At 39.1% G+C, this 132,263-nt stretch overlaps 6 protein-coding genes across 9 annotated transcripts in view; 3 read left to right on the top strand and 3 right to left on the bottom strand.

The window, feature by feature from the left end:
* Positions 1 to 16,744: 16,744 nt before the first annotated feature.
* On the top strand, positions 16,745 to 23,029 carry pnp5a (purine nucleoside phosphorylase 5a). Its single transcript, XM_039659180.2, has 6 exons — positions 16,745 to 16,995; positions 18,638 to 18,807; positions 18,903 to 19,006; positions 19,640 to 19,815; positions 21,539 to 21,729; positions 22,053 to 23,029. The coding sequence occupies exons 1-6, from the start codon at positions 16,973 to 16,975 to the stop codon at positions 22,268 to 22,270; spliced, it is 882 nt and encodes a 293-aa protein (XP_039515114.1). The 5' UTR covers positions 16,745 to 16,972; the 3' UTR covers positions 22,271 to 23,029.
* Positions 23,030 to 23,502: 473 nt separating this feature from the next.
* Positions 23,503 to 27,133, bottom strand: LOC120470310 (uncharacterized). Its single transcript, XM_039659840.2, has 5 exons — positions 26,865 to 27,133; positions 26,238 to 26,358; positions 26,086 to 26,162; positions 25,920 to 25,998; positions 23,503 to 25,005 (listed from the first exon to the last, which is right to left on the bottom strand). The coding sequence occupies exons 1-5, from the start codon at positions 27,027 to 27,029 to the stop codon at positions 23,900 to 23,902; spliced, it is 1,548 nt and encodes a 515-aa protein (XP_039515774.2). The 5' UTR covers positions 27,030 to 27,133; the 3' UTR covers positions 23,503 to 23,899.
* A 65-nt stretch (positions 27,134 to 27,198) lies between these two features.
* On the bottom strand, positions 27,199 to 28,565 carry dusp19b (dual specificity phosphatase 19b). Its single transcript, XM_089131308.1, has 4 exons — positions 28,301 to 28,565; positions 27,918 to 27,964; positions 27,593 to 27,745; positions 27,199 to 27,512 (listed from the first exon to the last, which is right to left on the bottom strand). The coding sequence occupies exons 1-4, from the start codon at positions 28,524 to 28,526 to the stop codon at positions 27,330 to 27,332; spliced, it is 609 nt and encodes a 202-aa protein (XP_088987434.1). The 5' UTR covers positions 28,527 to 28,565; the 3' UTR covers positions 27,199 to 27,329.
* A 628-nt stretch (positions 28,566 to 29,193) lies between these two features.
* Positions 29,194 to 59,225, bottom strand: capn1 (calpain 1). 3 transcript variants are annotated; one of them, XM_039659193.2, is made up of 22 exons: positions 59,057 to 59,225; positions 52,895 to 53,162; positions 51,787 to 51,856; positions 49,888 to 50,006; positions 45,375 to 45,508; positions 43,738 to 43,906; positions 42,854 to 42,937; positions 42,447 to 42,532; positions 42,289 to 42,363; positions 40,126 to 40,286; positions 39,793 to 39,953; positions 39,679 to 39,690; positions 39,147 to 39,358; positions 36,780 to 36,819; positions 36,467 to 36,532; positions 36,290 to 36,347; positions 33,121 to 33,185; positions 31,713 to 31,781; positions 31,374 to 31,452; positions 31,187 to 31,303; positions 30,164 to 30,222; positions 29,194 to 29,989 (listed from the first exon to the last, which is right to left on the bottom strand). In XM_039659193.2, exons 1-22 carry the CDS (start codon positions 59,101 to 59,103, stop codon positions 29,963 to 29,965), a joined length of 2,178 nt encoding a protein of 725 aa, XP_039515127.2. In that variant the 5' UTR covers positions 59,104 to 59,225; the 3' UTR covers positions 29,194 to 29,962. The 3 variants fall into 3 exon arrangements, with proteins under 3 accessions (XP_039515127.2, XP_088987427.1, XP_088987430.1); XM_089131301.1 differs by having other exon boundaries at positions 52,895 to 53,320; positions 59,057 to 59,221; XM_089131304.1 differs by having other exon boundaries at positions 52,895 to 53,320; positions 59,017 to 59,217.
* Positions 59,226 to 61,034: 1,809 nt separating this feature from the next.
* Positions 61,035 to 87,399, top strand: sf3b2 (splicing factor 3b, subunit 2). Its single transcript, XM_039659250.2, has 22 exons — positions 61,035 to 61,192; positions 61,577 to 61,620; positions 61,710 to 61,769; positions 61,882 to 62,037; positions 62,966 to 63,028; positions 64,138 to 64,267; positions 69,014 to 69,117; positions 69,206 to 69,314; positions 69,885 to 69,979; positions 70,255 to 70,452; positions 70,684 to 70,806; positions 70,883 to 70,963; positions 72,270 to 72,497; positions 76,303 to 76,452; positions 76,589 to 76,678; positions 76,821 to 76,928; positions 78,471 to 78,578; positions 81,739 to 81,881; positions 81,964 to 82,065; positions 82,976 to 83,075; positions 86,038 to 86,238; positions 87,184 to 87,399. The coding sequence occupies exons 1-22, from the start codon at positions 61,087 to 61,089 to the stop codon at positions 87,253 to 87,255; spliced, it is 2,571 nt and encodes an 856-aa protein (XP_039515184.2). The 5' UTR covers positions 61,035 to 61,086; the 3' UTR covers positions 87,256 to 87,399.
* A 10,694-nt stretch (positions 87,400 to 98,093) lies between these two features.
* pacs1b (phosphofurin acidic cluster sorting protein 1b) overlaps positions 98,094 to 132,263 on the top strand; it is a 70,700-nt gene continuing 36,530 nt past the window's right edge. The window contains exon 1 of one of the 2 annotated variants that reach the window (XM_039659203.2): positions 98,094 to 98,496. In XM_039659203.2, the coding sequence (XP_039515137.2) occupies positions 98,348 to 98,496 (149 nt within the window). In that variant the 5' untranslated portion in view covers positions 98,094 to 98,347. The remainder of the gene's footprint in view (positions 98,497 to 132,263) is intronic. The other variant, XM_039659202.2, reaches the window with a different exon arrangement.

Genomic DNA, 132,263 nt, shown 5'->3' with positions numbered 1-132,263 from the left:
AAAAAATAGGCCTATTAAAATTGTAGCCTTGATTATTTAATTTAAGCATATTGTGGAGATTATTTTTAAACCTTTTAAAAAAAATACTAGGGTCTAGATATTTATTTATTCATTATTTATTTTTTTATTTTATTTTTTTTCTAATTGAAACTTGTCTATAGGCTAAATAATAGACGTTGAATGGTACAAGGGCCAATGGGTTAACTTTAACTTGTAAGGTCATTTTCACACACAACCAAAAGTGTGGCAGGAAAAGAGATAAATTATTTTTTAAAGATCTAGCTAATTCATGTCGCATATTTTTTATTTGTTTGTTATGGGGGAATTCTATTTTAAAAGTCGCGTCAACAGAATGTATTCACACAAACGTAGCCTAAAAATGGCGTCGCGCTTGATTTGAAGTTGAGGCAGCAAACAATGTAATAATGTGTATTTTAATTTTTATTTTAAAACAAACTTTTTTCTAAACACGCGTTATCCATCACAGATTAAAAGCTGTAGCGGTTGAAAGGCTACTTGTTGTTTCATTCATTTCATTTCATTTTATTGTTTATTTTTACAGGGACAATGCACAATTAAAAGTAATTGCACCAGATTGTTGGCGTCACCATCTAAAAACTAGGCTAAACAATAACAAGTGGCTGTCATTCCAACTAATTAAAATTTAATTATTTACAATCTAAAGGTTATTTCTGAAGGCTGGACAACGTGATGAAGCTTGTTGTGGCGGAAGTTAAATTTACCGCAGACACATTCATCACGCGACGGCACGAGGCGGACTCTTTTTCACACGCGCATCAATCTCGAGTTCCCGCCCATCTGCCAAAGCGCGCGATTTTCTTAGGCCAGAAAGAACCTGAGGTTGGGTAAGTTTCGATATTTATTTCGAGAATCAACAAAATCAAGACCTCATTTTAAGTATGAAATCTACCCTAATTAACATAAATACATAAAAAAAACTAATAGAAGGCTAAAAAAAGGGCCATACGAAGGTGTTCTCTAGTTGGAAAGAGTACTGAAAAAACATACTCAAGTAAAAGTACCATTACATTCCAAAAAATGTAGTGTGAGTAGAGTAAAAAGTACTTGTCCAAAAAACTACTTGAGTAAGAGTAAAAAAGTAGCTTATTTAAAAGTACTCAAGAGTAGTGAGTAGTGAGTACTGAGGTGCGGATTCTAGCCCTTATAATAAACACTGTGCACTACAATTTATAAATTAAAAAAATGCACATACTGGAATTCACATTATATTTTGTTCTTTGTAAGAAAGATTGAAGAATATCTATCATCCATCTTTTTAAAATGCATCAAATCAGTACACTCATCACCATTTAAATCATATTATTTGGGGGGGAAAGCATTTAAAATTAGGCGAAAAGCCACTGGGCCTGAGCATGTTATTGTTGCACATAAAATATCAATATTCATAACTGTGCAAAGAATTCAAAAACCTTTAGAAACTCATATGATAGTTCAGCATCACACACCAAGAGGTGGGTTAAATAAAATAAAAAAAATACCCAATTTCTCTCAAACGGTACCAATGTTAGTGTTTTGATAAATGAGAATCACTAATATTATCATATTACCTCAAATAATGCACTGAAAAAGGCTAAGATAGTGAGCTAACACTAATTACACACTTTAATTCCATGCTATTAAATATGCTACAATTTAAACGTAAATGCATTGTTCTAAAAGGGTGGCATCATCCCTTACATTTTACACGGCTACATTTACTCACATTGTATTGCTGGTAATATAGTAATTTGTAAGGAAAATTGTGCATTAATAGGGAAGTTATATCCAGGAAACTTTTACAAAAGAAACAAACACACTTTGTCTCTGAAGTCTCGGCGAAGCTGTTTTATCAGCAGCATCCACAAAAAAAACAACAAAAAAAAGTTCAGCATGAAAAATGTTTTTTGTGCAAGTGCACTTGCCAAATGAAGACGGATCATATAATGGAACAATCAAAAAACGCTGTTTATTAACGAGCTGTGCTAATTTCTTATTAAGTAATCCAGTTCAAGTTAACGACATGGTGCACTGATTCTGAATCTGGCGGCATGGCGAGCGCGAGACGCGGCAGATCGTGACGCGCGTCTCTCTATGATTGTGAAGTAAATGGGAGCGGGAATTCACCGCATTATGAACTCGTCTCGCGATTCCCCCAACTCCCCAAATGTTAGGCCATGTAGACAGGCCAGCCTATATAAATATCATATCAAGCAGAAATGTGAAATGTACCTTAGCATATTAGAGGAAGACGCTGATATCTGGATTGAATTGATGCGTGATGAATGCACTTCCACAGCAGTCACGAGTAACAGCAGGAATAGGCGGTTAAAGTTTTCTATGCTTAATTTGAATTGATGACAGTCACGAGACCGATTACTCGATCCAATCACGTTGATGGATAAAAATAAAATTAAAACAAGCGTGTAACGAGTAACGGCCACAAACAGAAGGAAAATAGCGGAGAAAAAGTACCGATACATCACTTAAAATGTACTCAAGTAAAAGTAAAATTACACAATTTTAAACTTACTCAAAAAAGTACAATTTCTGAAAAAAACTACTTAATTACAGTAACGTGAGTATTTGTAATTCGTTACTTTACACCCCTGAAACACATTTTGCCATTGAGATGCTGAGAAAAAGTGTCCCAATCAACCTGAATCACCCAGTCAGGGATGTAAGATGCAAATGAGAGGATGTAGAATAAACAAGAGAAGAAAGGATGGATGGGAAAGGACAGAATGAGGTGCAAAAGGAAGCAGAGGTGATGTAAGTCGGGGTCAGGGCTGCTTTTGGCTCTGTCGGAAGAGGCTTTTTTCTCCTTGTTCCTTCTCTTTGTTGACCCTTTTCTCTGGCATCACACTCCGTTTGTTTAATGAACACATAGTTCACTTGCTTTCTCCTACTCAACTTCCGTCCCTCTCTCTGTTTCTCCCTCAAGTGTCCCCTTATGAGCTGTTGATATTCAATTCAGTATCATACCCTTTCTGCAGTTCAGCTCCTAAACTGAACTTTATAGTGAGTTTCAATGCTTGTGTAGTCCGGTCCACAAACACACACACACACACACATTCAAAGAAAGAGGAAACCATTAGGATGTCTGGGATAGCGGTGCCCATCTTCTGTCCGAGGGAGCCGCTCTGTGAAGTTTTATGCCTTCCCAGTCAGGGAAGTTTTATTTGTACAAACAGCGAGGGAAGTTTTATTAGGGTGATAATCGGTGCTCTGACTGCAGTGTTAACTCCTGTAACTCACAGCTGGTCTCATGCTTCAGCCAAGGGATCCTCCTCATGTTCTCCCATTCCTGCCATCAGCTCCCTGGTCTCTTAGGAACCCTTCTCTCCAGAGCCCTCCTGTGGCTGTGTAGAGACCCTTCCAACTGGTACGTGTCCGTTCTCTGTAAATTTAAAGGGATAGTTCACTTTGAAATAAATTTTTGGTTTGTTTTATAGCTTACCTCAAGGGCATCCAAGATGTAGGTATCTTGCGCAGAAGCCCTCAGACACTTGGACGTGGCTGTGGTTACGCGAGGTAAAAACGATATAAATACTGTTCGTTTTCTCACACAAACCGCTCGTTTCGTGTCTTAGGCCATCAATGTGTACTTACATTTATGAGTCATTAAATCATGTTTAATCTGGACTTCTCTGTGCATGCTCTTTGAGGTGGTGACCATAGACCTCCATTATATGACTGACAGACAAGAACGGTTTGACCTAAAAATATCAAAATTGAAAATACTGCGGAAACAAAGACACCTACATCTTGGATGCCCTTGAGGTAAGATAAAACATATCAAAAATTCATTTTAAAGTGAACGTTCCCTTTAACTCAGACTATGCCTGGTTTCACAAACAGGGTTTAGATTAAGCCAGGATTAGTTCATTTGTCATTTAATAAACATGCTAGAAAAACATTAGCATCTTGAGACAAAACAATGACACTAAAATATTTTAAGATATATCGGGTCAAGTTGCTTTCAGATAAAACAGCTCAAACATGCATTAGTCTGTGAAACCGGGGGTAAATGTTCATTGTTGCATCAGGGTATAGTTGACACTTTTGGGACGCACACGTCATGCTCTGTTATGTGACATGCAATACTTTAATAAACATTATTTTGCTAATTATTTTATAATTGTTCATGCAGCAAAAAACAACAACAGTGACTAAGTCTAAAACATTATTTTCTTACACAGTTTCCCAAATCCTGTTCATTGAAGAGCTCAGACTGTTCACCTCCAGTAGAGGGCGCTACTGCACTAATAATCCCCAGTATAGACAGAATCAAGAGTACTTGGACAACTAGGGCATGCCTACTGGTTGTATGCACACTATAACAAACTGCTTACTAGTTCTGCTAAATGCATGTATACACTGAATTTTATGCTATTTACATTTTGAACGCTTAAAAGTTTTACTCGTTTACACAAAAATGCGGGAAAAAACTAAATAAATGAGAAAATAGCTAACTAATATCATGAATTATACATGCAACCCATAAGGTTCACCATGTTTACGGTTGTATGTTGCGAAATGCTTCACATACTATTTGTAAAAAACAATATAAGTATATAGGCTACTCTGCAATTTGCACATCCTGCCTCAGAACAAGATAATTGCACATCACGTCTTGTCTCTTTTCACCTAAACATTTTAAAAGGGTTTATCAAGTAGGACCAGAATGACTGGATGTCAAATGTGGCTTTGCTCATATTTCATTTTTTTTTACCTGAATTGAGACCAAAGAGGTGAAGCATTGATGTGGAAAATGTGCAAAATTCAGTAGCTCATTATCAATGAGTGATGACTTCTGTCCTTCACTTAAAACGGGTGTTTTTCAGTAGAATTGTGTTCTTCAAAACATTTTTTCTTCAGTTGAAGAAAGTAAGTCTGCAGTTCTGAAACAACATGAGTAACTTTTAACCAGTTTTTTTATTCCACTCCAAATGATGTCAAATGAATGAGCTGAAAGCTGTTATGATTTATGTTAAGATTGCAGTAACACAGTCCATAAGTAAAACTGAAACATTCAATCCTTTCTCATTGAACCCTGATAAGATGCTCTTCATCCTGAGTTAAATGGATGGTTCACTTCGAAATTGGAAGACGATTTCGATATATATCAACAGACAACATTGATTTTTTTTTTTCGCAACCGTGCGAGAGATCACTTCCGGCGCTTGCACAGACTGAAGTGCCCGCATCTTCAGATCACTTGGACGTGGCTGTGGTTACAAGAGGTAAAAACGATGTAAATACTGTTCGTTTTCTCACACAAACCGCTTGTTTCGTGTCTTAGGCCATCAATGTGTACTTACATTTACGAGTCATTAAATCATGTTTAATCTGGACTTCTCTGTGCATGCTCTTTGAGGTGGTGACCATAGACCTCCATTATATGACAGACAAGAACGGTTTGACCTAAAAATATCAAAATTGAAACTACTGCGGAAACAAAGACACCTACATCTTGGATGCCCTTGAGGTAAGCTAAAGCATACCAAAAATGAGTCTCCAACACATCCAAAGCCTTATTTTTTAATGATTGTTGTTTGTCTTTTTTATTGCATTTATTTTTTTATTAACAGAAAATTGATTCTAGTCAGTTGTTTCAAGAACCAATTTTCAGCTGCCATCAGTTTCAGACATTAACACTTTAATGTTTTTATGTAAAGCTGCTTTAAAGCAATGTACATTATGTAAAATGTAAATAAAACTAGCCTGACTTGATGTTATAAAGAGCTCACATTTGCGATCTGTCTCTTTAGTCGTCCCCTCCACGTTATTGAAGACACGCGTCCTCTCTTCTAATTATGAGTTAAAGGAGACTGCAGAATGAATCTTCTCGTTCCTGAAGGCCTGTTACTGTTAAAAGGATCAGATAGAGGTCTTTTATCTCCAGTCATCTCTCTTTCTCGTGCAGGACACGAACAGGTTTGCATTTTGTCCTCAACTTGTTACACCTAATATGAAACGGCACGTCCCCTCAAATAGCTCATCTAATTTCAGTTTCAGGAGGAGCACGTTACTCGCAACAATCAAGGCCTTCAAGTTCACTCTTGCGGATGTCACCGGTTTCACGCATGACACTGGAGGGAGATTCTCCAGATATGTTCTCACATTACTCACTATGATCTACAAAGATCAAAATTATGCCTGAGAGAAAAACGAGAGCATGTACAATCTCTGACATCACCAACAACGTCAATGTCCCCTTCATTGTTGACTAAATATGTTAACACAGCGATAAGGGCAATGTGTTTTCTGTTATCCATATAACGTCCTTTCTCCAATGAAGCACAAAAGAAGAGATTTTGAAGTGTTTGCATGTCCAAACATTGATCATTGATGTTAAAGCGATAGTTCACTTTGAAATACATTTTTGATATGTTTTATCTTACCTCAAGGGCATCCAAGATGTAGGTGTCTTTGTTTCCACACTATTTTCAATTTTGATATTTTTAGGTCAAACCGTTCTTGTCTGTCTGTCTTATAATGGAGGTCTATGGTCACCACCTCAAAGAGCATGCACAGAGAAGTCCAAATTAAACATGATTTAATGACTCATAAATGTAAGTACACATTGATGGCCCAAGACACAAAACAAGCGGTTTGTGTGAGAAAACGAATAGTATTTATATCGTTTTTACCTCATGTAACCACAGCCACGTCCAAGTGAGCAACTGCAGTCAAGAACGTCTTCTAAGTGCAAGGATCGAGGTGTTTAGTTGTTGGACATCCACTGAAAAGGTCTGTATGTATTTTCTTAGGCCTACTGATAGATGCGCTGTGTATGTTGATGATAATGAAAGGGAGAGAGAGAGTTTATGGATAGGCTTTAATGCGCACTTCTTATAGACCCCTTATTGCGCCAACGTGACAGTTACGTCACGGCGCTAGCTGGAGGCAAAACAAAGTGTAAACTGGAGGCAGCCAATACAAAACAGCACAGATTCGGCTACATAATAAGGAGCTTAAATAATTGTTACTATTATTAAATGTCATCTTGTTGTGTTGTTTGGTGCAAGAATTGATGAAAAAATTGAATATGCTGTATGTATCTGGAACTTTTATTTCTAGAAAATATTCACATCATTAAAATCGCACTGTAATGTCACTCTTTACATTGTCGTGGTCTCGGCGCTGACTCGGCAGAACTGCGGATCGTACACACAAGTCTTGTACAGGACCATATAGGCATCTAAAGATTTATATGCCCTCAGTTTCTCTTTACGATCGGTTTCTCTTTAAGGTAGGTGTAGAAGTCAGGTCACTCAACCGAGGTAACGTACGTTAATCCTGTCAGATCGTCCATGCATTGAGTGAGCGTGTAGGCGGCTACAGGTCGGCCAATCTGGTTCCGTCGGTTAAAAATAACTTTTGAAAATAACAATCGCGGTCCTGGACACTGAGTGACCTTACTCATTAAGATAATATCGGATTTTCTCCAGTCATTGTTAAAAAAACAAGCTAACAATCCTTGCTAACTAGCGTTAGTGAAGCGGCCAGATGGATCTTCTGCCTCCACCTAAGCTCCGCCCACAAAAAACGTCACCATTTTTACTAACTGTAAAGGGGTCTATACGGTGTTTATACAGCTCTTACAGTGATTTTACAGTGATCATCTTGTGTTTTAAGTACAATAAACTTCATTAAACTCAGTACTTCTGGCCATCATTCGGACAGGGTCTATACTCTGCTACAACAGGCTTATACTCAGTAGTGGATAAAAGCAAGATGAAGTGAGTTATAACCGTAATTAAACAAAACTATACCTGGTTTATCTCCATACAGCATATACTCTCTGGCTCTGTAGGCATTATTGTCCGACTGACTGACTCGGGTCGAACTGAGCAGTTTCTGATAATTATTTTCAGGACATGTCCGGAGCACGAGATCTTGAAGCCCCGCCCTCTTCTTCAAAGCGTGCCCCGGGAGCAGCAGCTCATTTGCATTTAAAGCGATACACAAAAGACAGCGCTATTTTGCTCACGCCCAAAAAAGTGACAATTTTAACATGCTGTAAAAAATATCTCGAGGCTATTTTGAGCTAAAACTTCACATACACACTATTTTACGTCTCGTAAAAAGGGGCACAATAGTTGTCCTTAAACATTGCATCAACGTGATAATATTAACCTTCCGCTTTGATTCAATGCAAAACGGTTGCTTGGATGAAGGAAAGTCAACGTGCTTTTTGACAAAGTATCCGAATGAATAAGCCCTTTTAGAATTGAACAATGGGATTTTTGTCTTTGAGTGTGTTCATTACATCTGCAACCCAACCGATCCCTAAACTTTGCATACAATGACTTGCAAAAAAGCATTAAGCGTTGTGCAATAGTAATCGAAGAAAACGATCCGCTAAACTCAGAGTTGAGGGAAGGACATGCTGGACATTCACTTTTATTCTCAGTGATACGAAACGCCACCATCACCACCCCCTGGATGCGCCAATGCCGGCGTGCCGCACATCTTCACGCCTGTACTGTGCGCTGACTGACCTGTGCTAGGGCCTTGGCCTGAATATTTGCTAAAATAAACAGTGTCTGCATGCGATAATATGTCAGCAGCTGCCCATTATTATCTCATCAGATGTCTCCATTTGGATTTAGAAATGCTGTGAAGCCTGTTCTTGTGATGCTCTGAGTGTCATAATAGATTTGTTGCAAAACTGTAAATTCCATTGTTGACCAAGTCTAATGTGGAAAGTGTTTTATGATGTATGCCTTATTGATAAAGCTATCTTATTGAGGCTTATCACACATTTCCTGTCTTGTTTCTTTCACTTGTTTTTTATAAGGGTGATAAGAGAGATAAAGACGGAGAGATGGGAGCGTTTGGCATAGTGTCCACTTTCTGATAGTAGGTGACAATAGATGACTCAGGGAAACATTTCTCATAAGACCAATGAGACAAACAACATATTCTGGAAAACATAATTAGCTTCATGAGAAAGATAATACTTGATCACTAGCAGTTTCCTTTTGCATCACTTTTATGATGTCCTCACATGTTCCTCAAAATGTTTTTCCTCTTCTACTTCTTACTCTACAATAATGCCAAACAGAAGCAGTTCAGCAATGACTTTTGGACCCGTCTCTGTATCTTTGCTGCACAGGAAGTTCAACATTTAACTAGTCATTCACGAAAGAGCTGTGAGAGAAAACTCGGGTCAAGCCTGTTTTCTTTGGTCTGAGTCCAAATATGTTTGGCTGTCAATGTCTACAGTTAAACTGACCCAAACACACGTTACATAACATTTTAAAACACATTCAACTGTGTTTCACATATAACTGTTTTATTGAGTTGCAAATGGAACGCTGAGGTTCTAAAATCAATCTTAAAGAACCCTTCATTCCTAAAAGGTTCTATAATGAGAAATGTCTTAAATTATATTCATGTTTAAAAAGTGAAATGTTTATAAAATTGAATCAAAATTGATTAATTAAAGGAGTAGTTCACTTTAAAAAAACTTTTGCTGATAATTTACTCACCCCCATGTCATCCAAGATGTCCACGTCTTTCGTTCTTCAGTCGAAAAGAAATTAAGGTTTTTGATGAAAACATTCCAGGATTTTTCTCCATATAATGGACTTCAATGGGAACCAAACGGTTCAAGGTCCAAAAGACAGTTTCAGTGCAGCTTCAAAGGGCTTTAAACGACACCAGACGATGAATCACGGTCACTCATTTAAAGTACAAATAACAAAGTTTAAGTTTTATAAGCTCAAATGTTAATCGTTTGGAATCGTTTAAAGCCCTTTGAACAGTTTGCACTGAAACTCTCATTTGGACCGTGAACCGTTTGGTCCCCATTGAAGTCCATTATATGGAGAAAATCCTGGAATGTTTTCATCAAAAACCTTCATTTCTTTGTTTTCGACTGAAGAAAGAATGACATGGACATCTTGGATGACATGGGGGTGAAATTATCAGCAAAAGTTGTGAACTACTCCTTTAAAACTAAATCCATAAAATGATGGGAACCCATAAAAAGTTATATAAACAAAGCTTACGGAACCCTTTATGGTTCTATATACCCCTACAGAAGATTCTGGAGTCATGTGCTTGTGTGTCAATCTGTAGATCAGAATCAGACAGGGTCAAAGATGAAGCCCATGGCCCGTTGCATAAGATCAGAATGGGAAAAGTAAGAACTGCTAGTTGGTCAAACCAGTTCTTACACAGAACCTTCTAGATCCGTGTGTCATACCGAGTTGTAGACGTGACGTTTTACTTGTGACCGAACTTGTGTTGGATTATCAAAACTGTATTTTCTTGTGTGTGTCGGTTTGTCAGCCTCAGAGGAACCATTTAACTCACACACCGCACACGCATTCCACACATACCGCACACACTCTCTCTAATAAAGAATAAATGGGTGGCTGTGTCCGATGACGACACATGTGACTTTCATGCACACACTTGGTCTGAAGTGAGTGTACATTGCAATTATGCCATGGATAATGGCATTGTTGTGCAGTTTGTTGCATAAAGAATGTGTTCATTCAAGACTGCTGCTGAGCTTCTTCAAAGTAACGTGATGGAGTAAAATATCATGTAATGTAGACTTTCAAATAACATGTTTAATCGCTTCAGAGCATAAAGGTGAGAAAGGACAAGGGCCCCGTGCCCCGACCTTGTTCTGCAGAACGTGTTGCTCAATGAACTTGGCATCGTGACAGGGAACATTTTTATGGATTTCTAGAAGGGCTCTGGAGGAAAAGGCTCAATTGTTTTTTTGTGGCATTATGATCCAGAGAGGCCGCGTGATTGGTCAGGACGCAGGCGTGTCTGCTTGTTCAAGGATATATACAAATAACACGTCATCTATACAGACCTGAGCTCCACACATGTTATTTCTCCTCATTATGTTTTTAAGTGGAGTCACAACAGAGACCGAGATGAAATCAAGGGCCCTTAACAGGCATCACTGCCTATGAAAAACCTACCAAAATATATTTATTTTATACTACAAATCCATATCACCTGCGACTTACTAATATAAAAAGTAAAAGTAAACTTTATTTGGAGGACTTCTTTAATGCACAATGCACATGTCTTAATTTTAATGCTAAAATGTCTTCAATTTCACGATTAGATAGGATAATTTATGGTTTCCACTATTGAATGAAAAATAAAAAAGGTAATTGCGAATTTTTATCTCACAATTCTGACTTTTTTTCTCACAATTACGAGATATAAAGTCAGAAATGTGTGTAATAACGTCAGAATTGCGAGATGTAAAGTCGAAATTGCGTGTTGTAAAGTCAGAATTGTGAGATATAAACTACTCTTAGGGGGAAAAAAGTAAGTATTTTGGCCTGAATTGGCCTGATAACTCGTAGTTGCGAGTTTATATCTCACAATTCTGAGAAAAGGTGTCAGAATTTCGAGAAACTCGCAATTATGTGTTATAAATTCAGAATTGTGAGATGTAACTTTTAATTGTGAGAAAAAAAGTCAATTTTTTTTCTCTCACAATTGCGACTTTATTTCTCAGAACTGAGACTTTATGTCTCACAACCGCGACTTTCTCACAATTCTGACTTCATATCTCGCATTTTTGAGATAAAAAAAATCGCAGTTATTTTTATTTTTATTTATTTTTATTCAGTGCTAGAAACAAGCTTCCATAATCATTTGATCTCTGAGCCCTGTATGATATCAATGCAATATATTTAAATTGTTCCTAAAGTACACTTGCAATAGTTCAACTTCAGCACAATCTAATATACTTGTTTAGCTGGACCTCAGAATAATTAAAGTACATTAAAAGTAGTTGTTTCAATTTATAGCACTCTTGAAGTATACTAATTTTAGTATCCCAAAAGTACAATTGCAGGGTATTTATATTACACTCTAAAAAATGCTGGGTTGTTTTAACCCAATTTTGGGTAAAATATGGACAAACCCAGCCAATTGGGTTAAAAATATAATTTCAAAATGTAACCCAATGGCTGGGTTTGTCCATATTTTACCCAAAATTGGGTTAAAACAAACCAGCATTTTTTAGAGTGTAAGTATGTACTATGTAAATGCATTTATACATTTATAAATGAATGCATATGAAATATATTTGAGAGTTTTCACTGTGGGTGAGGATGTAAATATTAAGCCTCAGTCACGTGTGTACCTTGATCCTGCTGATTACAACAACAGGCTGCATCAAAACACACAATAAATGATGTAATGAACTGAAATGATGCCAGTCTTAGAGGATGACGGAAAGAGGAGATTTATTTATTTATTTAGAAAAGGTACAGTGTACATTAGATAGATAGATAGATAGAAAATTTATTAATCCCGGTAGGGAAACTGGTTTGCCACCAACCGTACAACCATAAACACAGTACACAACTAACAGACAAATAAATAAATAAATAAATATGCATTAAAAGAATGACAAAAACCTGATAAGACACAACTACAAGAAATATTCAATTTCACAGTGCAAAAATAATCAAACACTAACTCTATTAAAGGCCTGGATGTCACTCAATAATTAACAGTGTTCATTAAAATATCTGACTGCTGCTGGGACAAAAGATCTTCTCATCCGCTCACTAGAACACCGAGGCAGAACCAGTCGCTCACTGAAAGAGCTTCTGAGTCCCCTAAACAAATTGTGTAGTGGATGGCCTTCAAAAAGCAGGACAGTTTTCAATTTTGAATGTATCCTCTTCTCCACAGTAACCTCCAATGCATCTGGGTTAAGACCAATAACTGAACCAGCTCTCTTGATCAGTTTATTTATCCTATTTTTGTCCTCAACAGATATACTGCCCCCCCAGCAAAGTACAGCATAAAAAAGAACACTAGCTAAAATCCCTTGATAAAAAACATTTAAGAGCTTTGTGCTGATATTAAATGATCTTAGTTTTCTCAAAAAGAACAGTCTCGACTGAGCCTTCTTCATCACAACACTAGTGTTCTCTTTCCAGTTTAGTTTTTCATCCAAATGAACGCCCAAAAATGTATATGACTGCACAATCTCGATCTCTTCGCCATCAATTCTAACTGGGAGGACCTTCTCTTTTTTCTTTCTGAAGTCAATCACAAGTTCTTTGGTCTTCCCAATGTTCAGTTTCAGAAAGTTTGAATCACACCAATTATAAAAAGACTGAACCTCCATTCGGTAAGCAAGATCATCACCCTTATTAAGTAGACCTACTAAAGCAGTGTCGTCAGAAAATTTTTGTATCCAGCAGGATGGCTGACTATGCCTATAATCAGCAGTATAAAGTGAAAATAAAAAGGGGGATAAAACTGTACCCTGAGGTGCTCCCGTATTAGTTAAAATGGTATTAGAATGTTTGTTACCCATCCTAACAAACTGTGGTCGTGCTAGAAGGTAGTCTAGAATCCAGGCAATGGTTGTTTTATGTTATGTTCATTAATAAACATTCTTGAATGTAAATGTACCGAAATTAACCCAAAGGCTAGTTTTCATTGGTAGTCCCTTTGCCAGATGTTATTAGGCTCTAAAGGGAAAAAAAGAGTTAAACATTACAGCAATACAACACAAAAAGACAATCTGACACAATTAAACAAAAAAATAGATTTTAGTTAAATATGGTCTATAATAAAATGAATAATAAGGTTAGTAATAATAATAATAATAATAGAGGAGCAGCGTTAATGATCACATTGTTGGTAATGAAGTAGCCATTTCTTAAGATTAAGCTTAAATGATGAGCACTCTCTAATTGTTTGAGGTACAGTATTCACTGATGTGAGGCTTTGTATGAGAAAACAGCTTGACCAAACAATGTTTTCCTATGTGGAATTATAGCTACAATCCGCTCTATAATTGCACCTCTTGTAATTCTGTTTTCAACAGATTTAGATTTAATAAAATCTGCCAAATGAGGGGGAGCCAAACCATGCATAATCATTTAAACTAAACAAACATTTTTAAATTTGATTAGATTTTCCCAGTTAAACAGGTTATACTTATTTCAAATGTGACAGTGATGAAAACTGAATTGTTAGTATAGTGATTCTTATGGTTTTAGGACTATCAAATGTGTATTTGACCAGCTTGTCAAAATATGTGACATGAGAATGAATCATAGAATGGAAATATATCTTTGCTGCCTGATTTGATAAACAATTTCTAATAAACCTAAAATGAACCAAGTTAAATGTAATCTTTTTGCAAACGTTTTTTTTTTTTTTTTTTTTTTTTTTTTTTTGTCATCAGTTAAATTTATTTTAAAGAGCATAAGCACACTTTAAGAGAACACTATACACACAAAAAATACTTTCTTTGGATACTTTCTGGTCACTTGATGAATTTACATGTGGCAACTCTGCTTGGACAATTTATTTTTATTTTTATTTTTGCAAACTGTTTTTACGTGAGTTTTAAAACCAAGATACACTGTAAAAAAATATTTTCAAGATTTGTTATCACAACATATTTTCTTTTGTCAAATCAACTTTATAATAATTTATTTAGTTGAGATAACTCATTATTTTGAGTTTCTGATGGTTAAATGAATCTACTTCATTGTATTAACTCACTTTTTCCAGTTCAATCAACTTAAAATTTTAAGGCAACCAGGTTACTTACTTTTTTAAGTTAAACCAACAAAAAAATTTTTACAGTGTAGTAATCACAACATTTTTTCTTTTGTCAAATCAACTTAAATAATTTATTTAGTTCAGATAACATATAATTTTGAGTTTCTGATGGTTAAATTAATCTCCTTCATTGTATTAACTCACTTTTTCCAGTTCAATGAACTTAAAATTTTAAGGTAACCAGGTTACTTACTTTTTTAAGTTAAACCATCAATATTTTTTTACAGTGTATGAGTCCAGATGTACCCCTGGATATTTAAATTCTGGAACAACTTGTACTCTTTCTCCTGAAATAAAAATGTCCTGTGTTTTTATCAGACCTATGTCCTTTAGAAAACAACATACAAACTGTTTTTGCCACATTTAACCTCATTTTAATTCTGATTAAGTCAGGATGTAACTTTTACCATAACATCTGTCAACTTTTTTGCAATCTCTTCTGCAATTTTACCATGTGTAAAAATGACTGTATTGTCAGCATACATAAAGATATTACATGTTCACACTCCTTGGGTAAATCATTCATATACATGCTAACGAGTATTGGGCCCAGTATGGACCCTTGTGGAACACCAGTTGATTAATAAATTAGATTTAAAATGATCAATTTTTACTAATTGAGAACGGGAAGAAAGGTAAGATTTGATTAAATTTACAAACTGTATAGAAAAGTTAAAATCATACAGTTTTTGCAAAAGATTATTATGGTTTATAGCATCAAACGCTTTCTGTAAATACAGCCCCCACCATTCCACCTTTATCCATTAATGCTTTTACCTTTTCTGTAAAGTAACATATTGCAGTTTCTGTTGAGTGATTTGCCCAAATTAAAACCAAATTGCATCTGAAGGAACTATTATTAAGATGATCAATAATTTGTTTGGCCACTAGTTTTTCAAAAACCTTTTATATTGTAGGACACTAATTACAAGGTAAGCGAGCGTCGCCTCCCTTAAATATAGGAGCCACAACCGCTGGTTTCCAAGAACTAGAAAATATCCCTTGATTTATTGAACTATTAATGATATGTGTTAGAGGGTTGACTATTGAGGACTAATTTCTTTTAGTAAGAGTGTATCCATACCATAGATATCCTTTGCCCTTGAGGACCTCAATGACATGACCACTCTTTCAACCTCTAACTTAGTTACTAAGACTACAGCTGTGTCACTTGCATTTAATTGTTTGTAGATTAGGTTGTTGTACAGTAAAACGTTGGGCTATTTTATCCACTGACTCAAAAAAATATTGATTAAGGGCCTGTGCCACGTCAATCGGGCTCTGTTAATCTTTAATTCAGTTGGACTTGTTTTAATATTCGCATCATTATTGAAAAACATTCTTCTTCATTGGTGGCGCTAAACCCGTTTTGAGGGACATGATCATGTGTGAGGTGCTAATATAAATACCTCTACCTAATGTGATATGTTTGAGACAGGTCAAAGGTCAACAGGGGTCATGAACTTTGCTCCTGAGGTGCCCTGGTCCTGGTCTTAGGTTATAGGCCTAAAATAACATGTGCTCAATGAGGGGGATGTTGAAGAACTGAATACTTTGACTTACTTACTTTTAGCATTTCTGAAATGTTGACTCAGGGCTGGTCAAAGTCGGTCAATATAAAGTCCAACAACATTTTTTATATATTTTTTTAGTGCATATCCTGTTTTAAAACACACACACACAAAAATTCTACATAGGAAAATCCTTTTTAAAACTTGATGGTAAAAAGACACCAACGACCATCCTATCCACACACACCTCTTCAATAGGCATGCTTTCATTCAAAGGCAAAGATAAAAGGTCATTGTCGTGATTAAAGTTCACGATATGTTTATCTAAATCATTGTGAATTAGACTGAATAAGCCAAATACACATCATGGACACACATAACAGTGTTAATGTTTCAATGACTTGTAGTCACATGCGTTTGTTTTGTTCGACCGTCCATAAATCTAATCTGGACAAAACCCAATTTCCCGTATATCAGGTGCTCGGTCTCTGTGACAGCTGTTTCTTTAGTTTAAGAGCCCGTGTTGGCCCACCCTGACCGCGGGCGTTGCGTCAGTGGGCGTCGCGTCAGGGGTGTGTTGCGTTCCTTTCATTTGCGTCAGACCGCGGGGAGGAGCGGCAGAAACGGAGGATCTATAAAACACCGGCGACGTGAGCAACACTTCAGGAATTATTAAAGAGTTTTTATTGACTGTCGCGACTCGCTAGACGTGCTCAGTTTGAATTATATCTCCGTTATTTGTTTTCTTGGTCGTTCGTCGCTTATAAGTGTCCTCCGTATCCGTCGCTAGAAACATCGAGTTTTCCGTTCCGTATTTCCGAAGGATCTGACCAGCGATTTCAAACATGTTTCCTGAGAGCAGCACTGGGTAAAATATATTTTTATTTATATTATATTTTTTTCAAGTCTAACTTTCTATATTCTTCATTTTGTCTTTTAAACGTGTAGCCATCCTATGTTTGAATAGGCTATTTCGTTGGTGAATGCGATATAATCGCGCCATGGCTTCATAATACAAGGGGTTGTTTAGTTAAAGCTGATCTATCATAATTTATCCATTCATTCTGTCATTATCAATGTGAGATTGTGTTTAACCGAATCGTCGCAGTGATGAGCACGTGCTGATGCGCGTTCGCGCTGCGTGTGTTGAACAACAGCTGCCAGAGAACAGTGCGCGCGCGTTTCGGTACCGTTATATAAGAGGACGTCTCGTGTTTAAAACGGGTTTTCTTTGAAAACTTCGAATTATTTATTATAATTTTTTTTATTATTATTATTGTCATTTTTTATTAAACTATTTTGATATCATTAGATGTTATTTTATTGAAATTATTTTGAAAATGTATGTTTTCTACAATAAAATGGTAAAGTACATTACCCACACATACAATCATATACAACAAAAACACAATAAAACGTGCTCTTTAGATACGTTTAATTATTCAGCTATTAAATTGGTCAAACATTAGACTACTAGTCGTAAAAATATGGCAGCCTATCATAAACATTGGAAAAGGGCACTGACATGTTTACTTAAAATAAAAAATTATATATATATATATATATATATATATATATATATATATATATATATCTTTTTGGACCTGGACTTTTGTCACATTGTTGATAATTAATTGGTTGTAATGTATATTTGCTTCAATTAAATAGAAAATCTAAACTGATTTTTTAAATGATAACTTTGTCACTGTTCTCCAAACCGCAAAGGCCATATTTAATCATAAAGCTACTCTGTCACAGAAAGTTTATTTCAGGAGTCAGGGCTCATATTACAGTAGCGATGTGTCCAAAAATGGCTCAAGTTTCAAATCTGCCAGGATATTTTTATTTGGTATCTGCAGGCTTCATCTTAGCCATTCAAATACAGTATTTGGCATAAAATAATGTAATATGGGGGAATTATTATATTCTGATGAATGTTAGAGTGTCATTTGATAATGTCTATTCCTTCTGTCTATTGTTTATTTCCCCTTGTGTGGAGGTTGTGGAACATTTCTTAAAAACAAACCATATAACATCTATCTAATCTACATATACTCGCATGATTTAATAAGTCTTCATTGATTAGTATGATGATACTGTCAGCTGCGACTCACTGCGACTCTCGTGCAACTTTAACATATTCTGTGACGTTTTAAATGAGTGTGTGTATCAGTTTGGCCATTGAGTTGCTCTGCTGTATCTGAAGTGAAGTGAGTCTGCTGATAAACCTTATTCCTGGAGTGAGTGACTTTAACATGGGATGCTGTGGAGATCATTAAAGGAAGCAGAAATTCCAGCAACACTTTGAAAGTGATAATTAATAGTGTTTCCAGGACGGGACGCCACCCCCATGTTGGGTTAACAAGTAACGTCTGTGGAAAAAGTGGTTAAGTCCATGTTAGTGCCTCAGGCCAGAATCGGATAGCTTACTTTTTAAAACTTTCCATCGCCGGATCTCAAGCTGAGAGCTGATGAGCTGGTTAAAGTCTCATAAATGTTTCTCTTTGCAGGTACAGCTATGAGGACTGCCAGGCCACGGCAGACTGGCTCCTGTCCCAGACGGCAGTGTGTCCTCTGGTGGGCATCGTGTGTGGCTCCGGGATGGGCGGACTGGCTGATGCGCTGAAAGACTCGGTGGCCTTCAACTATAAAGACATCCCCAACTTCCCCCAAAGCACAGGTGAGCGCTGCTGTGTGGTGTGAGGGATTACCTGGCAAGGTTTCCATTACTCCTTGTTTGTGTTGCTGAGTCTGTGCTTTGTGTGTGTTCGGCAGTGCACGGTCACGCGGGGCGACTGGTGTTCGGCACTCTGAAGGGAATACCATGTGTCTGCATGCAGGGGAGGTTTCATCTCTATGAGGGATATGCCATCCAAAAGGTACAAACACCCATTATACTCGCGTCCAAAATGCACACCAGTACTTCCGGAAAATAGTTTTTTTGTGATTGTTGGGGGCAAAAATACTTGATTATGTGGCCCGTTTTCTTTAAAAGTGAGATGGAATATGCAGAATATTTATGCTATTTTTTTGCGATGAAATTGCGGGAAGTTGAAAAAACTGCGTAAAGTGTGCTCCTGTTTTAAATAAATAAATAAAAATAAAGTGTGCTCCTGTTTTACAGCTTTTGATGATGTTCACGTCGCGTAATTATGTCACTTCGTAACGTTCCCATGGCAACAGGGGGAAACGGCTGCTCTTTTTTTTCTACATTTTTCTGCTGGGATATGTGGGACTTTTTTGCAGCGGAAATGCGAGGATTATGAAATCATGCAAATCGGCAATTTATGCAGCGAAAGTGCGGCGTATATGAAAAAATGCCCTTTAAACACGTAGGAATCGCATAATCACGTTTTTCTGGAGGGACTGGTATACCGTTAACAATATAGCTTTTTTTCTATGTATTTAAAGGTGGTTTTACACTAACTTTAAAACCGAAATCGGCAAGCTGTGCCGAGATGTCCATCTGATGCTTGTCAAAATCTCAAACTAGTATTGTTGTTCTGTTGCAGATTACGATGCCAATGCGGATCTTCAAACTCATGGGAGTGAAGACCGTGATTCTGACCAACGCTGCCGGCGGCCTGAATCAGGACTATAAAGTAGGCGACATCATGATCATCAAAGATCATCTTAACATGCCTGGGTTTGCTGGAAACAACCCACTGGCGGGACCCAACGACGAGAGGTATGTTTATATGTGTTGCAGTAAACATAGACTCACTCACATCTAACACTCTCACGACATGGAGCTGTTTAGACACGCAGAGATTTTACATGCACTCTGGTGCAAATTGATCATTACACAAGCCTTACAGTGATAGTTCAACCAAAAATGAAAATTACCCCATGATTTACTCACCCTGAAGCCATCCTTTTATATGACATTCTTCCGTCAGACGAATGCTATCTGAGGTATATTAAAACATGTCCTGGCTCTTCCAAGCTTTATAATAGCAGTGAATGGGCACCCTTTTTTAAGTCTATAAAAGTGCATCTATTCATGATAAATGTGCATCTATACATCATAAAAGTGCATCCATCCATGATAAAAGTGAATCGATCGATGATAAAAGTGCATCTATTCATGATAAAAGTGCATCTATAAGTGCATCTATCCATCATAAAAGTACATCCATCCATGATAAAAGTGAATCGATCGATGATAAAAGTGCATCTATTCATGATAAAAGTGCATCTATAAGTGCATCTATCCATCATAAAAGTACATCTATTCATGATAAAAGTGCATCTATTCATGATAAAAGTGCATCCATTCATGATAAAAGTGCATCTATCCATCATATAAGTGAATCTATCCATCATAAAAGTACATCTATCCATGATAAAAGTGCATCTATCCATGATAAAAGTGCATCCATTCATGATATAAGTGCATCTATCCATCATATAAGTGCATCTATCCATGATAAAAGTGCATCTATTCGTGAAAAAAGCGCATCTATCTATTATAAAGGTGCATCTATCCACGATAAACGTGCATCTATACATCATAAAAGTGCATCAATCCATGATAAAAGTGCATCTATAAGTGCATCTATCCATCATAAAAGTGAATCTATCCATCATAAAAGTACATCTATCCATGATAAAAGTGCATCTATCCATGATAAAAGTGCATCTATTCATGATAAAAGTGAATCTATTCATGAAAAAAGTGCATCTATTCATGAAAAAAGTGCATCTATTCATGAAAAAAGTGCATCTATCTATTATAAAAGTGCATCTATCCATGATAAACGTGAATCTATCAATGATAAAAGTGCATCTATTCATGATAAAAGTGCATCTATCCATCATAATACCATCATAAAAGTGCATCTATCGATGATAAAAGTGCATCTATTCATGATAAAAGTGGATCTATCCATGATTAAAGTGCATCTATCCATGATAAAAGTGCATCTATCCATGATAAAAGTACATCTATCCATGATAAAAGTGCATCAATTCATGATAAAAGTGCATCCATTCATGATAAAAGTGCATCTATCCATGATAAAAGTGCATCAATTCATGATTAAAGTGCATCAATTCATGATAAAAGTGCATCAATTCATGATTAAAGTGCATCTATCCATGATAAAAGTTCATCTATCCATCATAAAAGTGTAATTTTTCTTACAACTACGCATCGCTTCGCTTTATTTATTAACCCCCAGAGCCGTTTGGGACACTTTTATCATGGATAATGATGGATGCACTTGTATGGACTTGGTAAAAATGGTGCCCATAAAGCTTGGAAGAGCCAGGACATCTGTTTAATATAACTCAGATTGCATTCGTCTGAAGAAGAATGATACACCTAGGATGGCTTCAGGGCGTGTAAATCATTTGATAATTTTCACTTTTGGGTGAACTATCCCTTTAACTTACATTGCTTTTTTCAGGTTTGGTTTACGCTTCCCCTGCATGTCTGACGCGTATGATCGGGAGCTCCAGCAGCTGGCGCTGGACGTGGGCTCAGAGCTCGGCTTCGGGGATTTCCTGCGAGAGGGCGTTTACTGCGTTCTAGGAGGACCTTCGTTTGAGACGATCGCGGAGTGTCGCATGTTGAACAAGCTGGGAGCCGATGCCGTCGGTAAGAGCGTCGCGCCTCTCTTAAAGGGACAGTTCACATAAAAATGAAAATTTTGTCCATAATTACCATCATGTCGTTATATTCGAAACCCGAATGACAATCTTTTTGATGAAATATGAGAGATTTCTGTCCCAACTGACACTTTGATACTTCAAAAAGTTAATAGAGATCATAAAACTAATCCACATGAATTGAGTGGTTTAGTCCAAATTTCTGAAGAGACTCGATCGCTTTATATGATGAACAGATTGAATTTACGCTTTATTGAAAGAAGCTGTTTTGTAATGTGAACTGGTTTAATGAGCAGGCTGTGTGTGTTGTAGGCATGAGCACCGTTCACGAGGTGATCGTGGCCCGTCACTGTGGCATGCGTGTCTTCGCTCTGTCTCTGATCACCAATAAAGCGGTGATGGACTACGACAGCGAGGAAAAGGCCAATCACGAGGAAGTTCTGGAGACGGGCAAACTGCGAGCGGAGCAGCTGGAGAGACTCGTGTCCACCTTAGTCACCCGGCTGGAACACAACAACAATTACGCCTGAGACTGATCTCGGATCAGACCCAACGTCAGTCACAGACCAAATAACGCCGGATATATGGTTTCAGGAACCATACAGGTCAAATGCGATCAGCACACACTTATTTATAATGTTTATTGAATCTTGTTTTTAAACAAATTTACATTTTGTAAAGCCTTCGTTTGTTTTTGGTCTGCCTGATATTTTGCGCTTATGTATATACGACTGGTGAGCATGGGAGTGCTTGGGTTTTACACATAATTATGACATTCCTCTGAATGATAAACTAATGTTTCTTATTTCTAACTTAAAAGTTTACCATTAAATCTCTGTAACACTTTGATTGGTTTGTAGGTAGATGTACAGTAAAGGTCTATGTTGTGTATTTGTTTTTTACATTATTAGCTAAATTGGCTATTTATTTTTAGTGTCTCCCTCTCGTTTATGATGGTTTTGTGTATTGAACTTAATATTACACATTCATGTGGGAACTGTCTGTCAGAAATGTTTGAGTTGATGAGGGCATGGTGATGGTGAACAAATTGGAAGGAACAATAATATATTAATGAAACAATAATATATTAATGTTTTTGTGTCTTTTTAAACTTGAATAATGGAAATAATATGAGGTGGGAAGGAAATGGCTTTGTGAGTGAATGCAAAGTTTCTCGAAAGAATGCATTTCCCACCCATCTTATATTTTCTCATTACCGTGTTCCCTGGGGGTGTATATATGTATTTCACCTCAACATCAAAAATAAATTATATTTTGCATAAATAAAATGAAGTCTCATTATTTTGACTATGTTGAGACCGTTTCATTTTAAGTAGTACGTGTACTTTGTATGTGGCTTTATTTTGACCTGAAAATATTTGTTTTGTGTTCATCAGAGGGGTCCAATACCCAAGGACTTTTGTTGCACTTGAATCATGAATACACACAAAAATAATTTTATGGACTCGGAGTTTTTTAAACAAGTTTTGATTAAAAAAGTAACAAATTCTTGAAACCCTAAAATTATACTATATATATATATGAATATTTGTTTAAAAAAGTAACACATTTTTTAAACCCTAAATTTATACTTTACTATACTATATATATATATATTTTTTTTAATATCTTGATATTTTTTCTATTTTTTAATTCATTTTTTGGGGGGAGATTTTTTATTTTATTTATTTGATCAATAAATATAAATAGTAATTTAAGCACATTATTCATTCTTTCAACTTAAATTCAAAATAACTCACTATTTCACACATAACCCTTTTAATTCAACTCAAAATATCTTACAACGGGTGTCTTTGCCGACCTCTTGTGGAAAATAATAATATAACACGCTATACATAACTCTTGCCACTAGATGGCCTTACAGCTCCACATGGAGCAAATGAGCAGATCCTCTGGGTCCTAAAGTCAGTTTGTCTTCGGGATGCATTCAGATACACATGAATACATTATTAAATCCTTTTTTGGTAAAGATTTAGCTTTTTTGTATCTCCTCCTCGCTCATTCCTAGAAGTTTCGTAGATTCCCCCTAATGATCCTATCCAGAAACTAGAAATTGCAGTTCATCGATGAAAATTAGACGAGCTTTTTCGACTTAAGTAATTGTGCACACTTGGGTTTACTCAAGAAAGGCACACTGGTTAGCTCTCCGACACGCTCGAGTTAGCGCGACAAACCTTCGAGTGGAGGTTACGGTGGCTGCTCTGAGAGAAAGCCCTGCCGCAGGTCCGGCAGCGATGCGGCTTCTCTCCGGTGTGAACCCGTCGGTGTTTCCCCAGCGAACTGGCCTGAGTAAAGCTCTTATTGCAGACGTCACACGCGTAACCCTTCTGTCCCGTATGAGTGAGCTTGTGGGTCTTCAAAGAGCCCTTGAGAGTGAAAGTCTTCTCGCATACGTCGCAACTGAACGGTTTGTCTCCAGAATGCGTGAGTAGATGCGTCTTGAGGTGCGTTCCTCGCCGAAAGCCCTTCCCGCAGAGCTCGCAGCAGAAGGCTCTGACTCCCGTGTGGAGCTGCTTGTGGGATTTGAACGTGTTCGAGTGTACGAAGGTTTTCCCGCAGTCCTCGCACCTGAAGGGTCGCTCGCCCGTGTGCAGTCTTTCGTGTGCCTTGAGGTTCCCCTTCTGAGCGAAGCTCTTCCCGCAGTGTTTGCACGGGAACGGCTTTTCTCCAGTGTGAACCCGCTGGTGGTAATCCAGGTAAGATTTGGTGAGGAACCGGGAACCGCACTGCAGGCACACAAACCTCTTCTCGCCGCCGTGTGTTCGCTCGTGAGATCTGAGGATGCTCTTCAGCGTGAAGCTCTTGCCACATGTGGAACAGGTGAACGGCCTCTCGTCACCGTGACTCGTCATGTGATTCCTCAAGTGGTTTGGCAAGCGAAACGTCTTCTCGCAGAGCTCGCATTCGTGAGGTTTCTCCACCTTGTGGATCCTCCGGTGGATTTGGAGGAGGCGTCGGTGGGCGAAGCGCTCGCCACACTCTTGGCAAGCGTGAGGAGTTTCTCCACTGTGGAGCTTCTGCTGGTGTCTCCTCAAGTTACTGAGGAAGGTGAAGGTTTTCCCACAGGTTCTGCATGTGTGCTCATCTCCTGCATTCAGCTGCACTTCTTCAGTGGTGTCTGTGGTTACATCCGATCCTGTGCCGATAATGTCGGGTATGTTCAACTGGACCGATGTGTCTTTGGAGTTTAATTGGTTTGGTTCTTCTCGTTGATGGTCTAAAGATTCACTGGGCTTTACTGAATCTGCAACATGAACATTACATGTTTATTAGGGGTGTAACAATACATCACAATACAAAAATGCGACAATATGTATGTATTGTGGATGGTTCGACTCATATAAAAATTACTGTGTGAGAAAAAATTTTCGTTTTCAGAGTTTTAGTGTGAGTGCTATATTAAAGTATGTTGAATATAATGTTTAATAATGCAACGGGGGAATATTTGTGGTTCCAGATAATGCCAAATGTCTGATGTTACATATTATTTTAAATATATCTAGTCAGTGAAAAAGTGCGAGAATGTTCGTCTATCTATAATAATTCAGTATTTACAGCTTCATGAATCATGAATATTTGTATTCTGGTGTCACTACCCAGATAGCAAACTGACATTGAATCAACGTGGAAATATGACATTGAAACAACGTTGATCTGACATTGTTTTGCTCATCGAATTAACGTTGAACCAACGTCAGACGCGTCATTCTTTCAAAACTAACGGAAAATCAACTTGAAATCAACGCGTTGTTTCAACGTTACGAAAGCAAACCAATTTTCGATTTTCATTTAGCTTTGAAGAATGCCGCGTCTGACGTTGGTTCAACGTTAATTCGATGAGCAAAATCAACGTTGTTTCAATGTCATGAGAGACGTCGTTTCCACGTTGATTCAATGTCAGTTTGCTGTCTGGGTATTGTCCTGTGCTTTGGGTTTCAGCACCATGCCTAGTCATTGACACCCACAATGTAAAATAAAAGCTAGCAATTTAATTAAATTTAACACTTTTGTCTCGCAAAAAGATTTCAGTATAGTGATATGTATCAAATCATGACATAAGGGTATCTTTACATCCCTAATGTTTACAGATATGATATTGGATATTTAGGCCTCACATTAATATTACACCTCATGCATTAATGTCCATGACAAACATACCGTCAAGAGAAGGAGATTGACACTCTACTTGTTCCTCTTCATGGCCAAAGGCTTCTTCAAATGTAAACTCAGGCTTGCCCTAGATAAATACAAGACTATGTTAGTTTAATGTAAAGCCTTTTTTTTTAATTAATATTGCAAACAATTACAGCAGGATGTGGTTTACTTCAACAGTCTGAGGAAGATCTCCACCAAATGTGGTGCAATCCTGGATTCCTGAGGTGACGTCTTCATGGTTTCCTTCTACAACAATACATTTTTCTTGTTTAATCATTTAAAACATCATTTAATACATGATTTATTTATGATAAGAACCACCTTTGACATGTTCCTCATCTTTGGCATTTTTTATTCGTCCAGTTGATGCGTTATGAAGGATTGTGCAGATGTGTTCAGCTGTTGAGTTTATTATTTTCCTTATTGCATCTGTCAGATTTTTCTGAAGCAAACAACACATTTCAGTCACTATAACTGTGAAGGTAATGTTAAAAATTCAGCTTGACTAACTTTTTAACACATTAAATGTAACTAAGCATGTAATATCAATGATTAGGCTAAAGCTTCAAAATATATTAAGACAATATTTGAATTCAAAAGCCACAAAGTTGTTTTAATACGTGCAATAATATTTCAACTGAACACATTTCCTTAAAAGGTTTACCGTTATTTATTAGCAACAAAATGTTTCTGTAAGTACAAACACGACTGTGGCGGTTTAACAAAATGCTTATTATAAAAGAAAACAAAATAACAGATGCTAAGGAGACTTCATATTAATTATTTATAACTTTACAGCGATGAAAATAACTATATGGTAAGTTGCGTTTAGAATTAACGTTAACTGTTTACCACGGTTTTCACAATTTTTAGTGAAATGGTCAAACTTCATTTTCTTAACGATTTTTAATACTTTTTTTTAACAATGACACATTTGAACGGACTTACCAATTTAATATCAGTTTCTGTGTTTCCATTTTGACATTTTGACTGAAAAATATCAAGTTGACAAATTTCTGTCACTATAGATGAGACTAAACTGTCCATTATTGTGAGCAGTTGTTTCTGGATAGAGAGTTCACACGACATACTTATATCCCTTCGATATATCATTAAAATGTGTAATAAAAAAGGAGACTAATATAATTAATTCGTTTATTTTGCCAAAGTCCCTTCAGTTACTGTGTTGTGACGTGAACGCGGATTGAACGGTTGATCAGTTTCCGGTCTTGGTGCATTTCAAAATAAAAGTCACCCATTAAACCTCAAAAGACCATCGATAAATGGGCAGCAATGGCAAATGTTTTATTAATGCAACAAGTAAAAAACAAACATATTGAGGAAAAAATAATAATATATACAGAAGAATTGGGTTTACAGAAACCTCAGATCAGTCCCAATGCTTGTATGGCATTATGGATTATATTTCTTCAGCTGATTCATAAAGCCTGGGTTTGGCTGGATGGAAGGCCGGGCAGTTTTCACAGCGCTGAAGGCTTCATCAAACGACATCTTCTCCTGGGATATGAGGAACCCGATGATGACAGAAGCAGATCGAGACACTCCAGCATTACAGTGGACCAGCACCACTCCATCCTGAAGAACATGCAGAACAGAGCTTATAGACACACACACACACACACACACACACACATCTGTCTATCTTCCACACACACCTGCTGACTGGCTTCCTTTATGAACTGAAAACATTCAGGGAAGTGTGAGATGATGTCTGTCTCAGGGATATCCATCATGGTAACAGTCTTATATGTGAAGAGATCAGGAAACACGTTCTGAACCCCACACGCCACATTCAGCACATGAGTCACCTTAAACACAACAGATACATGTGTGTATATATTATTATATATATATACAATATACACAAAAACTTTTATGTAAGATTAATTAAATTAAAAAAATAAGCTGGCCTATAATTTTATGAAGTTTATAAAATTTAAAAAATTATATAAAATAACAGTAAAAACCTCGTTACCTTACCTTTAACTTTTTCAAAGTTTCTATATCATGAGCTGCATCCTGGGATGCTAAAAAATAAAAAGTAGACAGATTAATACATAAATGTGATAGTATTTTATATATATATATATCATAATCTGCCAACATTATTTTCAAGTTTGAATTCATTTTTCATTGTAAACTAGCTGTAGATTATAAAATTCTATTGTGTCACCTTAGATTAACCTCGTTCCACAGAAAGTAATATGTTAATGGCATGTTTATTTAGATACTGTTGTGTTGATACATTTAGTAGCCAATAATTACTATAGTACAATGGTATTACCATCACTTTACCCAAAAGTGGGAGTTGTGTCGGGCTTTCACAATAAATATTGCAAATAGACATAAAAGACATAACGCACAGAGCAGGAGGAAGGGTCTTATGATGCCCACTTGAAGGTCCAGGTTCAAGTCCTGCACGAACCCGCACGCCGCGTCACTCTCGCGCTCCGTGTCGCGCGTGACGTGGAAATCATCGCCGCGTCGCGTCTCGACGAGTTTCTCGCCAGTCACGGTAGTGACGCGCGTGCTCTGCTTCCTCAGACGCGCCGCGGAGAATCCCTCGATCTCCTGCGAGAGAGAGTTCATGGTCGCACTGCGGAACTAAAGAGAAACGCTGTAAACAAAGCAGGGAACTCTAAGCGTGGTGCACATTCATTTCAAAATAAAAGCCACATGCCATAATTTCCACAAAATACAACGTTCGTGTAATACATCATTACTAATAAATATGAAATATGGCCTGAAACCAGTGTAAACATTTTCGTTCAATTTAATACCTTAGTATTTTAAAATTAACCAAGTAAAAAAAAAATGTGTCTTTGTATAAATATATCAAATTCTATTTTATTTACTAATACATAATCTAATATCAAACTACCAGTTTCTGTAGTGACAAATCTTGTTATAGATCTCTAGTTGTCTATAAATTCTACATGAATGTTAAAGATATTTTTTTAGCTGCTGACTGTTTGATAATTTTTATAGTTAAAATTAATAGTTGCAGCGCCAGCCAAATTAATTGTATATTCAACATAATATAAAACTGCATGGATAATAATAATTATACATATATTAATAATATGCTGTTTAAAATAGTATAAGATTAAATAGGCTATATTATTTTGCAGGATGGGGCAATGCAGTGCCATCATTTCAACAGACATTAAAACACACGAGATATTAAGACCCACACCAGAAACATTTGACAAAAACTAATGAGTAAAAAAAACACTTTTGTCCTTTTTTTTTTTCAAAAGAAAGTTTATTGAAAAGAAACCCCACAAAAATGAATCGACAAAGGAAAAAAATATTTTGTAAAACCTGCTGATTGGCATTAAAAAAAAGAAGAGAATCCTCCACCTTTTCATCGTTGTATAGTAAAAAAAAAGGTTCAGTCTCGTGGTTCTGTATATCAGATTCGATCTGTTGGTTCTGTTGCTCCTGTTGTATTGAATAGAGGTTTTGAATTGCTCATATAAAACAGAACTTAAGTACTGTATAGAAAATAAAAATGCATGTCCCTTTGAGCTTGATAAAAGATCCTTTGGCTTGTCCCATAAAACAGCTGCATGAACTTCAGTCCAAACAAACACTTTCTGTAAGTAAAGCTGGGCTCAAATGCACATGTGCGTTTCTAATACAGCATTCCTTATGTGTACAACATTCAGATATGGCATTCACTGAAAAAAATATGCAGCTCAAGATCATAAAACTTGATTTAAAAACAGCTGAGAATGATTGAAATTGGCAATGATTGATTTGGCACGTAAAGTGTAAACGAAAAACGCATGCAGCTGGATCCAGAATGAGTAAAACATGCTGTGAATGGTGTGATAGAGCTTCTCTTGGCTTCAGGAACACTCACGATTGGCACTGTATTGTCCACGCTCTGATTAAAGTCGATGTAAACAGGGCTTCGTGACTTAAGGCTATCTGTCCATTAGAAGTGCGTTGAAGATGTGTGGAAATGAAGGCACTTCCTAGACGTCTCAGCGCAGACGAAGGGTGGAAATGTGTCCATTTCAGGCAAACATGGTCAGAGAGATCCACTGTGAGCGAGAAAGCGAGAGAGAGAGAGTGACATCGTGTTAGAGCAAACAGAGAAACGCAAATGCTTGTTTCCATCACATGTGTTGTTTCAGGCTTCATGTAAAGTGTGTGTGGCTGCTGATGTTGAGCACCAGGTAAAGCAGAAGTAGTGTGTGTGAGAAATGAAGTGAAACCTCGAAGAACGTGAGCGACACGACTCCGTCTGCGTCTGTGTCCATCGTTTTGAAGGTCTCTGGAAAACACAGACATCAGCTTTATGACAGAATCACTGTATTATTAGACAACGATTCGGTTTAGATATGTTCATCTAATGATTTGTAGTTATGAAAACAGCAGAAAACTCAATTACATGAATTTTCTGTATATTACTATTCTGTTTGATCAGAAATGCAGTAAAAACAGTAAAAATTATTAAATATTATTAAAATTTAAAATTACTGTTTCTATGTGAATATCTAGTAGAGTGTAATTTATTCCTGTGATCAAAGCTGTATTTTCAGCATCATTACTCCAGTCTTCAGAGTCACATGATCCTTCAGAAATCACTCTAATAGGATGATTTTCTGCTTAAGAAACACTTATAAGTATTATTAATGTTGAAAACAGTCATTCTGCTTCATATTTTTGTGAAAACATTTTTTTTTTCAGAATTCTGATGAAAAACAGCATTTATTTGAAATAGAATCTTTTGCAACATTATTATTGTCTTTATTGCAGGGTTATTCATTATTTACTAAAACTAAAATTATTCAGTTATTATTATTATATTATTGAAATTATTGACATTTTTGCCTGGGCAAAAAAAACCTGAAATAACTTTGAGTTTAAGCACTAGAATTAAAAACTGGAAATAAATAAAAACAACTTAAACCTAAATAGCAATATTTGAAAAAAAAAATATATTGAATTACAAATATTGAATTATTGAATGAAATTAATTACCATTACTAAAACACAATGAAAATAAAAAGCCAATTAAAAACATTAATAAAACTATAATAACTCAAATAAAAACTAACGCAGGTTTACTGTCACTTCTTTACAGTCATAAATTGAATGCATCCCCGCTGAATAAAAGTATAAAAATCTTCCTGACCTCAAACTCTTGAACCGTTGTGTATATATTATTTTCTCCATATAATCTTTGCGCATTATTGAATAACAAAACTGTAATATTTGGTCCCAGTCGGACTCACTGAACATGGTCTCCAGGCGCACTAAACAGGTGACGAAGTTGTCGAAGTCCACGGAGAGGTCTTGCTCCGTGTAGCGCAGGATGATCAGCTGGAATAAATGGTTGTTCAGCTTAAACCCTGGAGAAAGAGAGGAAGAGGTGAGCGAGGAGGACAGACACAGAGCAGAAGAAACAGGAAGTCAGTGTACCTGCCGCTTCCAGGGCTCTCCTCATCTCGTACGAGCTCATGGTGCCCGATTTATCCAGGTCGTGGTCTCGGAAGATTTGCTGTGAACAGGAATAACTGGAATATGAAGTCGGCAAGCACATTTATGTCCTTAATGTATGTGATTTTGCAACATTAACAGTGTTATTTTCCTGTTTATTAATAATCTGCAGCTGCTTTGAAATTATCTGTCTGGTTTATCCTGGCATGTGATTGGCTAAAGACAATGTCCCGTTCCAGCTTCTGAACACTGAATGGCTGCTGATGTGTAAATGTGTTGACCTTCACTGAGGACCATGAGTATAATATAACATCATCTCACCAGGTAGCGTTTAATCTTTTCCCACAACACATGAAACTCTGTGAGTCCGAGCTTCCCGCTGCCGTCCGCCTGAAGCATGTCAAGGACAACAAGAGCAAGACCAGTGGAAATACAGCAAGAACTGTGAAAGCAAGACTTGACATCGAGACTTGTCAAATATGACAACAGCAAATATGATTTATCCTCTTGTGCATTAACCCTCAGGTGCTCTTCGTTTCGGAGTCACACTTGTTATCTTCCCGGTCAAAAGTGACCGGACACCTAAAAATTAAATTTCCTCCATCCCAGTAAAACTAATGTAATTTATTTTTGTTCTATAATATTTATTCTTTGTAATTTAGTATTTTGAGACAATTTGATTGAATTTATTAATATTTATGCAATATTTATGGTCTATTTTTACCATGGAAAAATATATATATTTTTCTATATATATAATTTTTTCCCCAAAAAATTATTAATGCAGTATTTTAGTTTAATATAGAGTCTAGGCCTTCAGAAAAAAAAATTTTTTTGAAGAAAATTAGCACCATCTGGTTACAGTATAGAGAAAAAGCGTAGAATCATGGTGTAACCACTAGATGGCATGTACAGCTCTCTATGGAGAAGCGTGTGAATTCCCCAGATGTTTATGAACACATTTATTTATTTATTTTGTGGATTTGAATATATAATTGAAACAATCTCAAAAACGATTTTTTATTTAAAAAATGTAAAAAAAAAAAATATAATAATAATAATAATAAATAAAAATTTGTGAATTTTTGTGTTTTTGTCAATTTCCCATTCATTTCCTATGGGGTCATTTTTGACCAAAGACCACAAAGTGTGACTATTTTTTTAAGACCACTTAGCATGCTCAGATCATGACCTCAATTTTTTTGTGTGTTCACATACATAATGCCATAAAAGTCACCAAGTTTCGTAACATCGCGATGAAGCTATGATTTTTAAAAATTCAAAACATACTTTTTGTAATCAAAATGTATTGGTGTGTATGTGTATAAAAGTGTGTTTATACGTGTGTGTGTGTGGGTGGGTTTGTCTGTTTTGCACTCTAGATGTTGTAGAGTGTCACCCCTTTCCTGCGGTGTACTTCTTTTTAGAATTGTGGCTGATTTGTAGATTGCACGTACAATAATTCAGAGAATTTCTTTTTTTTTTTGTCAATTTCCCATTCATTTCCTATGCGTCGGTCCACGAGTGTGACTATTTTTTTACGACCACTAAGCATGCTCGGATCATGACCTCAATTTTTTTGTGTGTTCACATACATAATGCCATAAAAGTCACCAAGTTTCATAACATTCCGATGAAGCCGTGATTTTTAGAAATTCAAAACAGAAAATTTTTCGGTCAGAAATGACCGAAGAGCACCTGAGTCGAACTAAAGCTGTGGAAAGGATACATCCATGAGGTTGATCATGCTCCGACAGGACTCCTTCCCGAAGCCGTCTGTCTTTAAATCTTTATCTGTGGAATAAACACACAAACGCAGACGAGTGTTCAGTGCAATGTTAAAAGTTTGTTTGGGATGTTAAACTCCCAAACAAAACTCATTTTGTTTGGGAGTCTCCTACAATAGATCCGGCATCCAAGCTCAAAACACACTTGCATTTTCTCATAATACACGTTACAGAATCAGCTCTTTTCTCTCAGTGTCTGAAACGGTTCGATAAAGGATTCGGTCTCTCTAAACCCCGCCTTTCTGAGAGCCTTCCTCTGCTCTGATTGGTCGATTATCCTGTCTGTTGAGATTGGTCGATTACTTATAGCATGTGTCGGAAACAAAACGTGTCAATTTATCGAATCAATCTCGTCCTTTGGAAGTGCTTTAAAAAAACAACACAAACCCAAACTCTTCCAGTCTCAGCTACAGTGTTTGAGGGCGGGGCAAAGGAGACGTTACTCCCCGGCAGCCAATGAAAACCACAGGCTGGATTTATGCAAATTAGTAACAAATCTTCATAGAATCGAGCAGGAAGCGAGACTGGAATTACTGACGACTCGTTTCAGGAAGTTCAGAATCATACTTTGTTTAGGAGACAATTGCTTCATTTATTGTTCACTTTGACCTTTAAACTTTGGAGACCTTCTACATTCACATTCAGCTTTATTACACACTACATGAAAGGCAATATCCAAAAAAGGACATGAGCTCAGTTTCAGAAACTAGTGAGAGACGGCATACAGTATAATTAAATAAAAAATATAACAGAAGTATGACATTCGATACTTATAGAAATAAATAAAATATTCAATGCAAATGCAAATATCCAAGAGCGCAGCAAGATTGCGACGACTGACTACAGACGTACGTACATGTGACTCTGGATCACGACTCAATTTTGAATCAACTCCTGCTAGGAGAGTTGCACGATGTGTGAGTTTTAACTTGATTTATTATTAATTTTTTTATGTTGATTGAATAATAATAGCTGATGTTTGAACGTTAATCGTTAAATCTGTCATTTTGTTGTAGCGTTATCCGTTGTCTAGGCAACTATGTCACAAAATACAATAGTATTTATTTAGCTAGCGTTTAGCTAACCCGAGTGAAAACAGCACAGTGTGAAGCCATGTACATTAACGACAATTTGAGACAAATAAATGTAAATTTAATGTAAAAGTATGTAAATGGCGCTCTGTGGCGCAGCAGGGTTTTGAACGCGGACAGACGAGCGTGTACGCCAATAGAGAATAATGTGTTCGAATTATAAAGACAAGGCACTGCGCTTCTTCTCTGGTGTGCCACCACCTTTAAACGATTAGTTCACTTTTGAAAAAAACTTTTGCTGATAATTTACTCACCCCCATGTCATCCAAGATGTTAATGTCTTTCTTTCCTCAGTCGAAAAGAAATTTAGGTTTTTGATGAAAACATTCCAGGATTTTTCTCCATATAATGGACTTCAATGGGAACCAGACGGTCCAAAAGACGGTTAATAACAGTTTCAGATGCAGCTTCAAATGTCTTTAAACGACACCAGACGATGAATAAGGGTCTTATCATGCGAAACGATCAGTTATTTCAAAACTTATTCCAAAAATGTAACTTTTCTAAGGACAAATGCTAGCCTTGCTCTATTCTGTGAGGCGCGTCTGTAACGTCACGTAATAACGTTTAAAAGGTCACGGGCGACGTAGCCAGAACTACAGAGTCAGAGTGTTTACAAGTTGAACGCATAGGTTGAACGTGCAAACTAACTCAAACACCGTTTACAAAAAAAGCAATTAAAAGGTAAAACAACGATGTCGGACGATTTTGATTCTGTACTTCCGGCTACGTCGCCCATGACCTTTTGAACGTAATTACGTATTACGTGACGTTGCAAACGCGCCTCACAAAATATTACAAGGCTAGCATTTGTCCTTAGAAAAGTTACATTTTTAGAATAAGTTTTGAAATAACCGATCGTTTCGCATGATAAGACCCTTATTCATCGTCTGGTGTCGTTTAAAGACATTTGAAGCTGCATCTGAAACTGTTATTAACTGTCTTTTGGACCTTGTACCATCCGGTTCCCATTGAAGTCCATTATATGGAGAAAAATCCTGGAATGTTTTCATCAAAAACCTAAATTTCTTTTAGACTGAGGAAAGAAAGACATGAACATCTTGGATGACATGGGGGTGAGTAAATCATCAGCAAAAGTTTTTTCAAAAGTGAACTAATCCTTTAAATAAAGATCATGTCCCATTTTTGTGAGTGAACGCAACACAATCGCGAACATAATGCACAGCTTTAAAGCCGGTTTTCTCAACGTTTCGATTGTTTTGCACCCTCAGATTCCACATATTTAAATAGTTGTATATCAGCCAAATAGTGTCCTATCCTAACGATGGAAAGCCCATTTAAGGCCCTTGCACACTGAGTCAGAAATATTTGTGTGTTTTTTCGTAATCGTGATTCGGCGGCTTTGAATTGGCTTTTGAATATATAAACAATATTTATATTTAATATTTATATATAAACAATATGAATGTAAGCCAGAGGAGAACTGGCCCCCGACTGAGCCTGGGTTCTCCCAAGGTTTTTTCTCAATCCAATCTGATGGAGTTTTGGTTCCTTGCCACTGTCGCCTTGCTTTTGGCTTGCTCAGTTGGGGTTATTTATTTATTATTTAATATTAACAATATTATTGATCTGTGTTGTACTACTTTCATGTTATCACTGTGAAGCTGCTTTGATACAATCTGTATTGTGAAAAGCGCTATATAAATAAATGTGACTTGACTTGAATTGTCAAAACACCGTTCAAACGGCTCGCTACGGATGAGAAAAATGCAGAAAATCGAACCAATCCAATTTTTATTATGACGGACGAAAGTTTCAGAGGCAGTGACATAACGTGAGGTCGTATCTATTTTTTCAACGTGATAAAATTTCTTTACTCAGCTTTCGGATGATGTATAAATCTTAATTTCACAAAAATGACCCATGTGACTGGTTTTGTGGTGCAGGATCACATGTGCTATCGATTGATTAAGCGTTATTTAATTCCATGTAATCTTGGACAGCTACGGTTCGGAAATCAAAGCTAAAGTGTGTGTCGTGTGTGTGTGTATGATCTCACGTTTGGAGATGATTCGGTTCAGGATGGTCTGCAGCTCCGTCACACTGATTTCCATGTCCTGGAAAACACACTCACACATGATTTCTGGAGCAGTGCATCATAATATTGAACATCTGCACACAACAAGTGTGTGTGTGTGTGTGTGTGTGTGTGTGTGTGTGTGTGTGTGTGTCTCACCGGTCCAGCCAGCTGTCTAAAGAGACTCTTAAAGCCGGCATCAATCTGACTCTCCTGCAGATGTTGCTAGAGAAAGAGAGAGAACACTGCATCTGTAATGATTGACTGATTAAATATCACCGCATTGAATACTATTAAACTTAGTTCACACATTTATTTATTTATTTTTATTTATGAACATTATTAGAGGATCAGCCCCATGAGATGAAACATCTCTTTTTCATGTGCTAGCCTTTAGCCAACACTATATCAACAACGCAGTGTAATCTTACTTGTCTTATTGCTTAAATATAGATATAGCTGATCATCTCACCTCCTCGGGAATATCAGCCGTGACTTTATCATCCATTTCTCTGAGGGGCACAAAGACAAAACACAACATCAGCCCGTCAGTGATGTTTTCCTTCACTTGACAGCACTAATGAAAAATAAAGCTTCTTCTAGTGAGTCAATAAAACTACAGGATATCAGTTTATCGGTTTAAAATTTTGGTTTAATTTAGTACAATAATCTGCTACGTGTTTTCTCATTGACAATGCAAAGCGATTCAATTCAGAGAGACACAAATGGTCTATTAAAGACATGTTGGTAATCTTCAAAAAAGTTTAGTTAGAAAGCCGGAAAGACATATTCAGACACATTCCTTGCCTTTCAAGTCCACTAAAACAAAAACATGGATAATATATGATGTTAAATAACTGCTGTTAAACAGTTAAAACAGATAAGGCAATTTTCATTACCATAAAATGCATATTATATGTCATATTATATTTTCAAAACAGCCATATATTAAATTTTCTGTGCAGAATAAAAGGTAATTCTGGACCTCATTAACATTTTTATTCCGACTAATGTAGTTTAAAGCCGTTTTTAGCATTTATCTGTGTTTTTAGCTGTTTATTTGTATTTTTAGCAGTTTATCTGCCGGTTTTTAGCTGTTTATCTGCCGTTTTTAGCTGTTTATCTGCCGTTATTAAGCTGTTTATCTGCCGTTTTTAGCTGTTTATTTGTATTTTTAGCTTTTTATCTGCCGTTTTTTAGCTGTTTATCTGCCGTTTTTAGCTGTTTATTTGTATTTTTAGCTGTTTATCTGCCGTTTTTTAGCTGTTTATCTGTCGTTTTTTAGCTGTTTATTTGTATTTTTAGCTGTTTATCTGCCGTTTTTTAGCTGTTTATCTGTCGTTTTTTAGCTGTTTATCTGCCGTTTTTAGCTGTTTATTTGTATTTTTAGCAGTTTATCTGCCGTTTTTTAGCTGTTTATCTGTCGTTTTTAGCTGTTTATTTGTATTTTTAGCTGTTTATCTGCCGTTTTTTAGCTGTTTATCTGTCGTTTTTAGCTGTTTATTTGTATTTTTAGCACTTTATCTGCCGTTTTTTAGCTGTTTATCTGCCGTTTTAGCTGTTTATTTGTATTTTTAGCTGTTTATCTGCCGTTTTTTAGCTGTTTATCTGCCGTTTTTTAGCTGTTTATCTGTCGTTTTTAGCTGTTTATTTGTATTTTTAGCTGTTTATCTGCCGTTTTTTAGCTGTTTATCTGTCGTTTTTAGCTGTTTATTTGTATTTTTAGCACTTTATCTGCCGTTTTTTAGCTGTTTATCTGCCGTTTTAGCTGTTTATTTGTATTTTTAGCTGTTTATCTGCCGTTTTTTAGCTGTTTATCTGCCGTTTTTAGCTGTTTATTTGTATTTTTAGCTGTTTATCTGCCGTTTTTTAGCTGTTTATCTGTCGTTTTTTAGCTGTTTATCTGTCGTTTTTAGCTGTTTATTTGTATTTTTAGCTGTTTATCTGCCGTTTTTTAGCTGTTTATCTGTCGTTTTTAGCTGTTTATTTGTATTTTTAGCTGTTTATCTGCCGTTTTTTAGCTGTTTATCTGCCGTTTTTAGCTGTTTATTTGTATTTTTAGCAGTTTATCTGCCGTTATTAAGCTGTTTATCTGCCGTTTTTAGCTGTTTATTTGTATTTTTAGCTGTTTATCTGCCGTTTTTTAGCTGTTTATCTGTCGTTTTTAGCAGTTTGTCTGTTTTAGCTGTTTATTTGTATTTTTAGCAGTTTACCTCATTAACGCACCTAATTTTTATTCCGACTAAAGTAGTTTAAAGCCGTTTTTAGCATTTATCTGTGTTTTTAGCAGTATATTTCTGTTTTTAGCTGTTTATCCGCCGTTTTTAGCTGTTTATTTGTATTTTTAGCTGTTTATCTGCCGTTTTTAGCAGTTTATCAATGTTTTAGCAGTTTATCTGACTTTTTTAGCAGTTTATCTGCCGTTTTTAGCATTTATCTGTGTTTTTAGCTGTTTATCTGTGTTTTAGCAGTTTATTTGCCGTTTTTAGCTGTTTATTATTATTATTATTATTATTATACATTTTATTTCTAGGCGCCTTTCTTGACACTCAAGGTCACCGTACATTATACAAAACAAAACAATAAAAATTACAATACAATTAAAATACAACATAGTCAGAAGGAGTAAGCTATTCTAAAAAGATGGGTTTTAAGTTTTGATTTAAAATGTGAAAGGGAATTAATATTACGTAGGTCCGGTGGAAGCGAGTTCCAGAGTTGGGGAGCAACTCTGTGTTTATCTGCGTTTTAGCTGTTTATCTGCCATTTTTAGCAGTTTATCTGTCGTTTTTAGCTGTTTAATGCTGTGAAATGAATGATTAGTTCCCGCAGGACTTACTCCGAGTTGGCTGGTTTCTCGGAGAACACTCTGAGCACGAAGTCTCCCTCTTTGTTGGGCTCGAAGGTGGACGGTACGATGATGTACTCGCCGGCCGGCAGACGGAAGCGTGAGCTCACCTCCCGCAAATTGATGAAAAGCTCAGAGCGAGCGCTGGACGCGTGACTGAGAAAGAAATCCCGCTTCAGGTGCACAGCCGACCTACCCAAATACTGAGCGGAGAAAGACACAAAACAGCAGTCTTCTGTGTCTGTCTTCTTGTTTTAGATGTTGCTTTGGACAAACATTGGGTCTCATACACTCATACACATACATGAGCACACATGAATTTGTGTGTGAAATCTGCGTACAAAGTGCGAGTATGAATATGAATAATCCATGCAACTATTAGTGAAACAGACCCAGTGTCCTCAAGATGATCTTATTTACCTTTACGGACCAAATGCTTTTCTCTCTCCATGTTCTACATTATTTAAAGAACTTCAAAACTATGAAATATCTCAATTCACATTCAAAAGGCCTCTCATCGTACCTCATTTGGCACCTGCAAAAATAAAGAAATGACCAATCAAAAAGAGCAAACGGAGCCCAAAACAAGTGAACACTAACTCCAGACAAGCTAAACAAGAGCGATCTGCTTTCGGACCTCGTAAATGGCGAACCCGATGGTCTCCATGTCCTTTCCTTCTCTCCGCTTCTTCCTGCGGTCCTTCTGCATCAGCGCCACCAGGAAGCTGCAATCTGATTGGCCAGGAGAATCCGGATGTTTTAAGGCCACCTTGAACTGAGGGTTGATCCAGAACGTGGCTATGGTTTATGGGAACATAAGAGGATGATGAGGATTTCTCCATTTTGCAGACGCTGACTAAAGTTGGGTATCGTTTGAACTTTAGTGATTCAAGTTGAGATTCTGCTTATCGATTCAGTTTCGATTCCAAACATTTCCCAACCCTAACACTGAGCCCGCGATGTCCTGTACCTGGGAAGTTCCTGCAGCCGCCAGCCGTGCTGCCTCTCCTCCACTCGCCCTGATAGAGCGACGTGCTCCACTTCTTCACCTGACCCGCCTGGAGAGCGTCCGGCGTCAGGTTACAGATCTCCAAACGGCTGAACTCACGCAGGAAATCACTGAACGACATCCTGAGAGAGAAATGCAAACCTGACCGGTACTGTCAAATCTTAAAGATCTAGACACACTCATTTACACAGGTGCTGGGTCAAATATGAAAGAGAATGTGTGCATGTGCACAAAATTAGTACATTTAAAATGTCAGTGGTATTTGCCAGAGCAAAACTTGTTGGCATGATGCTTTGTGGTTTCTAGGGCGTTGCTATATTGTTGCTAAGTTTGTAGGGGATTTATAGATTTATAGGTCGCTGCTAGGGTGTTCTGTGAGGTTTCTGGTTTCTAGGGTGTTGCTAAGGTGTTCTGAAAAGTTTGTAGGGCATTTATAGGTCATTGCTAGGGTGTTCTGTGTGGTTTCTGGTTTCTAGGGTATTGCTAAGGTTTTCTAAAAAGTTTGTAGGGCATATATAGGTTATTGCTAAGGTGTTCTGTGGGGTTTCTGGTTTCTAGGGTGTTGCTAAGGTGTTCTGAAAAGTTTGTAGGGCATTTATAGGTCATTGCTAGGGTGTTCTGTCTGGTTTCTGGTTTCTAGGGTGTTGCTAAGGTGTTCTGGAAAGTTTGTAGGGCATATATAGGTCATTGCTAAGGTGTTATGTGTGGTTTCTGGTCTCTAGGGCGTTGCTAAGGTGTTTTAAACTGTTTGTAGGGCATTTATAAGTCATTGCTAGGGTGTTCTGTGTGGTTTCTGGTTTCTAGGGTGTTGCTAAGGTTTTCTAAAAAGTTTGTTGGGCATATATAGGTTATTGCTAGGGTGTTCTGTGGGGTTTCTGGTTTCTAGGGTGTTGCTAAGGTGTTCTGGAAGGTTTGTTGGGCATTTATAGGTCATTGCTAGGGTGTTTTGTCTGGTGTCTGGTTTCTAGGGTGTTGCTAAGGTGTTCTGGAAAGTTTGTAGGGCATATATAGGTTATTGCTAAGGTGTTCTGTGGGGTTTCTGGTTTCTAGAGTGTTGCTAAGGTGTTCTGAAAAGTTTGTAGGGCATTTATAGGTCATTGCTAGGGTGTTCTGTCTGGTTTCTGGTTTCTAGGGTGTTGCTAAGGTGTTCTGGAAAGTTTGTAGGGCATATATAGGTCATTGCTAAGGTGTTATGTGTGGTTTCTGGTCTCTAGGGCGTTGCTAAGGTGTTTTAAACTGTTTGTAGGGCATTTATAAGTCATTGCTAGGGTGTTCTGTGTGGTTTCTGGTTTCTAGGGTGTTGCTAAGGTTTTCTAAAAAGTTTGTTGGGCATATATAGGTTATTGCTAGGGTGTTCTGTGGGGTTTCTGGTTTCTAGGGTGTTGCTAAGGTGTTCTGAAAAGTTTGTTGGGCATTTATAGGTCATTGCTAGGGTGTTTTGTGTGGTTTCTGGTTTCTAGGGAATTGCTAAGGCGTTCTGAAAAGTTTGTAGGCCATTTACAGGTCGTTGTTAGGGTGTTCTGTGCGGTTTCTGGTCTCTAGGGTGTTGCTAAGTTCTTCTAAACTTTTTTAGGGCATTTATAGGTCATATCTAGACTTTTCTGTGTGGTTGCTAGGTGGTTGTTAATGTGTTCTTAACATTTTTAGAGAATTAATAGGTTGTTACCAGGTGATTTGGGTGGTTTCTAGGGCTGTTGCTATGTAGTTCCTAAAGTGTTCTGATTGTTTATAGAGCATTGATAGGTCGTTGCCAGGTGGTTCGGGTGTTTTCTAGGGTTGTTGCCATGCATCTACTAAAGTGTCTGAATGGTTGATAGGATATTTATAGGTCTTTGCTAAGGTGATTTGTGTAGTTTGCTTGGTAGCTTCTAGGGTGTTGCTATGTGGTTGCTAAGGTATTCTGCCCAGTTCATAGGCATTAATAGGTTCTTGCTGGTGGTTCTGAAGCTTTTTGACTTCAAGCCCTGACTTAAGACTAAGCTAATTTGAATGCTTGAGAACCACAAGTGTGCCCAGTGTTTGCTAGGTGGTTTCTAGGGTGTTGCTAAGGAAATCTTGGGACTTTTTTTCTAATACTACAGGACTAACTGCTAATCTAAATCTGTCAGATCATGATCCACTCACCAGAACTCTCCGTCCTCGCTGCGGTTCTGTAATCGGCCCCGGACGGAGTGGTCCACATTGTCCCATTCCCGAGAGCTGAACACACACGCCAGACCGGTCATCAGAGCAATGTCATCACAGTAAAACACACTCTATCAGTTCATTCTTTTGTTTCTCACTTGTCACTCCAGGCCCCCGTCCACTCCACCTCCCCCCATGGGTTCCTGATGCGCACCAGTTTAGTCATGTTTCCCCTGTAGACCACCTGATCAACACAGATTTGATTAGGAATTAGAATAGAATTAAATAGAATATACTTTATTGTCCCCTTAAAATTATATATATATATATATATATATATGCCGTATTTACGTGCAAATAAGTCTTAAATATATACATGCATACATATGTATTTTTAAATACTAAATAATTATACACCACACACACACACACACACACACACACATTTCATTCCCTGGGAACTTTATCCGACTTGAAAGCATGACAGAAACCTCAAAGAAATATATTTTGCATGTAAAACTGGCCCTATTGTTGTGTATAGTAAGTGTTTGTGTTAAAGTCTCACCTCTTCCACTCCAGTCACTGAGTACGCGTGACCTTTGACCAGCTTCTTAAAGGTCACCGCCTCCATGTCGAACTTACTGGTGATCTTGAGGACAATAAGAGGCGTAATGAAATCAGATAATGAACTTAAACAACCTCACAAATACACACATGAGCCGAATAATCTTACCAGTGTTGTGATCATTAAATAAAACTAATATTGAAATCATTTTCCAGAATTTATATAAAGCTGAAATAAAATAATAAACCCAAATTAGCTTGTTCCTCTAAACCTGCCGAAGCTTTAACAAAAAAAAAGTGAAATTCTGTGTCGTGTATTTTCATTTTTTACACATCAAATGAAAGCACAACACAATAATTTATCTTTTATTCAAATGAAAATTAAAAAAGCCCATGAATTTTTTTTTGGCAAACAAGTGCAACACAAATAAAAAACATAATAAAATTATAATAACATGGAAGAAAATGAGTTGTAATGATAATTGTATAATAAGTATTAGTATTATTAGCAGTAATAGTAATATTACATTAAGATGCACATTATGTATTTTGACGGGTTGAAGTGTAGAGCTTCTTGTGTGATATGAGGATAGTGTCTCTCTTTTAAAGAAGATTACATTTCTGTCTGTGTGAATGAATGATGCCGTAAAAGTATCGAACTTGATACCCAGGCCTATTTAACAAACTAAATAATTATAAAGCTAATATTGCAACTGTATTGCAAAGACAAAGAAACACAACAGACCTCAGAATCCGAAACACATTCAAGCTTCTGTGGCGTACAAAGCTCATGAATATATAATGAGGCGGCTTCTGATTGGCTAATCAGCTCATTAGCGCCTCACTGAAGCATTAGAGAGAGAGAGAGAGAGAGTCGGCACTCACGTCGATCGAGCAGCCCAGCAGCGAGCCTCTCTCCACGGCCCGGCCGATGATGCTGAAGAGGTCAGCGGGCGCTTTATTCAGCTCGTACATCTCCGTGACCCCGCCCGTGAAGTCCTCGAAGCCCTCGGACGTGCTGCCGCCTGACAGAGCCTCGTAACAGCCGTTCAGCCTGGAGAACACAGCACACGCGGTTCACACGGACAGTTAGGCATTCGTGCATTTGCAGTCGTCTCCCCTTATCTGTGAATGAGTTTAAGTCTAACATTTTTTACTTTGTATGTTAAATTTGCTGATTTTCTGATTGCTGATGTTTCCTTTCATTGTTTTATCTTATTTGTAAGCGCTATGGATCAACTACTGTAGTGTTTACTGTGCTTTTTTTTATTTATTTATTTTTTTATACAAACCAACATAGTGCAGTAGTGAGCAATCTTGTAAATCCATAATTCCAGCAGAGACAAGAGTGATTTAAGTGTTTGATCTGAGTGTGTATGTGTGTGTATGCGTAAACAAAGTAACCATTTATTATTTATTACCAATTTCATTACCATCACCATCCCACTACTGCACAAATTGTATTCGTCGATTTTTATTTCCATCCTTCCTCCTATGTAACGATTGCCATTGTCAATCTTGAATAAAATAAAATATGATATAATAAGATAATATACAGTGGTGGAATGTAACGAAGTACAAAATACTTTGTTACTTTACTTAAATACATTTTTCATGTATCTTTACTTTACTTAAGTAGAATAAATAGTGCATACTTTTTACTTTTACTTCGTTACATTTTGCAGCAATTATTATACTTTCTACTCCACTACATTTCTACAACTTCTGTTACATTTTCATTACATTATCTGATCAGTTTTTCCCCTGACAAAACGTAATCTGACCGTCCGTTCGTTGCACGTTTGTCTCACCAGTGACGTTTGGTTGCCATAGATACATCAACTAAATGCGTCTCGCACGCAGTGTGTTTATCGTGCAATTTATACGCAAAAATTTGTTTTTATGTGCATAGGAAACACACCGTGTGTAATATACGTTTGGTTAGGATTATGGCAAGCCGAGAGGTTCAGAATTACACCATAAATTAATCGCGTTTACTGCCAAACATAGTTATTAACATATAGTAAGGATAAGCATGGCTTATATTGCCTAATTGCAAGCTTGTTTCAGAAATGTTGACAACTTAATTTTCCATCATTATTGAACATCATTACAGGAGTATTAGGTTGAATGAGTTAGAATTAAATGTTTTATTAATCATTAGAAAATAGTCATTAAGAGAATCAATTATTATGCAAGTACTTTTACTTTTAATATTTAAAGTACTTTTAAAATCAGCCACTTTTTACTTTTTACTTAAGTATGGTTGTCATTGTGTTACTTCTACTTTTACTAAAGTAAATATTTATCTGGTTATTTGTACTTTTACTTTAGTACTGAGATTCAGTACTTCCTCCACCACTGATAATATAAGATAACCTTCCCCCACATCTCATCAGTCCCTATCTTTTACTATTTCTCTCTCTCTTTTTTGTGTGTGTGTGTGTTATGTGCAATGTCTAACGTGCATTAAAATAGGGCCCTATTTTAGTGTTTACTGTGCTTAATGAATGGATGTTTACTTGGCGTAGGCCTTCTCCAGCAGAGCGCTCCAGAACTCTCCACCCTCCGCCGAGTGCACGAACAACAGCTTCCCATCCTTCACCGGCAGCCGGTCATCAATCACCACGTCCAGCCACTCGCCGAACTGCCAGAACTGGAGGAGAGAGAGAAATAAACTTGATAAAATGAAGCAACAAAACACAATTTCAACATCTATTAGGTGAAAAAAGAGATTGTGTCACACTAGAAGCCAGATACATTGATGCTCGTCACAAAAAGAGAGTTGACGACTAATCAGTGATGCGCCCCCACACGAAAACACTTACACACTGAATTCTAAAATCTTTGAAACGTTCAAAAACTGTTCTATTTGTATTTATTTTTTTACACTGTTAATTTGTACACTTAATTTAATTCGTACATTTAGATTTAAAGGGTTAGTTCACCCAAAAATGAAAATTCTGTCAGTATTTACTCACCCTCATGTTGTTCCAACCCCGTAAGACCTTCGTTCATCTTCGCAACACAAATTAAGATATTTAAGATATTAAGATCGCTCCTGCATACTAGTCCATAGGCTGATTGAGGGAATGACTCTTGCTGTCCCTGAAAAGTCATTAAAGACATCGTTAAAATAGTCCAAGTGACTACAGGGGCTCAATCTTAACTTTGTCAAACGACGAGAACACTTTTTGTGCGAAAAAACAAACAAAAATAACGACTTTATTTCAACTATTCACTTCCTTCTCCATGGGCCTGTAGTCAGTTAACGTAGTGTGATTGCGTAAAGCTACGTCACACGTAGGCTCACTATTGGCCGACGCTGGTCATGTGTGTGATGCGTGTGACGTACAATAACAGAAGCTTACTCTATTAAACTAGTAACCTGACTCGCGCAGAGGGAGAAATAAACGAATAGTTGAAATAAAGTCGTTATTTTTGTTGTTTTTGCGCACAAAAAGTGTTCTCGTCGTTTGATAAACTTAAGATTGAGCCATTGTAGTCACTTGGACTATTTTAACGATGTCTTTAATGACTTTTCGAGGCCAGCAAGAGTCATTCCCTCAAGAAGCCTATGGACTAGTATGCAGGAGCGATCTTAATATCTTAAATATCTTAATTTGTGTTGCGAAGATGAACGAAGGTCTTACGGGGTTGGAACAACATGAGGGTGAGTAAATACTGACAGAATTTTCATTTTTGGGTGAACTAACCCTTTAAGTATGGTGTAATATTATATAATGTTATACATAGAGAGAGAGACACACAAACGTACAGACACACACAGAGAGACACACGCTCATACACTCTCTCTCTCACACAGACTCACAGACACACACACTCACTTTCTCTCTCTCTCTCTCACACACACACACACACACACACACACACACACACACACACACACACACCCTATAGACTCATCCTACACTGTGCGCCCCATTCAAATGAATCTTAAGCTGGATTTGAGACATAAATGAAATCCATCATCAATCGTGCCGCACATCTATGAGGAATTTCTGTTCAGGATGTTTGATTTATATAATGCAGATATGTGTGAGTATGTAGAAATCTTGCATACTATATATTTTAGTATCAATTTGATGGTTTCATATGAAACTGAAAGCAAAGTCACAACGCAAATCCTCCAAACGGTCCTAGAACAGCATAACTCCATATTAAATATGAGCCGGACACGCCGGATTCACACACACATTACAGCATTTCTCATGTCAGTGCGATTCCTCGTGACTTACTCTCATAATCAGCCTCATTAACACACACTCGTGCATTTCTGCTGCTAATCTAAATGAGTCCCAGATGAGACAATGTGTGTGTGTGTGTGTGTGTGTGTGTGAGAGAGAACCATTAGTGAACACATTTGGATCCTAAGACAGCCCTGTGTTTTTGTTCTCACACTCATTCATGCATGATGCACGTGTGTGTGTGTGCGCGTGTGTGAGGTATTTCATGATGATATATCATCAGTTCAGGATATATTGATCTTGTGTGCTTCCTGCAGAGTGTTGTGTCTGACTGCAGTGTGTGTGTGTGTGTGTGTGTGTGTGTATCCCATATAAAGCTGCTTCTTTACACACACACCACAGCAGCAACATGCAATACTAAAATTATTATTATTATTCAATAATTACTTCAAAGGTATTTCTCAATTTTAAATTGCGCTGTCCATACAAATTGTGAAAGAATTCTTGGCTTGCGGTGTCCCCTCATTACCCAGAATGCCACTTCACTGGGGTTATTTGAAGAGTGTAGAAACCGGCCCTCCCCCACATCTCACACACATCCACACACTGAAATATGATCTCACCTATTGCCATTGTGAACACACTAGCGGTGGAGCACAAGAGGAACAGATTACCCATGATGCCTGAATGCGCATACACGGTTTCTGAGCAGCACTTCACCATTTATAATGCTCACACACACCACTGCTCACTCCATCTGCTCTGTGTACAGAGCCAAGTTCATCAATGCTTTATGGCTACATGTGTTTCAGTCACGCTTAAAAGTAAAGTAAAGCTGTTTTCCCAGCAGTGCCACAGATGAACACTTTAACCCGCTCAAACCACACCACAGATTTATGCTATTAATGTCAATTAAAGGACTGTACTATATTTTAGTTTGATAACATTTTTTTATTTAATATTTAGTTTTTTTAAGGTATTTTATGGTACACTGTAAAAAAATATTTTTGGTTTAACTTAGAAAAGTAAGTAACCTGGTTGAATTAAAATTTTAAGTTGATTGAACTGGAAAAAGTGAGATTAATTTAATCATCCGAAACTCAAAATAATAAGTTAGCTCAACTAAATACATTATTTAAGTTGATTTGACAAAAGATAACAAATCTTGAAAATATTTTTTTACAGTGTACTACATTATATCTACAGAGTCGTTATAATCCATCTATTCACGTTTTGAGCATTGACCTGAAAATTTTAATAAATAAAAAAACCTGAAAAACTTACTTATACTGCCATATATCTTGAATGCTTTAAAGCACAGACTGAAGTTTGATCTCTTTTAAAAAGACAGAATTAGTACGTAGCTGTATTGTCATGTATGAATGTGTACACTCCGTTTTTGTCTATATAATGTATGCTTTTATGTTGTAAGAATATTTTTTGTGTTGAAGTCTATAGACCCCAGGGTGAATAGCAACTGCATTTGCAGGAGCTAATGGAGATCTTAATAAACTAAACTAAAGACGACACTTGGCAAATTAATGCTGAAGTGAACAAAGTTTTAAAAAGTGAACTTAAAAAAGAAAGTTTGAGAATTTTACGTTTTTTTTATATAAAAATGGAAAAAGGTATTTTTGTGCTTTTTTCATATGTAATCTATATTTTCAAAAATAACTCTCAAACTGCAAGAAAATCAAAGACATAAAACTAAACAATAGAGCCCAACCGATAAAGGATTTTCAAGGCCGATACCGATACAAATATTTTTGGGTTTTAAAATCCGATATTCCGATATATTGGCCGATATTTTATTTATTTATTTGAAACTGGAGCTTATTTGAGTTCAGAGAACTGATGGGGATGTTCTTTTAATTGTTATTCAAGTAATGTATGTATCGTGACCAACTCAACGAGTGTTGCCAACAGGGACGGTGTAGAGTGCCCTCTGGTGGACAAACTGTACAACTCCAACACTCATGACATGGTTCAAGCGTGTTTCGTGCGTTTCTATTTTATTTTAAATGTTAATTTATCGTCCATTATAACTGCCGATACCGATAGTTTGGAAAATGCCAAATATCGGCCGATAATATCGGTCTGCCGATACATCGGTCTGGCTTTACTAAACAAGTTGTGATATTTCAGTAAGATTTTTGTTTGGCTTCAGTAACTAAAGATTTTACTAGATAAAATTCATCTTCAATTCACTTCCATCCAATGCACTCATTTTTGACCATGAAGACACTATTTTCTATTAGAGAGACTATGTGAATATTTTTTACAGGACCAATCGAATCACATCCATGATGAAAAAAAAAAATACGTAAAATGTTTCGGTCAAAAATTAGGGAACATTAGCCAGTGTTTGGCTAAATCAGGCGGATTTTTCATATTGTTATGTACTATCAATGTGTACCGTCCCTGATTTAAGAAATTAATAGATAAATGACCGAAGAGCATCAGAGGATCTTATTCCACAACTATGTGTACTTTTGTTCATGTTGTATTGCAGTTAGGGACAGGTGTGTGTGGTGTGGGTTTAAGGGTGGGTTAAATTGTAAGGGAAGGGTCAACTGTGTGTAATTACAAATATAATAACATAAATTAATTACATCCTGGTATTTTTTAAATACAAGTACAATGTAAAAACATGTACGTACACAATAAGTCCATTGTATCAAATTATTAATTTCAATGTAAGTGCATAGCACTTAAAGCGGGATCTTTTTCCACGATAAAGAAACTTTAGTTCATCATGGGAAAGATTCCATGGAAGATGAAAGTTCTGAATGGAACACCAGAGGCCAGTAAAAAGTCTTTATTTTACCTGGAAGTGGAAGATTCCCGCATAGCTCCCGTCGAAGTCCTGCCCGTGCGGCACCACGCGGTGCAGGAGAGTATCGTTCAGGGTCAGAGACGCGATGGCCGCCAGCAGCCAGCAGTCACCTGAGGAAAACACCACACACGACTGAAGAGACACTTCAAACAGGGTTCAGTCGGATAAAGTGATGAAAACTCGAGGTTTTAATGTTGTGTCTATGTGAAGCTTTTTCAAATTCACCAGATTTAACACTATTACTGAGTGTTCTGGCCCATGATGAGAGATTATTTCAGTACAGGTAATTGTGTAAGTTAAACACAGCTGAATAAATATGTGTAGAGAATGGGGTCTAACTAACCAGAAGAAAAGTAAAAATTATCATAAAATATTCATCTTTGACTTGTCAAAGTACACCTTTCCTCATAGTGACGGAAACTTTCAGTTATTCGTTTTCAACTGGCTGACCGTACAAATATTCATATGGTAGTAAGCATTTTTTAAAGGGAAATTATACATTTTAACAGGAAAATGTATCTTTTGTAAAAAAAAAAAAAAAAAATAAAAAATAAACTGTGAGTCTGCACATGCGCATAATTGGTAAGTAGCAAATCTCGATGGGTAGCATGAATCGTCAGAACACCGGCCCAAAATGTTCCTCTCTTTATTTATTTATTTTTCCATCTTCATGCCTCAGTCTCTGTGATTCTGCGAAACATGGTAATCATTGCCCCAAACAGGCGATGGCTTGATATTACAAGCCAGAGAATACGTCAATATCTTCCAGAAATCTGACACAAAAGAGGGAGAGTCATTTCGTCTCAATGTTTATTCGAGCTTTTAAAAGCACAAGAGGTCACCGTGCTCCTCAGCTCTTCCTCCCGCTTTTGCATGTTTAAACACGGTATCCATTTATGATTTCTCCATAATGCATGATCTGCTCGGCTGCGAGACAGCGGATCTTTATTTAATGACCGCAGAGCTTTAATTATGAACTCTGAGTCCAGAGTAAACATTGCAGTGCTTTACTACAGCCTTCCTCTGTGAAATACAACATTCAACATTGATAAGTGTTTCTTGGGCATCAGATCATCATATTAGAGTGATTTCTGAAGGGTCATGTGACACTGAAGACTGGAGTAATGATGCTGGAAATACAGCTTTAATCACAGGAATAAACTACACTGTAGAGCGAGGCCGATATTATCGGCCGATATTAGGCATTTTCCATAATATCGGTATCGGCAGTTATAATGAATATTTAAAAAATAAGATAAAAACGGACGAAACACGCTTTAATCATCTCTCCTTGGCCTGTTATATTGAAAATGTATGTTTTACAATTTGTAGTATGATGTCATCTATTGCTAAATTATGGCTCATCATAGACTAGCTAACCACAAAGCAGGCTAATGCCACTATTATCAGTGGAAGACCGCTAACGTTAACATTAATGAGCTTGGAAACCACAATGAACTTTCTCTGCCTAAATAAAGTAATTATTACTGTATTTATAACTAGCATATCTCTAGTTACCGTCTCTGCATTGTAAAATGTAAGTTATACTTGCGAGGAGTGAACATTTAGACATAGAGAAAAAGTATCAAACGTATCTTGTGTAGAAAAGTTAGCGTTTCTTTTACACGTGTGTGAAATACAACAATATTTAATAATAAAAAAATATCGGCCGATATAACGGATTTTAAAACCCAAAAATATTTGTATCGGTCTCGGCCTTCAAAATCCTTTATCGGTCGGGCTCTAATATCCACATAGAAACAACAGCTATTTCAAAATAGCAATAATATTTCACAATATTGCCATATGTTTGTCCAGCCGCTGATCGAGTGCATGTTAGATGTGAACAGCTGGTGAGGTTGTGTGAGGTAGACTCCCCGACACACTCACCTAGAGCTCCCTGACAGATGTCCGTGCGTGTTGCTCCATCCACAATGAACCGGGGACGCGTGCAAATCTCCTGAAGCACACACACACACAAACATTAGATTTGCATTTCCACACGGAAAAGAGGCACAGCAGCATTTACACACACACACACACACATATATTGTAGCCTGTTTGTAAGCTGTGTGGGACGTTCACATGCAGCAGTGTGTGAAATTAAAAACTAGAGCCAGACCGATATATCGGCAGACCGATATTATCGGCCGATATTAGGCATTTTCCAAACTATCGGTATCGGCAGTTATAATGGCCGATAAATGAATATTTCAAAAATAAAATAAAAACGGAGGAAACACGCTTGAACCATGTCACGAGTGTTGGATATGTATAGTTTGTCCACCAGAGGGCACTCTACACCGTTCCTGTTGGCAACACTCGTTGAGTTGGTCACGATACATACATTGCTTGAATAACAATTAAAAGATCATCTCCATCAGTTCTCTGAACTCAAATAAGCAGGACAAAATTTGTAAATATCATGTCCAGTTTCAAATAAATAAATAAAATATCGGCCGATATATCGGATTTTAAAACCCAAAAATATTTGTATCGGTATCGGCCTTCAAAATCCTTTATCGGTCGGGCTCTATTAAAAACTCATGTTTGCTTCATAAAGGCAGGAAGAAGGGGAAACGAATATATAACGACTGCCATATTTCCTGACAAATCGTTTGAGCTCTTGAACCGCCCACATCATCAAGCACACGAGAGATGGAGTTATGAAGTAACCAACTGTAGAAGTGTTCATGTTCACAGAGAGAGAGATTATACATGTATAATGTACATCATATCGTATTTACAACTACCTTGTAACCAATCAGATCAACGTGTGATCGTCAACGAGTGGATCTCTGAGCTGAGTGAGTGGAGGCGGGGCTCATTTGCATATTCATAGAAAAAACGCATATACTAAATGAGGGTGCAGAGTTACATTCAAGCTATATTAAGGCACGAATATGTAATTTTAGTGATCAAAGATGAGTTTTAAGGGATAAGGGCGACTTTAAAATAATGCAGTTAGAAGAGCCTAAGACCCTATGGGTCGGCTCACCGTCGGCCTCTTCCAGCGTAACCCCTGCGTCTTGGAGGAGCGCGGGCCCAGCTCGTTGAAGCCCACAGAAGAGCTGCAGGCTGGGAACAGAGGGTCTTCAAACAGGGTCCCCGCACGCTGGCACTGGGCCCTCAGCGACTCGTAATCTTGTCCCAGGAACTTCACGGCGTTGTGGTTCTGACCCAATCCTGCATCCCGGTCCCACTGACTCCGCAGCTTCGCAGCCATTCCCGTGGCATAAATGGGCTCCATGTTTCGGCCCGCTTCACTAGAGACGTTACCCCAGAGAGCCAATGAGAAGAGAGGAAGGGGAAGAGACGGGCCAATCACAACCCAGGAAACGAAGAGTGGAACGAATGTCTTAACGTTCAATGAAAGGTGTTGGATGACATTTAATCGGAGCGCACAAAGGTCCCAGATCTGGTTCTGAAAAAATAAAAAAAATTTAGTCTGAATAAAATGAACTTGTCGTATGAACAATTGCATATTTCTTTCAGTCATTTTGTCATCATTTGTCATACCACAAATGCAACAGAATAAAGAGAAAAGTTTGTGCTTCAGCTACTATAATTTAGCATACATTATCTCAAATGATGATGGGGAATGGGAAATGTAGTTTTTTTATGCTTTCCAGTGAAGCTAGTTTCATCACTATTCTTAATCAAAAGAACAGAAAATGCACAAAAACATTCACAATTATATCATGATCAATATCCATTCATTTCCACCATGTTCCTAAACTAGATGTCGGGTCAATCTGACCCATTCTGATGATATTTGCATCAGAAATTTTGAAACTTTTTAGGGTCTTTATAGGAACTTTTTTCTCATTTAGGGTCATTCTGGCAAACTGTCGACACACACTGATTTTTACAAATTTTGTTTCACGACTATGACATTTACGGGTCAAATTAGGCCCGCTTATTCTTTTCATGGTCAAAGGCAGCTAGAAATAAAAATATTACTATAACAAAATTCACTTCTGATTACAAGAATAATAACTGGATTCAGCACACCAAATATCAATTATATGCTGAATTAAATCAAATTTGGGTCAATTTAACCCCCCAAAATAACCCACATTTTGAACCTAAGGCCGTGTGTCCACCAAAGCGTTTTTATCCAGCTGGAAACGCTAGACGCTCTGCTGAAGACGCCGTGCTTTGGGCGCTTGAGAGCGTTTTGGCAGCGCAGTGTTTTTTCCGTTGAGACGTTTCGTTGCTATGATACAGAATATCCGCAGCAGTTTGAATGTTGACAGTTGGTCTATGTGGTATTAGTCCCGCCCCTCCTCCACTGTGATTGGACGGCTGGGTAAAAAGTGACAGTGATGAGCGCTACGTTTTATCCAAAGTTGAACATTTTTCAACTTCCAGTGACCAGTAAAAACGCCGGGTGCTCGACGCTTCAGCGTGAAAAAAACGCTCATGGCGTTTAAAATACACGGCGCTCCCATTGAAAACATATGCCGTGGAAAAACATTTGTGGACACACGGCCTAAGAGAGTTTCCCACAGGAAAAATGATGATGCTGACATGCCTCTGAATGCAGAATAAACTAGCATTCATTTCAAACAAAGCTTGAGATCTGCTGTCATAACGTCTCTAAGCCTGAGCTCAGCCTGCGTGTTCATCTTTAACCTTCACAATCGTGAGTCACTAGCGTAGACAAACAGCAAACATACACCTATATGTGCTCCACACAGAACTAAACATGATGAATTAGGTTTTCCACAATGATTTGAGATGATACAGTAAACTAACAAACACCCATTCCCGCCTAATGAGTCACTCCTGTCTTTCTTTACCCTCCACCTTTACGTTTTGTTTGGAAAACCATAAACTACTATTAGTCTAGTCTTAGGGCCGAAGCTCCATTTAATGTGTTGTGCTAATGTTAATGTTTTATATTTAGATGCTGTCGACTCATCTTATGTCATTTATGGTTGTTTATTATAGTAGGCATTGGTGGAATAGGCAAATGCTACGGGCCATGCCGAATTTACATGACCCATGACAAATTTGCATTATGTTGCCCATGGAGGAAAAAGATAAAGTAATGAATGAACAGTTTATCTAGTAGTTAGACAAGAGTAACGTTCGTTATCCTAAAAGCCATCTAGCTAGAGTTAACGTCAGTTTAATTTTAACCATAGAGATATCTATATAAAGGCTAGATATCTCGTGCGCGCTGCTGGCTAATGGAGGTCGACGTCAGCACCTGGCGGCCATCTTGTCACAGGCAGCTCGCTCACTCATAACATTGTTTTAATGGTGCGTGTACTTTTTATATCACCGTAACTTGCTCAATTTTCTACCGATTTTCAAACGGTCTGGTTTGTTATAAACGGCAGTTATGATACTGCATACTTATGAATAATAAAAGTGTATAAATAAATAATCATCCAGAATTATAACCACGTTAATAACGTATGTAAGAAACCAAACCGTTTGTAAATCCGTCAAGATTTCAACGAGATAAGAGTATTTCTTACATCAGAGCCCGCCAGAAACCCTGTCTGTGACAAGATGGCCGCCGGTGATGACTATAAATACTCCGCCGTGAGAAATCTAGCCTTAATATAGACATCTATGATTTTAACCCTAAAATAGCAACATTTTGGGTCAAATTCACAGTAAAACATATCTGCTTTTCTCCGTTTTTGCGAAAATTGCGATTATAACATGAAAAAAGTGCCATAGTTTAGAACGACTGCAAACAAATTTTGAAAATTAAACGGTACGCTACAATGAGTACGTGTTAGCATGAATGCTAGTAAAGGTAATTGCTAATTACTCTTCCTATTTGAGTTCAAGGTATAGGTCAGCATCATCAGCTTTGTTTTTCTTTGTATAATATAAATGTAAGCCCCAATGGTCTCTCTCTCATTCTCCAGTACATGTGCAGTTTCTGTGTAAGCGCATACTATAAACACAAGGATCAGTGGCTGATGCAAGCGGTAAAACCTTGCCTAGGGCAGCAAATCAGTCATGATCATGAACATGAAGGCAGTCCCCATTCAACTTAATGACAAACTCAATAAGCTCATTCTAACAAATGAGAGAAAGTAGAGCAGTGCAAGGGTGTGGTGCGTGAGACCCAAGACACGCTGCCAAGAGTGTATTAAACTGCAGGCATGTGTGTGTGTGTGCGCCAGGAGTACAGATGCAGCATTCAGCGCTCGAACAGTGACTTCGCAAAACACACTTCTTCAGATAAAATACGGGAAACCCTTTCCAATGTTGCTTTTCTCTAAAGCCTAGCCTAGTGAAGATCAGTTCTTGCTATTTTCTCATGTCAAATCTCCATTGAGCCAACCTCATAAACACGTTCATCATGTTATCATCGAGCTGGTGGTGGAGGTGCTCGGGCCGACACAAACGTGCTCAAATAAATATTGGATTAGTCTCTTGTGGAAGCGGGAACCTCTGTTTTTATTGCTCTCTGAAAAAAGGACAAAGATGACAAAAGCGAGACAAGTAAAGACACATCATGAAACCTCAGTTTGTGAACAGATGCAGTCGACCGATCGTGGAGACAGACTGAGGGAAAACTTACTGGGGATTCGAGGAAAAACAGGTTTCACAAGAACGCTATAATGTGTGTAATTTAATACACACACTGACGGGCCAAAAATGTATGATCACTCACAGGCGAAGTGAAAAATACTGATCACCTCCTAACAAGACATGTCAAGTTCTCAGTCGATTAGATGATTGGTGAAATATAGTGTTGGATGCAGGAGAAATGAGCAGGAATAAAGACCTGAGTGACTTCTGAATCAACAAGGTTTGTGTGTTGCAATGGGGAGAATTTACCAACAGTGTGTGAGGAGAAACACAAGGCTCATCGACGAATGACGGCATCAAACGCTATTGCATCCAGTCCAAGCCAACAGAAGTTTTACTGGGGCACAAGTCAAGCTAAATATTAATGATGGTTATTATGGGAGGAATGTGTCACTAGGGCTGCACGATATTGAAGAAAAATGTGATATTTGATATATGCGATACGATCATGTGTAAAATAAATTTAAATTACCTTTAAAATATATTTAATATTTTTGTGACCCCTCCAGCTTCTGAACGTGTTTTACTGTAAACATAAGCATAAGGAGGAAGTGTTGTTTTAACATGAGTGTAAACCACAGGGTTTAGGGTTTCAGGAAGGCCTGCAGAAGAACATGCAAAACTCAGATGCGCGAGATTACACTTACTTTCTCTCTCTGTCTGTACCGGGGCACTTGCACTTACTGTGTCTGGGTCACGAGCTTTGAGTATGCGCACGAAGGGGGCGGGGCTATGGTACGACCGTTTGATTGACGCACTGACTGTCCAATGATACTAGGCAGAGCCAGACCGATATAGACTGTGTCTGGCTCGCCACAGAGTGACGACCGTAGAACGCAAAAGCCGAATCTCGCACATCTCGAAACACATTTTCGGGCAGACTCATCATGGAGACTCTAACTACTGCGCTCTGTTACCGGTAGGCGTGGCCTACTAGGGCAGCGAAGCAAGTGCATTCTGGGAGTTGTTGTCTTTCATCCACATAAGCCAAAAATACATTTTCTGGCTTTTCTCAGTCTAGAAATCTCAAAATTCAAAAATAATTTCACATTTCTTCTACATAAATGACCCATTTTAAATACACATTCATCTTTCCAGAGGTGGAATGACCCTTTAAAGAGCCAAAAAAAAAAAAAGGTATTTATTGTTTACATTTCTTTTAAAAAAAGGACCAAATTGGAAAGTTGAGACCTGTCTGTGGTGTGAGAGCAGCATGGCTTGTCGGACATAGCAACAGTAACTAAAGGGGGCGGGTCTTTGCGAACGGTCAATTGAGCATCTGTGGGATTTGCTGGGCAAACAAGTTCAATCCATGGCAGCTTCACCTCACATCCTAGTGCCTTTAGTGGTGCAGAAATCACAATTAAATGAAACATAAACACTGTGTTCTCCCTGTACTCTTTTATAGTCAGGCACCTGCAAGTATGATTTTGTCATGTTGGTTTGGGCGTGGGTGAGCTCAGCTGTCACTCAAAAACTCTCACAGACAGACAACACCCTAAACAACCGCACTAAATCACACAACTGACACTGGAATGATCAGAGTAAAACATCCGCACTGTTCCTAATGTAAACAGTGGCGCTGAATCCAACTTTTAACTTCTCCTAAATCTGATACGATCATGTCAATAGTGGCAGAACTCTACAATACTGACAACACCTCTCAAGTTACAACAACCCATTTAAGGCATGATTTTAATCTCAAACCAACATACAATACAAGAGCGCACTAGGGGTTTGAGTCGTCTCAAAAGACAACCAGTGTCTTAGTCCTGGGGTTTCCAAACTGGGAAATTAACAATTAAATAAAACCTAATGTAGTTATAGATTTAAATATAATTGTATTTAATTTAATAATGTAAAAAAAATTCAAATAATATTTTCGAAATATTGATAACATTAAGTTCAGTCTTTATACAATAATCTAGATGAAATGTTAGAATGGGGTCCCTCATACGAGGATGATCATAATTGAGAACACTCCAGCCTTATTAAAGTGTAAGTTCTCTAATTGCATTATTAAAAAACAAAAACAAGCACCATGGCACTACCAAAGTGGATTTTAGACAAGAAATAATGGGGCTTCGCTTTCATCACTTCCTGTGTGACCGAAGAGACCCACCCGGACCACAACAGCTGAACATGTGTGTGTCGTTTAAAACGCTTTTAATAGCCAGGCTATGCATGAATTCATCAACAAACAATTCAGATGTTTTAAGATGTGTTTACAGATAAGTGACACGAATGTAAACAACTCTCAGAACTTGACACACAGAACTACACACAATCACAACCACTAAATTGGTTTACCAGTTTATGACGTCAATGTATGCATGCAAACGGAGTTTCTGACTAACAGTCATAAACAGGAGGAGAGCTTTAGACACTGCAAAACAAGGAAATGAAGTTCATTCATCTTTAGATGTTTACAAAAAACGTGAGCATTGGCTGACAAACAATTATTTTATAGCACAACCTTCACGTGAAGCATATTTGATAAGAACAACACGGGACTAAAACAATAAAAGTACAAAAAAAGTGTCAAAGTCTCACTTGCGTGGATGGCGAGAAACCGATGATTACTTTCCCTTACCTCGTGTCTTGATTCGCAGGACACTTCCGTGTATGAACAATTATCATCTAATCCAGACGTGTTGGTTATTGTTTAATCCTTCAAACATCTGGAGTTCATGTAGTTTACCGTCCTGCCACTGATTTTTGCACTGCAGCACAAACGCCCCAGCGGATCCGGAGCGCATGCGCAATAGATGTGTGGGAACGCGACGCGATGGGGTCATGACGTAGATTTACGTCACCAATCAAAGAGCGCGTTTACGCGTTCACCGCGACGCTCGATGAATAGAAGAAAATAACCACAAGAAATGTTGATATACATACATACACTAGCTCATTTGAACAAATAAATATCTTAGTATAAACTGTAAGACCACAGTCCTGACACCATGTTTGAATTTGTATTTCGATATGATTCAAAGACTGGTATGCTAATCAGTAGCTTTGGTGCATTTCTCAAATCATACTCAATATTTGCAAAAAAAAAGTAGGTTCATTCTCAAAAAAATTCGTTCAAACAGCTCCACACATTGTATTAAAAAGCCAGTAACTTACTCAAAAACTTTAATTCATCTCTCAAAAGTAAGTTATGTCCATGAACATGAAAAGTCCTTGAGTCATTGTTCACAAGCAAGATAGTCAAAAGTCATGTTGTTCTGTGATATGGCAAAATCCATTAAAAAGTACACATTTGCACACTACTGTACGTGAGTTATTGATTGAAAGACACTGGATAGTGTTCACAGTTACACTTTTAACTGACAAAAAAAAACATTACAATATTATTGTGATATATTGAAGGTTCATGAGATGCAACTTTGACCTATTTCAGAGAACTGGTTTCTCATTGTTTGATCTACATTCTCTTCATTAGTAAAAGTCAAGATTCACCTGCACAATTCATCAATTCATGATCTATAATAGATCAACAATTTTACATTTAATTAGGCCACTTATAAAATTAACTAATAACTGAGTGTTTTGAGGGGTAAGACTATTGCACAGATAACTATGTAATACATTTTGAGCATCATGACATTGGCAACTGATAATGTAGGATATGTCCTATTTTGTCGTGGCTGTTTTTTCTAAAGGGATGAAAATGTCCTCGTTTTCAAAAAAACTGCTGGGAAAGATCAAAATATAGATGGGCAAACAAGGAGGATGAGGAAGAAAAACAGGATAAAGAGGAAGAAAACAAGATATATATATATATATTATTAGTTCGGTTTTTTAAGTTTGTGAGAGCTATTTTTGTTCAATTTGGAGGTATTTCTTTTAGTTATTTATTATTTATATATTATTTTTTTAATACAGAAGAGACATTATTTCATTCATTATTTTTGAAACCTGTCATAATAAAACATGTTGAGTAAACCTATCTGAATTTGTGTCATGTAATATAACAATTTTCTATCCATACAGAGCCATAACCTTAAATATATTGAAATTAATAAGGCATCTTTGAGTAAACTTCGAGTATCATTTGAGGATCTGTTCGCCTGGCCGAGTGTCCTGGTTTTTGGTAGGCCTAATCAAAAGGTCGCCCTAGGCAATTGTTGTAACCAGTTCAGAAGAATGAGAAACTGATTTCATGATGTGCACAAGTGACTAGATGATGTGGAGGTTGAACAAGTAGTTTTGAGAATTTGATTTCTGATGAGAAATGCACCAAAGCGACTGAGAAAAACTGTAAATAGCAGGAACGTGTTGTTTTATTCCTCAGTGTCTTTTTTCTTTCTTTTTTCAGATGTAAGAAAGACCTCCACCTTGAGGCAGAGCGTGTTAAACGCATCCTAGATTAATGTAAACATTCCCAAACGAAGCCAAATATTTCCCCTGTTGTATTCTTCTTAATCATTTCAGCGCTACAACGAAAACTATACACAAATATGTTCGTTATTTAAAATTAAATAAGCGTTCGATTAAATACACTCAACTATTTAAAAACTGGTGCTGCGCGAAAAATATCAACAAATCCCATAATGCAGTGCGTCGCGTTCCCGTGATCCCTCGCGCCTGAACGCGTTTGTTCCGTAGAGCTTCATCATGGCTAGCGAAGGGCCGCCGGGCGCTGAATTAAATTTGGATTTTAACACATGGAACCACGGCGAGTTGCAGGCCAAACTGGCCGAGTTTGGTGCTCCTAATATGGGTGAGATTAAAACGTTTTGATAAGAGCGCTGTGGCGAAGTTTACCTCAGGGTTTTCTCCGCTAGCTTAGTTAGCTTAGCCCGCTAGCCTGTTATTTCCCTTTAGTGCGCGAAACTTCGCGCTAACGTGTGCTGTAGTACACTTAAACATGTCTAATGTAAAGCTTTATGAGCGTTTATTCTGGTAGTTAAAACACATTTGAGCCTTGAATGTCATTAAATGACTAAATTAAGTCGCAGTGTGAATGTTTGTGCTTGTGTTCGTGTTTAAATGCGGCAGTATATAGAAACACTGCAGTTACTATCCAGCTCATATTAAACTCATGATGTAAAACCATGTTTAATTAAGTCCAGTGAGATTTCTCAATTATGCTTTTGTTCCTCAGGTCCCAGAGAGGAGCTCATAGACAGGCTCAAATCATTTGCACAGGTAAGCCATTCATTAATTTTTTTTTAACCTGCAAATATTATCATAATGTATATTTCTTTGTCCGAGTGTAACATTTATTTTGTCTGCAGTCTGGGATGATCATAAACAAGCCGAACATGGCAGGAGGAGATGACAAGGTCATGACTACGGTACTGCAATATGTCCTTTATTCTGTTTTTTCATGTTTTTGTGGATTACTTAGGACTAGGAATGACATGTTTGAGAATAAGTGTTAAAGGTTGTGCTGTGTGTGTTTGTCAGATGCCAGGTCTGCCGCCCATGCCCCCGATGCCCTCAATGCCCCTTCCGCCGGGCATGAACATGATGCAGGCAATGAATATGATGGGCGGCCCTCCACCGATCCACATGGGCATGGAGCCGCCCGGCATGATGCCCCACGACGACAGGGCCGTGCCGGTGAGACACGCTTAACTCTGTGTGAAACCCTTTGCATGACGGATGACTTTACTGTCAACTGATGATGTAGTATTATGTTTGACTTAAAAGAGAAATGCATTTTTTTTATTTGGATATGAGTTAAATGCTGAACAACATGCATGATCAAACACTATTAAAGGGATAGTTCACCCAAAAAATAAAAATTCTGTCATTAATTACTCGCCCTCATGTCGTTCCAAACCCATAAGACCTTCGTTATTATTTTTCATAAAATCTGAGACCTTTCTGAAGCCACATAGTCGTTGCAACTTTCAAGACCCGGAAAGAAAGTACAGACATTGTTAGAATAGTCCATGTGACTCATGTAGTTCAACCTTAATGTTATGAAATGCTTCACAGAATACGTTGTGTTCAAAAATACAAAATAATTATGACTTTACTCTTTTCCTCCTCGTCGATCTCCTCCACTGTTGACGTAGTGAACACTGCAGGTTCTACGAACGCCGGCTCATATGTCACGCATGTTGTGGAGGTCACATGACCAGCGTCAGCCAATAGTGAGGCGGCGTTTTGACGTAGAAACAGAAAGTGCTGTACTGTGTTTACTTTGCAAACAGCAAAAGAGAAGAAATTGTTGAATAAAGGCATAATTTTGGGGATTCTTGTCGCTTCATAACATTAAGGTTGAACCACTAGAGTCACATGGACTAATTTAACAATGTCTTTCTGGGCCTTGAAAGTGGTTGTTGTATTGTGTCTATGGAAGGGTAAACATATCTTCATTTGTGTTCTGAATATGAACGAAGGACTTAAAGGTTTGGAACGACATGAGGTCCATTAATTACTGACTGAACTTTCATTTTCGTGTGAACTGTCCCTTTAAGAATACAATGAATTAAGGGGTCACATGACTACTGTTTATAACTGTGTGTGTGTGTGTGTTTAGGGTGATTCTCGGGGGATGGACGAGCAGATGAAGGAACAGGAACTTCTAGAGCAGCAGAAACGGGTGAATGTTCACTTATTGCCCTGACTGTGGTGCTGTCGTCAAAAGACTTTGTCATATAATATTAACAGCTATATGAATGTGAATAATTTGATATGCTCTACCGTTCAAAAATATTTGCGGTCATATATATATATATATATATGTTATTTCTTTTAAAGAAAGTCATCTTTAGCAACTATGCATTAATTAAAAGATAAAATTGCTTATTATTTTAAATATACGCTGTTCTTTTGAATTTTCTATATATCGAATAATCATTAAAAAAAGTATCACGTTTTTCACACACATATGAATCCGCACGACTGTTTTCAACATTGATAATCTTACATGTTTCCTGAGCAGCAAATCATCATATTAGAGTGATTTCTGAAGGGTCATGTGACTCTGAAGACTGTAAATTCAGCTTTGATCACAGGAATTAATTAGTTTATTATTCAAATAGAAAGGAGCTTTAAGTTGTAATAATATTTTACCTTATTTATCAAATAAATGCAGTCTTGTTGAGCAGAAGAGACTCATTCAAAAACATTACAAAAATTGTACCGACCTAAAAATTTTAAACTGTAATGTACATATTTGGATCCATATTTTTGGGACTATATTGGGGTGACGCACAGGCGAAGCACTGCTACTTGGGCGCGGAGAAATCACGCGACACATGAAATCCATACCAGCAGGACCGGCACTGAAAGACTTCGATATCTCTCCGCCCAAGTTGCAGTGCTTCGCCCCAATATAGTCCCAAGTCAGTCTCTGGCTAGGAAATCACCTAGTCTTAATCTGCATTGCTATTTGTACTCATCGTGAATATGCAGTTTAAAAAGTAATTCGATTTTTGGATCACTATTACTCACGACATGCTATCCGGCAACATTGGATTTCATTCATTATGCTAAGCTAAGCTAGCGGTGGCGCTGCCAACCTAAAACAATGCATACACTGAGACAAAAATGTGTTTGCTCGCCTATCTAAATGTAGGGGAGACATTAAATAACCCCTATTTCATAAAACAGTGGCGTGTTCCTTTAAATGAGTATTCTTTTCAGTATAATTGGCTGAAACCATTTTAAAGGTCTCATAGTAAGAGAGTGTGTGTGTGTGTTTCTCAGGCTGCTGTGCTTCTGGAACACGAGAGACAGCAGGAACTTGCTAAAGTCCAGCAGGGGGCGCCACTGGGCCCCAGAGGCCCTGAACTGGGACCGCGACCCACCCTCCTGCCCCCCATCCCCCCTCTCAGAGGTCAGCTGACACATTCACCATGATGCTCTTTAACAACTGTTTAGATAATACATAATAGGCACAAATATTTCTCAACCAAATTTTCAGGTCATTTCTGGCCTATTTTGCGTCCAGAGTCGTCTTTTAGACTAGTGGAAAGAAAACATCCAAAATACACTTTATCTATTTGCCTCTGTATGTTTCAGTCAGAAATCTCCACTTCAGCAGCTTTACATACACATCACGCTTTAGTTTTATTCAAATCCATATTTGGAAGGTTTTTACTGAGGGGTTTGTCCATATTTAACTTGATTTATATAACATTTTATTCCTAAAAAACATAGTGGAAATGTTTGTGTTTTTTGGCTGTTAACAATATTTTCTGATTTATCGAGTGATAAGAAGTGAAATCTGAAATCCCATCTGATTTCACCTTTGACCGTCAACAAAATTAAACGAGAATTTAGCATGTTAACTTGTAATTAGTGTTGTTTTTGGCAGCCTGTTTTAATTTTAGTTTTAGTCTAGTCTTTGTGTCAAGCTGACATTTTAGTTTTTCACTGATTCTTGAGAGTCGGGACAAAACATGTCCCACATAGAAAAGTCTAATTTATAGCAAAAATTAAGAAATTCATCATGTATGGCATACTTACAAAGTTAAATCGGAAGGAATTGTATATACCTATCTGATTTTCAGAATAAACTTTTTTATCTTTTTGGGGAAAAGTTGTTTAAATATATGGTCTGTGCTTAGATAGTCCATGTTAATGCACTTGTCCTCAGCATGAAGTTACAATATTAACCATCCCAAAAATATTGAAAAAAGCTCTACAATTGTGAAAACATATATATCAAATAAAAATAAGGGGTATAAATATAAAAAAACAATGCATGAAGTGAACATCAAACAATATTTTCCATAAAAATCTGCCTATTAAAGTTGCGTCCTCAGCTTCTGTCAACTCCGTCAGATTTTTTCATAAAGCTCTTAAAATCAGGAAATAGCATGGTCAGCTATATCCTTGAGGACCCCTTTTTATCTCCCTGTCCGTGGTGAAAGCAGCACTACCACACATGCTCTGGTATGTTTTACATTTTTTTATATTTTAGACAAACAATGTCAATATTCCTTTGGTCACAGCTGCACAATGTCAATACTGTCTTTCATTTAAGATACTTTTTTTTAAAACATAGTGGATTGAATTAAAGCATTTTAGTGAGGTTATTGGGACAGTTAGCAACTGAGGAAAAACTACCTAGCTGCAGTGTGAAATACATGTTTTGGCGGGAAAATACATGCCCTTACGTCAACTCCGTCAGACGTCAACTCCGTCAGGTTCTATGTCTGACGGAGTTGACCTGTAAGCTGACGGAGTTGACAAATCTACCAATAACCTCTTAATGTGTGAATATAATATTATTTGTGAATATAGTGAAGGGTTAAACTGTTATTTCAGGGTTTTACTGAGACATAAATGCCCTACAAAGCAAAAAGGCAGTAACTACGCAGAGTGCAGAACTGAGAAAAATGACTTTTGCTAGGGCTTTTTGCAGTTACTGTACAAACGACTACCATTTTTCTCTAAAACGACACACATTTAAGATAAGATGTTTTGTCATAACAAAGGATGCCTTGAATGTCATGAAAATTGTAATAATTAATGGTTTACCAAAACTGCAGTTACTGCCTTTTTGCTTTGTAGGGCTATAATAGCATGCATTACGTTATTTAACCATACACATCTGGCTTGTAGAGAATGGTGAGGCAGTGGTCTGCTTATTATTGTGTAACGTGTAACTTTGCCAGCACATATATACTGTATATATATATATAGTGTATCTTTATATGTAGAGACAGAGATAGAGAAATTAGAAGCCAATGTAGGGCTGGGGTAGCCTGACTACGTCAGACTTCCTACTTCCGCTAATTTCATTTCGCGAAAAGAGAAGTAGCAGAGTCTGGTATTACCAGGCTAGGGCTGGGGGCGATTATGACCAAAAAAACATTTATCATGATCTGAATTATCAAAATCTGATTCTATAGTCTTATTCATGTACATTTTCCTTTATTTAAATTTGTATTGTAGGGAAGCATGGCCAGACAGAAATTGTCAGTTGAGGAGCAAAGGCGAAGAAATAGAGAGTACCAATGAAAGAGAAGAGAAAAAATAAACAGTGACCAAGAGAGCAAGCATGCAAGAGAAGGAAAGACAAAGGTGAAAGAAGAGAGCTAAAGACAAAAAAGTACAACAAATAGACGAGATGGGAGACACAGGGCAAAGAGGAATTTGAGAAAGTATTGGAGAGAGGCACAGAAAAGGTCCAGGAGCCTCATTTATTTTGCCACTCAAGTGCCCACACTGTGCCCTCCAAACAACATTTTTCTCCTCTTTTCCACCTCGCCAATGATAACTTCTACTTCACATTGAGTGAAGTTAAGTTTTTTTTTAAATTCCTCACTGTTTTTAACATGATTTCGCAATTGATGAATATTAACTTGTGGGCGTTTCACGGACTATTTATGGGCAACTATGGGCGTGACATGAAGCCGCAAAAGCTGCGCTACATTTAGAATTGATTGTGATTTATTAAGGGAAAAATGCGTAGGATGTGCGTGCGCACGGTTTTATAAATCCGAATATTTCTGTGCGTACACACGTCCTATGTTTCATCCGTACGCCACTTCTGACGCAAATCCTACGCAAAGTTTTATAAATGAGGCCCCAGTATTGTTGTCAAGGAATGTCCATTTAAGATCACTATAAAGTAGGCAGTGCAGGGCAATCCCACATCCACCCACACCCACACCCACACCACTTTAAAGTAAATGGCTACTTACAAAGGAGGAAAGGAAGAGGAGGATGAGAAAAGGGAGAGCAGGAAGTTGTATAGGGGGGTAGATGAAAACAGAAGGGGAGGAGGGCCCCTGGTTTCTGGCTTCTTTTTTTTTTTTTTTTTTTTGATATTTGAAGAGTTCAGATGCAAAAGCCTCTAAATGCTATTTGAAATTTTCTTCAAGAATGGTCATTTTTATCAAGTTTGTATATTTAAGTTCAGTAATTTCACTTAAATGACAATTAATAGGTAATCTTCATTGCCATTTAAGTGAAATTACTGAACTTAAATAAACAAGCTTGATAAAAATGATCATTTTAGAAGAAAATTTCAAATGGCACTTAGAGGCTTTTGCATCTGAACTCTTCATTTGGAAATGGTATAATTTATAATAGTTGGAAACTAAGTGTATGTGCAACATGTTTATTATAGTTTGCTTTACAGTAAGTTCAATACTCTAATAACAAGGAGTAGTTTTAGTAGTAGTTTAAAAAGCACATCTGTTCAATAATCACAATGAACATATTTTTTTGTCAACACCGTCAGATCTTCATCAACACCGTCAGATCTTTATCAACAGCGTTGGATGTATGTTTTTGTTAATTTTTTGGGAAAAAAAATTTCTTCCTTCAGTTTATGTTGTTTTTTTAAATAAAGGACCATCTGATCTAAATCTTCTTATGTTTTGTTTATTTAAGAAATTTGTTTTTACACTATTGAAATTAAAATCAAAGTTTAAAAATGCAAATATTTAGAAATCTGAGTTTTCAGAATTGTGTGAAATCACAACTTAAGTTTATATATTGTATTTTTTTACATATCAGTGTAACTATACACTATTACAATATACTTCAGAAGTTTAGATTCTTGTTGGATTGGAAGAATTAAAATTGTATACTTTTTAGTGTGTCTGACGGAGTTGACACAAATCCAGCTCTGAAGGGAAACATGTTTATTTGTTAAAAATATGTTTTTATTTAGAACCTGTTCCTTTACATGGTTAAATAGCTAAGACCTTTCTCTGCAGAAACATACAACTCTATTTGACATACTGTGTATTTTAAAAAAAAGTTTTTTATAACGTGTTTTGTCCCAACTCTCAAGAATCAGTGTTTTATTAGTTTTAGTCACGTTCATACTCTTTTTAGTCTAGTCTAGTTTTAGTCGACGAAAACCGATGACATTTTAGTCGACACAAGACATAGTCTAGTTTTAGTCAATGAAAATGGTATTTTAGTCTTTTTAGTAGGCAATTCTATTTAACCCAGTCAATATTTAAGTAGCTAGTAGGCTAGACTATAGACGAAACCAAATTTTTCTTTTAGCCAAACCCATTTCAAACAATCTATATTATTGTGACCTTATAGACTCAAGAATACATCCATTCCAGACACGGATGACGCTCTGAATTGAATTTACAACATATTTACCAACCAAACATGTTAGAAGTAGCCTACACACATGATGAAATGAAAGTTTTTCCAAATGTCATTTCTTCTTTTTCTCCCAAAGACGAATCCCTTTCTCTGTGTCTCTTTGTTTGTTGTCGTTTATGCTAACGCCTGTTTCACACATACTCCGTTTGCAGTGCGTATTTTTCCAGCACATGTTACAGTAATAGATTAGCGCTCATACCACGCGCTCTAGGAGCGGTGCGTGCAATGCAATTTTTAATCAATCAACCGGGGAAGTATGCTGTCTAATGGTTACAGTTTTCACCCCATTTGTATGTGATGTCTAAAGGGACAGTTTACCTGAAAATAATAATTTTGGATTCAACATGTCCTCTTATGTTCAACAGATAACTTGAGGGTGATAAGTAATGACAGAATTAACATTTTTGGGGTGATCTATTCATTTCAGACAAAAAGATGAGATTGAAACTGTAAATCTGATGTGATTTCTACTCTAAACATTGATTTGCTCCTGCAGTCGGTACTCAAGGTGGCCCGGCTCCTCCAGGTGTCTCGATGTTGCTCCAGGCCGCCAATCTACGGCAGAAAGTCCCGCCCCCTCCGGGAGAGGACGGCAGAGAGGTGCGAGACCCGTGACTGAAGCGTAGTCTGCCTGAGCGATGAATCTCTTTACTGATCTCCACGTGTGTGTGTGTGTGTGTGTGTTCAGGCGTGGCAGGGTGAAGATGTTGGCATCGGGCCGAAGATCCCTCAGGCTCTGGAGAAGATCCTGCAGCTGAAGGAGATGAGGCAGGAGCAGCTCAGCGTCGCCCCTATAGGTCACTATGAGGAACACTACACTCAAACGCTTCTTTATGTCACTAATGATCGCATTTAAATGGATACTCCACTTTTTTTGGAAATAGGCTCATTTTACCACTCTCCCAGAGTTAAACAGTTGGGTTTTACTGTTTTCGAATATATTCAGCCGATTTTTTTTTTGATATTTAGAAAAATATCAGTAACCAGACCGTTTCTGGTCTCATTGACTTCCATAGTAGGAAAAAAATATACAATGGAAGTCAATAAGACCAGAAAATGTCTGGTTACTGATATTTTTCCTAAATATAAAAAAATCGGCTGAATACATTCGAAAAATTGTAAAACCCGACTGTTTAACTCTGGGAGAGTGGTAAAATGAGCCTATTTCCAAAAATAAGTGGAGTATCCCTTTAAGAGATGAGAGCACTTCAGCACATCAAGTCTAATTAATTTACTCTGAGACTTGAAGTTGAAAGCGGGGGCGTGTGAAGTAATGAAATCATTTGCGATTAACTTAATGCTGGTTTACATGTAAACAATATAGGAATTCTTGTTAAATGATTTCTCCGGCTCTTTCCCATCTTTAGAGGAGGAAGATGATGACGATGAGATGGACTTGAACAGTTCCTCCGCCCGTGGAAATTCAGACGACGACGATGAAAGCGGTCTTTCTAAAAAAGATGTAAGTCTCCTCTCTTTTTGTCAGCATTTGAAATTCTCATTGATCGAACTACAGGAGTCAACTTTTGAAGCGGATCAAACCCTTTAAAGGGGGCGTACCGTGGTGTTTCATGTCGTCAGAGTTGTTTATAGTGTTTAAAAGAGATGGGTTTTCATGCTAAACATGGTCGAAGTTTCAAAAAAAAAATGTTTTGGATGAATTTCTGTGCCTGAAAATCATACTTTTTGGATCCACTTCAAATGTTGACTACTGTATTCCTTCTCGCTCGCTTGCAGAAAAACCGCAAGCGCAGGAACAGGAAGAAGAAGAACAAGAAGAAGAAGCGGGAGCAAGAGAAGGAGCAGGAGGAGGAGAGGAAGAAAGAGGAGAGCCGTGAGAAAGAGGCCGAGGTGGAGATCGAGTACGTGACGGAGGAGCCCGCCATCTACGACCCCAACTTTATCTTCTTCAAGAGGATCTTTGAGGCCTTCAAGGTCAGGAGCTTTATAGGACACCACTATTTCGAGATAAGAAACTGAGCTTTCAAAGCTCGATATTTCCTCCCAAGTCCAAAAATAACATTTCTAGTGCTGCAAAACATTGTGTTTGATATGAGGAGCTTGGTTCTGCAGTTAGATCCTTGATTGGCCCACACTACACTAGTGTTTTAAAGACTGAAATGTTATATGTTGATGGATGTGGCATTCACTGGCTTTCTGTCACAGCTGACGGATGATGTGAAAAAGGAAAAGGAAAAGGAGCCGGAGAAGCCCGAAAAGCCTGAAATCCTTTCCTTTAAGAAGAAGGGGTTCGAGCTGGAGAAGAAGGACAGTGATGACAGCGACGACGTGAGTTGAAAGCCGCCCAGCTCTTATGGTCTCCTGATGACGTTCCCGTCTAACCCCTTCACTTCCTCTTTGACAGGACCTCAAGAAGGACTTGCCTAAGCTGTCCAAAAAGAAACTGAGGAGGATGAACAGGCTGACCGTGGCGGAGCTCAAACAGGTGACTCGAGTTCACCTACGAGTTCAATGTTTACACTCTAAACAATGCTGGGTTGTTTTAACCCAAATTTGGGTAAAATATGGACAAACCCAAATGTTGGGTTAAATGTAATTTCACAGTTTAACCCAACTTCAACTGTACATTTTTAATTGTATTTTTAACCCAACATTAATGACAATCCATATTTGACAACCCAGCATTTTTTAGAGTGTAGATTATAAAGACTAGCAGAATTGTAAATGTACTTACTGGAAAATGGCATTATATTGTTCACTTGGCACTCAAATAACATGATCCAGTCATTTCAAAATGGGAATTGTTGCTGTTTTTAGTGCTAATAGCAGATCAATTATTATTGTCACCAGGGTTTGGCTAACGTTTTTGCTCATCAGCCGTGGTGGCTAGGGTTTTTGACATTTATACTATAGGGGAAAACTGCTATATAGAGATTTTTTTAGGACCTAACCCTAACCCTAACCGGTATATCAGGCTACTGTCACTTTAAGACCTGACACACAGACCCTGTACTGTTTTATACAGCCAATATACTTGTTTATGAGCAAAGTCATGCACAATATAGAATAGAATTCAATTTATTGTCATTGCATGTCACAGGTACAAGCAACGAAATACAATTGCATCCATCCAGAAGTGCTTTAGCAAGAATATATTACAAGCTATGTACATGCTATGAACAGTTTATACGTAAAGGTTTATAAATATATAAATATAAAGGCTATGACAAACTATAAATATACAATATGCATGTATTAATATTAATAAACAGCTGTAAAACTATAATTATTGTATTGTACAGCGTGATGTCTATACAGTATTTACAGTAGTGCAGTTAAAAAAAAAGTCGGTGAGGTATATGGATACAGTAGTGATATATGTTCAATCCATAATTTTTTTTTTTTTTTCTTTTTTTTATTGAATGAATTTTACATTTTTTTTCTTTTTTTCAATCCATAAGTTTTAATGGGGGTGATGTCAGGAGGCATCCCACATATGAATGCGATCCCACGGCAAAATTCAAGCACTGTAACATCAATATTCATCCAGAGCAAAGGAAACGAGAGTAAATGGATGCGGGCTTGTGTGTAACTCACTTTTGGAGAGATGAGACCGAGAGAAATCTATATTTTTGACTCTACTTTGCACTTTGGATGCCTTTTTAAAAGACTACGATTGAAAAATGTACATTATGTAAAATTCAATCCGCCAAAGTGCACTGCGTTACACACTGCTGAAACACACGCATCTGACAGGCGTTAATGTCACGCCCTGTTTCCCCCTCTGCCAGCTTGTGGTCCGCCCTGACGTGGTGGAGATGCACGACGTGACGGCGCAGGAGCCCAAGCTGCTGGTCCACCTGAAGGCCACCAGGAACACGGTGCCGGTGCCGCGCCACTGGTGCTTCAAGAGGAAGTACCTGCAGGGCAAGAGGGGCATAGAGAAGCCTCCGTTTGAGCTGCCCGAGTTCATCAGGAGAACCGGCATCCAGGAGATGAGGGAAGCCCTGCAGGAGAAGGTACCGCTCGGGTTCACACACACACACACACACACCATTTCTTTAAATGATATATAATGCCTTTATTCAGCAAGGGCACGTTATGTTTATAAAAAGAGACCTAAGACATTTCTAATGTTATAAAATACATAACTTGCTATTCATCAAAGAATCATGAAATAATGTGTCAAATGGAGAAGCACGACTGTTTTCAACATTGAAAATAATCAAATAAGTATCAAATCATCATATTAGAGTGATTTCTGGAGGATCATGTGACTCTGAAGACTGAAATACAGCTTTGATTTCAGGAATAAATTACACTTCACTATATATTTAAACAGAAAACAGTTATTTTGAATAGTAATAATATTTCACAATATTGCTTACCAACCCCAAACCTTTCAACAGTAATATATATATATATAAAACTTTATTTAAATATTAAGTGATTTTAATGTACAAAACAGCATTGAATATGTTCATCTTTGCTGTTATTGTGTCTGCTTTTATTGTGCTAATATAATAATGCTTCCTATGATTATGATGCTTGATCCTATTGTATTTTAGAGCAAGGTCATTAAAGGACAAGTTCGGTAGTTTACAATTAAAGCCCTGTTTTAAGATCGTCCCTGATGAAATAGAATAGTTAAGATTGTTTTTTAGACAGATGCTGCTGTCACGAGAATTTTTCGGTTTCTGTGTTAGCACCCCCCCACCTTTACAATGGTAGCATAGGTGCACTCGAACAATCATTCATTAAAACACATAAAACTTTAGTTTACAAAGACGTGAAACTCACCGAGTGGTCTGGGGTGTTCACTGATATGCTCACACAAAAATCGCTGCAAAAGATGCTTTCCAAAAGGTTTTATCGTAGTTTTTGTCCGACTTCATTTTCTTCCTGTTTTCGGTCGAAGTCCACAGTAGTATTGTCGAGTTCACGTGCGCGATCATTGGTAACTAGATAATTAAGGATTGCGCACGCAAACTCGGCAATCGACTACTGTGGACTTCGACCAAAAACAGGAAGAAAATGGACTTGGACAAAAACTACGATAAAACCTGTTGGAAAGCATCTTTTGCAGCGATTTTTGTGTGAGCATATCAGTGAACACCCCAGACCACTCGGTGAGTTTCACGTCTTTGTAAAGTAAAGTTTTATGTGTTTTTATGAATGATTGTTCGAGTGCACCTATGCTACCATTGTAAAGGTGGGGGGGTGCTAACACAGAAACCGAAAATTCTTGTGACGGGAGCAATTAGCCTTTCGCCGAGCCCCGCCCCCCTTAGTTACTGTTGCTACCTCCGTCAAACAAATGGTCAAACACGGGCAGCGCGACAGATTGCCATGACGGCAAAGGGTATTCCTGTGCGTGTCAGTGACCTTTTTTTGAGCAATACCTCCGCGATATCAAGCAAGATCGAAGCAAAAGGGGTTACGGTATGCGGTGGAGGGATTTATTCCAAATATAAAATTAAGAAATGAATGAGACACGACTACTATTGATGCTAATGCTTACCAGTCTCAAGAAAAATCAGAAAAACCCCATGACCATGCTAAGTTACCTCAAATGCAACCAGCACAGCCTTGAAGATTTTATAAACTGGTTCAGTGGCTAATTGTTTGGAGTTCGAAATATATAACTTGCGCTGCATATTTATTCATTTTGCCTCCGATACAGGAGTAGCACGTTCGCTTTAACAAGCAGGTTGTTCATTACCACAGCAACCGATTGCGTGTCATGCTCATGCTGAATGCGATTTTCGTGTTTAAAAAGTAACTAACGTTATGCATAAGAGACGGAAAGAGGCAGAGAACCATACGTTATTTAAGGTTATTTCTATTCGTTACGATATTGATATATGAACTGATGTTGTCATGTAAGCTTCATGCTTTCCCCGTTGCGAACGTCCTCTAAACTGTAGTCTACGGTGCTGCACTGCTAACTTAGCTGACTGCTGCTCATTTTCCCAGATAATATCATGGTATGTTAACAACAACCCTTTAGAAAATGTACAGTACGTCCTTTGTGGATCCTCTTGATCTGCTTTCTCCTTGCTTCTTTGACTAATCTCAGTCTCACGCACGCTGCACGCAAGACGAGTTAACCATGTTCGACACATTTAACTGGAATTGGGGCGTCCACACTGTTTAATACATCTTAGGCACCGCTCGCGTTGTGTTTTGGGCTTTGGAAAGGGAAAAAACACAACTTCTCCAGACAATCTCTCGGGGTATCATGTGTCCGATTTACTAACGCCGTGGGCGCACCGCTTACTGTTTGACGGAACAGCTCACACAGTAACGGTTGCTATGATGTGTGATTGGACAATGGCCATTTTGTGGGATGGGCCGGCGAAAGGTCAATTGTCTAAAAAACAATCTTAACCATTCTATTTCATCAGCAGGGCTCCAGACAAACTTTTTTTCCTAGGAGCGCTGTTGCCCCTGACTGAAAATTTTAGGAGCGCAAGCAGAAAATTTAGGGGCAACACCTTAAATCAGCTTGCAATGCAATTATTCAAATTTCCCCCAAAATAACTGTAATACTGACAAATTCTTTAATAATAAATAGACTTAACATTATGATATGCTGTTTTATTTTAAGTTCACAGGACAAAAAAAAAAAATTCTGGTAGCACTGGGGCTGACAATAAATCACTAAGCTTAATTTAGGGTGTAGATGAAATTAACTTTAGTTATTATCATTTATAATGTCTTAATATTAATTAATAAAAGTAGTGAAAATATGTATATGGAGTGAAAATAGCCAATACTGTTTACAATGGTATTATTATTATTTTTTAAGTGTTTAAATAAGAGTTTTCCAACATCTTAAAATTTTTCATTTTAGGACAATCTTTAAAAGATCAACAAAAAATGTGTTGGTAATCATATACAAAATACAACAAAAAAAAAAAACAAACATTTACCATGCGTTTAACGTGTGGCAAATTTACTGGTCGCACATGTGTGACTGGATGTAAAATTCAGTCGCACACTCTCAAATTTTGGTCGCAAAATGCGACCATTTGGTCGCAGTCTGGAGCCCTGATCAGGGACGATATTAAAACAGGGCTTTAACCCCTTAACTGTCACCCCCCCTTTTTGAGAATGGGGGTTAAATGCTCTATTCACACTTAAATGGTTGTAATTCAAGAATGCTTTGGAATATATACCCAAGCTTGGTCTTGTTTTAAAGAAAACACTCAGCAGATTATTGCTGAAGTGAAAACACTTCAAAAAATGAAAGTATGAAAAAGTTATGGAAGTTTTAATTCACAGTAAATCAAATATACTGTACTATATATTTTTTATTTTATATAAAATATATATTTTACAAAATATTTTTACTCTAAAATAACTATAAAATCAAAGCCATAAATCTAACCAAGTTATGTTCCAAATTTGAAGTTGATATCACAAAAATTGAAGTTCCCATGAGATTTTTTTTTAGGCGTAGTACCAAAAATAGCCACCGGGTGCCATTGAATTCCATTGAATTTAGTTGTGTACATTCTGCCTTAATTGTAAAATACCGAACTTGTCCTTTAAACTGGATTATAAAGTTTGGAAGCAATGTCATTTGTGCAGGACCTTTCCACTTTAATATTCAATAATATAGTTCAGTGCAGACATAAAATAAAGTTTCATTCCTGTCTTGAAGTGTGTCCGATGAGCTCAGGAGTGACACTGCTGTGTGATGTTTCCATCTGAGACTGACGTTTATAATATTGTGAACCTGGTTGTTTTAAACTCTAATGTTGTGTTGATGTGTTTCCCGCTGCTGTCAGCTTTACTGACGTCTCTGTATCCCTGTAGGAAGACGCCAAGACCATGAAGACCAAAATGAGAGAGAAGGTCCGGCCCAAGATGGGGAAGATCGACATCGACTACCAGAAGCTGCACGACGCCTTCTTCAAATGGCAGATCAAACCCAAGCTCACGATTCACGGAGACCTGTACTATGAGGTGGGCTCTTCATACTCTTCATAGGAACCTCTTCATACTTCGTAGAACTAGATGGGAATCTTTAGGCAGTTTATGATCCAATCTACTTTTTTTTTCTAATTAATCAATCTTAATAACCCTTGTTGTTGTTGTTCAGGGGAAAGAGTTTGAGACGCGGCTGAAGGAGAAGAAGCCAGGCGATCTGTCAGACGAGCTGAGGGTTGCTCTCGGGATGCCCACCGGACCCGTGAGTGCTTCACACCACACACATCCTCCTCTATGAGCTGTTGTGTGTGAAACTGCAGGAGAGCTTGTCATGCTCCTAGACGCTGGTGTGATTTCTTCAGTCTAATTTTAGCTGAGCTTTTCTCATGTGTGTGTCTCGGCAGAACTCTCATAAAGTCCCTCCGCCGTGGCTGATCGCCATGCAGAGATACGGTCCTCCTCCCTCCTACCCCAACCTGAAGATCCCCGGCCTCAACGCCCCCATCCCTGAGGTCAGACACACACACACACACACACACACACTGGGGAAAACAATTACTTTTATACTGTAACTTTTTACTATACATGCCTTAAACCTTATAAAATTAACTATTTGACACTTTTTAATGGAAAGTATTAGATGCGTTTCTACTTTTTTCTCTTTAAAAAAAAAAAAAAAAAAAGGTAGTATAGTTGACTTGCAGGGTTTTAATTGATCTTAATAATTGAGTATTGTCATGTATTTTAAAAGTAACGCATTACAATATCTCATTAGTTACTTTTTATGGAAAGTAATGTTATGTTACTTTTCTTACTTTCCCATCAGGGCTTGTTTTGTTACCCAGAGTTAGGATTAGATGAGCTGTTGCCAAGTAGAGCCCGACCGATAAAGGATTTTGAAGGCTGATACCGATACAAATATTTTTGGGTTTTAAAAACCGATATTCCGATATATCGGCCGATTTTTATTTTTTTATTTTTATTAAATATTGTTGTATTTCACACACGTGTAAAAGAAAAGCTAACTTTTCTGCACAAGATACGTTTGATACTTTTTCTCTATGTCTAAAAGTTCACTCCTCGCAAGTATAACTTACATTTTACAATGCAGGGACTGTAACTAGAGATATGCTAGTTATAAATACAGTAATCATTACTTCATTTAAGCAGAAAAAGTTCATTTTGATTTCCAAGCTCATTAATGCTAACGTTAGCGGTCTTCCACTGATGATAGTGGCATTAGCTAGCTTTGTCTATGATGAGCCATAATTTAGCAATAGATAACATCATACTGCAAATTGTAAAACATACATTTTCAATATAACAGGCCAAGGAGAGATGATTAAAACGTGTTTCGTCCGTTTTTATTTTATTTTTTAAATATTAATTTATCGGCCATTATAACTGCGGATACCGATATTATGGAAAATGCCTAATATCGGCCAATAATATCGGTCTGGCTCTATTGCCAAACATATAACATAAGAAACACAATGATCCAGCCATAGATGCTGAGGCGTTGGCCTATTTAAATCCAAAAAGAGACTTTTATTGCTGGACAGTATAAAAGAAAATGTAAAAAAGGTGCTTTTTTAAATTTTAAAAAGTTAAGCAACTGTGTTCTGAACTGTATATGGGAAATCTCCAAAGGTATTTTTAGGTTTTCTCAGTTTAAAGTACTTCTTTGGCAGGATAGATGCTGTTGGTGAGTGTGAGCTCGATTAAATATTTAAGTTCATTATCTCAGCATGTGGGACTGCAACATGCAATTATTGTTTTTCACAATTTATTTTAAGTGATGTAAACACTTCCAGCAGTGATATGCAAAACTCTGAGCCGTCATGTTTGATTAGAGGAAGCTCTTGTGAGGAAGGAAGAGATTTTCCATTTGATTTAGTCAGTAATTAGATATAAAGTAATGCTTGTGACTCTGATCCAGCAACACATGCGCATCTTCCATTACAGGATCTGATTTACATTCATGAAAACCCTTCCACCGTCTAAATGTCATGGCCATCATAATGTTGATGTAAAGCTGCGTGTGTGTGTCTCAGAGCTGTTCGTTCGGGTATCACGCCGGCGGATGGGGAAAACCGCCTGTGGATGAGACGGGGAAACCGCTGTACGGGGATGTGTTCGGGACCAACTCCATAGACTTCCAGGTGAGGACACTCAATTAGCTGCACCTTTAAAGCAACACTAAGTACAATTGTTTTTTTTTTACCTTAAAATAATGTTTTCAAAATCCTTTCAGTGGTTCATCAAGTCGTAACGTATACCTCCAATTTGCGGTACTTTATCTGATATATCCACACTATGTGAGATTGCCAGATCGGGGCGCATTTCTGTAGTTCTAATGAGACGCAAGAAAACTACAAATTTGACTATCGTTATTTTGTATTTCTTTGTTTCTGGTGTCGCAATACATCATACTTTCATGAAATCTTTCAACATAAAAAAAATGTGGCGTTAAATATAAATAGCAGCCTTACTTCAATCCAGACCGAGATGTTTTTATCTTGACGCGGTGCGGACGCGCTTGAAAAAAAGGCCTACATTTGAAATAACAAACTTGAGCGCGCAAAAGACACGTGAACAGGCCGTTACGCGGCTAATTCGCGTTGCAAGTTGTGGAGACACTGGGAAGTTTTGTCGGCAGCTGCACACAATTCAGCTCTGCAATTAAAATTACCCAGACATTACACGAGACAATGTTCTAGGCCTATAGTTATTTGTTTGTTCCAGTTCATTTGACAAGGAGTCATTTCACAGCGGCCAATTTAAATGTTGCCAGCTAAATCAGACGTACTCAGAGTGTATAAGTTTGCTTGAGTAAAAACAATAGGCTACTATTCAGATATTTAATGTGTGAAGTAGGGATGCAAACGGTTAATGCAGCCTTTCTCAAACTTTTTTCAGTCAGGGCACCTTTCAAAAGTGCATAAAATCTCAAGGCACCCCAGTGTAAAATATAATTTAAAAACACTGCATAACCCAAATTTAAATGCAAATGTCTTGTTTAGTTAGACAGAACAGTAATGAACAGAGCATAATATGAACTGTAAATAACAATAATAATAAAAACTTTATAGCACCTTTTTTAAAAACACAGGTTTGCAAAGTAATTCACAAAATAATTAATCAGAGACACAAATGCCATAAAACCGTAAGAGGTGGACCGCCCAATACAAGAACCCAATAACAAATCCAGACCAGGAGAACTCAAATGAAGTGCAGGATGCAGATAAAATAAAATAAAAATCCCCGGCTCTTGTGGGGATTTTCTTTTCAAAAAACGATCCATAATGCTGTAACTAAAGTGGCCTAAATTCACGTTTATTTTTACGTTTCTGTCAGTCTGAGGTGTTGCTATAACGCGTTGCTATGGATTGCGTCACTTCCGTCAAGTTGTGTGCGTCTTGCTTCGGTCTTGTGAGACGGATTTTTTTTATGATTAATTTTATATATTTATCTAAAATGAATTTACAATTTGATTAATATGTTCATATGTTTAAAAAGAAGAATGTAAATATGTAAATTCAAATATATTTATATATGAAATGTCAGCTATTTTTTTTTCTGTTTTTTTTTTCACATTTTTTTTAGCCTACGTAATTTTTTTACGTAATTTTTTTTACAAAATTTTAAGCGGCACCCACTTTGAGAAAGGCTGGGTTAATCGATTAACTGTCGACAAGAATTTACTCGATTAAGTTAAATTAATTGTCGGCTAATTGAACATTGCCAACGTGACACGAGATGCTCACGCGAGAGAGAGACGACAGACTTTGAGACGGCAAAAAACACAAATGCTAACCTTAAATCCAGCTGTATTTAACTTGGCTCGCCTGTCAACACTCCCGTTTATCCTGGGTTTCTCCCGTTTTTTTAGCCCTTTGTTTTTTTAGGTTTGTTATTTTTCCCGGAGAACTAGTCTATCTGTCTGTCACACGTTCATACATGGGGTGTTCGCATAGACAGCAAAAGGCGGTACATACGAGCGCAGCTCTTAAAGGGGCCACACCTTATTTCAACTCGTTACAAGTTGTACATTTTGTTGTATTATGTATTTTAATTTTCTGTGCATAATTTTTGTTAAACTACATGAATGCCAGTATCCATGACGTATCCCAAATGTTACAATAAAACATCAATTGAGCAATATAACATGCTTTTTTATTCAGTATAAGCAATATTTATCCTTTTATGTTTAATTGATACCGTGAGAAATTTACATTCTCAGGAAAATAGGCGCTTATCAGTTAATCGTTAATCGATCGATAAGGTTGATCAACTAATTATTAATGAATTATTCGATAATTTGCATCCCTAGTGTGACGGGGGATTGGTTTGTTAAACTATGAATGTGAAACCATAGTAAAAACAATTGGCGTTGATTGACTTTCATGGGGTTTTTTTTTCCATCTATTTGAAAGTTAGGCTAATAAAATGTTGCATTCTTGACAGCCTGAGTATGTCATTTAAGTTGCACAGCCTGCCTCCAGTTTTCCTCAACTTGACTAATTAAGAGGCGATATTTGATCGGCATATCATCAAAATGCCCGTAAAACGGTCACTTTGGCGGCACCATTTTTCTGGCGGAAACTCTGGTCTGGGGTAAATATCACAAATATGAAGACGTGTCACCTTTTCGCCACTGTTGAGTTTGCTGGTATGATTTAACTAATGTAACTAATGTAAGTTAATTAACTAATTCCAAGTACTTGCTTAAGGTGTCGGAGAAATAGAGCTTTTTCTGAGGCTGGTCCTAGTCCTACTTTATGGAAAATCTTTCCAAACTACATTAGGGCTGATTTATCTCCATCTGCAGTGTTATAACTGATCTCTTGTCTGTGTCTTTTAATACGTTGCATAGCAAAAAGCGTTATTGGTTTTATAAACCCGTTAATACAGAGAATAATTACGGTACAAGTTTTCATAAAATGTAATTGCAGTAAAAGAACAGCGTTTCCCTAACCCATGGGGTTCATGAGATGATGAAAACACGTTAAATCATAAAAATGTCAAATTAAAATAAGTTAAAAAGCTTAAATATTTTGTTTGCTTGCATGTGACGTGACATTAACCGACATCTGAGAATACACGTTAAATCATTTACATATTACCTAAATTTTGCAGCATTGACGGTCATTGAGCTGATTTGAAACAGCACTGAGATAAAACTAAAGTATTAAAGCTTGAATTAAGTTTCATAATTAATGAACTGTACAACATTAACACTGTTATTGTCCTGTTTTATTGATGTGAAGCTGCTTTGAGACTGTGTAAATAGATGTGATTCGACTTCTGAAATGTTGACAGGCCAAAGCCGAGGAGGAGGAGATCGACCGAAGCACGTGGGGCGAGCTGGAGCCGTCCGATGAAGAGTCGTCAGAGGAGGAAGAGGAGGAGGAGAGCGACGAGGACAAACCAGACGAAACCGGTTTCTTCACACCTGCAGACAGGTGCCGCCTCCTCTCCGTGACTCAGACTCGCACTGTCCTGTGTGTGAGGCATTAACGTTTCTTCTTCTTCTTGTTGTGACAGTGGCTTGATCACTCCAGGCGGATTCTCCTCCGTTCCTGCCGGCATGGAGACGCCAGAGCTCATTGAGCTCAGGAAGAAGAAGATCGAAGAGATCATGGATGGGTGAGTGTGTGTGAACACCAGTGTATCGCACGATTTAAGCCCTTAAAATCGCTTACTTCACCCTGTAAAGCCGGACATTGGAAATGGCCAGAAAAATCTAGTTTATTGAACCTTAAAAAAAAAAACTAAAGTTATATTTGACTTTTATGTCTGATATAGTGAGAATATGGAGCTCATACTCGAGGAGAAAAAAAAAACATTTTATTCATAGGCCCAAACGGCAAGATATTCAATATAGTGCAGATGCGGATATTTATATGCCCATAAATAAGATGCAATTCTGATGTTTGTAATGTAATCAATGAGGTCTTTATAGCAGATACTGACATAAACTGAATATAAAATTAATATCTGAAAAGAATGTTTTAGTAAGATGATATTTTAGTGCTTAGTTTTATAATCAAATTTCTGTAGTTTTAAAACATAATGCTATTGAATTAATGCTTGAGAGATGAACCTTCCTCAAAAGCTGATGATCATATTTGTTACTTACATTTTAACAAGCTTTATATATATATATATATATATATATATATATATATTTATATATATTTATATATATATATGAAGAGTTCAGATGCAAAAGCCTCTAAATGCAATTTGAAATTTTCTTCTTTAATGATGATTTTTATCAAACTTGTATATTTAAGTTCAGTAATTTTTGTTATTTAAGTGAAATTACTGAACTTAAATATACAAGTTTGATAAAAATCATCATTAAAGAAGAAAATTTCAAATGGCATTTAGAGGCTTTTGCATCTGAACTCTTCATATATATATATATATCTTAAACTTACGTTACGTTTGCACGCAATGTCTACCAGTAACTGTGTCCTCAAGCACTTAAGCAGCGCTATATCAGACACTTGTATCTTATTTAACGTGTGTGTGTGTGTGTGTGTGTGTTCAGGAACGAGACGCCTCAGCTGTTCACGGTGCTGCCGGAGAGGAGGACTGGACCAGTCGGAGCTGCTATGATGGCGTCCACACACATCTACGACATGACTGCGGTACGACTGTGTGTGAGAGATGGATGAGTGTGTCATACACTGTGTTTCCATACACCTTTTTTATGCCAATTTTGAGGTATTGCGTAAAAAAACGCTGAGGTGTGCATAAATTCATTTAAAAAACGTATGCGCTCAATTGAGCCTGATCAGTTTTTTGTCTCAGACATACGCATAAACTACAATTGTAACGCATTTACAAAATCAATGCCTCTATGCTCTACAAAAATCTTGTGACTTTGCCTCAACAGTGGATGTGATTGGATATCTGGACTAGCCAGCGGACCAATCACATCGCACGGCATCTCAAATGTTCATCTAGTTATTCAAAAATGACCGTCATCAGAATGATTCGGTTTAATTCCCTTGATTGCGTTCCCGAACACCAGCATCCCAACGCAAGATCACATGACAGAGTTTGTGTTTAACTCGTTATGACGGTTAAAAGAGTCGGTTTTTGCCCCATTGCATCAAAGTGCCAGTTTCATACCTGCCAACATGTACGCATTTTGCGTAGTTTATAATGTTGTTTATAATGTGTAGCCTAATGTTCAAATGCAAAGAAAGCACAAATATAAGCCCTTTTCCCTGTAGGATTTAATATCATATTTGGATATTGGAATAATCAATTAAGTAGCCAATTTATTAGTTCAGCAATGAGTTGTCACGGACAGAGAGTCGTCCATGTTTCCCTCCAATTCTTGATTTTCATCTTGAGACGACGCAGCTACCATGCTCGCTAGTTTTTTTGTTTTGTTTTTTACTGGTATATAGGTTTTTTAAAATTATTTTCGAGTAATTGACCAGCACAGATTATATGCAATACAATACTAATAAAAAATAATGACAGAAATATATTTTGAGACGCTGCTTTATTAGTGAATGTTTTGTGATATTCCAATAACAAATTCACGTCTTGGGCTGGAAACGGTTTTAGGAGTTGGGCTGTCACTTTTGTGAAAATATCCTGTTTGATTTGAGACAAAAGTGTCCGTTGAATCGATTGTAAAATCCGTTTTCCACGTCCAAACGTTTTCATTTTCAACACAACTAACAAGTCCGATCGATTGTGCAGCCGGTTTTCGAATGTAAAGTCACAGCCCTATATAGGAGTCTTCAATTTCTCAGATCAGTTTGTATTTAAGTTCTTGGCACGTTCCTGTCCACCTTTCCCATGATGCTTATTATGTGAGTAACTTCCATTTACACCACAAAAAACATCCATGAATGCAAGTTCCCCAAACCACTTATATAGTTTAAAACGCTATAAAAATTAAGATAGACACGAAAGATGCACATATTTAAACCGAAACTGTTGTTCATTAAGAACATGTGACTCGTTCGGCATCATCTTCCCACTGATGATGTCAAAACCAAACCCAGATACCCGAGATGAACCAGTGCTCATCTATGGTAATCATTTCGCCCCTGTTGTTTTACACGCTCGTATCCCAGAGTTCCCTGTCTAGTGGATCTAGATGTGGCAGATAACCTTTCCTGGCCTCTGATAACAGAGCGCTGACTTCACAACATGAACTGAGTCTCCTCTCTCACTGCGTCACATGCTAATGACTATCCATATGGGGCTCGTTTGCATTTAGGACGACAGCGAGGTTATGAACGCTCAATCCCGCTGGAAATGTCAGCTATCGAGCGGTAATGCCACTGCTGATATATTTGTGCAGCTGTTCGCAAACGTGACACGAATGAGATTTTGGTGTGTAGCCATTGGCTGGTTCAGTTGGGGTTTAAAAGATCACTCGTATTCAGTACAGGAGTGGCCAGAAGTGCTTTTAATGACCGTTCAAGTGCGATTCAACCAAAATAACAGATTTGTTTAAGTCATTTTGACCCGAAACTTCATCAGAGGGGTCCAAGACCTTAGGACTTTTGGCACACTTTAATCACCAATAAATAATAATGGAATTGAGGTGTGTTGTGGTTGAAATTTTAAAAAGGCACACATCCTTCTCTCATGGGTCAATTTGACCCCCATAGGAATGAATGGCATGCTTCAGGACACACAGAAAAACATAAATGCTCAATTCAAACTGAAATTTCTAAAACTTTACCAAGAAATGATTTTGTGTACATGTGTATCTGAATGCATCCTGAACACCAACTGACTTTAGGACCCAGGGAACCGCTCATTTGGTCCATATGAAATATCATGGTTTATTATTATTTTTCCACAAGATATCGGCTAAGAGACCCGATGTAAGATATTTTGAGCTGAATTAAAAAGGTTATGTGTGAAATAGTGAGTTATTTTGAATTTAAAGTGTAAATTGCAGGTTAATTTTTTCACGAAATAATGCAATGAGCTCGCTAAACATAAAGATAAGAACCGCCCACAATTGTTTTTTTTTATTCCAAAATGCTGCATATAATATCTCTTGAGAAGTGTTGGTATGTTTTACAGTTGTTTTAGTTGTTTTTGATGCTTTTCTGCAACAGATGAACAAAAATCGATTCGTTTTTGTTTGATTCATAGATATTTCTATTTTGAGATATTTCTAGATATTGCAACCCAAACACGTAGTGAGTGCATTACCGCCCGCGCTCCCTCTCATGATCACTGAGTTACTGTAAAAAAAACATGCCACCTTTGTAGAAACCCCAATAAATGTCATTTTAGCACATTTTTAAATATACATATTGAACACTTTAATTTACATATTGTGGTGGTTAACCTGGAATTTACACTTTAAGTTGAAAGAATGTGAGCTGTGTGCTTAAATTACTATTTATGTATTGTTTGATCAAATCTAGCCATTTAAAGGTAAATAAAATAAAAGTATCAAAAAAGCTCCTAAAAAAATAAGCTTTCAGGAAAAATTGTCCAATTTTAGGGCTTTGTGTCATATTGACCCGTGTGGGAAAGATGTTCGAGAGTGTGAGGAGAGGATGAGGGTTGAGGCGTTCCTCTGACACACACGTCATGTTTGTGGTTTCTGTGACTCAGACGGTGACGAGCCGGAAGGCGGGGGTGACGGCGCTGGGCGGAGACTCTCAGGCGGTGGAGGTGGCTCTGGCCCCCGAGGAGCTGGAGCTCGACCCCATGGCCATGACACAGAAGTACGAGGAGCACGTCCGCGAGCAGCAGGCGCAGGTGGAGAAGGAGGACTTCAGCGACATGGTCGCCGAGCACGCCGCCAAACAGAAGGTGAGATCTCACACACCGCAGCCAATCACAAGCCACAGACAGCGGAGCGGGAATATCCTGCAATACTGCGTTACATTAAGTCTGGGAGGATTTTAGGGGGTACATTTACTCAATTTTCATGGTGGTTTTCATGAGATTCATTAAATTACCATATATTAAGAAATAAATAAAACGTATATATTATTAAAATATATAACTTTGCCTGTGATATTCCTCATTAGCCTAAATGAATAAATGCAAATGTAAAATCAGCCTAGAGTTAAATGGGAAAATACGTTGTCATGATGTATTAATTTTATACATACATAAACGTGTGTATATATGTGTATATGTATGTATGTGTATATATATATATGTGTGTGTGTGTGTGTATACGTGTGTGTGTATATATATATATATATATGTGTATGTGTATATATATATATGTATGTGTATATATATATATATATATATATATATATATATGTGTGTGTGTATATATATATATGTAAATATATGTGTGTGTGTATATATATAATTTTTTAAATATAAAATGTTTAATATGAAATATATAATAATATAAATATATAATATAAAATATATTATAATATAAATAAATATATAATATAAAATACATTATAATATAAAATGTATAATATAACATTTAAATACATTTTATATAATTATTTTCTCAAAATTACACAAATTGCAATACTAAATAGTCTGTCTTCATGTCTTATTTTGGTAACTTTCCACATTTGTATTGATAAATGTAACCTGTGCATGATATTGAAAGGTTTTGCAGAGGATGCCATAACAGTACGAATTTTAAAATCGCAATATTATCGAAATGGGACACATTAACGATACAGTAGTTTTAGGAGAGGCCCGTTAAATGCTTCTGAGGTTTTTGTTGGTGTGTCTACATGTGTTCCCTAAAACCTTCCTCTCCTCTGTTCCCGGCAGCAAAAGAAGCGCAAGGCTCAGCCGCAGGACACGCGCTCTGGGGCCAAGAAGTACAAAGAGTTCAAGTTCTAGTCCTGTCCTTCACTTCTGCTGCTTTTTATCTGATCTCATATGATGTGGTGTGGAAGCACACTCGTGTATGTGCGTGACGTCACAGTGAGTGACGTTTTTCATTTATGCTCATGATTTTGTAAATAAAATGGCCGTCAATGACAAGCTGTTGTTCCAGTGTTTTTATTTACCGTGTCATCCACCGCGTTTAGCTTTAACTGCTAATGAACGCTAGTTTGGTTTCATGCTAATATCTGTAATATGGTGTGCTTAAATGTAGCGTTCATATTGTCCTGAAAACCTGGAAATATTAGTTTAAAATAGTCTAAAAGGATTTTTAAGATGTAAAATTTGATCTTAATGTAAATGTATCATGGAAATTTCTACGACTATGAATTTTAAGTTTCCAAGAGATTAATCTTTGTGAGTGTAACATAATTTATTTAATCCTTAGTCATTAACATTAAACAACTACAAACATTGTGGTATTTATTCTGTAGGTCTGGGATCTCTGAATCACTATGAACTGGATCTCACTACTGGATCTCTATGATCACTAAAATTACAAACTCGACACCCTTGCCTCATTTAGTATATGCGTTTCTATGGATATGCAAATGAGCCCCGCCTCCACTCACTCACTCACTCAGAGATCCACTGGTTGACGATCACATGTTGATCTGATTGGTTACAAGGTCGTTTGTGACGTCAGAAACACCAGCGATTTCAAACCCTGTTTTTGGGACCGTCTTTTGTTCACTGCAGTTTTAAGGAGGAAATGCTGTCCACTTATGAATTTTCACATGGTTTGACTTAAGGCATATTAAAAACATCACATAGACACAAACAACATTAAAAGCTGGATATTCACCACTGGGGGACTTTAAATGAAAGATTTTGAGGTCTGCAGTGATGCGCTCCGGCCAGCAGAGGGAGAGAGAGAGTGTGACCGACGAGCGACAGCTGGCTGATATACTCCAGCATAGATATCTACAGGGGTTGGACAATGAAACTGAAACACCTGGTTTTACAACACAATAATTTGTTAGTATGGTGAGGGCCTCGTTTTGCATCCAAATACAGCACCAATTGACAGATAGAAGTCCTTCACAGTGACCAGAGGGATTATGAGCCGTTCCTCTTCCAGAACAGTGTCCAGGTCACTATATGATGCTGGTGGTCTCGCTCCTCCAAAACACCTCAATAATATTCAGATCTGGTGACTGTGCATGTTCAACGTCACTTTCATCTTCATCAAACCCTTCTGTCACAAGTCTTGCTGTGTGTGTTGGTGCATGATCATGCTGATACACGGTTTGAGCATCAGGTGCTCATGATCCTCCAGAAGGGTTTGGTAGTCCTCGGCAGTGTCGTGTCCATCAAAAACAATCAGGATTATCATGATATTGGAGCTCAAACCATCACTGATCCACCCGTGCTTCACTCTGAAGATTGGCCGCCAGGCATATAGACGTGAAACCTCCAACATTGGCCAGTGTTTCAGTTTCATTGTCCAACCCCTGTATATAAAGGCTAGATATCTCGTCCGCGCTGCTGGCCAATGGAGGTCGACGACAGCAGCTCGCTCACTGGTAACGTTTTTATGGTGCATGTACTTTTTAAATCACTGTAACTTGCTCAATTTTCTACCGATTTTCAAACCGTCTGGTTTGTTATAAACGGCAGAGATGTAGTTATGATACTGCATACTTATGAATAATAAGTGTATAAACAAATAATCATCCAGAATTATAGCCACGTTAATAACGTTTGTAAGAAACCAAACCGTTTGTAAATCCGTCAAGATTTCAACGAGATAAGAGTATTTCTTACATCAGATACCATAGAGCCCGCCAGAAAGCCTGTCTGTGACAAGATGGCCGCCGGTGATGACGATAAATACTCTGCCGTGAGACATCTAGCCTTTATATAGATATCTATGTACTCCAGCCCCAAACTGAGAAGCAAAAAAGCGACTTATATATTTGTAATTATCACTAATTATAAAAAAAAATTTTGCAATGCAATATGAGTTTCAAGGAGAAATAGACTCAGATGAAGATCTCAGCGTAGAGTCGCTGTTTCATCATCTTTTACACACATAGTGACCTACACCTGACACCCGACACCTCACACCCTACAGCTGACACCCGACACCTCACACCCTACACCTGACACCCGACACCTGACACCCGACACCTCACACCCTACACCTCACACCCGACACCTCTCACCCTACACCTCACACCCGACACCTCACACCCTACGCCTGACACCCGACACCTGACACCCGACACCTCACACCCTACACCTCACACCCGACACCTCTCACCCTACACCTCACACCCGACACCTCACACCCTACACCTCACACCCGACACCTCTCACCCTACACCTCACACCCGACACCTCACACCCTACACCTCACACCCGACACCTCTCACCCTACGCCTGACACCCGACACCTCTCACCCTACGCCTGACACCCGACACCTCTCACCCTACACCTCACACTCGACACCTCTCACCCTACACCTCACACCCGACACCTCTCACCCTACACCTCACACCCGACACCTCACACCCTACACCTCACACCCGACACCTCTCACCCTACACCTCACACCCGACACCTCACACCCTACACCTCACACCCTACACCTCACACCCTACACCTCACACCCGACACCTCTCACCCTACGCCTGACACCCGACACCTCTCACCCTACGCCTGACACCCGACACCTCACACCCTACATCTGACACCCGACACCTCACACCCTACACCTCACACCCTATACCTGACACCCGACACCTCACACCCTACACCTGACACCCGACACCTCACACCCGACACCTCACACCCTACACCTCACACCCTACACCTCACACCCGACACCTCACACCCTACACCTGACCCCCTACACCTGACACCCGACACCTCACACCCTACACCTCACACCTGACACCTCACACCCTACACCCAACACCTCACACCCTACACCTCACACCCGACACCTCACACCCGACACCTGACACCCGACACCTCACACCCGACACCTCACACCCGACACCTCACACCCGACACCTCACACCCTACACCTGACCCCCTACACCTGACACCCGACACCTCACACCCTACACCTCACACCTGACACCTCACACCCTACACCCAACACCTCACACCCTACACCTCACACCCGACACCTCACACCCGACACCCGACACCTCACACCCGACACCTCACACCCTACACCTGACACCTCACACCCGACACCTCACACCCTACACCTGACACCCGACACCTCACACCCTACACCTGACACCTCACACCCTACACCCGACACCTCACACCCTACACCCGACACCTCACACCCTACACCTCACACCTCACCCGACACCTGACACCCTACACCTCACACCCTACACCTGACACCCTACACCTGACACCCTACACCTGACACCCGACACCTCACACCCGACACCTGACACCCTACACCTCACACCCTACACCTCACACCCTACACCTGACACCCTACACCTGACACCCGACACCTCACACCCGACACCTCACACCTTACACCTCACACCCTACACCTGACACCCGACACCTCACACCCGACACCTCACACCTTACACCTCACACCCTACACCTCACACCCGACACCTCACACCTCACACCCTACACCCGACACCTCACACCCTACACCCGACACCTCACACCCTACACCTCACACCTCACCCTACACCCGACACCTGACACCCTACACCTCACACCCTACACCTGACACCCGACACCTCACACCCTACACCTGACACCCGACACCTCACACCCGACACCTGACACCCGACACCTCACACCCGACACCTCACACCCTACACCTCACACCCTACACCTGACACCCGACACCTCACACCCGACACCTCACACCCGACACCTCACACCCTACACCCGACACCTCACACCCTACACCTGACCCCCTACACCTGACACCCGACACCTCACACCCTACACCTGACACCCAACACCTCACACCCTACACCTCACACCCGACACCTCACACCCGACACCTCACACCCGACACCTCACACCCGACACCTCACACCCGACACCTCACACCCTACACCTGACACCCTACACCTGACACCCGACACCTCACACCCGACACCTCACACCCTACACCTCACACCCTACACCTCACACCCTACACCTCACACCTCACACCCGACACCTCACACCCTACACCTGACACCCGACACCTCACACCCTACACCTGACACCTCACACCCTACACCTGACACCCAACACCTCACACCCTACACCTGACACCCGACACCTCACACCCTCACACCCTACACCTGACACCCGACAGCTGACACCCGACACCTCACACCCGACACCTCACACCCTACACCCGACACCCTACACCTGACACCCGACACCTCACACCCTACACCTCACACCCTACACCCGACACCTCACACCCGACACCTGACACCCTACACCTGACACCCTACACCTCACACCCTACACCTCACACCCGACACCTCACACCCGACACCTGACACCCGACACCTCACACCCTACACCTGACACCCTACACCTGACACCCTACACCTCACACCCTACACCTCACACCCGACACCTCACACCCGACACCTCACACCCGACACCTGACACCCTACACCTGACACCCTACACCTCACACCCTACACCTCACACCCGACACCCTACACCTGACACCCTACACCTCACACCCTACACCTGACACCCGACACCTCACACCCGACACCTCACACCCGACACCTGACACCCGACACCTCACACCCTACACCTGACATTCGACACCTCACACCCGACACCCTGCACCCTACACCTCACACCCGACACCTGACACCCTACACCGCTTACGAAACCCCCATCAAAATTACAATATTGTAAAAAGGGTTTCAAAAGCTGTTAGCCATAATCATCACAATTATAACAAATATACCCTTCAAAAATCTCACTCTGTCTATATTATATATTAGTTTCACCTTTTAAGTTCAATTACTGAAATAAATGAACTTTTGCACCATATTCAAATTTTTCGAGTTTCACCTGTAAATATTGACACATCTTCGAATCCCAGTCCAGGGGGCGCTGTCGAGCCGCCCTGCCACGCCCGATTACCAGCTTCAGCCCAGCCCTGCTGGCCATGGGAACTGACCCGTGTGCAAAGTTTTAAGAGTTTTAGAGGATGTTAAGGCCCCCGAAAATGCCAGAGACGGGCAAAATTCTGAGTTTTTCTTCACATTCAAAAAAAAAATATCTGACTTCCTCTTGGTCCGAGCTAATGACTATAAATTAGAAAGTTGTCCGGCTTGAGGAGTACAATGTACATACTGATTTTTGTTACTGTAGATAAAACTAACAACCCCACTTTTGTCAAAAGGTGGCGCTATTTAGTCCCTGCACCACGCCCGTTTCTGAAACTTTGCACATGTCTACTGGCTAATAAATGTGATGTGTCTGTTGAGTTTCATGCAATTTCCAGCATGCTAAGAGTCTCAAAAGCATCCTAAAAGAATTTCAAAGTTTGATGCGTTGCCACGGCAACAGTTTCAAAGATATCAAGAATCCATTCACAGGTCTACATCTGCCGTGTATTTACATTATACAGATGAAGTTTGAAGCAAATCAGGTAAAAATAAGAGGGTGATTTTAAAGCATTTTGAAAGTGACACACTTCCTGTTGCCAGTTGGTGGCGCTATAACTTTGACTCACAATAGTCACATCCATGTGATCGGCCTCTTACAGCGAACACACTGCTGAAGTTTCATCAAGATCAGTTAATGTATGCAGAAGTTATGACATACTTCCTGTTTCACGTTTCTCGTTAAAAAGTAAAAGTTGAAGTTGGGTTAAAATTTTAAATTGCATTTTTAACCCAACATTTGGGTTTGTCCATATTTTACCCAAATTTGGGTTGAAACAGCCCAGCATTGTTTAGAGTGTATGTCATAATTATGATTTACCAATGCACACTTTTTCTTATGTGGCAGAAATGAGCTTCCATGCATTTGAAGTAAAATCTACACAGCTTAACTTTAATATTTGAAACTTTAAAGAGCAGCATTGCATGACTAAAATTGCGATGCACCCCGGTAGCTCGAGTGTTTTAACGGCAGCTTGTAATGACTCAACTAATTAGTGTTTGATGTGAATATCCACAGGCGTGGGTTCGTACCTTCCGTTTCAATCGTACAACATCATCAGCGCTCTTCAGGCCGCGCTCATTAAAGGATGGACGAAAGCTGGAGGCACACACACACTCACACACAGGAGAAGCCTAGCTGTGTCATGCATTGGTCAGCATCAGTCGTGTTTCACTCCATCACACACACACACACACCCACAGGGGTTAATGAGTCTGATAAATATAGATGTGCTTTCATCACCAGCTCTGCATGGGTTTCCCAACGCCTGCTTACTGGACAAATTATATCCCGTTTGCCTGGAACTGTGTGACTAAACGACTATTTCAAATGTGAGAAAAGCTTGTCATAGTTTATATATATTAAGTGATTTCAGAGAAACACTGTTGATATTTGAAATCAACCCAAACAAACACACACACACACACCCATCTCCTCATTGATCCGCCCCTAAAACGAGTGGATGTCTCTTTATCATTGCTGAAGCAAAGCAAAATAAAGCAAAGATGATGAACGAACAACAAAGAACAAAAAACGAAAGCTGGAAAGCTTTTCTAATGTTAACGCGGGTCCTAAAGCTCTTGCCTGATCATAACCATTCTTTTCCCAGTGATTTTCCTCTGAGTTTTTCTCTTTTGTAATGTCTCTCAGCCATCTCTCTTTCTACAGTCCTTCTTCAAATCTCCCCCTTGCGTTCTCTCTCTCTCTCTCCTCCCCCATCATGAGTGGACATGCCCCCTACTGCTGATTGGCTCTATCTCTCCTCCCCCATCATGAGTGGACACGCCCCTTACTGCTGATTGGCTCAATCTCTCCTCCCCCATCATGAGTGGGCACGCCCCCTACTGCTGATTGGCTCAATCTCTCCTCCCCCATCATGAGTGGACACGCCCCCTACTGCTGATTGGCTCAATCTCTCCTCCCCCATCATGAGTGGACACGCCCCCTACTGCTGATTGGCTCAATCTCTCCTCCCCCATCATGAGTGGACACGCCCCCTACTGCTGATTGGCTACAGGAGTGTTGTGCTAATCTGTCTGATCACTTGTCCGAACAGCATTTTTTAGAAATTGCTTACTGCAGTATACTGTAAGAACAGTAAAAGTTCTTTGCTGGCTTTTATAGTTCCACATAGGAAGTTTCACATCCATAGAATAAAGGTTTCGAGTGAAAAAAGTATGATTTATAAACTTAAAAAAAATTAAGAACTGAAAGTTCACTGAAAGGTTATTTGTGGAACCAAGAGTAGATATTCTATGGCATTGCTGTGAAAAAAACAAAACAAAACAAAAAAAAGCTTTATTTTTAAGGTGTATTTACTTATTTCTAGCACATGCGAGATAATCTTAATCTCAGCGGTGGCTTGTTAGGACACAGGAGCCGTTTCTAAATGACCTTCTCGTCCCACTCCTGTCCTGAGGATGTGGAGGTGTGTATTAGGACAGGAGAGGATCAGTGTCATATCTATAATCTAGGCTCATTATAATGTCGCTGACACATGATCACATGACCAACAAAGTGCAATGAAGTTAGCTTTGACCTCAGATAAACGCTTGTTTATCCTCAAATGTTGGTTGCATGAACAGAGATGCTCATGAGACAATTTAACTTATTTTATTATTTAATTGAATAATGCATTAAATAATTTATTTTTTTAATAATGAGATGTACATAAATTTATTTTATTTAATTTAACAGATATTTTTTTTTATAATATTTACTAAGACCAACAAAAATATCTAAATATATTTTAAAATACATAAAAATATACAATGACAGTGTTGTTGTGCTTGTGAGAGATACAAAGGAAACATTTCAAAATTTCTATCTAATGTCTATATGTATATTTCTAATAAAAATTCATCCGACATTAAATAACTGTTAAACACGTCAGCTGTGAAGTCATGAAGACGAGCTGTAAACCGGAGAAACTCAAATCTGACCCACATTGGAACCCGTCAATAATTCATCAACTCTTGCGGTTCAGTGGGTCTAAGGGCCGTTTACATTCACACACTGTTCAGCGTGCTGGCTGTTAGTTTATACAAAAACACTGTTTTGGGGGCCTGAAAACACAAACAACGCGAACCCATGTAAACTACAAAAAAGTGAATTTGTGAAACGGTCCCTGCTGAAAAATCCAGCTAAAACCAGCCAAGGCTGGTTGGCTGGTTTTCTGGTTATAGTTGGTTTATCAGGCTGGTTTTAGAGGGGTTTTGAACACTTTTTCAGCTGGTCAGGCTAGTCTTAGCTGGTCAAGTTGGTTTTAGCTGGTCAGGCTGGTCTTAGCTGGGTGACCAACTAAAACCAGCTACTTCCAGCTTAAAACCAGCTAAGACCAGCCAACCAGCCTAGGCTGGTTTTAGCTGGATTTTTCAGCAGGGGTGACTTCACGCATATGTGAATCAACTTACATGTTACGAGAGAATTAGCCTAGCCTAGCCTACATCTTAAAATACTTCATCTGGTGTGTTCAAACTCTTTAGGTTTCGTACTGATGTAGATGTTAAATGTGATTTCTGTGGGACTGAGAAAGAAAATGTTGTTCACTTATCTTTCTAATTGCATTTAGCTATAGCGAAATGTTTTGTGTGGATTTGTAATGTTTTCTTTGTAAATACTGAGCAATGAAAGTTTACTTATTAAAGTAAACTTATTACTTTAATAATACTTAGTTTACTTATTACTTATTAAAAATATGTATTTTTTATTTTAATAGACAAAGATTACCACCAAATGTGGTCTTTATTGTTAATATCAGTTGAAAACAGTAAAGCAAAACGTACTAGGTCTTTATGTGAAGCTTGTATATGATGATCTCATACCTGTTCCCAATTTTCTTAATATATTATTTTTATGTTATTAAAAAAAAATTATTATATAATTGATAAAAATTATAAATTATTTTATAAAAATTATAATATAATTTATTATATTAAAATACTAGTATTATTAATTTTCATTACACTATATTTTCTTTTCCTATTTGTTGTAATGTATAATTAGTTGATTTTTATTGTCTTATTCTTGTATAATATGTGTCATGTTTATTTTTTGAATGTGACTGCCATTCAATAAAAAAATTAAATCTATAGGTGTTTCTTTACATTGCCACCTACTGGCCTGGCAGCAGAATACAGTTGTTTTCGCGGATGCGTTTGAATGGACATTTTGACAATGTTGTTGTCTGTACTCCAAAAAAAATGCAAAGTAAAAACTTTTCATTGTCTTGTAAATATGTGTTATCTGCTCCCAAATAGTGTTATGATTGAGAGAAAATAATGGTTACACAAGTTAACAATGATGTAGATCAGAAACGTAAAAGATTATCATTTGCGTTTTTCATGAACAGACGACAACATTGTCAAAATGATCCTCATTCAAATGGATCCGCGGAAATGACTAAAACGCTGTATTCTGCTGCCAGGCCAGTAGGTGGCGATGCCACTGTGAAAAGAAACTTTACACGCATAGATTTAAAGCCCTTGCACACTGAGTTCGAAATTTTCTTATACATTTTTTCGTGATTCGGCGTCTCTGAATTGTCGAAACACCATTACACTGCTTGATACAGATGCGAAAAATGCAGAAACTCGAACCCAATACGATTTTTTTTATGATGCATGAAAGTTTCAGAGGCAGTGTGCAAGCGTGATTGACATAACGTGAGGTTCTGTATATTTTTTAACGTGCGGAAATTTCGTACTCAGTGTGCAAGGGCCGTCACCGTTTTCACAGATTCACGTTTTTGTCGTTCACATGCAAAGATAATGGTATCGTTTTCAAACACTTGCACTTTGAAACACGTTTTCTAAAGTTTGAGTTTTCAGGCCCCCAAAACGTTGTCGTTTAAATAAATGGCCAAAAAGGTTTACCGTTTTTTTAGTCGAAACGGATATCAATCACTTTTGGCATTTTATGGCATTTTATATTTCACTTATTTCTAAACAATGCATTATGTTATTTATCAACGAATGGTGAACTTCTTACAGCTGCGATATAATTTATGTTTAATTAATAAATAAATCCCTACTGTCTGCAACGGGAACAGCACATGACACTTTACACATCCATCACCTCCCTCCACTTACACAAAACCATTTCCTGAGGAACCACAAGTGTTTCGAAAAGTGCTGCTGTGGTTTCTGTTGTCAGGGTTTTAAGAGAAAACTGCATCCAGAATGGCCTTTTAATCTCAAGTCGTTTGGGATAGTGTCTGCTAAATGTATAAATGAAGCTAAATGGAAAATAAGTGATCCCCATTGTGGCTCTGTCGTAGGTATGGCCTCCACTGTAGACTAAAACAGGATTTTTTAAAGCTGTAGAGATTATTGGAGTAGGCTGTAATTTACAAGAAAATGCTACTTCAATTGAACTTTTAGTTTCTTTGTTTTTAGTGTAGGGAACAGTTTGCAAATTTACACAGTAAACAAGCAAACAAATAAGAAAAAAGCCCAAATATTCTGGATATTCTCTCTCTCTCTCTCTCTCTCTCTCTCTCTCTCTCTCTCTCTCTCTCTCTCTCTCTCTCTCTCTCTCTCTCTCTCTCTCTCTCTCTCTCTCTCTCTCTCTCTCTCTCTCTCTCTCTCTCTCTCTCTCTCTCTCTCTCTCTCTCTCTCTCTCTCTCTCTCTCTCTCAGTGGTTGGTTGTGAGGGCTCGTCTTTCACTAGAGGCGTTGCTCTTCGGCAGTGGCGCTTCTCTGCGAGGCAAAAAAGAAATTTCCGCTTCCTGCACCGATAAACAACTAACGCAACTTGAGCAACACTGGCCGCGAGTTTGACGGCGAACAGCGGATCCGGTATACAACCGAGCCTCGGTGTTCGTGGAGCATTAACGTTAGAGCACCAACCCTCCGACAACAGCCGCTTTATTCGGGTTTTCTTTCATTGTTTTCAAACATAAGGTTCCTCCAGTATGTCGGATCGGGGAGGGCTCCCGAGGACTGGAGGAGTACCGTCTCCGCAGCCCTCCAAGCCGATGGCGATCGCCTCCAATCGGCCGGTGCACATGAACCTGTACGCCACCTGGGAAGTGGACCGGTCGTCCCCGAGCTGCGTGCCGAGGTAAGGAGCCTCTACAGCGGGGAGGGAAGCAGCGATGCACCGCCGGATAATGCGTGAGGTTTAGGGCTTTTTCTTGACGCTTATTCGCAAACCATGGGTAGTGGATATAACTAGATGTAATTAATTAGTCAAATTATGGTGGACAGTTTTCAACACGACGTGTGTCGCGGTTTGCAGCGAAAGCGATTTGAAGAATTAGCGATGGCTCAATCTGAACACGACAGTCAGTGCGGCAAAGACAACCAGAACTTCTGCTTAACAAAGAAATGTTCAGACATGCAGGGTTCATGTGTGGTCTTCAGCCTGGCAGGCTCTGGATTATTTGTCTGGATGCTGCATGCTTTGTTTCCCAACCTGCTGTTCAGAAAAATATTGGAGTAGTCTAATATTAATAGACCGATATTGTTGTTGTTGTTGTTTTTTTATGACCCGTATTGTTGAGGTCAGCGTGATTATTGTTCTTGTCATTTTAATTTAATTGTAATTGTTCTTAAATTCAACATATTATATCCCTGAATTATGCCATGCCATTTATCGGTAGACCCAATATTGACGAATTAGCATACGTTTAAAGTGAATATCGGGAAAAGATTTCTTCCCATTTAATCAGAGTTGATCATATTAATGCATTGTATTCCATCCTGGGGAATCATCTATGTTTATTAGTGTAACATATCCTATAAACGCTAGAGTCATGCATTGCCTTCCGAAATGGGAATGGTATGGAATTGGATTGGGATTCTGAGCTTAATCTGTTTTATTTCCGACTTGGCGTTCTGGAAAATATTGGAGTAAAGGATAGCGATTGGCTATTTTGTTATTATTAGTAATAATACGTCTAATTATTATTTCACAATTAACGCTATTTTGTTTGCAGACCCATTATTCAACAATTGACAACCGATTAAGTTGATTGGGAATATTGGGAAAAATATTTCTCCCCACTTAAATGGAGGAACGCTCTTTTATCCTATTCATGCATTGTGTTCCAACCTGAAATGTATGTTTGGACAGCTGCGTTGTTTGGAATATATTGATGTGATGTATCCTATAATGCTGGTTCAGTATGTGCAGGGATTCATATGGAAATATGCTTGTATATATGGGATTGCTGCCATGGTAACTGTCATGTCGTGCTTTGAATTCCAACCTGGTGTTCTGGAATATGTTGCCGTCATGTGGTCATCCTAATGTGTAGATTCAGATTTCAGGCATTGTGTTCTAAATTGGGAATGGTATGGAACTGGTTTGGGATGCTGCCATGGTAACTAGAGCTTCAAGCGTAGCAGCCCATATGTGATCAGGTGACCATGTATGTCAGTCTTCAAAACAACTGTCCTTTTGAAACCCGATACACCCTGTTGTTTTGGCCTGGAGTTGATATCGGCTACGGATACAGACAATGCACGTGAAATGGCTGCCCATTGAAGCTAACTGGTTTATTTGTATTAAATGCGTATTGATGGAGCAATTGGGATAGATCTGGGTTGTTTTGCATGGCGTCACGCTGCTTTTATCGACAGGAAACTAAAAATGCATGGAAATATTGATCGACCTGTTGATGTGTGTTTGGCCGGAGCGGTGACTGTATTCAAAATGCAATCCATTAGGAAAAGAGCGTAGCGCTCTTCTTTCCACTACTATCATCTTGCTCGCAACTGCTATTAAATATTAATGCAATCTTGTTTTATGTCTAATTCAGGTGGACAATAGCCCTGTAATTCACCCCAGCTACTTAATTAGAGCTAAAGATGGCACAGTGGGCGGCACAGGGCACCCGTGTGGCGCCGGTCTGATTTCAGACTGGGTCTTTGTGTACGTGTTTGTGAGTTTCACTTCTCTGTGTGAAAGCTGCGAATAGGAATGGGAATTGATGAGCATTAAAGGGATAGTTCAGCCAAAAATTAATATGATGTCATCATTTATTCACCCTCAAGTTGATCCAAACCGAGGAACAGAAAGGAAGATATTTTGAAGAATGTTGGCCTTCCATAGTATTTTTTTTTTCTGTACTATGGAAGTCAATGGGGACCAGTAGTGTGAGTAAATCATGACATCGTTTATTTTTGGCTGAACTATCCCTTTAACAGCACAGTAACATTTCTTGGTTCAAAGTGGACATAATGATACTAATGACTGTCAGTTCAGTAAATCAGCCAAGAACCGCTTTGGGCTGCGTTTCCCAAAAGCATCGTAAGACTGAGTAAATCATGGCAACTAATGGGCTGTACTTTTTGAAAAGACAGATACAAATGAGTAATTCAAGGCTCTGTTTACTCCTGGTATTAAAGGGGTGATGAACTGAGAAATCAAATTTTCCTTGAGCTCTTGACATCTAAGAGGTCATCATATTATACGAATATCCTGTAAGTTTCAGAACTGAAAACGTCCTTATTAGTCCGATAAAAGCTTATATTGACACCAGGCTCAGCAAACGACTCGTTTTTCAAAGTGGGGAACTATGACGTCAAAGAGGATAAAACACCACCCCCGCAGAAGATGATCAACGCCTACTTCAACACGGCCGGTTTAGCCCCGCCCACCGATTTGCGCATTACACGCATAGCTAAAAAACATGGATGCCAAACCGGATCGAGAGCGAAACTCATTATGATATGCAAAACTGTTCTCCACTCACAGCAGTGGGCGTTTACTTCCAAGTCTTCAATGCGAGACGCCCATAAAAACCGAGCGTTTTTTAACTAGGCTCAAAACTAGGGTTGAAAATAGCCCATTACTTATTAATTTTGATGTTTTTTAATGTAAAAACCAAGTTCACCCCAGACAACAATATAAAAAAATTAAAAAGCCAGTTCATGACCCCTTTAAGATGTGTTTGGGTTGATCGGATCACAAGTAGAGTAGCAGGAGGAGAGAAGACGCTCTTTTGAGGCTGTTTGAACACATTCGATCACATGAGTGTTTACACTGCGAGTGTGTGTGTTCATGTTCCTCTGGAAGTGGATGAGCTCGAAGCGCTTTAGAGTGTTTACAGCCGGTCCACTCGTGACCCCATCCACCAAACGCATCTGAATACCAGGAGTGAACCGGGTACAAGAGTTCGACCCAATCATTTGAAAAGAACCCACTCACAAGAGTAATCGAAAAATGACGGTTCTAGTTGTCGTCGTTGGCGTGAATGGGCCTTAAAGGATTAGTTCACTTTTGAAAAAACTTTTGCTGATAATTTACTCACCCCCATGTCATCCAAGATGTCCATGTCTTTCTTTCCTCAGTCGAAAAGAAATTTAGGTTTTTGATGAAAACATTCCAGGATTTTTCTCCATATAATGGACTTCAATGGGGACCAAACGGTCCAAGGTCCAAAAGACAGTTTCAGTGCAGCTTCAAATGTCTTTAAACGACACCAGACGATGAATAAGGGTCTTATCATGCGAAACGATCGGTTATTTCAAAACTTATTCCAAAAATGTAACTTTTCTAAGGACAAATGCTAGCCTTGCTCTATTCTGTGAGGCGCGTTTGTAACGTCACGTAATACGTAATTACGTTCAAAAGGTCACTGGCGACGTAGCCGGAATTACAGAATCAGTGTTTACAAGTTGAACGCATAGGTTGAACGTGCAAACTAACTCAAACGCCGTTTACAAAAAAAGGAATTAAAAGGTAAAACAACGATGTCGGACGATTTTGACTCTGTACTTCCGGCTACGTCGCCCATGACCTTTTGAACGTAATTACGTATTACGTGACGTTACAAACGCGCCTCACACAATAGAGCAAGGCTAGCATTTGTCCTTAGAAAAGTTACATTTTTGGAATAAGTTTTGAAATAACCGATCGTTTCGCATGATAAGACCCATGTCGTTTGAAGCTGCACTGAAACTGTTATTAACTGTCTTTTCGACCTCGGACCGTCTGGTCCCCATTGAAGTCCATTATATGGAGAAAAATCCTGGAATGTTTTCATCAAAAACCTAAATTTCTTTTCGACTGAGGAAAGAAAGACATGGACATCTTGGATGACATGGGGGTGAGTAAATTATCAGCAAAAGTTTTTTCAAAAGTGAACTACTCCTTTAAGAACCGTTCTCGATTCCCAAGCCTGTGTTTGGCTGACACACACGAGCCGTCATCTGTATCTGTGTGTCAAGCGTTTTGTTGTCGCAGGTCTACATTTGTCTGATATTTGTTAAGATAAAATCCCTCCTTGCAAACCCCCCTGAGCGTCTTTTGGCAGCTGAATCATTGATCGGTACCAAAGGCCAGCAGGATAACAGATTGACACCTCGTTCAACACAAACAACAACAACACATTACAGTGAGCCGCAGTGTGCCATTATATTCACACTTCTGCCATGCACTTCCCCAGAAAGCCTTCAATACACGCATCTTACCAAATGTTCAGGAATTTGTGGTTTAGTTTTAATGAACACACTCAAACATTGACGCCATTGGTCCTCACGTCCGACTGAACGTGACAGGAACGTGAGCTAGAGCTTCAGTCTGTTCCTCACACGAAGCTATCGAATGACTTTATTTGATAGCGCACAAGCCGTATTTTTGTCTTTTATTGCAGATTTACAGATGTAAACACTAAAAGAGCTCCGTGAAGATTCTTATCTTTAAAGAGGCCATATTAAGTCTTGATGTCGTTTTTGGGCTCTGTTGGAATAAGATTTCATGTTTGAATGTTCAACATATTCTGAAAGTTTCCCCATATTCTCCACTGTTGCAGCACCTCTTTTCCCAGTCTGGCAGTATCGCTCAGCTCTGTTTCCCGAAAGCATCGTTTCAGATCTGCGGTTAAAAGCGGAGTTTCTAGTTTGCATGACGTGGACTTAATACATCAGTATCTTGAGCAAAATAAGCAAGCAGACAACATTAAATCTATCTCTTTTTATTAGAAAACAATACAAATGCGTTTACGTCTATTAGTTTGACAAAAGATTTAAAGCGTCGTTTTTGAACAGTGCGCATGTGTGTACGTGCTATAGTGTGTAAGAACGAGCTTATGATTGAGTCTGGAAATAAAGTGAAATTTGAAATAGTCCTCAGATGCCATGTATGTAATTCATAGCAAAACATCTAGCGTTAATTTGATCTTAAACAGATTTATTAAAAGTATTTAATACTCCACCCCCTGGTTAAACGACCAATTTGTGACCATACGGTTTCGGGAAACAATCGTAATTAGCTAGTTGATTTCTTCAACGATGCATCGTACTATGGCTCTATGTACTTCTGAAGCCCCTCCTTCTGAAAAGCACACTGTGCTGTGATTGGTCGGCCGGAGCAGTGTGTTGTGATTGGTCGGCCGGAGCAGTGTGTTGTGATTGGTCGGCCGGAGCAGTGTGTTGTGATTGGTCAAGCGCTTTGAGTGTGTTTGGGAAATATCCCGCCTCTTACCATAACCGCCAGTTTCAACTCGACCAGGCCCCGCCCCTTTATTCAGCGTATTCATTAGGCGGGAATTATTTACATGAGGAATATTATTCCTGGAAGAAAACTCATGAATACATTTGAGGCTTTGTAGACGTTTTTATGCTCATAAAGTAACATTACATACTAAAGAAAGTTGAAAAGTCAACTATTCCTTAAATTTGAGAACATTTGTGGTCATTTGAGGCGTTTTTTCAGTATTAGCGTTGCGTTTGGCACAGACTTCCTGTTCATCTGGATCTGTTTCCCTCTGCAGTCTGAAGGCTGGCGATGTCACATCCTTTTGTTTGCTCTGCCACGGATTCCTGGAGTCACGCTTTGTTCACGTGATTTAATTGCTGAGAACAAATGAAGCCTACAGACTGAGAGATGAGGATGGAGGGATGCAGAGAGATTTCACACTGGAAATGGGAGTTATGGAGCGAGGGAGTGAAGGGGGGATGATGGGACGAGGGCGGAAAGGTAATCGTTTCTGCCGCAAGATTCAGAGAGAGAAAAACGAAACTGTGGCACCCAATCAATACGGACGGGCCAGCTCTCCAAACCCAGATCCGTCTGGTCTGGAGCTGAGCTCACCTTGATATCCATAAGAACGACCAAAGAACGGCTACGGCTCAGTCATCCAGTCAATGTGAACAATATATGTGTGCAAATTATTTAAATAATCCCTTTTGTTATGAACGCAGACTTTTTAATGACCTGCTTGATCCAGTTTCACAACAACATTTGGAATGATATAATCAGTAAGTCATGACAACTAGAGCCAGACCGATATATCGGGAGACCGATATTATCGGCCGATATTAGGCATTTTCCTAACTATCGTATCGGCAGTTATAATGGCCGATAAATGAATATTTCAAAAATAAAATAAAAACGGACGAAACACGCTTGAACCATGTCATGAGTGTTGGAGTTGTATAGTTTGTCCACCAGAGGGCACTCTACACCGTTCCTGTTGGCAACACTCGTTGAGTTGGTCACGATACATGCATTGCTTGATTAACAATTAAAAGAACATCCCCATTAGTTCTCTTAACTCAAATAAGCATGACAAAATTTGTAACTATCATGTCCAGTTTCATATAAATAAATAAAATATCGGCCGATATATATCGGAATATCGGATTTTAAAACCCAAAAATATTTGTATCGGTATCTTATATTTTGCATTGCTTAAGCAATTTCTTTTTATATTATACAAGATTCAACCCATTTTTACGCCAGTTTAATGTGATTTAAGTTGAAATGACTTGCACATCCGAGATGATCGTACTTAATAAGTGTAGAATTACTATTATTTGTTGTAATATTTGTTTATTATAATTATTATTCATTTATTTAATTTTATTAATTTATGTTATTAGTGGTGCTTGCAAAGCAACACTATTGTTATCCTGCATACTTATTATTCTTATTCAACTTCCGCCCTTTTTTTGGCACGCTACTCCTCCCGCAGCTTTTGTCACAGACCCATGGGTGAGGCGTCAAATCGACCGGCTCATTTAGGAGAGGTGTGCTATGACTTTTCTAAGAGATCGGGTGTACGATGTTCGCCCCAGGGGCAAAAAACCGGCCGAAAAAATCCCATAGACTTAACATTGCGTCAAACTTTGACGAATCGTAGCTCAAAACGAGGATGTCGCAGAAACGTGTAATTTACCACATTTGAAGAGGCTGACAGACTCTGTAAGAACATACCTCACAATGGGGTAAAAGTTGCACCCCTGGGGTACAGGAGGGGCCCAAAGTTGCCCCATTGACTTACTATGGTGAAGGACGTCCCATCAAATGCATGTGTTTTTCCTACTATGGTAAATTGCATAGGGATTTTGTATTGAACATAGCTCTGGATCACAGTGTCATAGAGACAAGGGGGCGGGCTCATTTTACTCAAACGACCAATCATTCTCTCAAGATCATTGTGAAGCTATTAAGCCACGCCCTAGCAACCATTTAGCACACCTTAGCAACAACTCCCATAGACTTCCATTAAAAAAGATCAAAGGGATATCTCAGGATATAAGTGTCATAGAAACATAAGGGTGGGCTCGTTTGATTTGGGCTGGCAAACAGCCAATCCTGAATCACCTCAACACTTACTGGCCACGCCCTAGCAACCATTATCGAGGACCTTAGCAACCAAATTTTAAAGAGGGATATCTTCCATTCTGAATGTCACAGAGGCATGGGAGTTGTATTATATCAATCAAACTGACAAGCAGCCTTTGGAGATTCATGATTGGCAGCTGCCAAGCCACTCCCTAGCAACCAAACAGAGTACCCTAGCAACCATTTTGCAAGGCCTACATCTCTGCATCAGAACATCGTATAGAGATGGGGGTTGGTTTATACATTCACTTTGACTTTGGAGCTTCATGATTGGCAGCTGCCAAGCCACTCCCTAGCAACCAAGCCGAGTACCCTAGCAACCATTTTGAAAGACCTATATCTCTGCATTAAAACATTCTATAGAAATGGGGGTTGGTTTATACATTCACTTTGACTTTGGAGCTTCATGTTTGGCAGCTGCCAAGCCACTCCTTAGCAACCAAACAGAGTACCCTAGCAACCGTTTTGCAAGACCTATATCTCTGCATCAAAACATCATATAGAGATGGGGTTTGGCTCTTTTTACTCATGCTAGCAAACAGGACTTGCTACATGCTACACATGCTAGCAGTGAATAGCTACATGCTAATATTGATTAGCTAAGTGTTAAATCATGCCATGAACATTATAAAAACTCTATAGTAACCATATATGAACACTACCAAACACTTAGTAACACCATAGCAACCACCCAAAATACCATAGCAACCACCTAAAACACCCTAGCAACCACCTAGCAACACCATAGCAACCACCCAGAACACCCTAGCAACCGCCTAGCAACACCCTAGCAACCGCCTAGCAACCATCCAGAACACCTTAGCAACACCCTAGCAACCACCTAGCAACACCCTAGCAACCACCCAGAATACCCTAGCAACCACCTAGCAACACCCTAGCAACCACCCAGAACACCCTAGAAACCACCTAGAACACCCTAGCAACCATGTAGAAACACCCTACCAACCACCCAGAACACCCTATCAACCACCTATCAACACCCTAGCAACCACCTAGAACACCCTAGCAACCGCCGAGCAACACCCTAGCAACCACCCATAACACCCTAGCAAACACCTAGCAACACCCTAGCAACCACCCAGAACACACTAGCAACCACCTAGCAACACCCTAGCAACCACTCAGAACACCATAGAAACCACCCAGAACACCCTAGCAACCGGGTGGTGAGTTTTGCCACTGCAAGCACCACTTCACATTTTCCTCTGGAAATGTACATTCTAGTTAGTGGTGCTTGCTGAAAGCAAGGCAACACTATTACTATTGTGTTTTTTGAGTCGGCCCAAAAGTTTGGCACGCTACTCCTCCCGCAGTTTTTGTCACACACCCATGAATGAGGTCTCAAAACGTGCGGAATATTCGGGAATGGTGTGCTATGACTTTTCTAAGCGATCGGGGGTACGATGTTCGCCCGAAGGGCGAACAAATTTCCCAAAAATCCCATAGACTTAACATTGCGACAAACTTTGACGACTCGTAGCTCCGAGCGAGAATTTCACAGAAGCCTGCGATTTACCACATTTGAAGAGGCTGACAGGCTCTGTAAGAACATACCTCACAATGGGGTAAAAGTTGCACCCCTGGGGGGCAGGAGCTGCCCAAATTTTCCCCATTGACCCCCATGTTGTTTATTATTCTTCTTCTTATTATTATTCTGGCCACTTTTTGGTTCGCTACTCCTCCCGCAGCTTTTGTCACAGACCCATGGGTGAGGCGTCAAATCGACCGGCTCATTTAGGAGAGGTGTGCTATGACTTTTCTAAGAGATCGGAGGTACGATGGTCGCCCCAGAGCCGAAAAACGGCCCAAAAAAATCCCATAGACTTAACATTGCGAAAAAATTTGACGAGTCATAGCTCTGAGCGAGGATTTCGCAGAAACCAGCAATTTACCACATTTGAAGAGGCTGACAGGCTCTGTAAGAAAATACCTCACAATGGGGTAAAAGTTGCACCCCTGGGGGGCAGGAGCTGCCCAAAATTTTGCCAAAATTCCCATAGACTTAACATTGCGAAAAAATTTGACGAGTCATAGCTCTGAGCGAGGATTTCGCAGAAACCAGCAATTTACCACATTTGAAGAGGCTGACAGGCTCTTTAAGAAAATACCTCACAATGGGGTAAAAGTTGCACCCCTTGGGGGCAGGAGCTCCCCAAATTTTTCCCATTGAAAATTTTCTAGTATAGCATTTTACTATTCCAGGAAAAAGTTTGGAGCACTCCTACGTCCACAGTTTTTGTCACAGACCCATGAATGAGGCATCAAATCGTGCGGCCTATTGAGGAGAAGTGTCCTATCACTTTTATCAGAGATCGGGGGTACGGTGTTCGACCCAGGGGCGAACAAATTTCCAAAAAATCCCATAGACTTAACATTGAGACAAACTTTGACGACTCGTAGCTCCAAACAAGGATTTCGGACAAACGTGAGATTTGCCACATTTGAAGAGGCTGGCAGGCTCTTTAAGAACATACAACACAATGGGGTAAAAGTTGTACCCCTGGGGGGCAGGAGCTGCCCAAAGTTTCCCCATTGACTTACTATGGTGAAGGACGTCCCATCAAATGCATGTGTTTTTCCTACTATGGTAAATTGCATAGGGATTTTGTATTGAACATAGCTCTGGATCACAGTGTCATAGAGACAAGGGGGCGGGCTCATTTTACTCAGATGACCAATCAGTCTCTCAGGATCATTGTGAAGCTATTAAGCCACGCCCTAGCAACCATTTAGAGCACCTTAGCAACAACTCCCATAGACTTCCATTGAAAGAGATCAAATGGATATCTCAGGATATAAGTGTCATAGAAACATGAGGGTGGGCTCGTTTGACTTGGGCCAGCAAACAGCCAATCATGAATCACCTCAACAATTTCTGGCCATGCCCTAGCAACCATTTTCGAGCACCTTTGCAACCAAAATCCAAAGAGGGATATCTTCCATTCTGAATGTCATAGAGGCATGGGAGTTGGTTTATATCATTCATACTGACAAGCAGCCTTTGGAGTTTCATGATTGACAGCTACCAAGCCACTCCCTAGCAACCAAACAGAGTACCCTAGCAACCATTTTGCAAGACTTTATCTCTGCATCAAAACATCGTATAGAGATGGGGGTTGGTTCATACATTCACGTTGACTTTGGAGCTTCATGATTGGCAGCTGCCAAGCCACTCCCTAGCAACCAAACAGAGTACCCTAGCAACCATTTTGTAAGACCTACATCTCTGCATCAAAACATCGTATAGAGATGGGGGTTGGCTCTTTTTACTCATGCTAGCAAACATGACTTGCTACATGCTACACATGCTAGCAGAGAATAGCTACATGCTAATATTGATTAGCTAAGTGCTAAATCATGCCAAGAAAATGCTACAAACTTCATAGTAACCATCTGTGACATCTACCAACCTCCTAGCAACAACCTAGCAACCACCCAGAACACGCTAGCAACACCCTAGCAACCACCCAGAATACCCTAGCAACCGCCTAACAACACCATAGCAACCACCCAGAACACCCTAGCAACCACCAAGAACACCCTAGCAACCACCCAGAATACCCTAGCAACCGCCCATCAACACCATAGCAACCACCCATAACACCCTAACAACCACCCAGAACACTCTAGCAACCACCTAGCAACACCCTAGCAACCACTCAGAACACCCTAGCAACTGCCTAGCAACACCCTAGCAACCACCCAGAACACCCTAGCAACCGCCTAGCAACACCCTAGCAACCACCCAAAACACCCTAGCAACCACCTAGCAACACCCTAGCAACCACCCAGAACACCCTAGCAACCGCCTAGCAACACCCTAGCAACCACCCAGAATACCCTAGCAACCACATAGCAACCACCTAGCAACACCCAGAACAACTTAGCAACCAACAATAATACCCTAGCAACCGCCTAGCAACCACCCAGAACACCATAGCAACAAGCCATAACACCCTAGCAACCAGGTGGTGAGTTTTGCCACTGCAAGCACCACTTCACATTTTCCTCTGGAAATGTACATTCTAGTGTTGTGAATACTATTCTCCAAGACAAAACTTTGGCACGCTACTCCTCCCGCATTTTTTGTCGTAGACCCATGAATGAGGTGTCAACTCGACCGGCTCATTTAGGAGAGGTGTGCTATGACTTTTCTAAGTGATCGGTTGTACAATGTTCGTCTGGCGGGCGATAAATCGGACAGAAAAAGTCCCATAGACTTAACATTGGCACAAAATTGGTGAGATCATATCTTTTGAACAGAAGGTCATAGAGACTTGGGGTTGGGCTCTTTTTACTCGGCCTATCATGCAGCCAACAAGTAGAGACATAATAACTTCATATTTACGCCCTAGCAACCACTTAGGGCAGCCTAGCAACCATAAATCAACATATTCAAGTCATTTCTTAGCTTCAGAAAATAGAAGAAACATGGATTTTGATTTAGACTGTCAACTAGTGTTTAAATATAATCTCATACACTGTATAATCACACCATAGCAACCATATAGAGCACCCTAGTAACCACCTGAACACATGAATAAGCCATTTCTCAGCTGAATAAACAATTTATCATCACAAAAACATCGTACAGACGTGTTTGGTGTCTCGTATGCAAAAATGTGCCACACTCTAGCAACCGAGCGAGCTTTTTGCCACTGCAAGCACCACTTCACATTTTCCTCTGGAAATGTACATTCTAGTTAGTGGTGCTTGCTGAAAGCAAGGCAACACTATTACTATTGTGTTTTTTGAGCCGGCCCAAAAGTTTGGCACGCTACTCCTCCCGCAGTTTTTGTCACACACCCATGAATGAGGTCTCAAAACGTGCGGAATATTCGGGAATGGTGTGCTATGACTTTTCTAAGCGATCGGGGGTACGATGTTCGCCCGAAGGGCGAACAAATTTCCCAAAAATCCCATAGACTTAACATTGCGACAAACTTTGACGACTCATAGCTCCGAGCGAGGATTTCACAGAAGCCTGCGATTTACCACATTTGAAGAGGCTGACAGGCTCTGTAAGAACATACCTCACAATGGGGTAAAAGTTGCACCCCTGGGGGGCAGGAGCTGCCCAAATTTTCCCCCATTGACCCCCATGTTATTTATTATTTTTTTTTTCTTTTTTTTTTTTCTTCCACACAAATTTCGGCGCGCTACTCCTCCCGCAGTTTTTGTCACAGACCCTTGAATGAGGTGTCAAAACGTGCGGCTTGTTCGGGAATGGTGTGCTATGACTTTTCTAAGCGATCGGGGGTACGATGGTCGCCCCAGGGGCGAAAAACGGCCCAAAAAAATCCCATAGACTTAACATGGCGAAAAAATTTGACGAGTCATAGCTCTGAGCGAGGATTTCGCAGAAACTTGCAATTTACCACATTTGAAGAGGCTGACAGGCTCTGTAAGAAAATACCTCACAATGGGGTAAAAGTTGCACCCCTGGGGGGCAGGAGCTCCCCAAAAAATTTTCCCATTGAAATTTTCTAGTATAGCATTTTACTATTCCAGGAAAAAGTTTGGAGCACTCTTACGTCCACAGTTTTTGTCACAGACCCATGAATGAGACATCAAATCGTGCGGCCTATTGAGGAGAAGCGTCCTATCACTTTTATCAGAGATCGGGGGTACGGTGTTCGCCCCAGGGGCGAACAAATTTCCAAAAAATCCCATAGACTTAACATTGAGACAAACTTTGACGACTCATAGCTCCGAACAACGATTTCGGAAAAACGTGTGATTTGCCACATTTGAAGAGGCTGGCAGGCTCTGTAAGAATATACCTCACAATGGGGTAAAAGTTGCACCCCTGGGGGGCAGGACCTGCCCAAACTTTTCCCCATTGACTTACAATGGTGATGGACGTCCCATCAAATGCATGTGTTTTTCCTACTATGGTAAATTGCATAGGGATTTTGTATTGAACATAGCTCTGGATCACAGTGTCATAGAGAGAAGGGGGCGGGCTCATTTTACTCAGACAACCAATCAGTCTCTCAGGATCATTGTGAAGCTATTAAGCCACGCCCTAGCAACCATTTAGAGCACCTTAGCAACAACTCCCATAGACTTCCATTAAAAGAGATCAAAGGGATATCTCAGGATATAAGTGTCATTTTTTACATATAAGTGTCAAGTGTTTGACTTGGTCCAGCAAACAGCCAATCCTGAATCACCTCAACACTTACTGGCAACGCCCTAGCAACCATTATCGAGCACCTTAGCAACCAAAATCCTAAGAGGGATATCTTCCATTCTGAATGTCATAGAGGCATGGGAGTTGGTTTATATAATTCATACTGACAAGCAGCCTTTGGAGTTTCATGATTGGCAGCTGCCAAGCCACTCCCTAGCAACCAAACAGAGTACCCTAGCAACCATTTTTCAAGACCTATATCTCTGCATCAAAACATCGTAAAGAGATGGGGGTTGGTTTATACATTCACATTGACTTTGGAGGTTCATGATTGGCAAATGCCAAGCCACTCCCTAGCAACCAAACAGAGTACCCTAGCAACCGTTTTGCAAGACCTATATCTCTGCATCAAAACATCGTATAGAGATGGGGGTTGGTTTATCCATTCACATTGACTTTGGAGCTTCATGATTGGCAGCTGCCAAGCCACTCCCTAGCAACCAAACAGAGTACCCTAGCAACCATTTTGTAACAGCTATATCTCAGCATCAGAACATTGTATCGCGATGGGGGTTGGGTCTTTTGACTCATGCTAGCATATTGATTAGCTAAGTGCTAAATCATGCCATGAACAATATAAAAACTCTATAATAACCATATGTGAACACTACCAACCACCTAGTAATACCATAGCAACTACCCAGAATACCCTAGCAACAACCTAACAACACCATAGCAACCACCCAGAACACCCTAGCAACCATCTTGCAACACCCTAGCAACCACTCAGAACGCCATAGCAACCGCCTAACAACACCCTAGCAACCACCCAGAACACCATAGCAACCACCTAGCAACCACCCATAACACCCTAGCAACCACCTAGCAACACCCTAGCAACCACCTAGAACACCGTAGCAACCACCCAGAACACCCTAGCAACCGAGCGAGCTTTTTGCCACTGCAAGCACCACTTCACATTTTCCTCTGGAAATGTACATTCTAGTTAGTGGTGCTTGCTGAAAGCAAGGCAACACTATTACTATTGTGTTTTTTGAGTCGGCCCAAAAGTTTGGCACGCTACTCCTCCCGCAGTTTTTGTCACACACCCATGAATGAGGTCTCAAAACGTGCGGAATATTCGGGAATGGTGTGCTAAGACTTTTCTAAGCGATCGGGGGTACTATGTTCGCCCGAAGGGCGAACAAATTTCCCAAAAATCCCATAGACTTAACATTGCGACAAACTTTGACGACTCATAGCTCCGAGCGAGAATTTCACAGAAGCCTGCGATTTACCACATTTGAAGAGGCTGACAGGCTCTGTAAGAACATACCTCACAATGGGGTAAAAGTTGCACCCCTGGGGGGCAGGAGCTGCCCAAATTTTCCCCCATTGACTCCCATGTTATTTATTATTCTTCTTCTTATTATTCTGGCCACTTTTTGGTTCGCTACTCCTCCCGCAGATTTTGTCACAGACCCATGGGTGAGGTGTCAAATCGACCGGCTCATTTAGGAGAGGTGTGCTATGACTTTTCTAAGAGATCGGGGGTACGATGTTCGCCCCAGGGGCGAAAAACGGCCAAAAAAAAACCCATAGACTTAACATGGCGAAAAAATTTGACGAGTCATAGCTCTGAGCGAGGATTTCGCAGAAACTTGCAATTTACCACATTTGAAGAGGCTGACAGGCTCTTTAAGAAAATACCTCACAATGGGGTAAAGGTTGCACCCCTGGGGGGCAGGAGCTCCCCAAATATTTTTCCCATTGAAATTTTCTAGTATAGCATTTTACTATTCCAGGAAAAAGTTTGGAGCACTCCTACGTCCACATTTTTTGTCACAGACCCATGAATGAGGCATCAAATCGTGCGGCCTATTGAGGAGAAGTGTCAAATGAATTTTATAAGAGATCAGGGGTACGGTGCTCGCCCCAGGGGCGAACAAATTTCCAAAAAATCCCATAGACTTAACATTGCGACAAACTTTGACGACTCATAGCTCCGAACAACGATTTCGGAAAAATGTGTGATTTTCCACATTTGAAGAGGCTTGCAGGCTCTGTAAGAATATACCTCACAATGGGGTAAAAGTTGCACCCCTGGGGGGCAGGAGCTGCCCAAAATTTTTCCCCATTGACTTACTATGGTGAAGTACGTCCCATCAAATGCATGTGTTTTTCCTACTATGGTAAATTGCATAGGGATTTTGTATTGAACATAGCTCTGGATCACAGTGTCATAGAGACAAGGGGGCGGGCTCATTTTACTCAGACGACCAATCAGTCTCTCAGGATCATTGTGATGCTATCAAGCCACGCCCTAGCAACCATATAGAGCACCTTAGCAACAACTCCCATAGACTTCCATTGAAAGAGATCAAAGGGATATCTCCGGATAGAAGTGTCATAGAAACACAAGGGTGGTCTTGTTTGAATCGGGGTAGCAAACAGCCAATCATGAATCACCTCAACAATTTCTGGCCACACCCTAGCAACCATTATCGAGCACCTTAGCAACCAAATTTTAAAGAGGGATATCTTCCATTGTGAATGTCATACAGGCTTGGGAGTTGTATTATATCAATTATACTGACAAGCAGCCTTTGGAGATTCATGATTGGCAGCTGCCAAGCCACTCCCTAGCAACCAAAAAGAGTACCCTAGCAACCATTTTGCAAGGCCTACATCTCTGCATCAGAACATCGTATAGAGATGGGGGTTGGTTTTTACATTCACATTGACTTTGGAGCTTCATGATTGGAAGCTGCCAAGCCACTCCCTAGCAACCAAACAGAGTACCCTAGCAACCGTTTTGCAAGACCTATATCTCTGCATCAAAACATCGTATAGAGATGGGGGTTGGTTTATCCATTCACATTGACTTTGGAGCTTCATGATTGGCAGCTGCCAAGCCACTCCCTAGCAACCAAACAGAGTACCCTAGCAACCGTTTTTCAAGACCTATATCTCTGCATCAAAACATCGTATAGAGATGGGGTTTGGCTCTTTTTACTCATGTTAGCAAACATGACTTGCTACATGCGACACATGCTAGCAGTGAATAGCTACATGCTAATATTGATTAGCTAAGTGCTAAATCATGCCATGAATGTTATAAAAACTCTATAGTAACCATATGTGAACACTACCAACCACCTAGTAACACCATAGCAACCACCCAGAATACCATAGCAACCACCTAGCAACACCCTAGCAACCACCAAGAATACCCTAGCAACCACCTAGCAACACCCTAGCAACCACCCAGAACACCCTAGCAACCACCTAGCAACACCCTGGCAACCATTTATAACACCCTAGAAACCACCTAGAACACCTTAGCAACCACCTAGCAACACCCTAGCAACCACTCAGAACACCCTAGCAACCGCCTAGCAACACCCTAGCAACCACACAGAACACCCTAGCAACCACCTAGCAACACCCTAGCAACCACCCAGAACACCCTAGCAACCACCCAGAACACCCTAGCAACCGAGCGAGCTTTTTGCCACTGCAAGCACCACTTCACATTTTCCTCTGGAAATGTACATTCTAGTTAGTGGTGCTTGCAAAGCAACACTATTGTTATCCTCCAGACTTATTATTCTTATTTTTCTAATACTTCTGGCCACTTTTTGGCACGCTACTCCTCCCGCAGATTTTGTCACAGACCCATGGGTGAGGTGTCAAATCGACCGGCTCATTTAGGAGAGGTGTGCTATGACTTTTCTAAGAGATCGGTGGTACGATGGTCGCCCCAGGGGCGAAAAACGGCCAAAAAAAATCCCATAGACTTAACATGGCGAAAAAATTTGACGAGTCATAGCTCTGAGCGAGGATTTCGCAGAAACTTGCAATTTACCACATTTGAAGAGGCTGACAGGCTCTTTAAGAAAATACCTCACAATGGGGTAAAGGTTGCACCCCTGGGGGGCAGGAGCTCCCCAAATATTTTTCCCATTGAAATTTTCTAGTATAGCATTTTACTATTCCAGGAAAAAGTTTGGAGCACTCCTACGTCCACATTTTTTGTCACAGACCCATGAATGAGGCATCAAATCGTGCGGCCTATTGAGGAGAAGTGTCAAATGAATTTTATAAGAGATCAGGGGTACGGTGCTCGCCCCAGGGGCGAACAAATTTCCAAAAAATCCCATAGACTTAACATTGAGACAAACTTTGACGACTCATAGCTCCGAACAACGATTTCGGAAAAATGTGTGATTTTCCACATTTGAAGAGGCTTGCAGGCTCTGTAAGAATATACCTCACAATGGGGTAAAAGTTGCACCCCTGGGGGGCAGGAGCTGCCCAAAATTTTTCCCCATTGACTTCCTATGGTGAAGGACGTCCCATCAAATGCATGTGTTTTTCCTACTATGGTAAATTGCATAGGGATTTTGTATTGAACATAGCTCTGGATCACAGTGTCATAGAGACAAGGGGGCGGGCTCATTTTACTCAGACGACCAATCAGTCTCTCAGCATCATTGTGAAGCTATTAAGCCACGCCCTAGCAACCATTTAGAGCACCTTAGCAACAACTCCCATAGACTTCCATTAAAAGAGATCAAAGGGATATCTCAGGATATAAGTGTCATAGAAACATGAGGGTGGGCTCGTTTGACTTGGGCCAGCAAACAGCCAATCATGAATCACCTCAACAATTTCTGGCCATGCCCTAGCAACCATTGTAGAGCACCTTAGCAACCAAAATCCAAAGAGGGATATCTTCCATTCTGAATGTCATAGAGGCATGGGAGTTGGTTTATATCATTCATACTGACAAGCAGCCTTTGGAGTTTCATGATTGGCAGCTACCAAGCCACTCCCTAGCAACCAAACAGAGTACCCTAGCAACCATTTTGCAAGACTTTATCTCTGCATCAAAACATCGTATAGAGATGGGGGTTGGTTCATACATTCACATTGACTTTGGAGCTTCATGATTGGCAGCTGCCAAGCCACTCCCTAGCAACCAAACAGAGTACCCTAGCAACCATTTTGTAAGACCTACATCTCTGCATCAAAACATCGTATAGAGATGGGGGTTGGCTCTTTTTACTCATGCTAGCAAACATGACTTGCTACATGCTACACATGCTAGCAGAGAATAGCTACATGCTAATATTGATTAGCTAAGTGCTAAATCATGCCAAGAAAATGCTACAAACTTCATAGTAACCATCTGTGACAACTACCAACCTCCTAGCAACAACCTAGCAACCACCCAGAACACGCTAGCAACACCCTAGCAACCACCCAGAATACCCTAGCAACCGCCTAACAACACCATAGCAACCACCCAGAACACCCTAGCAACCATCAAGAACACCCTAGCAACCACCCAGAATACCCTAGCAACCGCCCATCAACACCCTAGCAACCACCCAGAACACCCTAGCAACCACCTAGCAACACCCTAGCAACCACCCAGAATACCCTAGCAACCACATAGCAACCACCTAGCAACACCCAGAACAACTTAGCAACCAACAATAATACCCTAGCAACCGCCTAGCAACCACCCAGAACACCATAGCAACCAGCCATAACACCCTAGCAACCGGGTGGTGAGTTTTGCCACTGCAAGCACCACTTCACATTTTCCTCTGGAAATGTACATTCTAGTGTTGTGAATACTATTCTCCAAGACAAAACTTTGGCACGCTACTCCTCCCGGATATTTTGTCACAGACACATGAATGAGGTGTCAAATCGACCGGCTCGTTAAGGAGAGGTGTGCTATGACTTTTCTAAGAGATCGGGTGTACGATGCTTGTCTAGCGGGCGATAAATTGGCCGAAAAATCTCCCATAGACTTAACATTGGCACCAAATTTGTGAGATCATATCTTTTGAATAGAAGGTCATAGAGACTTGGGGTTGGGCTCATTTGACTCGGCCTATCATACAGCCAACAAGTAGTGACATAGTAACTTAATATTCACGCCCTAGCAACCACTTAGGGGAGCCTAGCAACCATAAAACAACATATACAAGCCATATCTCAGCTCCAGAAAATAGAAGAAACATGAATTTTGCCTTTTTTTGACTCAGACTGTCAACTAGTCTTTAAATATTAACTCATAAACTGTATAATCACACCATAGCAACCATATAGAGTACCCTAGTAACCCTACAAACACATGAATAAGACATGTCTCAGCTGAATAAACCATTTATCATCACAAAAACATCGTACAGACGTGTTTGGTGTCTCGTATGCAAAAATGTGCCACACTCTAGCAACCGAGCGAGCTTTTTGCCACTGCAAGCACCACTTCACATTTTCCTCTGGAAATGTACATTCTAGTGTTGTGAATACTATTCTCCAAGACAAAACTTTGGCACGCTACTCCTCCCGCATTTATTGTCGTAGATCCATGAATGTGGTGTCAAATCGACCTGGTCATTGAGGAGAGGTGTGCTATGACTTTTCTAAGCGATCGGTTGTACGATGTTCGTCTGGCGGAGGATAAATCGGACAGAAAAAATCCCATAGACTTAACATTGGCACAAAATTGGTGAGATCATATCTTTTGAACAGAAGGTCATAGAGACATGGGATTGGGCTCTTTTTACTCGGCCTATAATGCAGCCAACAAGTAGAGACATAATAACTTCATATTTACGCCCTAGCAACCACTTAGGGCAGCCTAGCAACCATAAATCAACATATTCAAGTCATTTCTCAGCTTCAGAAAATAGAAGAAACATGGATTTTGCCTTTTTTGACTTAGACTGTCAACTAGTGTTTAAATATAATCTCATACACTGTATAATCACACCATAGCAACCATATAGAGTACCCTAGTAACCACCTGAACACATGAATAAGCCATTTCTCAGCTGAATAAACAATTTATCCTCACAAAAACATCGTACAGACGTGTTTGGTGTCTCGTATGCAAAAATGTGCCACACTCTAGCAACCGAGCGAGCTTTTTGCCACTGCAAGCACCACTTCACATTTTCCTCTGGAAATGTACATTCTAGTTAGTGGTGCTTGCTGAAAGCAAGGCAACACTATTACTATTGTGTTTTTTGAGTCGGCCAAAAAGTTTGGCGCGCTACTCCTCCCGCAGTTTTTGTCACACACCCATGAATGAGGTCTCAAATCGTGCGGAATATTCGGGAATGGTGTGCTATGACTTTTCTAAGCGATCGGGGGTACGATGTTCGCCCGAAGGGCGAACAAATTTCCCAAAAATCCCATAGACTTAACATTGCGACAAACTTTGACGACTCATAGCTCCGAGCGAGGATTTCACAGAAGCCTGAGATTTACCACATTTGAAGAGGCTGACAGGCTCTGTAAGAACATACCTCACAATGGGGTAAAAGTTGCACCCCTGGGGGGCAGGAGCTGCCCAAATTTTCCCCCATTGACCCCAATGTTATTTAAAATTTCTAGTATAGCATTATACTATTCCAGGAAAAAGTTTGGCGCACTCCTACGTCCACAGTTTTTGTCACAGACCCATGAATGAGGCATCAAATCGTGCGGCCTATTGAAGAGAAGTGTCCTATCACTTTTATCAGAGATCGGGGGTACGGTGTTCGACCCAGGGGCGAACAAATTTCCAAAAAATCCCATAGACTTAACATTGAGACAAACTTTGACGACTCATAGCTCCGAACGAGGATTTCGGACAAATGTGTGATTTGCCACATTTGAAGAGGCTGGCAGGCTCTGTAAGAACATACCTCACAATGGGGTAAAAGTTGCACCCCTGGGGGGCAGGAGCTAACCAAAGTTTTCCCCATTGACTTACTATGGTGAGGGACGTCCCATCAAATGCATGTGTTTTTCCTACTATGGTAAATTGCATAGGGATTTTGTATTGAACATAGCTCTGGATCACAGTGTCATAGAGACAAGGGGGCGGTCTCATTTTACTCAGACGACCAATCAGTCTCTCAGGTTCATTGTGAAGCTATTAAGCCACGCCCTAGCAACCATTTAGAGCACCTTAGTAACAACTCCCATAGACTTCCATTAAAAGAGATCAAAGGGATATCTCAGGATATAAGTGTCATAGAAACATGAGGGTGGGCTCGTTTGACTTGGGCCAGCAAACAGCCAATCATGAATCACCTCAACAATTTCTGGCCATGCCCTAGCAACCATTATCGAGCACCTTAGCAACCAAAATCCAAAGTGGCATATCTTCCATTCTGAATGTCATAGAGGCATGGGAGTTGGTTTATATCATTCATACTGACAAGCAGCCTTTGGAGTTTCATGATTGACAGCTACCAAGCCACTCCCTAGCAACCAAATAGAGTACCCTAACAACCATTTTGCAAGACTTTATCTCTGCATCAAAACATCGTATAGAGATGGGGGTTGGTTTATACATTCACATTGACTTTAGAGCTTCATGATTGGCAGCTGCCAAGCCACTCCCTAGCAACCAAACAGAGTACCCTAGCAACCGTTTTTCAAGACCTATATCTCTGCATCAAAACATCGTATAGAGATGGGGTTTGGCTCTTTTTACTCATGTTAGCAAACATGACTTGTTACATGCTACACATGCTAGCAGTGAATAGCTACATGCTAATATTGATTAGCTAAGTGCTAAATCATGCCATGAATGTTATAAAAACTCTATAGTAACCATATGTGAACACTACCAACCACCTAGTAACACCATAGCAACCACCCACAATACCATAGCAACCACCTAGCAACACCCTAGCAACCACCAAGAATACCCTAGCAACCACCTAGCAACACCCTAGCAACCACACAGAACACCCTAGCAACCGCCTAGCAACACCCTAGCAACCAACCAGAACACCTAGCAACACCCTAGCAACCACCCAGAACACCCTAGCAACCACCTACCAATACCCTAGCAACCATCTATAACACCCTAGCAACCACCCAGAACACCCTAGCAACCGCCTAGCAACACCCTGGCAACCATATAGAACACCCTAGCAACCACATAGCAACACCCTAGCAACCACCCAGAACACCCTAGCAACCACCTAGCAACACCCTGGCAACCATCTATAACACCCTAGCAACCACCTAGCAACACCCTAGCAACCACTCAGAACACCCTAGCAACCACCTAGCAACACCATAGCAACCACCCAGAACACCCTAGCAACCGCCTAGCAACACCCTAGCAACCACACAGAACACCCTAGCAACCACCTAGCAACACCCTAGCAACCACCCAGAACACCCTAGCAACCACCCATAACACCCTAGCAACCGAGCGAGCTTTTTGCCACTGCAAGCACCACTTCACATTTTCCTCTGGAAATGTACATTCTAGTGTTGTGAATACTATTCTCCAAGACAAAACTTTGGCACGCTACTCCTCCCGCATTTTTTGTCACAGACACATGAATGAGGTGTCAAATCGACCAGCTCGTTAAGGAGAGGTGTGCTATGACTTTTCTAAGCAATCGGTTGTACGATGTTCGTCTGGCGGGCGATAAATCGGACAGAAAAAGTCCCATAGACTTAACATTGGCACAAAATTGGTGAGATCATATCTTTTGAACAGAAGGTCATAGAGACATGGGGTTGGGCTCATTTTACTCGGCCTATCATGCAGCCAACAAGTAGAGACATAATAACTTCATATTTACGCCCTAGCAACCACTTAGGGCAGCCTAGCAACCATAAATCAACATATTCAAGTCATTTCTCAGCTTCAGAAAATAGAAGAAACATGGATTTTGCCTTTTTTTGATTTAGACTGTCAACTACTGTTTAAATATAATCTCATACACTGTATAATCACACCATAGCAACCATATAGAGTACCCTAGTAACCACCTGAACACATGAATAAGCCATTTCTCAGCTGAATAAACAATTTATCATCACAAAAACATCGTACAGACGTGTTTGGTGTCTCGTATGCAAAAATGTGCCACACTCTAGCAACCGAGCGAGCTTTTTGCCACTGCAAGCACCACTTCACATTTTCCTCTGGAAATGTACATTCTAGTTTGTGTTTATTATTCTGCTTTGCATTACGCCACACAACACCCCTTAATTGTTTTATTATTATTAATATTTTGAATTAACTTTTATATTTTCATTTCATTTACGTTTTAGTCATTTTATGTGCTTTGGTCACTTTTATTAGTATTTGTTTATATTTACAATTTTTTATTTATTTATGTTTTGAAAATTATTTTATTTCAGTTAATTGCCAAGGAAACATTGCTATATTTTTTTTTCTTAGATAAAATATAAATCGTATTTTTTACATTTTATTTCAAATGATCAAAAAAGACAGCGGAGGCGTAGTGTGTGTTGTGTTCAGTAGGGCGTGTGTGTGAACTAGTGCCATTACACTCACGACTTGCCCTTGCAAGATCTTTCCTCCCTTCCCTGAAAGTGTTGGGGAATTTTCGACCGTTGCATTATGGGTATTCTTCGCTCGGGAACAGAGATGAGAGATGCCTGGCGTTCCTCTCCATCCTTTAAATCGGGTAATCCTCATGGCTCTGGGGTTTCTCGGTTCTTGTCCCTGCAGGATCTCGTCCCATCCTCACACAGCTGATTAAGATGGACTTCCCATTCCGTCGTTCTCTCACTCAGGTCGAGGATTACTCTCTCTCTCTGTCAGCTAGATAGTCATACACTCTTCAAAATACTGAAGCCGTGCGCTTAGCTCCTTTACACATTTAAAACATATTATATGAGATTCAGTTCTTTAAGCAGTTTTGTCTACATCATTTGCTATGATTATTAGCATAATTATACACTATCCAGGATCTGTAAATCCTTTTTTATCATAATAAATATTAAATCCTACTTTTATTTTGATGGGTTGTATTGAAGACCTTTGAGTTTCTGCGTTTGTATTTGATGTAGTACTAGTATACTAGTAAATATATTATTTATTATTTATGTAGTACTAGTAAATATATTATTATCTTCAATTTAATGGATCATGTGATCTTGTATGCTGAAATATGTTCTGATCATGTCAGCAACACACACACACACACACACGCGCACACGCGCGATGCATTGTGTCTACCTTTCATCTCTGATGACATGTTTATGTCATCATCAATATTACTGTTATGAAACCATACACTCTGAAACTGAAACACTGCCGTTTGTTTAGTTGACGTGACGTCAATGACGTCATGTTTCAACTGATGAATCCATGCGTGAGAGCGAAACGCCAGTACTGACCCAACGCTGAGATACACGTTTATCAGTGTTTGTGTGTGTGTGTGTGTGTGTGTGTCACAACAGGCCTGTCAGGAGTCACGTGACTCAACCGCGAAGCTACAAACTGCGGGATCCTGAAGCTTATTATGTAGGTTTATCTTATCACGAAAACGCTGTTCACTTTATCCGTAAGTGTGTTTCTGCACGACACGCTTGTGATGATGATGATGGTTAGATGTATTTTCTCCGACTGTATTACAGTCAAACCGTCCAAATAAAACCTGAGGGACTGAATCGCGTTCTGACGCGTTTCCTGGGATCGTTAACAGTATTTTTAAAGACACACACACACTCGTGTCACATTAGGCAGAGACACACTGACCCACTGACACAGAGACAGCATTCGCGTGATTTCAGTAATTCATAACATAAAGATATATGACTGATGATGATGATATCACAGGCTCAAGGACACTGTCAGATATTCATGTTCACATTTTATCTCAGAGGAATTGTTCTGATTTATTATGATATGTTTGATCAGTGCAGTTGGCTAAGTCTTTTCCATCGGTGTGGCACAGTAACGCATGATATAGAAAATCTGATCAGTTTTTATGACTGGAATTTGAGGATTCTGGTTCTAATTTTGATTAAAATTGTGGTATTTTTGCATTATTTATATACTATTATATTATTTATTAATATTTTGAGTCTGTGTTTATTTTTATGTTTTAGTATATTCATATTTATAATAGTATTATATCAGTTTTAATTTACAGTTTATTTTAAATTTTAGTTATGTTGTTGTGCTTTTGTCGTTTTCCTTCGTTTTATTTTTTTAGTGTAAGTAATTGATTTTTTAATTATAATTTAATAATTATTGAAACTTTTTCAGTTTTACAGTTTTTCATGTAATATTTCTATCACATTGTATTTTATTAACAAATGTAACTTTTTGAATAGTTTTAGTTAACGATATCAACACCGGCTTCCAAATGGAAAAATAATCATATTATAATTCGAACAATGTTTTATGAGAAAATAATAATGCCTAATATTATTGCAGTTTGTACATTCTCAAACGTTATGAAAAAAATACATAATGACAAATTAGCAAATATTTGTCATAATAATAAATATCATTTAAGAAAGAATATTCCTAATGTGTGAATCTCAGTCATGTGTACAATAGATGTTTATTTTTAAATATTTAAACAAATGGAATTCAGATTCCAAATGGACAAATAACTGAAAAAAGTTGTCAGACGTTTATGAGTCACAGACCGCGCATGACATCATCATCCTCGTAAGGTGTGGACGTCTTTCCGCTCCAGTGATGATGTCATTACTCCGATTAAATTTCAGTCTCTGATTAGAATACAGTAGTGCGTGATGGTGTTGGTGTCGTTCTCCTCCACACCCTTTTTTCTCAGCTGTGGTTGCAATTGAGCATCACTCTGTGTGTGATGTCTGTTCTTCACCGCTGAGCTTCAATATATACACCAATATATTAGTCACTGGATGATCATCGTGTCTTGTCGCCAAGGCATATCGGCGTAATTTTCCATATTGTGCTGATGTTTACATGTATGGAGCGACTCCGGTGACGTGCCGATAATATTGTGCATCCCCAGTCCTGAGTCGAGATTGTGGTTGCTAGGGTGTTTCTAGGTGGTCAGAATAGCCCAGAAACAGGCTAAAGATATTCCTTTTAGTCAGTGGGTTTTCCACTCGTTCTACTCATTTCCACTCGTCTTTCCACTCGTGGGTTTTCCACTCATTCTTCACTCTCCTTCATCGCATTTCCATCTCATCTCCAAATCAGATGATTAACGGTCTTTACATCATTAGTAGCTAATTGTGGGTGTGTGTGTGTGTGTTTAAGAGCTGGTGAGTTTGTTTATCTCTTTAAACTGATCGGTGTTTAACTTGTTGCTTCACAGGATAAACAGAATGATTCATTCACACACCTCTGTCATACACTAATTGAATCAATATTTGCCTCAAGGAACATTTACAAATTGTCATGAGCATACATAATATGTCCAATAATATCAAGATAATTTAAAATGTACTTTTAGTTCATTTATTTTAGCTTTTTAAAGACAAGTTTTACAAATATTCTATAGTAGTATTTTATTTATGAATATTTTTAATTAGCTTTTATTTTTTTATGTTCACTTTCAATTTTAGTTATTTTATTATTTGCTTTGATCATTTTAGTTTTCTTTATATACACTATATTTTTACATATAAATAAATATATTTTTTATATTTAATATTTCAATATTTATTTAATAATTATTCAATATTTTAATATTTAGTATAAGTTTTTCTCTCTCTCGCTCGCTCTCTCTCTCTCTCTCTATATATATATATCCTCAAAATATAGTATATCTATAGACGCACACCAGTGTGTGTGTGATTGGAAAGCATCACGGAGTCTGTTTTGAGGTCAGTGAAAGTGAAAGCTGAGCGAGTGTGTGATGGATGTCCTGGGTTGTTTTGGCCGTGCGGGACGTCCCGCTGTGTGTGGGACTTCCATGACGTACGTGTGTCTCTTATCTGTCACGAACAGAAAGGTCACGAGGCATGTCATCATCTCTCAAAATTACACTAATGCTTTTGTTTTCTTTCAAAAAGTGAACCGTTTACAACCAGACGGCAAAGTTACAAGAGCTGTGTGTGTGTGTGTGTGTGTGTGATGATGATGATGCTGAAGGACGAATCTAACAATCAAATTGCGTTTTTCACCATAAAGTAGCCTGTTGAAAAAAGCCTTTTTTAATATTTTGATTTTGAAGTGTGCTATGGATGATTTTTTTATTATAACTATAAATTTAAATTAAAATGTATACATTATTCATAGATTAGTTATTTATTTCAGGAACACTAATATTTATTTTACTATTTTCTTTTGACATATCACGGCAATAAAGCTCAAAAGTTATTTGCGAGAGACTCATTCCTGTTTCTACTAGTAAAATAAATAAAAGAATTGCAACAAATGCTATCATAAAGTATACTTGAAGTAATAATTTACAAATATGCTAAAAAAAATCTGTGTATTTATATATATATTTGCATTGCATTAATACAAATATTTTTTCCATTACATTAAGCTCTTGACAAAGGCAAATATTTCTCTGTAAAAAAGAGTTCTGTAAAAATCCATTTTATGCAGTTTATTTTCATTCATTTCAGTTTATGCATGTATAATTTTTGTCAACAATTTACATATTTCAGTGTTTTATGAATAACAGATATGCTTCATTGTCAAATATGAACTCATAAAATTGGTTTCATTTTCTTTATGCATATACTGTGTGTGTGTAATGTATGTGTATATATGTGTGTGTGTGTGTGTTGAAGTGAACGTTGCCGGGGGTGTTAGCATGTCTGGGGAGATGAGCTCGACTCGTGAGTGGATCGCCACCAAGGACGTGAAGGAACAGACTCGTCCTTCCCTCGAGCAAGTGGAAGATGGAGGGAGGGTTATTACGGAGGAGAAGAGAGAGAAATGGAGGGTTATTACGGAGGAGAGGATGGATGGAGGGAGGGTTATTAATGGAGGGATGGAGGGTTATTACGGAGCAATGGAAGTCTTTGTCACTAAGGATCATGCACTGAGCGAAAGCCACTGCTCTATTGTACAACATCCATTAAGAGCCCAACGAGCCGAATGTCTGTTATACTTAAGTACGTGTTTGTGTTTGCCCACCTACTTTCCCGTTTAATTTTAGCCTTTTATAGAGTGTGTGTGTTCACTGTCCCCATTCCTCTGGCTCTTTACGTTGTCTTGTTTATGCACGTATGACTGCATATTTTTATACATGTCACTGAACAAACAATGTTATCATGTTCAGCGTCTGGTTGTGTGTGTGCGTGCATCCATCCACTTTCAGCATTTACCATTTAAATCCACATTTAGAGCAAGAAGAATCTATGGAAATAATTTATTAACACTGTAAAAAGGAAAGTGATATTTTCCTGTGATTGTAGTCAGTAATAAATGAATGACCTATCCATTGTTTTCATTTTGAAAATACAAAAAAAAACTAAATAAAAAATAGCAGGTCTCATTCACTAAGCATGTGTACGCACAGATTTGTGTATGAAATTTGCGTACGAATAATTATATTGAGGTTATATTGGCATTGCACTATAAATAAAATAAACATCCTTAGGAAAATATCTGAGATGGCTTGAAGAACACCGATACCCATACTTGTGTAACGGTAGTGTAAAAGGGATCGTACTTGTGTTACGGTAGTGTAAAGGGATCATACTTTTGTAACGGTAGTGTAAAAGTGATCGTACTTGTGTTACGGTAGTGTAAAAGTGATCGTACTTGTGTTACGGTAGTGTAAAAGTGATCGTACTTGTGTTACGGTAGTGTAAAGTGATCATACTTGTGTTACGGTAGTGTAAAAGTGATCGTACTTGTGTAACGGTAGTGTAAAAGGGATCGTACTTGTGTAACGGTAGTGTAAAAGTGATCGTACTTGTGTAACGGTAGTGTAAAAGTTATCATACTTGTGTAACGGTAGTGTAAAAGTGATCGTACTTGTGTTACGGTAGTGTAAAGTGATCATACTTGTGTTACGGTAGTGTAAAAGTAATCGTACTTGTGTAACGGTAGTGTAAAAGTGATCGTACTTGTGTTACGGTAGTGTAAAGTGATCATACTTGTGTAACGGTAGTGTAAAGTGATCATACTTGTGTTACGGTAGTGTAAAGTGATCATACTTGTGTAACGGTAGTGTAAAGTGATCATACTTGTGTTACGGTAGTGTAAAGTGATCATACTTGTGTAACGGTAGTGTAAAGTGATCATACTTGTGTTACGGTAGTGTAAAGTGATCATACTTGTGTAACGGTAGTGTAAAGTGATCATACTTGTGTTACGGTAGTGTAAAGTGATCGTACTTGTGTTACGGTAGTGTAAAAGTGATCGTACTTGTGTAACGGTAGTGTAAAAGTGATCGTACTTGTGTAACGGTAGTGTAAAGTGATCATACTTGTGTTACGGTAGTGTAAAGTGATCGTACTTGTGTTACGGTAGTGTAAAAGTGATCGTACTTGTGTAACGGTAGTGTAAAAGTGATCGTACTTGTGTTACGGTAGTGTAAAAGTGATCATACTTGTGTTACGGTAGTGTAAAGTGATCGTACTTGTGTTACGGTAGTGTAAAAGTGATCGTACTTGTGTAACGGTAGTGTAAAAGTGATCGTACTTGTGTTACGGTAGTGTAAAAGTGATCGTACTTGTGTTACGGTAGTGTAAAAGTGATCGTACTTGTGTTACGGTAGTGTAAAAGTGATCGTACTTGTGTTACGGTAGTGTAAAAGTGATCGTACTTGTGTTACGGTGGTGTAAAGTGATCACTGGAAGAACCCAGAGCTGCTGTGTGTGTTGTGGTATGTAGTGTATGTGTGTGCGCATGTTTTTCTGTGGCTGAGTAGAAGTATGTGATTGTGAAACTGCGAGAGAGACGGGGGAGTGTCGCACACAGAGGAAAGTGTTATTGCTCAGATGAAGCTCAACAACACACTTCTCTACACAACCACTGTGGAGAAGATCAGATCGTTTCAGTTCATCCTGAGATCTCTCGCTTCCAGATCTGAACACAGCCGGAGACAGCGTGGGTTATCCTGAAGCTCTTACACACAGACGGATGAGATCATTGTTTTGTTTTATTAGAAATTAATGAGATTTTATTTGCGATTGTTGTTTCCTATGAGCACACACACACACACACATACAGGAGGAGGAGGAGGAGGAGTCGAGTACGAGTTACTGCCCTTTAGAAAGTGTCATGGTGTGTGTGTGTTTCAGAGAGAGAGAGACTGCATTGCAGAACTAGATTGCGGCTTTGTTAAGTGGGACAGTCTGAGAATGAGAGACCCTGTCTGGAAACACGGAGGAGGGAAGCAGGACACCAGGAGGACCAGGAAATAAGATCTATGCTATGCGTTTTATTTTTGGTTCGTTTGTTTATTAAAGATGAAGTGTGTAATCTCTGCAGCACAAAACAATTCCCATCTCCTTTGAGTCTATCAAGACCTCCTCAGCTGTACTGGGTGGTTGCTAGGGTGTTTTGGGTGGTTGCTAGGTGGTTGATCCCTGGCCAAAGTGACAATGGGCTATATGCACGCATAAGTTCCGCATTTGACGTAAGGATGCTCGTCCATTTCCGGTTGTGTAGATTAAAGCGGAGGAAAACCGAGGAAAACGGGATTATGGCAGAGTCTTCAATATTTACTGTCCTCCAGTCTTTGAAATGAAACGTACATACGTTTAGATGTAATTTTATATATAGTTATGTTTATTTAATATAATTTTAAAAAGAAGCATAAACACAACGAGGGGTGTCTGTTTTATCTGTTTTTGTGACTAACGTTTCATTAGTATAACCATGGAGTATAAAATTCAATATAAATTCTCGGTATTGCATTGGACTCTACGATCGGCGGAAGTTATCGAGCATCCTTAATCCTTCACCGGAAATACCGCCGTGCATAGAGCCCATATTCCTGCGTCTTCAAGTGATCTGCAACTTTCCTTTGTCATTTTCTGGGAAATCTCACACACACACAAAAAATCACTCACTCACACACACACAATCACTCACACACTTTCTCACTCGCTCACTCTCCCACACCCACTCACTCACACTCACTCATTCACTCGCACACACACACACAAATATATTAAAGGTAAACAAACCAATTGAATCTCTCTCTCTCTCACACACACACACACACACACACTTTTCTCCACAGGGGCCGGTTGAAGGCTATTGTCTTCACAGCATGACGACTAAATTGTAGAATCATTTGATTGCTCCCTGGGGCTCACACACACACACTCATACACTCACACACACTCATACACTCACACACACACACATGAGACTAGAGTGATTCTCATCCAATCAGCCGTGTTGTGGGTGTGACCTTCACTTGAACTCATCGCAGGCTCTTCAATCAGAGTCATTTGACACGATTGAACCACTGATCTCAGACCTGCCCTGAGCGTCACATGATGATGATGATGATGATGATGGTCGAGATTTCAGTAAATTCATGTAAATTCATGCCGTCATGTAAATTCTGTCCTCGTTAAACCCGTGTGACTCTCCTTCAGTCACACACACACACACACACACACACACACAGAGGAGTGAGTTGAGCTGTTGTTCAATGTGAACTGGAACATGTTTGTGCAGATGATGATGATGATGATGAAGATCACTGTGGGAAACTGTAATCAGCACATGACACTGAGAGTTGGCACGACAGGAAGAGGAAGTTGCACAATGACTGACAGATTCATTGGGTACTTAATCTTCCGTGACATCACATCCTGTTCACTGCCTGATGAAATCATCTGATGTTGAAATATTACTGTGGACTTTATTTGAAAGACACAGATGAATGCCTGTATAATATCAGTGTGTGTGTGTGTGTGTATTTGTACACATTTAGGCTAACTACTATCTATTATTTTTGTTTTGGAATTGATATTTGTCCTAAAACACCAATTTTAATCTTGATTTTCATCTAACTGACCTCTCCAAGAATAAATGTGCGTCCATATTCACGTACTTCTATTCCGTTGTGTATACTATAAATGGTGAGATTAGTGTGTTCAAGCGTGTGTAAAGTTGGCGGTGCCGCTGCCGTAGGCATAATTCCTTCATGATGCGTTGCGTAGTGTGTAATATACAGTGTGTTATCATTGGTGACAACTTGAGATTTGTTCTTCTGGATAACATGCTCTGACGAAACCGCAGGAATGTGGAAAGAGTTTCTCTAAATCTGCCTGAGAGACTCATGAGTAACTGGGAGCGCAGGTGTGTGTGTGTGTGTGTGTGTGTGTGTGTGTGTAACATCAGCTCAGAGCTAAAGTGGTAATGAGAGGGAGGTGGATCAATTCGGTCTGTATTAAAAAAACAAATTGGATCCCTCTACCTCTCTCACACACACACACACACACACACACTAGGTTTGGCTCAATAAACACATTTTCTCCTCACAATTATGACACCAGCTCTTGGTATTGATCCTAAATCTCAAAAATAAAAATCTCCTCATCATTTCCTCGGCTTCACGTCCTTCCAGACTGCACAACTGTCTCTGGCGAAACATTGGGCCAAACAACACTGGACCCTGAAGTTATTCTTTGTGTGAGAGAGTGTGTGTGTGTCGTGTTTTGCCTATGTTGTAGACCATCAGCCAAAAGTCTTGGACTCTTGAAAGCTGATCTGATAGCGGCTGGATTAAGGTGTCGGATTAGAGGATAGAAACTGTCATTAGCTCAGTATGAAAATGAAAGAAGGCAATGGAAAGTCCCAGCGTGTGTGTGTGTGTGTGTTTAGCATTGGCGTTGTGTTATAGTCCTGCAGTTTCTCTGTGTCTGTGCAAGTATCTGACCTGCATACTAATCACACACTCTCACTCTGTCTGTTTCTCAAACACACACACACACACACTTTCTCATCTGTGTGAGGCTGATGAGGATAGAGCTTTGAAATGATTCATTCATCTGTGTATTTATATTATATCTGTATGCACCACACACACACACACACACACATAATAATGCTGTCAGCTCACTCTTGGTTTATGAGGCTTCACCTGTTTGTTCTTGATTAACTTTGTTTGATAGACAAATAGAGTTGATTTGTGTCTCTGGGCGAAGCTTCAACTCATGACACACACACACACACACTCTGTCAGATTGGCTGTCTGTAGTCCATCCAAGCAAGCTGATTTGTCGTTTGAACGGTGGTGAACGTAGACGTCTTGCAGAGACGGTTTGATGTTTTCAAAATGATGAAATGATTTGATGAAATCAAAATGGACAATTTTCGTTTTTATGGAATATTGCAGTTTATTATAAATGATTGATCTGTTCT

Source organism: Pimephales promelas, chromosome 1 (genome assembly GCF_988280905.1).
Source record: "Pimephales promelas chromosome 1, fPimPro1.hap1.1, whole genome shotgun sequence".
In the NCBI taxonomy this organism is placed as follows: Eukaryota; Metazoa; Chordata; class Actinopteri; order Cypriniformes; family Leuciscidae; genus Pimephales; species Pimephales promelas.
This window is presented reverse-complemented; position numbering and strand designations above follow the sequence as displayed.

Coding starts and splice junctions, on each gene's coding strand:
- pnp5a (XM_039659180.2), top strand. CDS start 16,973: ATGTTTCCTGAGAGCAGCACTGG. Junction 19,816..21,538: donor GCGGGACCCAACGACGAGAG/GTATGTTTATAT, acceptor TGCTTTTTTCAG/GTTTGGTTTACGCTTCCCCT. Junction 21,730..22,052: donor GCTGGGAGCCGATGCCGTCG/GTAAGAGCGTCG, acceptor TGTGTGTTGTAG/GCATGAGCACCGTTCACGAG.
- LOC120470310 (XM_039659840.2), bottom strand. CDS start 27,029: ATGATATATCGAAGGGATATAAGTATGTCGTGTGAACTCTCTATCCAG. Junction 26,163..26,237: donor AGATGAGGAACATGTCAAAG/GTGGTTCTTATC, acceptor GTATTGTTGTAG/AAGGAAACCATGAAGACGTC. Junction 25,999..26,085: donor ATCTTCCTCAGACTGTTGAA/GTAAACCACATC, acceptor GTATTTATCTAG/GGCAAGCCTGAGTTTACATT.
- dusp19b (XM_089131308.1), bottom strand. CDS start 28,526: ATGAACTCTCTCTCGCAGGAGATCGAGGGATTCTCCGCGGCGCGTCTG. Junction 27,965..28,300: donor AAGACCCTTCCTCCTGCTCT/GTGCGTTATGTC, acceptor TTTATTTTTTAG/CATCCCAGGATGCAGCTCAT. Junction 27,746..27,917: donor AAACTTTGAAAAAGTTAAAG/GTAAGGTAACGA, acceptor GTTGTGTTTAAG/GTGACTCATGTGCTGAATGT.
- capn1 (XM_039659193.2), bottom strand. CDS start 59,103: ATGATAATTGTTCATACACGGAAGTGTCCTGCGAATCAAGACACGAG. Junction 33,186..36,289: donor GAACCGAATCATCTCCAAAC/GTGAGATCATAC, acceptor TTTATTCCACAG/ATAAAGATTTAAAGACAGAC. Junction 29,990..30,163: donor TGTCGCTCACGTTCTTCGAG/GTTTCACTTCAT, acceptor TCTCGCTCACAG/TGGATCTCTCTGACCATGTT.
- sf3b2 (XM_039659250.2), top strand. CDS start 61,087: ATGGCTAGCGAAGGGCCGCCGGGCGCTGAATTAAATTTGGATTTTAAC. Junction 63,029..64,137: donor TTCTAGAGCAGCAGAAACGG/GTGAATGTTCAC, acceptor TGTGTTTCTCAG/GCTGCTGTGCTTCTGGAACA. Junction 78,579..81,738: donor CCAACTCCATAGACTTCCAG/GTGAGGACACTC, acceptor AAATGTTGACAG/GCCAAAGCCGAGGAGGAGGA.